At 45.8% G+C, this 144,179-nt stretch overlaps 2 protein-coding genes across 7 annotated transcripts; one reads left to right on the top strand and one right to left on the bottom strand.

The window, feature by feature from the left end:
• Positions 1 to 26,650: 26,650 nt before the first annotated feature.
• On the bottom strand, positions 26,651 to 32,831 carry LOC132504266 (piwi-like protein 3). Its single transcript, XM_060121466.1, is given in 9 exon segments — positions 26,651 to 26,767; positions 27,453 to 27,606; positions 28,711 to 28,839; positions 29,548 to 29,653; positions 29,656 to 29,700; positions 30,086 to 30,156; positions 32,394 to 32,497; positions 32,623 to 32,696; positions 32,699 to 32,831. Coding segments are annotated over 9 exon segments (933 nt in total).
• Positions 32,832 to 64,481: 31,650 nt separating this feature from the next.
• On the top strand, positions 64,482 to 142,621 carry SGSM1 (small G protein signaling modulator 1). Of its 6 annotated transcripts, none has more exons than XM_060121220.1 (26): positions 64,482 to 64,553; positions 64,651 to 64,694; positions 86,628 to 86,703; positions 86,846 to 86,929; positions 89,876 to 90,038; positions 92,505 to 92,657; positions 95,546 to 95,613; positions 95,890 to 96,035; positions 96,174 to 96,299; positions 97,597 to 97,721; positions 102,370 to 102,437; positions 103,612 to 103,817; positions 104,006 to 104,138; positions 110,797 to 110,926; positions 113,400 to 113,464; positions 115,343 to 115,488; positions 118,938 to 119,066; positions 123,949 to 124,131; positions 125,378 to 125,446; positions 126,765 to 127,355; positions 128,910 to 129,034; positions 131,274 to 131,356; positions 134,688 to 134,797; positions 136,145 to 136,241; positions 137,339 to 137,506; positions 140,459 to 142,621. In XM_060121220.1, exons 1-26 carry the CDS (start codon positions 64,535 to 64,537, stop codon positions 140,545 to 140,547), a joined length of 3,396 nt encoding a protein of 1,131 aa, XP_059977203.1. In that variant the 5' UTR covers positions 64,482 to 64,534; the 3' UTR covers positions 140,548 to 142,621. The 6 variants fall into 6 exon arrangements, with proteins under 6 accessions (XP_059977203.1, XP_059977204.1, XP_059977202.1 ...); XM_060121221.1 differs by having other exon boundaries at positions 96,168 to 96,299; positions 103,654 to 103,817; XM_060121219.1 differs by having other exon boundaries at positions 96,168 to 96,299.
• The last annotated feature ends 1,558 nt before the right edge of the window (positions 142,622 to 144,179 follow it).

Raw genomic sequence — 144,179 nt, 5'->3', positions numbered from 1 at the left:
ATTTCAGTTCCTTTTGTTTGTACTTTTGCTGGTTGTTCTTATGGGATAAGAATAGCCCTTTCTCGTTGCTCCGTTTGTTTTTCTTGAGATGCACCGCAATGTAGCTCTACATGGATTTTTTATTTATTCACGTGCTAGGGTTTTCATCCTGCTTTCTGAAGATGAGAATTCACATATTTTTATCACATCTAGGAAATGCTCGGCTGTGATTACTTCCAGTGTTTTCTTTCTCCCATTCTCTTCATTTTCTCCTTGGAATAAAGTTGGAAGATGATGAAAGCTTCTCATTCTGTGTTTCATATTGTTTTACCTCTTTATTTGAGCATTCCATTTCTTTGTATACTAAATTGGGAAAATATGTCAGACCTAATGTCCATTTCTATGTTTCTTTCTCCACCTATCTCTAATCTTCTGCTGTAGCTCATTAAATGAGTTTTTAATTTTAATTTTTGTATTTTTCACTTCTAGTAGTTCAGTTGTTTCCTTTAATAATCTGGCTGGACATTTCTGATCATCTGTGATTCCTTTCCATGTTTTTAGTTCTACATTTAATTATTAAAATATTTAAAAGGTCTTTATGATTCTGACAATTATAGAATCTCAAGCCCTTAGGTATCTAGTCAAACAGGAGGTTATAGGTGAATTTTCTAGATAAAGAACTTTGGCTGTGTTTCTGCAAGCCACTGTAATCCCTTTAGATGGTACAGGTTTGTGTCCTAGGGGGTGGGGTGTGTCTGTATGTGAGTTCGTGTGGTGCAGTTGTGTGTGTGTGTGTGTGTGTGTCTTTCCTCTATATTCCTTTTACACAGCAAAATTGCAAGTGTCAGCTTTCTCAGTAAAATATCCCATTGCCATTGCCTCATGGGTATATGTGTTAGGTGTACTGCAATGTCATTCTGACGCTAACCATCAAGAGTTACTATCAGATCCCACAAGTTAAGGACAAAGTCCTCCATATGACTGCCGTTTCTTCAGATACCAGCCACATTTTGCGGGTTCCCAGGCTACCCAAACTTCCAAAAGACTGGCTATAAATTCAGGGGTTCCCATGACCCCCTCAGGTTTGATAATTCGCTATAAATGACTCAGAAAACTCAAGACAGTGCTATACTTGTTATTACAGTTTTAGTATAAAGGATACACATAGGGTGAGGCCTGAGGGGGTCCTGGAAGCAGAGCTCCCATCCCCTCTCCCTGTGGAGTCAGGCACGTCACCGTCCCAGCACAACTGTCTGTTCCCCAAACAAAAAACACCACTGAGCTTCGGTGTCCATAATTTTTATTGGGGTGTCACTCTGCAGGCATAATTGATTTAAACACTGAAGCCAATCTCTGTCTGCCCTCCCCTCTCCTAGTCTTTGACCATGGTTACCTTACAGCAGAATGATCATACCTGTCTGAGCATCTACATTTGGAGTAGCATTTATGTAATAGATACAGCAATAGTACTGATGTGAATATAGCTAATATTTGGAGGAGCAAGTGTAGGGTACAGATAGTAGGTTTTTAACTCAAATGTATTTCCCAGTACATTTAACTATCAGTATTATAATCTTGCCAACAATGCCGGTGTTAGACCGCATCTCAATATTATAGATGCAACCTGAAAAATGAGTTCCTTTTCGTTATGAATAAATAGTCCAGCCCATCATCATATTACATGACCAAATGTCTCCTGGGCCAGGGCCACACAGGTTTGCAGGCTTCCATTTGACATTGTCAGGTTCCAAAAGAAGGAGTGGTCTCAGCTCTATGTGGCTTCAGCCTTTCAGGCATCTGGCATAATTGAGCTAAGAGCCTTTTTGGAAGAACATTGGATTTCCCTCTGCATAACCCATGTATTCATTCCTTTACCTTCGGCTATTATTTCTGCTTCTCTCCATTTGTACAGAATGAATGGGCTATTTCTACCGCTGGGCAATATAAGAGCATGCACCATTAACCCCATTTTGGCTTGAGGGAGTGAAACCAGGACTCACTCAATCAGGCCCTTAGGAAAATTGACATAAACGTGTAAAAGTAGAGTTACAATTTCTTGCCTAGGACCCATGCCTGCTTCTGATTGTAGTTACAGCCCAGTCCTGTGACTACTATTTACATCAGGTAGGGGAAGAAAGTTGAGGTGATGGGTGAGGAAAAGAAAAATATATAATCATACCATCATCTTCCCCCAGTGGGAAGAACTGCATAGTCAAAGCAGCATCCTCTCCCATGCCCTCTCCCTCAGATCCACCAAAAAAGCAGAAGGATCTGTCTAGTGGGGAAATGCCTTTGGCGCCTGTCACGGTGAGAGTGAGCAAACGCTTGTGAGGGCACATAAGCAAGTCTGTTATGCCTCTATCTCCCCCTGTTGTAGACAAATCAATGCTTTAGTTGCCTATTCCAATCCTCTACCAAACCATTACTCTGAGGATGAGCATTGTGTTGCTCGGTGCAGGACCTTCTGTTCTGACTCTTTTGTTGTAGTGTGAGCATTGGCATGTACCACCTGATAACATACACTCCAGTCCATAGTCAGTATCTATTCCTGTCAGGACTTAGGTATAGCCCCCTGGGGCCCCAGCATTAGTCCAGTGTAATCCACTTGCCAGCTCTCCCCCTGGGGAATCCACTCCACGGCCATCAGCAGTCTGTGTCTCTCTTGTCGACAGACAGAACAGTTCTTGGCATTTTGTGTCTCAGAGGGAGCAAGAGGAATGCATGCAGATTCAGTCCATTACTACAGTCCGTGGACCGAGGAGGCCACCTCAGGCAAGCACATTAGTATATCCAAACTCATCGATTCCAGTCATCTTACAAATCTGAAGAATGGTTTTTCTGATGGGCATTGACATATCCTACTTGAATTCAGTCTTCAGATTTCCATAGTGATTTCCATAGGGCCATGCCCCATCTGGGCATCCTTCTCATAGGCCAGTTTTCCATTGCCTTTTGGCCTGACCATATGGCCAAGCTATTGGTCACCACCCAATGCATCAGTAAAAACCCAAACAGCATGCAATTTAGGGGCATGGAGCTAGTTTATTTTTACCTTCTTTGATCAGAGTGATGGTCTTCCAAACAGGAAACTATCTCTTCATCTTGGAACTGTCATCTAAAAGCTAAGCCGCTCTTTTTTGGTCAGTCAAGAGCTGTTTATAGGGCACTGTCCCAAGTGGCAATGGAATCAGTAGCTCCTCATGTGATTCCAAAGTCAGTCCTAGAGAAAATGAGTGTACTTGCCCACAAATACACTGAACAAGTTTTGCAATCCCCTCACAGCATGCTCCTGTGCAAACCATTTCCATTTTATTATGGAACTCATCTGGGCACTGCCCTCCCTATTAGAGTGTCCCTCTGCTATCACCCAAGATATTATGGGTATTTCAGGTTTCAAGATTATTTTATATCCTTCAGTTGTAGGGCAGAGTCAGTTAATGTCTGATAGCAAGATAATAATTGCTCCTCTTATGGAAATTCTCTAGTCTGTTATCCCAGCAGTGGTCACTGGGAGGGGAGCACAGGGTTTTGCCATAAACCCCGGGCTACACTCTTACATGGGTTTACTGTAACGAGAATTTGTCTGTACCAACACTTAAGCTTCTATTTTATACTCTAGGTTCTGACATTTTTACTGCTTCCCATTTAGCAATTAGTATTGCTTGAAGAGTGGACTTATGTGCCTTCTGTTTTATGCCAGGCAAGGGAAACATTCCTCAGTCAGACCCAATATCCATCCCTATAATATGTTCAGGTAACACAGACACAGCCACTTCACACAGAGCCTGCATAAACATTCCAGTTTTCATCCAAACTTTCCACCTTAATCCGATTAAATCATGCATTTCTTTTATTTTCTCAGTTTAATTGTAGGCTCTTTGAGGTCCTGTCTCACGCACAGATTTGGGTGCTACACAGTGCATGAAGTTCTTTTGTCAAGGAGCCCAAGAAACTTCCCTTCCTCCCTCCCCAATCATTCCACCCACTCATGTGCATAAGGCTTTGGGTCCCCAGCAGAGCCATGAGCCAAGATACACTGGCCCCTTTGTCAGTCTTTATCTAGGTGAGTCTGCTTGACTGTCATCCCAGGTGACTCCCAGTTGGGTTTCTCACTGTAGTCTTTGCCTCCTGACTTTTAAAATTGCTCCAGACTGGGATAAATAGAGTGGAAAGACATGTTTGAGGACCCATGTCCCATTGGTCCACTCATCCTTTGATGGTGCTCCATTAAGACTTTTGTTTCAATGCCATCAAGGTCAGCTTTATTCATCCCATTCCTCAAAAACCATGCAAAGATTTCCATTCTGCTGGGATGAGTCCCTTGACTCTCCCTTCTGCCTTTTGCCATTGTTTAAAGTTAATTAGTCTATATTTTAATTAGCACCTATAAGACCCGTAAGGGGAAAACTGAGACAGAAAAATCTCACAAATCATTTTGGGGCGCTGTTTGATTTGGCAGCAGTTAGGTTACAAGGCGTGTCCATGCAGAAGAGGCTCTTTAATCACAGCACGTGCCATGTCCTGGGTAAGGGGCATACTCTGTGGATTAAAATCCTGATCTCCATAAAGCCAGTGTAGCATGGCTTGTGTGCAGAGCATTTCAGCTGCTTCATCTGAGATGTACTAGTTGGCATTTATAGGGAGAGTCAGACAGTCTTTCCTGTCAGGGGAAACAGACTTCACAGGGCCTTTTATCCAGCCCACAAGGCTGTTGGGAATAACCTTTGGTGTGTCTGAATCATGCACAACCTTCTGTGATTGTTCCATAGTGACATGTGGGTCCTGGATCAGAGCAAACACACCCTTCCACTGTGCAGCCTTCAAAGCCAAAGGCACAGCCCCCACATTAATCGTCTCACGTGCCATTTCAGTACAGGTTTTTCAGGAAGCTGATGATACCAATCCACAAAATGAGACAACTGCACACTCTACCTCCTGGTTTCAGGAATTTCTTCTTTTTGCCATCCTCGACCTGGACTACCTTTTTGATGACCAGAGGTCTCAGAGGTCCTCTCCCCTGTCCAAAACCTGAGCTTTGTCAACACCAAGATCTGACTCAGAACTTTCTTTCAATTCAGCGGTAGCTATTACAGATAACAGTAACCAGCGGACTACATACTGAACTTTTTTCTTGTTATTTTACAATTCTTATGCATCCAGTGAGCCAAAACCCCAGGAGCTGGGTCCATCATCTCTAAACTCTATTGTTCACTTTTGAGTAAGGGACTGCAGCACAACTGCTCTTCCATACTGTAAATGACCTTGTGGTCACCCAGGAATCAAAAAATCCTCACCCGCCACCCTTTTATCCTTTCTCTTCACAAACCACATGTCTCAGTGGGTCAGGGTCCTTGTAGTGGATCCCCCATTTCTGACACCAAATGCCGTGTTTCCCCCCCTAATCTGGGCATACATTAATGTGAGTCTGATGCTTACCACCCAGAATTAGCATCAGATCCCACAAGGTAGGACAAAGTCCTCCACAAGACTCTCCTTCCATCAGACACCAGATGCAATTTGGGGATCCCTAGCCACCTACACTTCTGATGGACTGGCTATATATTTATGGGTTCCCACAACCCCTGGGGTTCAATAATTCCCTGGAAACAATTCATAGAACTAAGGGAAGCACTATCCTTACACTTACAATTTTACTATAAAGGATACACACAGGTGAGGTCTAAGAGCGTTCTGGATGCAGAGCTTCCATGTCCCCTCCCTGTGGAGTCCTAACACATCATCCTCCCACCACGTGTTCACCATCCTGGAGGTTCCAATGTGTACGGGTGTCCAGAGTTTTTCCTGGTGTTTCATTAGGTAGGCACGATTAATCAAATCATTGGCCGAATGACTGAAGTCAATCTCCAGCCCCCTCCCCTCTCCCTGGAGGTCACTTTGGCTTGAAGTTATAACCATCTAATCCTGCAGTTGGCCTTTCACTCCCATCCTAAAGCCATCCAGGCATCCAAAATGAGTCACCTCTTTGGCCTAACAAAGGCTATCTTAGCATGCAGGAAATTCCAAGGATTTTTGAAGCTTTGTGCCAGGAGCCAGGGACAGAGACCAGACACCATCTTTATTATACTCTAGGATGAATGTCCAGATTTATCAAACTGCAAACCTTCAGTATGTACAGTATACTGTATGCTAAGCATACCTCAATAAACTGGGACAAAATACTGTTGCCATCCAGGAAAACATTCACAGAGTTCTAAGTGGACAAAACAGTGGCTTCAGAATCACTATTACTGAGACATTAAGTATTCGTTTCATAATAAATCTCCACTCTGAGTTGGCCTTTACGTTCCCCTCATTTTGGTTGATCAAATACAAGAAAAGAATCTCTAACTGTATTTATTTGACTTATGAGAAGTGGGAGGCTTGAGAACGTGGGGGTATTCTGCAAAGTTGTACGACCAGCAAATAGGGAACCAGGCCCTGTAGATTAACCCTTCAGTTCCAAATCCTGTGGACTTTCTCTGGTGCCTCTGCTTCTTGGGACAGACTCTAAACTTCTCCTATGAGTTTGGCATATCAGTTATGACTTTAATCCTTGTTCCCAATCCTTGTGTGGGATGCTCAGCAGGCCTGAGATTGCAGGAATCCCAGCCCTTGCTCCTTCAGATACTTTAACATTAAAGGGGTATTTTCTCAAGGATGCCTCCTTCCTGTCCCTCTCCACATTCCCAAAGCTTCGTTTTGTTATTACAAGAGGCTTCAGAATTAATCCTCCCCCATCTCAGCTGGGCGCTGGGGCAGCATTCCTTCCTTTTGCAGGAGCCCCAGGTGAACCCACATGTCGCACCCAGTTCTGGAGGAATCTGAGAAAGGAGGATCCTCCAGGGATAAATGAAGAACCTATACTCCAACTCTCACCAACTAAAGTCTAGTATTTTGCTCCAGAAAATGTTGCCAAGAATAGGAAATGCCATTCTGATGTGGGAAATCAGTCTCCCATCACTTATGCCAGCCCTGGTTTCTGTGTGCTGGGCACGAAACACTGTACAGAGATCTCCTTCAGGGACTGAGCGTCAGGGTAGGCCCTGGGCTCCCTTCCTGGGAGGCTGAAGGGGAAGTTATGCATTGCAAGATGGGGAGAGGGGAACTCAGCAGGGGGAGAGGGGAACTCAGCAGTGGGACAGGAACATCGCCACTCATGTCCCTGTCAAAACTGCCAGAGGAAATAGGGTCTGGGTTTCTTCTGAAGCCTTAGCAAGTAACAAGTCAAGGGAGTTGTTTGAAGTCAATGCAAATATAAAATGAGGCAGAGTCTGACTTGAGGATCCTTTAGTTTCATGGCTCCTGTGTGAAATGCATGGCATTTTAATAGAATTTGATTGTCCTACAGGAGTGTTGAAATTTTTCCCCACAAAATAAAAAAAGGAGACTAGTTGATTAAAAAGATCAATTTTTCCCCCCCAGAAGCAAGTTTCTCATAACAAGATTGTCCTAGAAATCCTTTATCTCTAGATCACAGATTCCCAGGGGTGCTTGAGGGGACCCTGGCCATGTGTGATTAAAGATTACAGCGAGAGATACCAAGAGCAGCTGCCCATAGGAGACATCAGGGCCCAGGACCTTGAGAGGGAAAAGATATGGAGGGACACAAGAAGGACACAGGAGTACCCAGGCCATGGGAAGGAAGAGGGGTGATAGATTCCAAAGTCTTCAGATGGGAAAAATCAGTACAGCGTCACCACCTGTGTCCAGCCATGCCATCTCTACCTCTGTGCTCCTTCCATGTGGGGATGAGGGAGGATGAGGTGCAGTGGCTGCAGTGAGAACAACAGGGACATCCACCTTATTTTCTGCAGAGAGGAGCTTCCTTCCTATTCTGTTGTCTTCTCCATCAACTGGAACATACCCGGCACTTTGCATCATGGCAGTTGGTGAGAGGCAGAGAAGAGGAGTCAGGTCTGACATGGGTCAGCAGGAATGGACTACAGGGTCCGGCCAGAGACAGGAGGCTCTGAGACCTCTTCTCCCTCATGCTGGGACAGGGACCAGTTTTTACTTTTCATCAGCTTCTAGAGGTTGCATGACTGCTACTCCTTTTCTAGACAATATTAACCAAGGATTTTCCGGCCCAGAAAAGCATTTAAACTGAAGAGAGCTCACAGCATGTGGCCAGGCAGCTGTAGAGCACTCCAGGTGCAGTGGAGGTGGGGAGGGGCACAGGCACTAGCACCGGGCAAGCTCAGCAAAGACATGAGGGATGTTCCCAGAGTCGAGGTGGTCCTTGCTACTCTTCTCTATGACTGAGAGGCATCAATTTGAGAGTTTCTTCGAAATCGTCTTGGAATTCTCAGGCCCAAACTCTGTGTCCTCCCACTCGTGGGGACAGGAACCTTGGACCAGTAGGTGACCACTGCAAGGGCACTGCCTGTATCTTCCTCATCAATTCTCACCCCAGTGGTCAGCCTTGGACAACCCTTCTTAGGCCCCATAAATGTCTAATGTACATCCCCCCACCCCGGACTGGGATCCAGTTCAGGAGTGGAAAGGGTCCCTCCTCAGCTTGTCCAGGCCTGCTGGGTCCACACCAAGCCAGGGGCCTGCCCAGGTTCTAATCCAGATCAGGAATGAGACGGGTGGGCTCCTGAAGCATCCCTCCCTCACCCCTGACCCTGCTGTTCTGATTACATCAGCACAGGTGTGCCCGGCCTTGCTCTTCATCTCTGCTGACAGGTGGGCCCCCTGCTGGGAATCCTCTAGGACCTGGGTGTTGACCTTACTGGCTGTGTCCCCAGGGCCTCACTTAATGCCTGGCACGTGTGCGTGAGTCCAGGCAGGACCTACAAATGCATTGTCAGATAAGACCAGCAAACTATACTTACAAGGAACAAGGCGGAGCCGGGGAGACTATGTCTTCCTCATCTCTGGATTCTATAGCTGTGACATCCAGTGTGGTGTTCCCTTGCCAGATTTGCCTGTTTATAACTAACTACTTAATTAATTATAACTAAAATGAACATTCAGTCCATCCATCACACCAGCCATGTTTCAAGTGCCTTATAGAGTTATGTGCTAGCAGCCACTATATTCAACAAGGCAGAGAGAACATTTCCATCCTCACAGGACACCGTCTTGTGCAGCTGACCTGATCTGGGCACAGGTCTGTTGGTTGAACTCATCTAATTCAAAGTGTTTGCATCACAGGTGGAATTTCAGGTTGATAAATTTGCAGGTGACAGTGGTACTTATCCGGTGGGAATTGGGGTAGTGAGAAGTTGAAGAGGGATCCTCTCTCTCATTAGAAGATTTGCAACTATGATCTTGGTGAAGGGCTCTGGCTCCAGGGAGCCCAGGGAAGGCTGAGAACCCAGAGGAAAGAGCTGGGTGATGCTGAGTGAGCCAGCATGGCCTCCACTGGAATAGAAGGAAGGAGTGAGCTACTCTCTCTAACAACCTTATTGCTCAAGTTTGTGTTTCTAAAGAAGGACTTGAGGAGAGCATATATGACTCAAGCAGCGAGGATGAAGACTCTCCAGGTAGGGAACAAGGCTCAGCTGCTTTAGTAGGCTGAGGAAGAAAGGTGTAAAATCAGAAAGAAGAGGAAACATGGAGGCTTGTTTTGTGTTTTCCGTATTTTTTAAAGTTAATTAATTAATTAATTAATTTTTGGCTGCATTTTATTTTTGGCTGCATTGGGTCTTCATTGCTGTGTGCAGGCTTTCTCTAGTTTGAGCAAGCGGGGGCTACTCTTTGTTGCGGTGCGCGGACTTCTCATTGCAGTGGCTTCTCTTGTTGCAGAGCATGGGCTCTGGGTGCACGGGCTTCAGTAGTTGTGGCTCGTGGGCTCTAGAGCGCAGGCTTAGTAGTTGTGGTGCACGGGCTTAGTTGCACCGCGGCATGTGGGATCTTCCCGGGCCAGGGCTCGAACCCGTGTCCCCTGCATTGGAAGGTGGATTCTTAACCACTGCGTCACCAGGGAAGTCCCATGTTTTCTGTATTTTAATGACCTAATAGGAAGAGGTATTACGTCTGTGGGCTTTGAGGGTGCTATGTTTGTAATCACCTTTTCTGGCTTTGTTATTTAAGATAATCATTTCCAGGAGACCAGTTCTTGCTGCCTTTGCCACTGCCAAACACCAGAACCTTTGCTTACGTTTGGTTGGCATCTCTTGGGAATAAAGCACAAGTGTTATTGGGTTGGGGTTTGGGGGTTGAGCTGGGATGAGGCCATCTGGTGGGACTGGACTCCCTCATGAACACTTGAACCTGGAGACACAGTTCTTCGTGTGTGATCCCGGTGCTGGGTGAGAAGCAGACTCTCCCTCTGCACATTCAGGTCTTATGGCAGCACCTTCATGTCCTGTCCTCAGGTTTAGTCCTAGTTTAAGGGCGCTCCCAGGGGTGGGGAGGTTAGAGATGACCTCCTCCCAGCTTCCTGCATGGGTTCCTGGGTCCTCCTGGAGAGGTGAGGGGGGAGCACGCCCTGGAGCACATTTCTCACCTCCACTCCTCACCCACAACCCAAATCCTGGGACCAGGAATGAGGCCCATGTTCAGCTGCCCCTCGAGCCCCTCCACGGATGGCAGGAATTCTCGAGGATGCTGTGAAGGGTTGCCGGCTGGCCCCACACACTTGTCCTCATAGCCCTGCTGACCTGGTCCTCTGGGACTGACCTGCCCCAGGACAGAGCGTCTGGAAGGCAGGGCCAGGGGATCGCTTCTCCTCTCAGAACCCACTGCTGCAGCCAGGCAGCGCTGCCGCTGCTCCCCCACACCCCAGCCATGCCCACCCTGTGCCCTTCCCCCAGGCCGGCCCAGGTCCCCTCCTCCCCAGTCCTTCCAGGACTCCGGGGAAATCTAGCAGGTACTGTTTACTCATGTGGGCATATATCCTCCTGCCAGAGAACCCTTGTTGCATCACTTGCAGACCAAGAGAACTTGGACAAGTTACTTTACCTCTAAGCTTGTGTTCATCCCCTCTAAGGAGCTAAAAAACTTACAGGGTTGTTGTGAGGAGTAAGTATCTAGCAAGTAACTAAGGTCATCGCCTCAGGCACAGGACAGATAAGTTGTATGTGGAATTGGCTGCCATTCTCTCCCAGGAGGCCCATCAAAACCCTGGGTCCATGACAGGTGCTTCCTGCATTTGGTTGGATTGGTTCATCGATCCATTGATTGATTAGGGAGAGTGACAGGATACCCACAATTGTTCCTGCAATGTTCCCATATGTTGGGGAACAATATGGTTGGTGGAGGTTGTCAAGGAGAAGGGACTTTAAGCCGACAAGGAAGGGAAGAAGTAAGGAAGAGGAGGGAGCTGGGAGGAGGGCAGTGTTATGCACAGAAAGCCGTGGCGATGTGACTGGCTGTTGGAGGCACAGGAGGACACAGGCGTGGCTTCCTGGTCATAGTTACAGAATTCGAGGGCTGGAAAAGGGGCCCTAGAGATCCTAGACCCTCTCCCTCATTGCAGAGGTGAAGCCATCCAGGCCCTGGGAGAGATGGGGACAGAAGGGGCCCCGAGTTCTGACCTTGACTCTGATTCTCAGCTCTCCTTTCACATGCCCCCACCCCCAGCATCATTGCTGTCCTTGGGCACTAAAACACTCCTTGGCTGACAGTGCAGACTCTGAACAGGAGGGCAACAATCTGCATGTAACTTACTTACTCTTTCATCTCCTTTACATTTTCTCTCTTTTTCTAATCCATAAGCTCCTCTGTGTAGCTCTTCCCCGTCCCCTCCTTCCCTCTTTTTAATGATTCTCATCCAGAAGGACCTGTTCTCATCCAGGCACTTGAGGTCCTGGGATCTTCTATAAAATCTGTACAAACCCTCTGCAGCCGTCCTCCTCCACTTTCTTAGCATTGCCCTGGCTCCAGAGTGCCCGCCTACCACCCTGTCTGTATCACTGAATCGTGTTGAGCAGCCCTGAGTGCCCCCCTCCCTGGGGCAGGAGGCAGGTCGGAGTCAGAAGGACTGGGCCCACCCTGCTGGAGCCCCCCCAGCCCCACCTGTGAAGTCTGGCTCTGCGCTGCCCCCTCCCACCACTGCCACTAATGGGTGTAGTCCTGCCCTGGGCGCCTCTGACAAGTGCCATTGTTTTCTCTCCAGCTGTCAAGAAATTCTCTCCTACTCTATTAGAATGAAGGAAGGAGATAAAGTGGAAGAATAAGAGGAAATGGGAGCATGAAACAAGTAAACTGTGGAGGGGAGGCAAATAAGGGCACATGGGTTCCATCGCTTCCTAACTTTCTTTCTGGCACTTTGGTAGAACCAGCAAAACTGAGGAGCACACTGGGGTGGCCAGTATTGCATGCAGGGGAGACAAGAGGATGGTAAAAATCTATGCAGACAAATGAAGGGTGCCCTGAGAACATCTTTCCTGGAAGTGATAACCCACTCCACATAACCTTTTAAGGTTGCTGGGCCAAACCCTCCAATGGCTCCTCCATTTGGAGGGGAGGCCTGTAGGTTACTGTAAGGCCACTGTGCCTGACTCCAGGCTGCGTTGTTCACATCATACACGTTTGTAAGAGTCTGCCAGGATTTATTTAATATCTTGGTAGTGCGGGACCCAGCTCTGCTCCACCAACCCCCTTAACATCAACAGGGGGCATCCCCCACTCAGCGGCTGAATGCTAGATCTGCTAACATTGGATATGATGAGATAGCATGGTGAGGCCCTGACCCTCCCCCTCCCTCAGGCCTCCTAGGAAAAGGGTGAGAAGGACAGAGGCACCTGGGACTCCTTCTCATGCAATCAGGACAGCTCAAGTGGGCCAGCTTAGAGCCCTGTCTGCCCGTAGTAGTCTCAGGATCAAGTAGGGGACTCTGCAGGATCCACACCCAGCTGGGAGGGAGCCAACCCCTGGGGGCCCCTCAGCCTCTATAGAGCCCTGCGGAGGGCCTGAGTCACCTCATGGCAACGTTTCTCAGGCTGAGGTTCTGTAGATTTGTCATATGTATATAAGAACAAAACAGGCAGACAAAAGTGGAAGGAAACTCAATGCCATGCTCATTTGGGATAGGGTAAGGGGGCAGAATTATAAATCGCTTATGTTTCTTTAATTTCCAAATTTGTAAATAAGTAAAAAAAATATATATTTGATTATATTTCATTTTTTATTTATTTATTTTTTAAATATTTATTTGGCTGTATCAGGTCTTGGTTGTGGCATGTGGGATCTTTAGTTGCAGCACATGGGATCTTTAGTTGTGCATGTGGACTCCTAGTTGTGGCATACAAGCTCTTAGTTGGGGCATGTGTGATCTAGTTCCCTGACCAGGGATCGAACCTGGGCCCCCTGTATTGGGAGCACGGAGTCTTAGCCATTGGCCCACCAGGGAAGTCCCTATTTCATTATATTTTATTTTATTATTTTTTTAAAATAAAGTTATCTATTTATTTATTTATTGGCTGCGTTGGGTCTTCATTGCTGCGTGCCAGCTTTCTCTAGTTGTGGTGAGCGGGGGCTACTCTTCGTTGCGTTGCGCAGCCTTCTCACTGCGGTGGCTTCTCGTTGCGGAGCTTGGGCTCTAGGCACACAGGCTTCGGTAGTTGTGGCACGTGGGCTTGGTAGTTGTGGCTCGCAGGCTCTAGAGCACAGGCTCAGTAGTTGTGGCACATGGGACTAGTTGCTCCGCAGCATGTGGGATCTTCCCAGACCAGGGCTCGAACCTGTGTCCCCTGCATTGGCAGGCAGATTCTTAACCACTGCACCACGAGGGAAGCCCTCATTATATTTTACATAGCAGTGTTTTCTATAACCTTTTCACATTGGAGTACTTAGGCCATAAACCTTATTTTTTTATTACCACTGAATAATCTTTTTCTAAAGTGAAAGAAACAAGCAAGGCTTGGTGGGGATGTTAGGAAAAAAATTATTGGGGGTAAAATGTGACTTAATTAATTGTTCATTTCCACTGTGCAGGTCTCCTGATGGGTCGGGTTGAGTAGGGCTGGCGGGAGAGGGTCACTACTCCCACCTGTGTCATCAGACCTCCCACTCCTCACAGCGCCCACACTTTTCACCCTGGAGCCCCAGAGCCTCCCCTTTCCTCTGCATCAATTTCACTGTTCAGGGGACCAGTCAATTGAACGCCGCCCGGCCAAATGCCCAGGTTAAATCGCCCCATAGAGGACAGGTCTCTCTGCTACCAGAACACACTTGGCAAACAGCAGCAAACAGGCCCCAGTGCCCTGGGGATGTGAGCCCTGGGGATGTCAGGGCCCAAAGTCACTTGCAGGGTCTGAGTAGCCCCTGGGTCCCACACACCGACCCCAGGAAGCCCACCTCCCCACTGACTCCAGTCCCTGCCTTTGTGTGGCAGGTTCTGGTCTGACACCTGTGAAGACCGTGACCTGGAGGCCTCAGCCTGAAACTCAGGGGGGATGGAGCTTGTGCAGCGTCTGGCAGCTTAAATGAGACACGAGGCCAAGGAAGGACGGCCGCCTCTCTGCTCCCCCTCCGCTCCTGAGTCAGCTCGTGAGTGCCGGTTACTTCCTGTCGGAGCTGTACATATTTAGCATTAATTTTAGATATATGTTTTATTTTTAACACTGGAGGCTTTTACATCAAGCAAAATTGATCTCCTCCTCGGTTTTTTTTTTTAAACACTTCTATGTAAAATGACACACAAGTATAGAAAAGCACCCTCCGCAAAGGGAGGGCTCAGTGAATTACAATGGGCGCTCCACTCTGGGGAGCAGTAGTTTTTCCCTCTGTAAAAGCCCAGATGCTCCTGAGAAGCTCCTCTCAGCTTCCTTACTCTGGCTCCAGACCTCCACAGAGGAAATCCCAAAGGGACTGGATTCTCCCAGCCCTCCAGCACCCTCCACTACTTTCTGATTGTGCTGCCACACTCATTTTGAGTTATTTGTGTGTAAATCACTGCACTTGGAATATACGTGGAGTAACTGATTTCATTCTTATAACCGAATAAGTTAGCACTTATTCTTCTCCCCTTCTACAGGGGGCTACCAGGGTGCTGGGGATGTCCTGTATATTGAACTGGGTGTTGGTAACAGATGTGTTTATATTTACAAGAATCCATAAAGCTCTACGCTTAAGATCTGTGCCCTGTACAATACACCAAGTAAACTTCAATTAGAAAGAGATCCAAAAAACTTTCCCCACAAAACAAACTTCAGGCCCAGGTGGCTGCCTCTGATTTCTATCAAACATTTAAGACAGAAATGATGCCCGTCTCCTACACACTCTTCCAGAGAACAGATGCAGAGGGAACACACCCACACTGCTTTCACTGGACCAGGAGAATATGGATGTCATACAAGCAGCAGATATTACAGGACAGGAGAAATTACAGGCTAAACACTTCTGAATGTCGATGTCAAAATCCAAAAGCAAATATTAGCAGTCTAAATCTAGAGGTTTTCAGAAAGGAAGGAAACTGGGATTTCGTGGCGGTATTTCCAGTGGTTGATATGGACAGGATCACTGGGTGTTTGGGTGCTGCCTGGGAACGTGGAGAGAAGGGGCAATGCCATCGGGTTAGTGGAATGAACATTTGGTGACAGAGATTAGGAGGGCCTGGGTCATCCTCAGAGACAGTCCTGTGATGGGGTCTCTAGGCTGTGGCTATGGAGGGGTCCCTCTAGGAGGACATGGGCCTCTCTCCTGTGCCACTGCAGGGTCTAGGGATGGTTGAGGAGTTTGTAAGGGCTGGATTTTGATGAGGAAGGATGAGCAGGGAAGGTGCGCCCTCAGAGCCAGTGCAGCCACGGCCCCTCCCCAGCCAGGCCGTAGCCCAGGCTACTCAGACAGTTGCTCACATCAATAGTCAGGCGACAGTGGGGCACGCCAGCTTCACCCACTAAACCACCAAGCACAGCCCAGCAGGCCACTGTCCTCATTAATCAGCACTAACTGTGCATCCAGGGCTGGTTGTTGAAGACCAAGCTAATTTGTTAGAGACGTGCCATGTGGGCAGCTGGCTTGGAGAGACCGGGGCTCTGAGCCACGTGGAGACAAGCCGACCACTGGTCAGACCACCAGGAGGCTCACCCAGTGTGTGAAGACGCTGAGGGAGGAGGGACGTAGATGGGACCCCCTGATCCTTCAAGGGACCTTCTTTCAGGGATATTTAAGAGCTGTGGGGTCAGGGATCAACATGTAAGGGAGGCAGCGGGTCAGGCATGGGCCCTCCTGTTGGCTCAGACCCCTCCTATCCTTGGAGCAACCATGGGGCAGGCAGGAGGATTGGGGGGATGGAGGGAGGGGAGCCCTGGGCTCAGGAGTCCAGGGCACCATCTAGAGGATTCAGGGGTTCAGGGATTTCTGTCCCAGGGAACCAACTACATTCCTGTCCCACATCCATCCGTCATCAGCTTTGCGACTCCGGGAAAGTCACTTAAAATGTCAACATTTTAGTGCCATGTACCATAAAATATGGATCACAGCACCTGCCATGAGTTCCCCACAGAGCTGATGTGGGGATCACAGGAGATGATAACAGATACTCTTCACAAGCTCTAAAGCATCACACCCATAACCTTCCCCACTTCCCTGCCCTGTGGCATCCAGGTCCCCTCTCTGGAGGCAGCACTACCACATTTCTTGCTTATTCTTCCAGACATTTAATATTTGAACACTTAGGTAGCACTTATGAAGTAACCATCATTTTTCGTCAGGGTCTACCTGATTTGTTGTATTAAGCTTTATCATGTAATACTAATAAGTGGGCCCTATTAATATTTCCATATCACAGAACAAGGAACTGAGGACAGAGGGTCTGCATAACTTTCCCAGGTTCATGTGGCTTCTGGTATGATTTGAATCCAGACCATCAGGCACCAGCCCCCACTCTGTCGGTCACTGCGCTGTGTTCCTTTTCTGTATTATCTCACTAAATAAAGTCATGTCCCCGTGCAGTCAGCCCACTGGCTATTTTAAGTGCACCCCACATTGCAACACTCTCTTCCCAAGCCCAGCTTTGATTCGCTTGACTCCCCTAGACTCCCCTAGGAGGCTGGTGAACAAAGAGAACAGACGTGTGACCTGGGAATGAATTGACACCTCTGCATGGTCTTCTCCCAGCAACATATCAATAGTTCTCTCAGTTTTTGTTGTGTTTTCCAGGATCATGACTCGGGTACCAAGAAGAAAAGGAAGATTATAAAGGAATCAAACACAGGATGCACAAGAATATCATCTGCGATCAAGATAATCTGCTGGCCATCCTCAGCGGTGGTTCAGACACATCAGAATCAGCATCTGGCCAAACAACAGGGTGGGGACACAAATATCACCCCCACTAACCACTCCATTGAAGGTACTGTGGAAATAATACCAGCAAGTAGATTCAGGAGTAATGGCTGTAGTTTGTACAGCAGAGCCTGGATCTGGCTGAGGGAGGATTGGGCAGGGAAGGTGCCCACTCAGAGCCCGTGCAGCCACTGCCCGCTCTTAGCCAGGCCTTAGTCCAAGCTGCTTAGACAATTGGTCAGTTTCTAGTCAGTGAGACCCTGGGGGCCTGTAAACTTCATCTGTTAAGCCACCAAAACACCAGCCCAGTAGACCCTGTTCCCAGCTAATGAATATTAACTGCTCATCATCCAGGTTTGATCAGTTGAAGATGATGCTAATTCTCTGTGCAACTGTCATGTGGGCAGTTGGTTTGGAATGTCCTGAGTTCTGAGTCAGTTAGGGAGTCAAGTAGACTACTGGTCATTCAGGGTGGTCACCTGACCACCAGGAAGTCTCACTGCAAGTCAGCTGCTAGAATCAAGTGCTGAGGGGGAAGGGAGGGGAGATGCACACATATTTGGATACCCTGGTCCATCAGGGGGTCTGCATTTGGGGGAAAGGCATTGTATTTGGGGTCAGGAATTGAAACGTAGAGCCAGGAGTTGGGTCCAGATTTGAGCCATTCTCTTGGGCCAGGCACCTCCTCCGAGTACCAGCTGTCTCCTTGCAGCATCCTTGGGGCAGGAGGATGTGGGAAAGGGAGTGAGGAGAGCTCTTGGTTTTTGTATCCAGGGCATGATCTCATGTCCATGTGTTCAGGAATCTCTATCCCCAGGGAATCAACTCCCTCCCCTGCCTTAGACCCATCACTCATCAGTGTTGTGACTCTGGGCAAGTTACTCGATCTCTCTAAATTTCAGTGCCCTGAACCATAAAATATGGGCCACAGCTCCTACTCTGTCCAACCCATAGTGCTGATGTGAGAATCCCAAGAAATAACAGATTCTCTCCACTATTGAAAGTTGAGTATTGAAGTTTCTCACTATTATTGTTGAGGAGTCTGTTTCTCTTTTCAATTCTGTCAGTTTGCTTCATGTATTTTGGAACTATCTTGTTAAGTGCAAAATGTTTATAATGTTTCCTCCTTGAGAAATGGACCCTTTTGTCACTCTAAAATGTCCTTACTTGTCTCTAGAAAAAAATGCCATAATGTTTATTTGTCTTATATAATAAAGCCAGTCTAATTCTCTTTTGGTTAATATTTGCTTGGTGTATGTTTTCCCACCTTTTTACTTTAGATGTCTTTGTATCTTGAATTTAAAGTGCAACTCTGTAGATAGCATACAGCTAGATCATAGCTTTTTATCCCTTCTGCCAATGTCTGCCTATTGGAGTGTGTAAACCATGTATGAATACATTTAATTTAATCACTAATCAGGTAGCATTGAAATCTGTCATTTTGCCATCTGTTTTATGTATGAGTTATATCTTTTTGTTCTAATATTCCTCCATTGCTGCTTTCTTTTGTGCTGGTTATTTTCTAGTGTACCAATTTAATTCCCATGTTGTTTCTTTTACTATAGATTCTGGGTTATAGTCTTAGTGGATTCCCTGGGGACAATTAACATCTTAATTTATAGCATTCTAATCTGGATTAATACCAAATTAATTTCAGTGACTTACAGAGACTTTACTCATCTGTGGATCTGTTCCACGTACCCTTCTGTATACTGTTACTGTCATATAAATTACATATTTTATATGTTGTGTGTTCAGCAATGTAGATTATTATATTCTTAGAGTGTCCTTTTTAAGCAGATAGAAGAAAATAGTACATTGTTTATATGTTTATACTATATACATCTTATGTACTTATATTTACACTTTCTTTTATATTTACATATGTAACAATTTCTTCCTGTAGATTTGCGTTACTCTGTTGTCTTTTCATTTCAGCCTAAAGGACTCCATATTTCTTATAGGCCTGGTGATAGCAATGGAGTCTCTCAGGTTTTCTTTATCTGGGAATGTCTTAATGTCTCCTTCATTACTGAAGGGCATCTCTACTAGAGAATTCTTGGCTGACAGTCAATGTCTTTCAGCACTTCTTTGTGTTTTTTTTGGCCACGCTGCGCACAGCTTGTGGGATCTCAGTTCCCCAACCAGGGATTGAACCCGGCCCCTCTGCAGTGAAAGCGTGGAGTCCTAACCACTGGACTGAAATTTCCTTTTTTAGCACTTTTACTACGTCATCCCACTGCCTTCTGTTCTCCATGATTTTTAATGAAAGTCAGCCCTTAAACTTAGTGGGGAGCCTTTGCCCATGATTAGTCACTTCTTTCTTGTTGCTTTCATGATTCTCTCTTTGTCTTTGACCTTGAACCATTTTAGTGTGATGTGAGCTTATTCAACTTGATGGTCATCGAACTTCTTGAATATTGATTGTGTTTTCCATCAAATTTGGTGAGATTTTGGCTGTTACTTCACATGGCCTCCCTTTCTCTCTCTCATGCCTTTTTGGGACCCTTCTTTATGCATGTGTTGGTATGCTTGATAGTATTACCCAGGTCTCATTAGGCTCTGTTCATTTTTCTTCCCTATCCCCCCCTTTTTTTAACTTACTGTTCATCAGACTGGAACTCAATTAACCTGTCTTCAAATTCGCTGATTCTGTCTTCCTCCTGCTCACATCTGTTCAGCCCTATTGTGGGTTTGTGTCCCCCCAATTATATATTAAATCTCTAATGCCCAGAACCTGTGACAGTGTCCTTATTTGGAAATAAGGTCTCAAGTTAAGATATGGTCATATGGGACTACTGTGGGCCCTAACCCAATGGCTGTTGTCCTTATAAGAGCAGGGAAGTTTGGATACACAGACACAGAGGAGAGAAGGCCCCGTGATAATGAAAGCAGAGATTGGAGTGATACAGCTGCAAGATAAGGAAAACCAATGAGTTCCAGAAAATACCAAAAGCTAGAAAGAAGCAAGGAAGAATAATTTTCTAGATCTTTCATAGGGAGCATAGCCGGGCCTACAGCTTGACTCCAGACTTCCAGGCTCCAGAAGTGTGAAACAGTAAATTTCTGTTGTTTTAAGATATGTGGTTTATAGTAATTTGTTACAGCAGCCCTGGGAAACTAATCTAAGCCCCTCCAGTGAAATTTTCAGTTATTACTGTCCTTTTCAACTACAGATATTCCATTTGGTTCTCTTTTATAATTTTATCTTCTTTATTGCCATTCTCTACTTCGAGGAATATAATTTTCATACTATTGTTTAGTTTTTAAAATATGATTTCTTTTAATTCTTTGAACATACTCAAAAAATGTTTCAGGGTTCATAGCAGCACTATTTACAATAGCCAAGACATGGAAGCAACCTATATCTTCATCAACAGATGACTGGATAAAGAAGATGTGGTGTATATATATATAATGGAATAATACTCAGCCATAAACAAGAATGAAATAATGCCATTTGCAGCAACATGGATGGACCTAGAGATTATCATATTAAGTGAAGTCAGACAGAGAAAGACAAATATCATATGATATCACTTATATGTGGAATCTAAAAAAATGATAGAAGTGAACTTATTTACAAAAATAAACTCACAGACATAGAAAACAAACTTATGGTTACCAAAGGGGATAGCAGAAGGAGGGAGTAGAGATAAGTTAGGAGTTTGGGATTAACATATACACACTACTATGTATAAAGTAGATAAACAGCAAGGACCTACTGTATAGCACAGGGAATTATATTCAATATCTTATAATAACCTATAATGGAAAAGATTCTGAAAAAGAACACATATATATATAAACCAAACCATGTTGCTGTACACCTGAAACTAACACAACATTGTAAATTCACTACACTTCAGTTTTAAAAAACGGTTTAAAAAAATAGCTGATATAAAGTATTTGTCCATTGTCAGGAGTTTCATGAAGATACTGTCTACTAGGGTTTTTTTCCCCTTGTGTGTCAGCCTGTTTTGGGGGGGGCGAGAACACCCCCAGGCTATGTGATTCTCTCACCGAACTCAGTATATTGTCATACTAGTTGCTATATTTATTACAATGACAGCACACGAAGCAAAATAAGCTCAGGGGAAAAGTGCATGGAGGAGGTCCAGAGGAAACCAGGCACAGGCTTTTAGGAATCCTGCTCCAGTGGAGTCACACAGGCACACTGAGCTCCTCCAACAAAACTTGTGACAGCACATGTGAAATGTTGTCTTCCAGGGAACCTCATTAGAGACTGTGTGCCCAGAGGTTGTTACTGGGGGCTGGTCATTTAGTCATCCTCTGCCTAGCACATACCTAAACTCAAGAATTTCAGCAGGAAAGAGATGTTCAGCATAAAGCACAGTGTTTGCAAAAACAGCTTGGGCACAGTGAGCCACTCTTACTGGAGAATGGTGGGGACTGTCCTGATTCCAAGTTCCCAGACTCTAGCCAAGGGCCAATCTAGCAAGCAGGCCTTTCTAAGGAAAGCAGTCTCAACCCTACTATGTCAACTCTTTTCTGGACCACGTAGGACCACACTTTTTTTTTTTGGTGGGTGGGGGGCATAAACTGGACATTTAAAATAATATCACATGGAAACTCTGAGAATCAGATTCTCACCCCTCCCCAGGATTTGTTGTTATGCTATTTTTTTGTACCTGTTGTGTTTTTGGTTTTGGGTTTTTGTTGTTGTTGTTGTTTTGCTATTGACTTTTCTGAGCGAATTCACTAAGTGTATTCTGTGTCGTGTGTGACCACTGTCGTCCCTGTTTGGTTACTTGGCGGTCATTGGTTGATTGGATAGAGATTTCATTAACAGCCTGGAACCAAGAAGTCACCCAGTCTTTACTGAGGGGCTCTGTGAGCATGGGGATTTTTGTCTTAGCACTCAGCCAGGCAGCGGAAATCCCCACCTAAGCCTTCACTTCCTGCTTGTGCAGAACGTCAAGGTCAGCCAGAGGTGAGAGCTTAGAACCTTCGCAGGTCTTTCCTGAGCATGTGCACAGCCCTGAGTATGTGAGCCAATTCCTCATAATAAATCTCCTTCTACCTCCTTCTATCTCTGTTTGTTTCTCTAGAGAACTCTGACTAGCCCAGGCTCCACATGACCTCTACAGCCAAATGCATACTTCTTAGGATGTGTCATCTTTACGACATGGCTGCACCCTTCCTTCATCTCATCCAGACTCATCTAGAGTCACTTCTCCTGACCCTGTCCCCACTGCCATCTGCCACACTTAGGCCCAGTGCAAATTCTATTATTTACTTGGATGAACAACCAAAAAAACTTTTTTTTGTTGTTGACATATGCTGTTACCAACACCTAGAGCATTTTCCCCCTCATTTCTCCTTCTAGCTCATTTCCATAAATCCTAAAGATATCACCCTCTGGGGTCAGGTTTGTGTGTCCTAAATGCTTCCCCCAAGCCTAAACCCTCACTGGGGATTTGACTCAATATGTGCTCCCATGGCACCCTTCTAATTCTCACACTGTTGTGTTCAGGGACTGGTAGAAAAAGGTGAAGGTGGGGCTTTGGAGGCACAATTGAGGAGACTGACATCCAAAAACATAAGCTGTGTGAGAGCATTACTGTTCTAGTGTTAGGGACCCCAGGAAGTGGCCAGTATATGCTGTAATGGTGGATAATCCACAGGACGGAAAAATTAGATGATTGCATGGAATTGAAAGATTGTTAGGAAGAAGTTGGGTAAGTAAATGTCCCTTTAGCTATTCTTGGCATTGTTTACAGTTCCTTTATGGAAAAAATTGGAGGTTAAATAAACATATTTAACCTAGCTCCTCTTCATTAATAAATACATGTAGTACACATCATCAAGTAGATCCCAGTAGGTTTAGAACTGTGCTGCATATAAATATTTTTGAATGAGTAATTCTAAACATCCTTAACTGGATTTATTGAGTTTTGTTGGCAGTCCCAACTTTAAAAAGCCCCTTCAAGTACCCAGTATTGTCTGCTCCATATCTCCTCAGGGATCCTTTGCACCCCGATCCTCTGGGCAGCGAGTAGGTAGCCTGAAGCCCAAAGGTCTTTCTCTCACTTCCCTGTGGACCTTGAGCACAATGCAAGCACTCAGCTGCTGTCCCATGCTGAGCAGTAATAATTAGCCACATCTCCAGGCTGGAGACCAGAGAGAGAGAGGCCAGTCTGCCTTGACCCAGAGCCCACGAATCTCTCTGTGATTCCTGAGAGTCGGTTAACATACTTGTGGGTCAGGAGTTTGAGGACACAGCCTGAGTGTTGCTGCAGCCAAGCTGCTCCCTGGTTGCCCATATTGTTGCTATTTCCAGTACAGGTGATGGTGGCCATCTGTCCTGGGCCCTTGGATGCTGAGGGTGGCTAAATCAGCCCTGCCTGGGCCGTAGACCCTAGAGGGAGGAGGGAACAGTGAGCCAAGTGAATGAGGGTACAGGGCAGAACTGAGGGGTCCCCCACAAATATTCCACCCAGAACAGGTCAGCCCTCACCTGCTGCAGAGAGGGAGGAGAATGATGAGGAGAGGGGTGCAGGTCATGAGGCAGGTGCTCAAGAGCTGTGCTGCCTGAGACTCCAGTGGGTGCTCCCCTAAGTCTCTCTTATTCTGAGGCACCCATGGGAGGGAGGAGTTCCTACATTCACATGTGTCCCTGTTCCCCGACACGCTCAGCCCTGGGCAATGTCTCTGTGGCAGGTTAATGGCCCCTCCAAAGATGTCTATATTCTAATCCTTGGATTCTACCCAAATGTTGCCTTATATGGGGAAAGGGAATTAAGGTTGCAGATGGAGCTAGGCTGCCTATCAGCTAACATTAAAATAGGGAGAATATCTTGGATTATCCAAGCGGTCCCAACATCATCACAAGGGCCATTAAAAGTGGAAGTGGGAGGCAGAAGAATCAGTGTCAGTGGGATATGAGAATGACTCCATTGGCCATTGCAGGCTTTGAAGATGGAAGCGGGGCCAGGAGGCAAGGAATGCAGACAACTTCTGGAAGCTAGAACGAAGGAAACAGACTCCTAGAGCCTCCAGAAAGGAATGCAGCCCTGCTGACATTTATTTTAGCCCGGTAATGCCCACATCAGACCTCTAACTCAGAGTCAGGAAATTCATTATTCTTAGATTATATATTGTATTGCTGCTTAGGCCAAATTCATTCCTAACCTACTCAGTAACGTGAAACTTAGGTACTATGATACACTGGAGAAAGTTTATCTGTAAGCCTTTGGAACAATAAAGCTTTCTCCTAGAAATATTTGATACCCAGTTTCCTTCATCTAATTTATAAAGGACTAGTAGGCTAATAAAGTCAGATGGTGTCCTGGTCACAATACTTCTGTTCATCTTACAAAAGCAACAATTTTTTCTAATCAGTAGATTAAGAAGCCTAAGACCATATTTTTAAGAACAAGACTGAATTCAGTGATTTTAACATGAATACCTTTATTGAATCACATTTTAAATTTATAATCCTAGACATTATAGTTTTATGAATAAATAATATTTGTATTGCATTTATAGGAAATGTTCAGAAAGTGCTCATTACTTTGAATTTGTTCCAAGTGATTTTTGTAGCTCTCTAGAAATGTACTACCATAAATGTATTATCATAAATCAAATTCTAGCTTTAGAAAAGAATGTGTTATCTTTAATCATGGAGACCATATCCTATATTTATCGTTATTAGCAATACAGCTAGGTAGGACATTACCTGGATTACAGTATATTTAAAAGACTTGATTTAATTTTATTTCTTATAAGACGGGTTCAAATTGCAAACCTAAATTGATTAACCTATAATCAAAGCAATTATATTGTTTTTAAACATATCCTTTCCGACGTATTTGAAGCCCCCTAACTACCCCACCTCAAAAAGAAAAAATACCACTCTAGGAGTATAAGAGAATGAAAGTTTCACATATTGTTTTTTTAGTTAATTAAGTTACTTATTTTTGGCTACGTTGCGTCTTTGTTGCTGTGTGCGGGCTTTCTCTAGTTGCGGTGAGCTCTCTCTAGTCTCTAGTTGCGGGTTACTCTTTGTCGTGGTGCGTGGGCTTCTCATTGCGGTGGCTTCTCGTTGTGGAGCACAGGCTCTAGGCGTGTGGGCTTCAGTAGTTGCGGTGCGTGGGCTCAGTAGTTGTGGCTCATGGGCTCCAGAGCGCAGGCTCAGTAGTTGTCACTCCCGGGCTTAGCTGCTCTGCGGCATGTGGGGTCTTCCCAGACCAGGGCTTGAACCCGTGTCCCCTGCATTGACAGGTGGATTCTTAACCACTGAGCCACAGGGAAGTCCCACATATTGTTTCTTAAGTCCATTTACAGATAGTTTTAAGTGGAGAGAGAAAAAAAAATATGTCTGCTTTCAGGAAAAACATGATAGCTTCATTTAAACAACTTATTCAAGACTTTCTTCTGATGATGGTACAGCTAACACAATAATGTCACACTTAGAATATGCACAAGAGAATGAATTAAACAGAAATGCTAACAAAGCCCTTAATTTACCTTCTTTGTGGAAAAAGTGACAAAATGTTACATTCCTGAGCCACCAGCTTTTAAATCGCAAAGCTCTCCTTACTACAGCTCCACCAGAAAAAATTCAGATTGCCATGCAGGTACAAAGAACAAACGATTTCATATATAGGTTGTTTCTTTCATACAAAATATTAAACACAAATAAATTCCCATTTAATTTTGCCACTTTTATGTCTTCGCTGCCCTTGAGAAAAAGGATGTTACAAAAATAAAGTGGGTATGATTTTCCAAGTAGAATTTACTTGTTCATAGATATATATATTCTCCATGTGACTAATGCCCAACCATTTTTAAAATTAATTTATTTATTTTTGGCTGCGTTGGGTCTTCATTGGTGTGTGCAGGCTTTTCTCTAGTTGTGGTGAGCGGGGGCTACTCTTCATTGTGGTGCATGGGCTTCTCATTGCGGTGGCTTCTCTTGTTGTGGGGAATGGGCCCTAGTGTACATGGGCTTCAGTAGTTGTGGCATGTGGGCTCAGTAGTTGTGGCTCGTGGACTCTAGAGCACAGGCTCAGTAGTTGTGGCGCATGGGCTTTGTTGCACCACGGCATGTGGGATCTTCCTGGACCAGGGCTCGAAGCCGTGTCCCCTGCATTGGCAGGCGGATTCTTAACCACTGCACCACCAGGGAAGTCCCCCAACCTTTACAATTAGAGCAGCATTGCTTGGAGTACAGAATATTCAGGGATGTTTAATCATAAAGTCCTTGTAACACATTTGAGAGGTAAATTCTAAAACAAAACTCTCACTGTCAGTTCTCCAGCCTGGAGAAGAGAAGCCTCATGTTAAGTTAGTGGTAGTATTGAAAATAGCATAACACACTTGGAGTGTCGTCCATGTCCAGTCAAGAATGGTTTTAAACTCTGATCGTGCATCTAGGAAAAAATTTCAGATGTACAGATGCAGAATGAGAAAATAAATTTACAAATTGTGGTTTTCAACATCCCATCATGCTTTCTTCTCTATGTTAAAGGTAAAAGAAACGTTTTGACAGAGACCCATGTGGTTCTTGGTGAAGACTCTGGCCCACCAGGTAAGCCAGCTTATGGGCATAATGGCAAGGAGCAGGGACTCAGATGATACCCTTTAGGAGAAAGATCAACCAAAACAATTTTCTTACCTTTATGTCTACTTTCCCTAAGTTTAAATTTTTATAGATATCCAAGGTTCAAAAAGCAGATTCAATTTTGAACAGTTTCACAGATCTGAAGGAAAATCAGTATCAAAAAATACTTACCACAGCCACTATGGAGAACAGTATGGTGGCTCCTTAAAACTAAAAACAGAGCTACCATATGACCCAGCAATCCCACTCCTGGGCGTATATCCAGAAAAGACGGAAGCTCTAATTCAAAAATATGCATGTACCCCAATGTTCATAGCAGCACTATTTACAATAGCCAAGACACAAAAGCAACCTAAATGTCCATCAGCAGATGAACGGACAAAGATGTGGTATGTGTATACAATAGAATAGTACTCATTCAGAAAGAATGCAATAATGCCACTTGCAGTAACATGGATGGACCTAGATATTATCATACTAAGTGAAGTAAATCACAGACAAATATTATTTGATATCACTTACATGTAGAACCTAAAAAATAGCATACAAATGAACTTATTTTTATTTACAAAGTAGAAACAGACTCACAGACACAGAAAACAAACCTATGGTTACCAAAGAAGAAACTGCAGGGGGGAGGGATAAATTAGGAGTATAGGATTAACAGATGCACGTTACCAAATTAAAGAAAAAAAGTACTTACTGAAAAATTGTAATACATGTGGCATAGTTTGTAAGTTAGACTCTGTACTGCATCTGGGCTCAAGTAAAGCGTGTCATGGATGACATTATAATGAGTGGGAGTGACAGTACCAGTGCCTTCTTTCACAGACTGACTCACAATAAAAAAGTCATACCTAGAATTATAGAACCTAATTGGTATCAAGCTTATTTTAGAAGAAAAACAATGTAGCAAACCTAGTCTCTGAAGTAACAATTTACAGAAATCTATGATACAGAGTTTCCTTTATATTTAGAAGCCTGGCTAACTGTTGAGCAATGATTTGCTAAAGCAAATCTACAAAGGACAGTGAAATCATTGACAATTAATAACGCTCATGGGATTTAAACTCAAAAGCATATGCACTGATGCCTAGAGGCAGCAAACCTCAAATTAGCACGTTAGACATGGTCATAGGTAATGTGATTCAGAGATTCAGGGAAAGATGGGAATATCCATCCCTGCATATCACCAGAATATATTCAAACTCCCTAAGTTATATAAGTGGTAAGCTTAACCAATTTATTGTAAATATTGAATGTTTATATCATTTTATGTTATACTTTATGTTAATTGTACTTTTCATTTGCTTTGTTTTCTTCAATCCTTTCATGCCTTCTACTAGAAAAATCAGTGTTTCTGCCTTTCTTCAAACTTAATTCATTTCTCCCTATCTGTTGGTATGAATGTCCTGTTTTATTTCTTGCTGTGGTTTTGCATAACTTTCTCATTTGCATAATTCACTTTACAAGTCTAAAGTTAACCAGAAGTTCTAGCCTTCTTCCTAACAACGGAATCATCTTAGAACGATCAATAAATATTTGTCTGTTTTTAAAATTCTCTGAGAGGGCTTCCCTGGTGGCGCAGTGGTTGGGAGTCCGCCTGCCGATGCAGGGGACACAGGTTCGTGCCCCAGTCCGGGAAGATCCCACATGCCGCGGAGCAGCTGGGCCCGTGAGCCATGGCCGCTGAGCCTGCGCGTCTGGAGCCTGTGCTCCGCAGCAAGAGAGGCCACAGCAGTGAGAGGCCCGCGTACCGCAAAAAAATAATAATAATTAAAAAAAAATAAAATTCTCTGAGAAACAAAATGATTGAAGACAGAAAAAATTATCATCTAATATACCTATCATTTTTAACCTTCTTTAGGTCAATTCTTCCTTTCTCGTCCAAATCATGCAAACCTTAAAAAATTCTGTTACTATTTGAATAAAAAGGAATCTTTAAAATAAAGATGGCTTACCATTCCATCCTAGTCACCTCTAAATCAATAACCGTTCCTGGAGATGGATTGTCAAGTCTTCCTTCATCCTTTTCAATAAAAAATCTGATGTTTATTTGTTTCTTCACCACCATGAAAGTTACTCTGACACTTAAAAGATTATGATCAGTGTCACTCTGTTTGCTCTGCGTTATCTCAGAAGCATTCAGAATGTCGAAAACAGCCCACACGTAGGAGTCATTAAAAGGAGTCTGCAGATGGTAGCTCTCCACACACCCCAATTTTACTGTCTTAGATCCAAGAGCCTAATTCAGGAAGTAAAGGAGGAGGTTTCTATTCATAGCCATTCAGATCCTAGGGGAAGGGTCCCTTCCTCCCAAGGTCAGGATTACTTGTACTGTCTATGCTGGGCACCAGGCTTCACTGACAAACAGGTGAGGCCAGAGAAGGGAACTGAGAGTAATCCCCAGTCCTGGGACATACAGAACTCCAGGATAAAGGAGCTGGATAAGTACAAACCATTGATTGGCTATGTTCATGGACTTTTAGGAATATCTGAGGTTAGCAAGCCCTCCTCCATCAAGGTTTGGAAGGAGATTGGAAACAGAGAAAGAATCATGGGGTTCCACATGGGGAAACAACCTGCTACTGCAAGGCTTCAGTTCTGCTTTCTCCTCTGACGTGGGCATGGAACACAAAGGGGGAAGGGTCTGTTTTTTCTCCCCACCCCATCCACTGAAGCCCTCTGTATCCAGCTTTCCAATTCACACATCACAATTGTTGTAGATATTTCCCCCTGCCCCCGGAAACTAAAATGTAAAGCTTACAAAATCTGCACTTCAAGAGTAATATACCCACTTTTGTCCTCTGTAAGCATTTTCTAAGTAGGACTCCATCTGTCTTAGTTCTTGGTCAGTCAGTGCTTGAAGCTGTCCATCTCCCACTCCATCTCGATACACAATGGTGAATGTGGCAGAGATGAATTTTGTTCATACCAGAGCTTCAAGGCAGCTGAAGGGAAGTCAGAAACACATATAAATAAACCATAACTTGGAACAAAGTGGCCACTATTTTTGACAACTTCTGTGTTCATTTGTCAACATGGTAGCTTTCAGGACACTGCTTAAGTCCTCAGTCTAGTCCATACTTAACAAGAGTATGAAAATTTTGAGCCAGATAATTCTTTGTGGTGGTCAGGGGCAGGGAGTGTTGCTGTCCCATGCATGGTAAGACATTTAACAGCATCCCTAAACTTCTGTCCACTAGATGCCAATAGCACCTCTATCCCCATTGTGACAACCAAAAGTGTCTTCACTCATTGCCAGATGTCCCAGGTGGGGGAGCAGTATCTCCACCAGTATAGACTCAAGCCCTCCAGCCTCCACCAGGCACTGACTGTGCAAGCAGGTTGTCAGCCCATTGACAAGCTCCTGCCCCGATTGCTGGATGATGCATTGAGAGAACCACCTGTATGGAGAAAAATAAGCCATTAGTTTGGAAAACAAGATTAATTCAGAATCAAAATGATGAAATTAATCTATGACCAAAAAAAAATTCACTATCAGTAGTTGAGGATCCAATTAAAGATCCTTTTTTTTTTTTTTTTTTTTTTTTTTTTTTTTTTTTTTTTTGCGGTACACGGGCCTCTCACTGTTGTGGCCTCTCCCGTTGCGGAGCACAGGCTCCAGACACGCAGGCTCAGCGGCCATGGCTCACAGGCCCAGCTGCTCCGCGGCATGTGGGATCTTCGCGGACCGGGGCACGAACCCGTGTCCCTTGCATCAGTAGGCGGACTCTCAACCACTGCGCCACCAGGGAAGCCCTAAAGATCCATTCTTCATCCGCTGCAGAGATCCAGGTATTGGTCTCTTCACATATCTTAGGCATTTTGTAACATTTTGAATGCACAGAAGGAGTAAGATAGAATGGAAACATTTGTTAACGTTAACTACAAATTATACATGCTTTGAATACATATGACTCATATTGTTTCAGCTCCTGGGGAATTCCACAAAGTGCAAACCCGGTGTTTTTCTGGAGACTCCTACTTTAGTTCAGTGTCTTAAACAATGGTTCATCCACATGAATCTGCTTTGGAGGGAGCAGTTTGCTTCAAAACAGTAATAGCTATTGTGACCACTGCTCAAGGTATCGAGTAAAATCACCTGTTTGTCTCGAGTTTCTATCCCCTTATTGCGTTTTTGTTTACTTCAGAGTATTAGGATGACCTGATAGGGTATGATGTATGTTTGCCTCTTCATCTGAATCTGTACTCCAATGGATGGGATCAGGTATTTTGGCTTTACATCTTCACTGCTGCATTCTCAGTATTTACACATAGCAAGTGCTCAAAAATATCTATTGCATGAGTGCAAGCTTAACTTTTTACCTATTATCACAGCATTTTCTACTAAAAAAGGCAGAGTAAATCCATGTTACTGTATTTAGAGTATGACTAGAAAAAAAAAGATCCTTAAAGGATACTGTGGAATTATACCTGGTGGGCCACAAACAGCATTGAACATTGTAGTGGTTTGTGACTGTCCCACATACCATAATGCACAAGAGAAGAATATGCAGACCCATCTGCACTATGGGTTTTATTTTCTACTCTAAGCACAGAAAATAAAAGGTCCCTGGAGAAAAGGAGAATCATAGGATATAGAAGCATATCTCCTTATTCAGGTACATTATATACAAATGTATGAAGACAAGATCTTATTATACCTACAGGCCACTGAGTATGTTCCCATATGTGTCTTCACCCACGTATATCCTGAGTGCTTCCTCATGTGTCCCTATGCAGAGGCTCACTGATCAAATTCTGCGGTTGGCAGAATTCTACCTGTCCTCATCCTTGGAACTTGTGAACATACTGAGATCTGGCCCCTGTGGTGATGTTATATGGCACAGTTGACTTTAGGATAAGGAGAGTCTCCAGATGGATGATATCCAACCTCATGAGCTCCTTTAAAATCAGCAAGTTTTCTTTGGCTGATGACAGAAGAGGAAGATGGAGAGATTCGAAAGAGAACAATAGCACAGTGTGAATTGGCGGGTTGGAAGTTGGAGGGGAGGCAGGGAGCACATCAGAAGGAACGTGGATGAAACTCTAGAAGCTGAGACTAGCTGTAGGTGACAGCCAGCAAGGAAGTGGGGTCCTCTGTCCCACAATCACAAGAAAATTGGCTCTGCCACATCGACGTATGCTGGGAAGAGGATCCCAAGCCTCCAGGTGAGAATGTGGCTTATGTGACACTTTTCACTCAGCCTTGGGACTTCTCTGGTGGTCCAGTGTTTAAGAATCTGCACTTCCTCCGCAGGGGCCATGGGTTCGATCCCTGGTCGGGGAACTAGGATCCCGCATGCTGCGCAGTGCAGCCAAAAAAACAAACAAAATCTCGGCCTTGTAAGGCGCTGAGAGCCACGCAGTGCCCAACATCTGACCCGCAGGACTGTCCATGGTCATGTGAGTGTCGTCTTAAGCTGCCATATTCTGTCATGGTTGTTAGGCAGCAATAGAGAATGATCAGAGGCTTCCATACAAAATGTTCTGGGAGCCTAACTTTGCCAGAAGATCAGGAGAGCACATCTCTAAGAACAACTTGTCCATGGAGCTTGCCAATGACGTGTGTTAAGTCCACCTCTCCTATCTGGCCTCCAGATAGCTCCCCACTAAACACTGTCTGCCAAAGCTTACCCACCGCGTCAAGTCTGGATCGATGCTTGCCACAAATCCTGCGACTGACTTCCGTCGATATACAATACCATGGAAACAATCGATACTGATGAACATTGCATTCTGCAACTTAAATTTTAAACAAGGTAGCAGATTGAGTTAGAACACGAAGCAAATTTCCAATTAAATGGGACCTTAACAAATTCTACCAAAGACAGATGAAAGCAAGAGAAGGCAACAAAATCCCCACGTACTTCTATATCCACCTTCCAGAGGGCACCTCCTAGCTTGCAGTTCATCTGCAGGGCAATCTTTGTAGCGGTGGTCTCTCTAAGGTCCGTTTCAACACACACTGGCTTGGAATCGGGTAATTGACACACAGGTGTCTTTTTATGCCATCATAAATTTCTTTATTTTCAGTGGGCAGCAAGAAAAGGACCTTGAAAGAAAGCAAACATGACATTCCCCAAAATGCAAGAACACAGTGACGTGAGAAATGGATGCGTGTCGAGGAAGCTATATAGGTGGAGCACTGACAAAGTAGAGACTATTTATTAAATAGAAATCTGAACCCATGAGGGTGAAGGGTCTAGAATCACACTGCATTCAACAAGTGTGAGTGTGAGTGTATGGAAGAGACAGGCTGCGAGACAGGCATTTGGAAATATGCATCGATCCTTTAAACTTGCAAAACCCTTTCATCCTAGTCATTCCATTCCCAGGAGTCATTCCATTTCCAGAAGTTTATCATGAAGTCAACATGGATGGGTTAAAAACATAGACTGAACTATACCGTCCTCAGGACAGTCACCGTCGATGGGATGATCGCTCTGTGTGGGGCGCTTCCCAAGCATTCTACTTGATTCAGTTAATTCTCTCACCAATCAACTGAGATAAATACTGTTATCTGCCCCCACCAGCACACAAGCTTGGGGGCTGTTGTGGAAACTGCCTGATTTACAAGCAGCAGAGCAAGTTTCCAAACCCTCGCCAGGACCTCCAGTAGGACACTGAGCAGTTAGGAAGAGAGGCTACTGCTTGGCTTGTTTCTGACTAATGGGAAAAATCATCAGTATATATATATATATATATATATATATATATATATTTTTTTTTTTTTTTTTTTTTTTTTGCAGTACGCGGGCCTCTCGCTGCTGTGGCCTCTCCCGTTGCGGAGCACAGGCTCCGGACGCGCAGGCTCAGCGGCCATGGCTCACGGGCCCAGCCGCTTCACGGCACGTGGGATCCTCCCAGACCGAGGCACGAACCCGTGTCCCCTACATCGGCAGGCGGACTCACAACCACTGCGCCACCAGGGAAGCCCAGTATATTCTCTTTAACATAATGATGCTTATAGAAGTTTTTGGCAGACGTTCTTTATCAGATTAGGGTAATTCTTTTCTCATTGTAGATTAAATGAGTTTTTCTTTTCACATGAAAAAGTATGAGATTTTATTAAATGCATTACCTGCGTGGACTAAGAGAAATATTCACCACACTAACCAGTTTTTAGAAAAATATAAACAACCTATTTCAAACTTAGTGGCCCACTCTAGCCCATGGTGTTCTCCTAATATTTCTTTAACCACCAACTGTGAACTTTGGAAATCACACTTCCCATTTCTTATAGCTTTTGTAAAAAATAAACAAGCCTCAATTAAATAGAGTCAGGAGACCAGAGGGGGAGCTCTCATACCCTGCAATGATAGCAGAGCCCAACAGGAAGAAGAAAGACTTCTTTTCTTCCCTGGCAAGACCTTGGCCAATGAAAAGCCATGGACTCTGTTTACTAAAGCCCTTCCAACTTGCTTTTCTCTTCTATGAAGGGGTTCTCCTTTCCTCATCAAGTGGGACTTGCACGTGGCTCGCCAGGGTTGCAGACCCCAAATTGCAATTCTCCACTGATCCCAAATCAACCCATCTTTGCTGAAGAAAAAACCTGCAGTCTATTGTTTTAGGTCCAAAAAACAAATCAGTTCTGTTGTCCCTATTTCCATTATTTGAAAGGTAGGATTGCGCTTACTTTCTAATGCCTCATCTATGAATTCAGCAGTTTTTCCCAGATCTCATTACAACCCTACGACAAAGTTGTCATCTCTTATGAGACTCAATTCCTACCAGGGCATCCTGAGACTACCCTAGTCATTCAAATATTTCAGCACATCCATTTCACTCAAGTAAATCTGCTGGAACCATTTTCTTATGTTTACATGTAAGACTCTATATATCGACACATGCCAAGAAGGTAGTTTGCCTTAATGTGACACACTCCCTCAAATTATTACTAATCCCACTACTCTGTGATGCTAACATGCATGAATTATCTATTACAACCTATGTGTATGAACTACTATGTGCCAGTCATGGTGTAAGGTATAAGATATGTATTGCAAAGAGCAGAATCATAGCTCTCCTAGTCCTATGAAACTCATAGTCTGTTGGGGAGGGGAGAGATTAATAAAAATCACCCAAATATATAATTACAAACTGGGATAAGTGTTATGAAATACAAGTACATAACAGAACAGGGTGACCTCACAGAGGCCTGATGTTGCAGGTCAGTGTATGCACGAGAGGGAGGGGTACTGTTGGGATATCCAGAATGGCTCTTTTTAAAAACATTTTATGAAGTATAGTTGATTTACAATATTGTATTAATTTGTGCTATATAGCAAAGTGACTCAGTTACACATATGTATATTCTTTTTCATATTCTTTTCCATTATGGTTTATCACAGGATATTGAATATAGCTCCCTGTGCTATGCAGTAGGACCTTGTTGTCGTTCCATCCTATATATAATAGTTTGCATCTGCTAATCCCAAACTCCCAATCTTTCCCTCCCCCACTCCCTCCCACTTGGAAACCACAAGTCTATTCTCTGTATCTGTGAGTCTGTTTGTTTCATAGATATGTTCATTTGTGTCATATTTTAGATTGCACGTATAAGTAATACCATATGTCCATCGACAGATGAATGGATAAAGAAGATGTGGTGTATACACACATACACACACAATTGAATATTACTCAGCCATAAAAAAGAATGAAATAATGCCATTAGCAGCAACATGGACGGACCCAGAGCGGCTCTTCTTAGTCAAAGATCTTTGAGATAAAATTTGTAGGATGAACAAGCAAACATCAGCCTAGGTGGAGGAATCAGCACACATAAATTGAGAAGGAGAGAGGTCCTTAACTCTCTCACAGCCTCACCTCCCTTACTTCCCCAGCTTGCATTCCATAGCCTGTCACAATTACGTCCTCACAAATACCATTCATTCCTTGACTATGACTTGATCATGCTACGTTGGCAAGTCTCAAACCCTGGTAAAACCCAGCTGTCTGTTCTGCCCATGCAACCAACAGCCTAACCCTGCTGAGTGGTTCTAGAGTTAGTCTGCCACAATCTAAAAGGGGTGCTCTGTTCAGATGCCCTAGTTATGCTTCCTACCCATTCAAAAAACCAACATTTCACACTTTCTCATCTCTTCTCAAATCTCCTATACATCTCCCTCATCGCTGCCCATCAACTAACTCAGCTGGTGATCTTGCTTCATACTTCACTGAGAAGTGAACGTCTGAGGATTCAGACAGGAATACACTTATATTCTGCCCGGTGTTTGCCTTCTCTCTACATATATGTATGTTCTTCTTGCCTTCCGATTACTATGGAGGATGTGTCCTGCTCCAGAAAAGGGTCCGTAATCTCTACTACAGCTATGGATTCTAACCTCTTCTTTCCTTCAGGGATTTTGTTCCTATCATTACCCCTCATTTATCTTGCCTTCTGTATTAACAATTTCTCCTTCTCTATTGGACAATTTATACCAGGATAAACACATACTGTAGTATTCTCTAACTTAAAAAAATCCTTCATCTACATAACATTTCTCTTCCCTTCTACAGCAAGCGTTGCTAAATTTTTCCTTCAGTACCTTCCACCTGGACTTCAATTGCCACCATTACACAATTTGCTCTTGGCAGTGAACTCCATGCTATCAAACTCAATGTACTCTTCACTGTGTGTTTTTCCCCCAGCTCTATTGAGGTATAATTGGTATACAAAAATCTGCCCATAATGTGTACAGTTTGGTGAATTGGGGCATATGTATACACTCTCATTTAACCTCATCTTAACATTCTACAGAGACGCATATCCTTCTTTCCTGAAATATTTCATTCTCTTGGTCATCTATATATTCTGCCTAGGTGACTGCATATCAAACTCCAAGGACTAGGTAAGAGCTAATAATTCCCATAATGAAAACTCCAGGCTTTACACCCTGGGACTCCAGACTCATCCGCATGCCCAAAGAGCATACTTTATTTACACCCTTTGGCAGAGAGATGATACTGAACTCACCACATCTGTACACGAAAGAAAAGAGTGTCCACTTAGGTAGGTTCAGGCTATAGGACTGAATTTTAACAAAGAAATATGAGTGAAAGTAGTGCATCAGCCTATCACTTTCAGTCTAAGGGACCTAAGAGCCAGTCTGCTGCTTCTACCTCTTTTCTTCTAACATGACAACCTTGGAGTCCTCTTGTTGAGATGGTAGAGCCACAAAATGGTAACAGATGAGATCACTGAGTCTCCCTGACTCTCAGTAGACTTTATTCAAGCCAGAAATAAACCTTTTAAAATTAACTTATTGATATTTCAGTTTGCAATTCCATCTGTGCCTATCTCATCCCAGAACAATCCCCTCACTTATTACAACCAAGCCTTCACTATGTCCTCTCCATTTTCACCTACTTCTCCCACCCTGCTCCAGGCCACCATCATCATTTAAGTCAACTGATTTAATAACCTCCTCACTGGTTTCCCTGCCTCCATTTTTACCCCCATACAGCCCATTCTCTGTATATTAGACAGAAATCTTACAAATATCTACACAATATGATTTGACAATAAAATCCAATTTACTTCTCTAGAGAACACTCCAGCCTAGTTTGGGCTCTGGGTACACAATGCCCACCCCGAAAATAGTGCCTTTGTACTACCTCTTCTCCCTCATCCGCACCTAGCTTGCTCCTTGCTTCCATTTACATATCAGCTTCGCAGAGAAGCTTTCCATGACCTTGCAGACTAATAGCCACCAGATATTCTCCATAATACCACCCGATTTTAATTATCTCCATATCCCTTATAACTATTAGAATAGTTTTCTTCTTGTTTGTCATCTCTCTGTCTGCCATGAGAATGCAAGTGCCTTAAGAGCTGAGAACTAAATCGTCTTACTAATGTATACCCAAGATATACAATCGGCACTAAATGCTCTTGGGATTGAATGAACAAGTAATAAGTGTGAAACACAAATGAGGATAATGTCATAATAATCCTCCCTTGAAGGGATGTCAGAGGGCTATGTACCTGCAATTGTTCCAAGTAGCTATGTTTTGAGTCCCAATATAATACAAGCTTTTTAAAAAACATCCATTTATAAGTTCTTTCCATTTGCCACAAATATCTGCCATTCCTTTAATTACCTTTCTCTCATCCGCTAAAGCTAGAAAACCAACCTCACCAACTGGCCTGAGTTTATTTGTGAGCACGCAAATTAAAAATATAGGAGGGAGGGCTTCCCTGGTGGCGCAGTGGTTGAGACTCAGCCTGCTGATGCAGGGGACGCGGGTTCGTGCCGCGGTCCGGGAAGATCCCACATGCCGCGGAGCGACTGGGCCCGTGAGCCATGGCCGCTGAGCCTGCGCGTCCAGAGCCTGTGCTCCGCAACGGGAGAGGCCACAACAGTGAGAGGCCCACGTACCGCAAAAAAAAGAAAAAAAAAAAAAAAAAAAAAAAGGAAGGACTTCCCTGGTGGCGCAGTGGTTAAGAATCTGCCTGACAATGCAGGGGACACGGGTTCGTTCCGTGGTCCGGGAAGATCCCACATGTCGCAGAGCAACTAAGCCACCGTAATGAGAAGACCACGCACCGCAATGAAGAGTATTCCCTACTCGCTGAAACTAGAGAAAGCCCGCGCACAGCAACGGAGATTATGAGATTTAGCACGTAACAGACATCATCTCAGATTGTAATTGGTCATTTTTTTCTTCTTTTTGAACCAAGTTCTGTAGGGCTGAAACTCCTACATAAAGTTCTCATTTCTGAAGTCTTACCATATTTTATTTTCTACCTAACAATCCATCTACATGTTCAAAACAACCATAGCCACTTCTAAGCCTGACAGGGAGGGCCATCTTGGAGCCATTCTAATTATGTGACATTACCCTATACACAAAACACTCTAATACATGGATAATAGATATAAGCCAAGCTATAATACCCCAAAAGGAGAATATATACAAATACATATATATGTGTCTAAATAAGACTTGAGAAATATACTTAACTATATAATATGAAAATTTTTAAGACAAGTATGTTTGAAGAAATAAAATTTCATACCTCCCTGTAATAGTCTACAAAGGAGGTTTCACTGCCATCCAATCTTGTAAATGTAGAGCTGGGAGACTTCTCCCAAGTAATACCATCCACCCTATAGGTTCTGTTGTCATACGTGTGGAATAATCGTAATATGTGGTATTATTCCTGACGTTATTGCATGGAACCATGTAAGAAAGAAGTGGTTTAAAATCCTACAGGTAATTGCAGGATATATAGCTTTACTAAGATTAATTCACATAACATGCAATTCAGCCATTTAAGTGTGCAGTCCAATGGTTTTTAGTATACTTACTGAGTGGTGCAACCATCATGCAATTTTAGAATATTTTCATCACCCAAAGAAGAAACACCTGAACAATGAGCAATCACTCCTTGTTTCCACCCAATTCCCCCAGTCCTTAAACCACCACTAGTTCACTTACTGTCCCTATGCATTTGCCTACTCATCACATTTCATATAAATTGAGTCATATAATATGTGATCTTCCCTGACTGGCTTCTTTCACTTAGCATAATATTTTCAGGGTTCATTCATGCTGTAGCATGTATTGCTACTTCATTCCATTTTATTGACAAATAATATATCATTGTATAGATATACCACATTTGTGTTTATCCATTTACCAGTTGATGAACATTTGGGTTGTTTATCCTCAAGCTAGTATGAATAGCGATGTTGTGGACATTCATATACCAATTGTGGTGGATATGTTTTTATTTCTCTTGGGTATATAACCTGGAGTGGAATTGCTGGGTTGTATGGTAATCATATATTTAGCACATTGAGGAAATGCCAGACTGTTTCCCAAAGAGGCCATACTTATACCAGCAGTGTATAATGGTTGGTTTCAATTTTTCCTTGCCAACACTTGTTAACATCTTCCTTTTTAACTTTTAGCAATCCTAGTAGATAGGAAGTGGCATTTCATTGTGGCTTTAATTTGCATTTCCCTGATGGCTGATGATGTTGAGCATCTTCTCATGTGATTATTGGCCATTTGTATATTTTATTTGGAGAAATATCTATTCAGATCCTTTGCCCATTTTTTAAAGTTGAGTTTCTTTTATTGAGTTGTAAATATTCCTTATGTATGTAGATACAAATTATTTATTACATGTGATTTGCAAATATTTCCCCCTGTTCTGCCAGTTGTCTTTTCACTTTCTTGACAGTATACCTTAAAGAACAAACATTTTATTTGGTTAAGTCCAATTTATTTGTTTCTTTGGGCATTACTTGTGCTTTTGGTGTCTTATCTAATAAGGTTTTTGCCTAACTCAAAGTCAAGATTTACTCTTATGTTTTCTTCTAAGAATTTTATATTTTTACCTCTTTTAGTTAGGTCTATCTCGAGTTAATTTTTTAGTAAATTTGAATTAATTTTGTGTATCCTGTGATGAAGGGGCAGGTGAATATCCAGCTATCCCAGCAATACTTGTTGAAAAGACTGTTCTTTCCCTGATTGAATTATCTCCATACCCTTCTTCAAGTCAACTGACTATAAAAGTGAGCGTTAATTCATGGATTCCGTATTCTGTTTCACTGGCTTTTAGGTCTATACTTATACCAGCGTCACACTGTCTCGGTTACTGTAGCTTCATAATAAGGTTTGAAATTAGGAAGTGCAAGTCTTCCAACTTTGCTCTTCTTAAAGATTGGATTTAAGGTTACCTAGCCAAAACATCCTCTTACCAATTAAGATTTCTGGTGTAGAGGGAGATTAAAAATAAAAACTTCCTTCAAATGGAAATTTGCTAGTAGATTATAATTAAGCACCAATTTTAAAAAATAGCTGGACAAAGAGAAAGGAAAAGAGAAATTTGGAAGATGCATACTCTCTTGAGTGCAAGTGAGCGTTCAGAGCCAACAACTGAGTTAGCAGTAGGACTCAGAAGAACCTCAGAGTTTACAATTGACACATGTTCCTCTCCCATGCTGTATGACCAGATGAGAAAAATTATCCAGTGATTCTTGCCATTTTCATGCTATTTCTACTTCTGAATGTCTATATTTAATCATTCAGAAACCCTAGGAACATCTCTAACGAAAAAAAGTCAAAGTGATTGGATAGGTTTCCAAAAAGGAGACTTACTTTGTAAGAACAGATGACCCAACTAATTTTTTAAGAATTTTCTCTTTTGCATCTTCTCCTCTGGCTTTTTCACGACTGTGTGATATTAAATCATAAGCAGTTTCCATTCGGAGCAGTTTATGGCTCACATCAGCACCGAGGGTAAGACCAGTTTCATATGGAAGAATGGAAGTAATATAGCCAGGTCAGATTTCCAATCTGCAAATAAGTTAGATGTGGGTGTCAAGATCCCAGCTCTGACTGTAAAGCCAGGTATTAGGGAACCTAAACTCACTGTCTAAAATTGATACTTTTAGAGTCAGTTTTAATCTCTTATTTTTAATAATCACTGGTCTTTTGAAGGACCTTCAAACAGAGATTTTTACCAGATGCGCTAGTTATAAGTAATACATCATCTTTGTTAAACCATTTTTATTATCACCTATGGGCTTAAACTATTATATATACTCATATGTGAGGATATATATGATATATACATATATAAATTATATACACGTATACCAAGGAGTAATACATACACATAGACACAAGTGTTATGATTGACAATATTTTCAGAGAAATTACCCAAGTTTGAGATGATTATTTGGTTCTTTAATGTAGAAGTTTATAGGATAAAATAGTAAGTCTTTCTCCCAATGTTTTTTCTGCTAAAGTTTTAGAGGGAACAAGAAATTTAAAAAATTACTCAAAACTTCATTACCAGCATTTGAGACATATTGTACCATTAAAAAGGTGGTAAAAGATATATTTTTTTACCTTTGTATTAAATTCAGTTTAAGCAGTGAAATGAGACACTAGAGAATATCAGTGATAATCAAACATGGCATGTGGGTTTGTTACAAGTCCTATGGGCAAGGGATGTTCGGGATATCTCCACAAACTGTTGCACAGGAATAGTGGGAGTTTGGCTCTAATAGAGTGAAAAATGGGAGAGAAAGAGCAATGTCAGGAAAATGTAGAATATTACTTAACCATTTCCCCTAGTGAGTGAAGTAATAATAAAGAGTTTCCATCACATATACGACGATGTCCCAATAACTTTTCAAGTTCAGAGAGTAAAGCTTCACGTTTTCGTCCATCCTCTATGTCTGGCGTATAGATGACATTGTACTTGTATGAATTCCCATGGGAACAAGACTTCAGCTGGACATGGTTCGAAAATAGCATTACCGGGCTACCTAGCGTGCCTGAAAAATGGAGCCACGTGTTAATCATGAAACAGAGTGGCTGATCAGACCCCAAACAATTTGGATACCACAATATTAAGAACCAAAGTTAGATCCAGCCAGGAGATTGACAACAAACAACATAAGCAATTATATACACCTGGCCTCCAGAATCCCTAACATCAACTTAGGTGAATCCTTATGCAAGCCCACATTTAGGAAGTTCAAGGATCAAGGTATTTAACGATAATAAAAATAGCAAAAGGAAACCTCTGCCAAAAGCAGGGGATTGGGGGAGGGGAGCCACGGTGTGTAATAATGTTTAGTTTTTAAAAAATCTCAGCACAACCGAAGAACTGGGTCATTCTATCTTAAGTGGCTATAAAAGGAAGAGAGGAAAATGAAGAGTACATCCAGGACTCTTAAGTCTTTGTTTATGCAAAAGTGAATGTTATTACAAAAATGTGAGAAGATGAGAGGGTACCTCCACTTAAGGTGATGGTATAAAGCATCATAGATACTTAAACAACTCTATAACATTGTATTGTTAACGATCAACATACCTTTTGTTGAGTATCTAACATGGCCTAATATCTGCTGAGTATCCACCACAAAGTCTCGATAATCCCTGCCAACATCCCTCCTCTGCCTCAGCGAGGATTCCTGCAACCCAGATGCCAGTTGAAGTTCCTCTACATGTAAACAAGCATGAAACTTGTTAATTTACACAAAAAGGGAAATGTAAATAGAAAGGACAATATTACACCCCAGCTATTAGGAGTTAAGATTGTTTGAGGTAGAAAAGATATCAAAGGATCCCAACATTATTTTAGCAATGGGTCATCAGAAAAGAAGAGTCTTACTCAGAAGCTTTTCCCAACAAGTCCCCAGTCCACATTGGTGTTTGCCTTAGCACCTCATTCCTCCCTACTCTAATATTTGTCTTGTTTCATCTGGTTTTGGTTCAGAATACAAGATTCTTCAACTGGAATATTGTTCAACATTAAAAAATGAAATCTATGGGCTTCCCTGGTGGCGAAGTGGTTAAGAATCTGCCTGCCAATGCAGGGGACACAGGTTCAAGCCCTGGTCCGGGAAGATCCCACATGCCGCAGAGCAACTAAGCCCGTGCACCACAACTACTGAGCCCATGTGCCACAACTACTGAAGCCCGCACGCCTAGAACCCATGATCCGCAAGAGAAGCCACCACAATGAGAAGCCCATGCACCGCAACAAAGAGTAGCCCCCGCTCGCCACAACTAGAGAAAGCCCAGGCATAGCAACGAAGACCCAATGAAGCCAAAAATAAATAAATAAAAATAAATTTTAGAAAAATCTTGCAATATGTAACAACATGAATGAACCTTGAAGACAGTCACAAAAGGACAAATACTGCATAAATCCACTTATACATTGAAAATAGTCACACTCAGAAGTGGAGAGTAGAATGGTAGTTTTCAGGGAGTGGGAGAGGGGAAATAGGGATTTGCTAATCAACAGGTGTAAAATTAGAGTTATGCAAGATAAGTTAGTTCTTGAGATCTGCGGTACAACATTGTGCCTATAGTTAATACTGTGCTGTACATTTAAAAATACAATAAGAGGGCAGAACTCTATTGTTCTTACCACAATAAAAATTTTTAAAATGTTTTAAAAAGGTGGTTGGAGAATCAGATCTAAGGTTTCACTGCATTACCCAAATCCTTGGCAAACGACAACATCTGAGCCTGTGGGCTTACCTGTATAATGATAACCGTTCACCTGTGAGGATAATACAATGTAGGTAAACATTTGAGGAACTGCTCAACCTTTCAGTATAGCGATTCACGAACCCAAGAAAAATCTTGTTCCCCGAACTAGTTAACTTATAGTTGTCATACCAATGCATTTTCTAAATTTGAAAAGCAATTACATTGAATTAGCTAATGAATAATGACCTCTATTTCTTTTTCCATAAGCCTTAAAATATAAGGGGAATAAAGCATTGATAGCCAGATAATTCACTGCAGGAGATAGTTGAGAGCTGTACCTTCTTCCCATCCTGCCAAACATCACGGGAACACCGAGGCTATCTGTCTAGAATTTTATCGCTGTCATGTACCGTCACATATTAAGTATCCTCTGCCCCTCACCATATCTTTCTTCTTCCCTCTTTTTACCTGAAGGCTGCGGTGTTCCTTCTGCTTCTGTTGGTGGTCCAGCCCCAGCCACGTGGCTAACACCCCACAGCTGCTTGAGTCTAGGCTGGATTTGACGAGGTTGCTGAGCCTGCAAGTTTTTGGAGATAAAAATAAAGAGTAATGTTATCCATATGTTCGACCGTCACCCAAAAATTATCATATGCCTGCCATGTGCCACGATGCATGTATCAGAGCATAAAGCAAAGGAACTTCCTTGAAAATCTCATATTCCAGTGACAGAAAATAAATTGATTACTAACTTATATGGCATGAATATGATAATTGCTAGGGAAATGAAAAAAGTAGAACAAAGCCAAGTATGGAAAATTGGGAGTTATTGGGAAGGTGGGGTATGAAAGGGGCTGGTTGCATTAATTCATGGGAGACAAAGCAGAACCTCAGTGCGAAGTTGACGCTGAAACAAAGACTCAGAGGCAGTGAGTTAACAAGGTTACACAAGCCTCAGGTGGAGGAAAGAGCAAGCTCCTAAGGAAGAAATGTTGAAGGGAGAGCAAGATGAACAAGGGAGGGGGAAGCAGAGGGACCCGGAGAGGTAGTGGGAGGGAGGCCATGTTAAGGAAATCTCCTGTGACTCTGAGAAAATGGGAACTCTTACAGGCTGTGGGTTGAACGTGAATCCAATTTACTGGCTCTGTGCTGGGAACAGACTGAGGATGAGACCAGGGCAGAAGCAAGAAGGCCAGTTATGAGGCCATTTGTGGGGTCCAGCCAGGGGTGCTGGTGGTTTGGCCCAGAGGGTAGTAATAGAGGGGATGAGAAATGATCAGAGACTGGATATTTTTTGAACGTCAGGGACAACAGTATTTCCTGGTTGTTTATGTGAAGCGTTTGAGGTCAAGAGAGGATGAATCCAAAGACTTTGGCCTAAACAACTGGAAGAAAGGGATTTCATCAGATGAAGTAGTTAGGATTTGTCTGGGAGGGCAAATCAGGAGCGTGAGACATGCATGGGGATGTTCGTTTAGTGCAGGAGAAGGAACTTGTCCACATACCAGATCGCACCTAAAGCCATGATACTGATAAGATGACCAAGGGTGTGAGTGCATGTACCAAGGAGAAGAGGCCCAAGGACTAGGTCCTGGGCATATGGACAGGACAGGAGGAGAACCCAGCCAAGGGAAGCTACAGCAGTGGCCAGTGAGGTTGGCGGAAAACCAAGGGTGTGCGGTGACCTGACCACCACATGGAAGGAGTTAATCAAGGAGAAAGGAGGGCTCAACTATTCCAAGTACAAGTGATAGGCAAGACCTAGGACGGACCTGGGGATTTGACAAAGTGGAGGATACTGAGGAAGCCTGACAAGAGCCATTTCAGTGGAGCAATGGGGAGAGCACCTGATTGGAGTGAAGGGACAAGAGGGAGATAAGAATTGGAGTTCAGAATAGAGACAAGACTTCGTTGATGAGAAGCAAAGAGAAAGGAAGTAATTGTGAGGGAAGCAGATCCAGGAGAGCATTCTCGTTGGATGGCAGTCAACTCAGTAGGCAGATGGGGATGATCTAGGACTTGGGAGATAGGAGAATTGCAGGAGAGATGCCAGGGGTAGAGAATTGGCTAAGGGGCCCAGGAGATTTTTCCTTTAGGTAGGAGCAGAGCCAGTGCCCTAGGGTCTCGGGTGAGGGACCAAGGCCAGGATGTGGAGATTCGGTGAAGACAGCATTGAAGTTCTGCTTTGATGCTTTATTTGTCTCAGTGACATAGGAGTTGATGTTAAAGGCTGAAAATTAAGACGGGGGAGGAGCAGCAGGAAGGGTTGAGGCTTGAGCAGGTGGGGGAGGCGAAGAAACAGGACCTGATGGGGTCATGTGACTGCTGGCCAGCACTGGGACCCATCAGAGTTCAAAGCAAGACCCCCTAAAGCATGCAAAGTGGATGCGGGATGAGAGAGGACAGAAGTGCATAGAGACAGCAGGGATAGCAAGTTTTAAACAAGACTAAAAAATTCTATCCAACTCAGTCTGTTCAAACACTCGCCTGAAATTGCCCATTTTGAAATCACTCCCCAAAGAGGAGTCACTGGCTGAGACCAAGAGATGTAGATGACTTTCCATCCACTGGGGTTTGGAAGAAAGTCTGTTTGCATCTATGAAGATGCACATGAAAGGGAGGGGGTAGAGAGGATATCCAGGTAGATAAAGCCTACCCACACCGACAGCCGTGGAATCTGACTTTTCTTACAAGATGCATTAGTTCCCTCTCAGCAGGAGAGAACTCTAAACCTGAACTGTACTGACTCAGCAAGGCATCTTTAGGAACAATAGGAAGCTCGCTGCTGTGCCACGTCTCACTATGTCAGCGAAGCTCCGTGGTGGGTCAGTTCTGGGTACTTCAGGACCCCCTAGCCACCTCAGGCTGAGCAGGCTCCACGGATGCTGGATTGCACGCTCTGCCTCGGGCTCGAACCCTGGCCCTGCCGGTCATTGCTGTCCTGAAGGCGATGACCCTGAAGGGGGGAGGCCCTTAAAAAACGTGGTTTTGTTAAACAGCTCTGCGTAGTTGCCTGGGAACTTTTTTTTAAACTACGACTTCAAATAAAGCATCAGGTTTCTAGCTACACACGTTTTCCAGTCACAGCAACAAGAGGGACTGCCCCTAAATTGTCAGAGAAGTGTCCTGTAGTACAAGACTGGGGACCTGGGAAGATACTCATGGGAATTTAAGAAAATTGTTGATTTTGATTCTTTTCCACACACAGATTCACGAGACACTATGGTCAAAGTGCTTGCTAGTACGAGTCAGGTGTGTACTGGGTTCTACACACACACACACACACACACACACACACACACACACACACACACACACACACACACACACACACACACACACACACACACACACACACACACACACACACACACACACACACGTCTGAACTGCTACTCCACCCACCTATCTCCAGTCTTGGTCCTCAGCCCACACAGCTCACCTACCCTCCTTCCTCTTCTGCACTTAGGAAGATCTGTGCATGATGCGCCCACAGTTTTGTGCCCTCGGGTCCCTCTCCTCCAGCCCCACTGTGTCTGAGCGCCGATTTCTGCAGGGTTAGAGGTGCAAAGCTCCTTTCTAAAAGGGTTAGCCCTTCCCAGGACACAACCCTGTGCCCCCAAAGCAGTCACCAAGCAGGGGTGGGATTGGAGGGAGTACTAGCCTGGCCGCTTTGTGGGATGTGCCTCACCCCAAGCAGGGCAGGTGCCCGGTGCAGGCCCACCTCAATTTCGTTTTCAACCCTGCTGCCCAGCCTCTTCCGGCGCCGCCTCCATCCTGGCCCAAATGCAGCCAACTCTAAGCTGCACCTGGTGAATTAAGAGATGCTCCGAGTGTCAGTGGGATGGGAAGGTGGGAGGGGGAGTGGCTCTGCCTGCCCTTGGGCCCACCTGATCCCACCCATCAGCCATCCGCGGATTAACCTGCCGAGTGACTTTACCAAATGATGTTCACTTGGAACTCCAGAAACTTATGTCCTTAGCACTTGACACTTGAACTAAATCCCTGCTGTGGCCAATATAACTAACTCAGTTGTAGCTACTGTGGCTGTCTTTGGACTCAAACCTGGGCTCATCCCTAGTTGTCTCCCTGGCACAGATCCCTACAAGTGGATTTGCAGTGATATTTAAGCTAACTATTGGAGGTTGTTTTTGTAAATGATATTTGTTTTATCAGTCCTTTTGTTAATTGCCTCCAGGTTCTGTCATTCTTTGGCTTTGCCATTTAAAAATTTTATTAGGGCTTCCCTGGTGGCGCAGTGGTTGAGAGTCCGCCTGCCGATGCAGGGGATGCGGGTTCATGCCCCGGACTGGGAAGATCCCACATGCCGCAGAGCGGCTGGGCCCGTGAGCCATGGCCGCTGAGCCTGCGTGTCCAGAGCCTGTGAGAGGCCCGCAGCAGTGAGAGGCCCGCATACCGAAAAAAAAAGAACTTATGACTTAAAAAAAAGTTATGACTGAGAACCATAAACAAAATGAAAAGACAACCTATGGAATGGGAGAAAATATTTGCAAGAGCTTTATTTCCAAAATATACAAACAACTCATACAACTCAACAACAACAAAAAAACAAACAACCCAATTGAAAAATGGGCAGAAGACCTAAATAGACATTTCTCCAAAGAAGACATACAGATGGCCAATAGGCACATGAAAAGACGCTCACTTTGTTATAAAGCAGAAACTAGCACACCATTGTAAAGCAATTATACTCTAATAAAGGTGTTTAAAAAAAAAAGAAAAGATGCTTAACATCACTAATTATTAGAGAAATGCAAATCAAAACTACAATACAAAGAGGTACCACCTCGTACCAGTCAGAATGGCCATCATTAAAAAATCTACAAATAACAAATGCTGAAGAGGGTGTAGAGAAAAAGGAACCCACCTACACTGTTGGTTGGAATGTATTAATAAGTTGGTGCAGCCACTATGGAAAACAGTATGGAGGTTCCTCAGAAAACTAAAAATAGAATTACCATATGATCCAGCAGTCCCACTCCTGGGCATATATCTGGACAAAACTATAATTCAAAAAAATAAATGCACCCCTGTGTTCATAGCAGCACTATTCACAATAGCCAAGACATGTAAACAACCTAAATGTCCATTGGCAGATGAATGGATAAAGAAGATGTGGCACATATATACAATGGAATACTACTACTCAGCCATAAAAAAAGAATGAAATAATGCCATTTACAACAACATGGATGCAACTAGAATTATCATACTAAGTGAAGTAAGAAAGTGAAGGACAAATACCATATTATATCACTTATATGTGTAATCTAAAATGCAGCACAAATGAACCTATCTATGAAACAGAAACAGACTCACAGAGAACAAACTTGTGGTTGCCAAGGGGAAGGGGGGTGAGGGAAGGATGGACGGAGTTTGGGGTTAGTAGTTGCAAAATATTACATGTAGAATGGATAAACAACAAGGTCCTATTGTATAGCATAAGGAACTATATTCAGTATCCTGTGATAAACCATAATGGAAAAGAATATAAAAAAGAATGTATATATGTATAACTGAATCACTCTGCTGCACAGAAGAAATTAACACATTGTAAATCAGCTATACTTCAATAAAAAAAATTTAAAAAAAGAAGCTATGACTGAAAATCTTGGAAATAAGGAGAACACATATGCTTGTTATGTCAGTAACAACTAAGGAAGCCAATTACAAGTTCTAGTAAAATAAGTCTATGCAAGAAAGTCATGGGCCAAATAGGAGGCCAATTAAAATGAGGCATGACTTTGAGCCTGTGATGGGTTATAAATTTAGAAAACCGTTTGATACTTGAATGGAACAATTTCCTTAGAATGACCCAGGACTGGTATTTCATTGTATCCAATGGAATATTATTCCATTGTGTGTGTGTGTATGACATATATATGTGTGTATATATATATATATATATATATATATATATATATAACATTTTCTTTATTCATGCGTCTGACGATGGAGATTGCTTCCTTGGATTAGCTCTAGTAATTGATGCTGCTATGAACATGGGTGTACAAATATCTCTTTGAGATCTTGCTTTCAATTCATTTGGGTATACATCCAGAAGTGAAGTTGCTGGGTCATGTGGTAATTCTATTTAAAATTTTTTAGTAACCACCACACTGTTTTCCATAGTGGCTGCAGCATTTTACATTCCCACCAACAGTGCACAAAGTTTCCAATTTCTCCACATCCTCACCAACACTTGTCTTTTGTTTCTTTGATAGTAACCATTCTGATGGATGTGAGGTGGCACCTCCTTGTAGTTTTGATTTGCATTTCACTAATGATTAGTAATGTTGAGCATCTTTTCACATGCTTGCTGACCATTTGTATACACTTTTTTTTTTTTTTTTGCGGTACGCGGGCCTCTCACTGTTGTGGCCTCTCCCGTCGCGGAGCACAGGCTCCGGACGCACAGGCTCAGCGGCCATGGCTCACGGGCCCAGCCGCTCCGTGGCATGTGGGATCTTCCTGGACCGGGGCACGAACCCGCGTCCCCTGCATCGGCAGGCGGACTCTCAACCACTGCGCCACCAGGGAAGCCCTGTATACACTTTTGAACAAATGTTTATTCAACTCCTTTGCCCGTTTTTGAATGGTGACATTAGTTTTTTGTAATTGGATTGTAAGAGTTCCTTATATATCCTATTAACCCCTTATGAATGATTTGCAAATATTGTCTCCCATCCCCTGGGTTACCTTTTTCACCCTGTTGATTGTGTCCTTTGATGCACATAAGTTTTTAATTTTGATGTAGTCATTTATCTATTTTTATTTTGTTGCCTGTGCTTTTGGTGTCACATCCAAGAAATCATTGCCAAACCCAACGTCATGTAGATTTTTGCCCTGTATTCTTCTTCGAGTTTTATAGGTTTAGCTCTTACGTTTAGATATTTGATCAGTTTTGAATTAACTTTTGTATATGGCATAAAGTGAGAATCCAACTTTATTTATAATTCCATGAATATTTGTGGCTTTTCTGCTTATTTCTCCCTCAGCCTTGGCCATTACACATGGTTCCCACTCACTGCCCGTGTGGATGCCTCCTCCGAAGCAGCTTGTCTGTACCTGGGATGAAGAGCCACTAGGTGGCGCTGTTTTCACTCGTGAGTTTCGGCGACGATACATCTACACCAGCCTCTGTAGCGAGGGCTTTAATTTACATAGGTTAAATCATTTAATCCTCACAATGACCCAGAGAAGGAGACAGTGAGGCACAGAGAGGCAAAGTTGCTTACTCAAAGTCACACAGCTAGGAAGTATCAGAGACAAGATTCAAATCCATAAGCCAGGGGCAGAAGGTTTCTGCAGTGAAATTGTCAGTGTACAAACACCAGCTGTCCCTGCCCGGGAAAGGCCTTTTTTTTTAGGACTGAAATTAGGTCTATCCTTTAGGTGTTAAGATGGTTTTTCTTTTCATTTTTTAATTTATTTATTATTTTTGGCTGCTTTGGGTCTTCGTTGCTGCCCGCAGACTTTCTATAGTTGCGGAGAGTGCGGGGCTACTCTTCGTTGCGGTGCGCGGGCTTCTCATGACAGTGGCTTCTCTTGTTGTGGAGCACGGGCTCTAGGCGTGCGGGCTTCAGTAGTTGTGGCACGCGGGCTCAGTAGTTGTGGCTCGCGGGCTCTAGAGCTCAGGCTTAGTAGTTGTGGCACACGGGCTTAGTTGCTCTGCGGCATGTGGGATCTTCCCAGACCAGGGCTCGAACCCCTGTGCCCTGCATTGGCAGGCGGATTCTTAACCACTGCGCCACCAGGGAAGTCCCGGTTTTTCTTTTATGAAATGATGGAGACAGTGGATGTGTGGTGGTTTTTTGCGTCCTTAATAACCAAAATTAAAAATTTCCAGGAATTCCCTGGTGCTCCAGTGGTTAGGACTCCACGCTTTCACTACTGAGGGCACAGGTTCAATCCCTCATCTGGGAAATAAGATTTTGCAAGCCACGTAGCACAGCCGGAAAAAAAAATTTTTTCCTATCCAATACATATTCCCCTGCAATTTTCAGGCCCCAAATATGCAAGATCAGGAACCATTTCCCTTAATGAACAAGCTATGGTGTTCAGTTAGGAAATTCAAGTGTGTACAACAATTCTGTTGGTCACCCAGTCCAAGTGGAATACAGTCAGTAATGTGGCACATATATTTATAAATGCACCAAACAATGAGAAATATAACAAAAAATTTTTTTGTATCATACCCAAAGCAATAATTTATGAAGAGGAAGAGATAAATTTCAAACAGAATCAATGATTAGGCTCTTGGATCATTTGATAATCAAGTTAAGAAGAGGAGTAAACCCTAACATATTGAAGGAATATACAAATTTCTGACCGGTTTCACAAGAAATCAGGATAACAGAAAACTATAGGTTTTCATTATAGGTTATTAGAATTTTTTATGTATATTTATTTTTTACCTTTTAAAAAAATCATAGTTCATTTACAGTGTTGGGTTAGTTTCAGGTGTACAGCAAAGTGATTCAGTTATACATACATATATGTGTCTTTTTCAGATTGTTTTCCATCTATGTGGAAAGAAAAACAGACCTTTTTGAATCAGGAGTTTGTGACAAACCACAGCAAGGCATTCTTGTGGCATTAGGACATTTAAAAAAATTAATCCTGTAGGTGGATAGTTGTGGCTTCCTCAATATCACTGTGGGATTCCTCTTCTAAATGACAGTAAAACCACTTTGGTACACCACCACCCATATGTGCAAGTGTAAGGCCATCTTCCTAGGAATAAATGCTCAATTTGAGTTTAATTTCCTTACCATTTGTTTTCCTGATTTCACAGGGTCACCCCTTTAAGCCTCCAAAAATCACATTAACTGGATCCTTTTTTTTTTTAAACATCTTTATTGGAGTATAATTGCTTTACAATGGTGTGTTAGTTTCTGCTTTATAACAAAGTGAATCAGCTATACATATACATATATCCCCATATCCCCTCCCTCTTGCATCTCCCTCCCTCCTACCCTCCCTATCCCACCCCTCTAGGTGGTCACAAAGCACCGAACTGATCTCCCTGTGCTATGTGGCTGCTTCCCACTAGCTATCTATTTTACATTTGGTAGTGTATATGCCACTCTCTCACTTCATCCCAGCTTACCCTTCCCCTGCCCCATGTCCTCAAGTCTATTCTCTATGTTCCAAAATATAGTAGAGGGAGGGACACTCCCAAACTCATTCTACGAGGCCACCACCACCCTGATACCAAAACCAGGCAAAGATGTCACAAAGAAAGAAAACTACAGGACAATATCACTGATGAACATAGATACAAAAATCCTCAACAAAATACTAGCACACAGAATCCAACAGCACATTAAAAGGATCATACACCATGATCAAGTGGGGTTTATCTCAGGAATGCAAGGATTCTTCAATACATGCAAATCAATCAATGTGATAAACCATATTAACAAATTGAAGGAGAAAAACCATATGACTATCTCTATTGAGGTAATATTGATTATCTATTGAGATGCAGAAAAAGCTTTCGACAAAATTCAACACCGATTTATGATAAAAAACCCTCCAGAAAGTAGGCACAGAGTGAACTTACCTCGACATAATAAAGGCCATATATGACAAACCCACAGCCAACATCATTCTCAATGGTGAAAACTGAAACCAATTCCTCTAAGATCAGGACAAGACAAGATTGTTCCTAACAAAGGCTCTGATGCTAATCCTAACCAAGGCCTGACACTACTCCTAACTCAGGCCATGGCACTAATCCTATCTCAGGCCCTGACACTGTCCCTAACTAAGGACCTGACACTACTCCTAACATAGGCCCTGACACAGTACCTAACAAAGGCTCTGATGCTAGTCCTAACTAAGGCCCTGACACTGTCCCTAACTAAGGCCCTGACACTACTCCTAACTCAGCCCCTAGCATGATAACTAACAAAGGCTCTGATGCTACTCCTAACTAAAGCCCTGACACTGTCTGTAAGTAAGGCCTTGACACTACTACTAACTCAGGACCTGATACTGTCCCTATCTAAGGCCCTGACAGTACACCTAACTCTGGCCATGACACTGACCCTAACTAAAGCCCTGACACTACTCCTAACTCAGGCCCTGATATTATACCTAACAAAGGCTCTGATGCTAGTCCTAACTAAGGCCCTGACACTGTCCCTAACTAAGGCCTGACACTGTCCCTAATTAAGGCCCTGACACTACTCCTAACTCAGGCCCTGCTAGTCCTAACAGGGCTTTGAGAAGGATAGGTGTTAGCTCTTCTCTAAATGTTTGATAGAATTCACCTGTGAAGCCATCTGGTCCTGGGCTTTTGTTTGTTGGAAGATTTTAAATCACAGTCTCAATTTCAGTGCTTGTGATTGGTCTGTTTATATTTTCTATTTCGTCCTGGTTCAGTCTTAGAAGGTTGTGCTTTTCTAAGAATTTTTCCATTTCTTCCAGGTTGTCCATTTTATTGGCACAGAGTTGCTTGTAGTAATCTCTCATGATCCTTTGTATTTTTGCAGTGTCATTTGTTACTTCTCCTTTTTCATTTCTAATTCTATTGATTTGAGTCTTCTCCCTTTTTTTATTGGTGAGTCTGGCTAATGGTTTATCAATTTTGTTTATCTTCTCAAAGAACCAGATTTTAGTTTTATTGATCCTTGTTATTGTTTCCTTCATTTCTTTTTCATTTATTTCTGATCTGATCTTTATGATTTCTTTCCATCTGCTAACTTTGGGGTTTTTTTGTTCTTCTTTCTCTAATTGCTTTAGGTGTAAGCTTAGGTTGTTTATTTGAGATGTTTTTGTTTCTTGAGGTAGGATTGTATTGCTAAAAACTTCCCTCTTAGAACTGCTTTTGCTGCATCCCGTAGGTTTTGGGTCATCGTGTTTTCATTGTCATTTGTTTCTAGGTATTTTTTGATATCCTCTTTGATTTCTTCAATGATCTCTTGGTTTTTAAGTAGTGTATTATTTAGCCTTCATGTGTTTGTATTTTTAACAGATTTTTTCCTGTAATTGATATCTAGTCTCATAGTGTTGTGGTTGGAAAAGATACTTGATATGATTTCAATTTTCTTAAATTTGATTTGTGACCCAAGATATGATCTATCCTGGAGAATATTTCATGAGCACTTGAGAAGAAAGTGTATTCTGTTGTTTTTGGATGAAATGTCCTGTAAATGTCAAGTAACTCCATCTTGTTTAATGTATAATTTACAGCTTGTATTTCCTTATGTATTTTCATTTTGGATGATCTGTCCTTTGGTGAAAGTGGGATGTTAAAAGTCCCATCACCCAGCTCATTTTCCTCTGGTTCAGGATCCACACTTCTGGAGTCTAGGAAGCAAAAGCCGACCTGAAAGAACAGTTTGCTTGAGAAGCAGCCAGAGCTCGGGTTCCTGTATCCTGGACCTTGCTTCCGCTCTGTCTTCGTTTCTTTTATAATTTTTTAAAATTTATTTATTTATTTATTTATTTTTGGCTGCATTGGGTCTTTGTTGCTGTGCACAGGCTTTCTCTAGTTGCGGAGTGCAGGGACTACTCTTTGTTGCAGTGCACGGGCTCCTCGGTGCGGTGGCTCCTCCTGTTGTGGATCACGGGCTCTAGGTGCTCGGGCTTCAGTAGCTGTGTCATGCAGGCTTCAGTAGTTGTGACTTGTGAGCTCTAGAGCGCAGGCTCTGTAGTTGTGGCGCACCGGCTTAGTTGCTCCGCAGCATGTGGGATCTTTCTGGACGAGGGCTCGAACCCGTGTCTCCTGCATTGGCAGGCAGATTCTTAACCACTGCACCACCAGGGAAGCCCTCTGTCTTTGTTTCTAACACAAATTTATCTCTCATTTGTGCATTCCTCCAGGAAACTGGAAACCCAAGACTTCGAAGGGAGTGTGAAGAGAAGGAGGCAGAATGAGGCCAAGCAGAAGATACCTCGTGCCCAGATCTTGGTTTCTAACGCCACACTCCAAAAGAAGAAACTAAGGTGTCCTGGAGAAGTAGCTGATTCACAAGGAGGCAAGATTCACAAAACAGGCCGGTACTTGCAATTCCTGCTGAGACCCTGCCCCATCATCTTTATTATTATCATTATTATTTTCTATTTTGTGAAAAGGTAACATATGTTCATAACAATTTTTTGAAAAGCACACTGCTGGAGGGACTTCCCTGGTGGTCCAGTGATTAAGACTGTGCTCTCAATGCAGGGGGCACAGGCACGGGTTCAATCCCTGGTTGGGGAACTAAGATCCCACATGCCGTGTGGTGCGGCCAAAAAAAACTGCAAACGTACTGCTGGAAAGAGCACACAATTCAAAGTAAGTCTCCTTCCCATGCATTAGTAAAGGGAGAAAGACCCATCGGCAAAGAGAATGGAGCCACACACAGCAAGAGAAAATCATTAAACTTCACACAGCCAGAGATGCTATTTGGCTTGTCCTTTTCTTCTGTCAAATCCACCCCCCGTATCTTTCCATCAATTTAAGTGACTCAGAGTGAGTGTCTTTCCTGTCTCAAGAGCCTTGACTAAGATCTGCTTTAGCAGCCCAATAACATAATTTTATCACTTCAGTAAATTAACAGTCATATGTACTTACATGGCATGTACCCCAAGAGTCTCCATAAACACGATGTCATTTGATTCTTATCTTCACAGGTGCACTGGGAGATAGATAGACAAGTAGAATTAACACCTCTCCCATTTTATAGATGAGAAAAGTGAGGCTTAGAGGATAAGGAATGATGTTCAGAAGGCAAAGCCTGTGGCACAGGAACCAGGACATCCTGGAGCCCTCAGAGACCATCTGGAACACTTTTCTCTCCCACCTTCTCTAGGCCTCACTCATAGGCACACTCCTGAGCCACATACTCTTCGTTCTGCTTCAGTAACAATGTTCACACCAAATAACTTCAGCCCTCTGGCTACAGCTGACTGGAGCAGATAGGGCCACCTGACCCAGGATAGAGTCAGTTCATTGGCTAGGCTAAGCCAATCAGATTTTGAAGTTTGGAGACTGGAGACGGGTTTTTTTAATAAATTTATTTGTTTATTTTTGGCTGTGTTGAGTCTTTGTTGCTGAGTGTGGGCTTTCTCTAGTTGCGGCGAGCTGGGGCTACTCTTCATTGTGGTGTGTGGGCTTCTCATTGCAGTGGCTTCTCTTGTTGTGGAGCACAGGCTCTAGGCATGCGAGCTTCAGTAGTTGTGGCATGCGGGCTCAGTAGTTGTGGCTCATGGGCTCTAGAGCGCAGCCTCAGTAGTTGTAGCACGAGGGCTCAGTAGTTGTGGCTCATGGGCTCTAGAGCACAGGCTCAGTAGTTGTGGCATGAGGGCTCAGTTGTTGTGGCTCTTGGGCTCTAGAGCACAGGCTCAGTAGTTGTGGCGCATGGACTTAGTTGCTCTGCGGCATGTGGGATCTTCCTAGACCAGGGCTCCAACCCATGTCCCCTGCCTTGCAGGTGGATTCTTAACCACTGCGCCACCAGGGAAGTCCCTAGAGACTATTATTTCTTGAGCATTTTCTGTATGCCAGGAATATAGCACTTGGCATCCATTTCATTCTCACAACAAGCTTATATTGATCATTATTGCCCCCATCTTATAAATGAGGAAACTGAAGTTCAGGAAGGTTAAGGGACATGATCAAGGTCACACAGCTGGCAAGTAGCTGAGTTGAAATTCAGTCTTGTGTGTGTCTGACCAGAGACTGTGGTCTTAACCAGTATATGGTGCTGCCTCCCTGAGTGGACCCCAGAGCTTTCTCAGCCACCCCACTTTCAACACCCCAGTATTCAATTTACTGACCAACATGTAATTCCCCAAATGTATCATACTGGCTGTCACCTCTGAACCCTGCATGTATTATTCCTTCTGCTTTCCATGCCCTGGATCTGTCACCTCCTAACAGCCAGACCTTGGGCTTTGTTATTCCATCTCATTGATCTCAATTTCCTTGTGTGTAGAATGGGAAACACTGATTGTAACCTTTACCTCGTAAGGACAATATGAGGACCAAGTGATGACTGTGAAACCACTTTATAAACTTTGGCAATACTCCCCCAAACTGTCTACAGATTTGTACAATCCTTAGGGAAAATCCCAACACCATTTTTGCAGAAATGAGAAAACTGATCCAAAAATTCATGTGGAATATCAAGAGTCCTCAAATAGTCAAAACAATCTTTAAAAAGAACAAAATTGGTAGATTCACACTTCCTTACAGTTATCAAAACTGAGGTACTGGAATAAGGATAGTTACATAGATCAACTGAATAAAATTGGGGGCCCAGAAAGGAGACCATACATCTATGATCAATTGGTTTTCAAGAGGCTGCCAAGACCATTCAATGGAGAAACAATAGTTTCTTTTTTTTTTAATTGGAGTATAGTTGATTTACAATGTTGTGTTACTTTCTGCTGTACAGCACAGTGAATCCGTTATACATATACATATATCCACTCTTTTTTAGATTCTTTTCCCATATAGTTCATTACCTAGTATTGAGTACAGTTCCCTGTGCTATACAGTAGGTCCTTATTACTTATCTATTTTATATATGGTAGGGTGTATACGTCAAGCCCAATCTCCCAAGTTATCCCTCGCCCCACATTCCCCCCTTGCTAACCATAAGATTGTTTTCTACATTTGTAACTCTACTTCTGTTTTGCAAATAAGAACTTATTTTGTAAATAAGTTCTGTTTTGTAAATAAGTACCATTTTTTTAAATTCCACATATAAGTGATATCATACGATATTTGTCTTCTTTGTCTGACTTACTTCACTCAGTATGACAATCTCTAGGTCCATCCATGTTGCTGCAAATGGCATTATTTCGTTTGTTTTTATGGCTGAGTACTATTCCATTGTATATATGTACCACATCTTCTTTATCCATTCCTCTCTTGATGGACATTTAGGTTGCTTCCATGTCCTGGCTATTGGAAATAGTGCTGCAGTGAACACTGGGGTGCATGTATCTTTTTGAACTATGGTTTTCTTTGGATATATGTCCAGGAGTGGGATTGCTGGATCATATGGTAGCTTTATTTTTAGAAACAATAGTTTCTTGAAAAAAGGGTACTGGGACAACTGGATATCCAGATGCAAATGAAGTTGGACCCTTACCTCACACCATATATAAAACTTAACTCAAAATGGATTGGAGACTTAAATATAAGAGCTGTACCTATAAAACTCTTAGAAGAAAACATAGGGGCAAATAGGCATAACCTTGGTTTTGGATATGGTTTCTTAGATATGGCATCAAAATCACAAGCAACAGGGACTTCCCTGGTGGTCCAGTGGTTAAGACTCCATGCCTCCAATGCAGGGGGCACAGGTTTGATCCCTGGTTGGGGAACTAAGATTCCACATGCCCTGTGGAGCGGACAAAAAAAAATTTTTTTTAATCACAAGCAACAAAAGAAAAAATACATAAATTGGATTTATAAAAATGTAAAACGTTTTTTGCACTATCTCAATAGGCTGCTATCAAGAAAGAGAAAAGATAACCCACAGAATGGAAGAAAATATTTGCAAGCCATATATGTAATAAGAGTCTAGTATCCAGAATACGTAAAGAATTCATACAACTCACCAACAAAAAGACAATTCAATTTAAAGTGAGCAAAAGACTAGAATAAAACTTCTCCAAAGAAGTTATACAAATGGCTTACAAGCATATGAAAAGATGTTCAACATCATTAGTCATTAGGGAAATGCAAATCAAAATCACAAGCAGATACCACTTCACACCCACTAGGATGACTGTAATTTTTAAAAAGGAAAATAGGTTTTAGCAAGGATGTGAAAAAATTGAAATCCTTGTACATTGCTGGTAGGAATACAAAATGGTACAGTCACTATGGAATAGAATATGGAGGTTCCTCAAAACGTTAAGCATAGAATGACCATGTGACCCATGTCTTAGTCAATTTGGACTGTTATAACAAAATACCATAGACTAGGTGGCTTATAAACAACAGAAATTTATTTCTCACAGTTCTGAAGACCAGAAAGTCCAAGATCGAGGCACTGACAAATTCAGTGTCTGGTGAGAGCCCACTTCCTGATTCATAGATGGCTATCTTCTTGCTGTGTCTTCACGTGGTGGAAGGGGCCAAAGAGCTCTCTGGGGTATCTTATAAGGGCACTAATCTCATTCATGAGGGTTCCATCCCCCTGACCTAATCACCTCCAAAAGGTCCTACCTCCAAATACTGTCACAGTGGGGATTAGATGTCAACATATAAATTTAAGGGGAACATCAACACTCAGTCTATAGCACCCAGCAATTACACTCCAAGCTAAATAAAAATATTTGTCCACATAAAATCTTGTACACCGAAGTATACAGCACTATCCATAGCAACATTATTCACAACAGCCAAAAGGTGGAAACAATCCAAATGTCCGTCCACTAATGAATGAAGAAACAAAATGGGGTATGTCCATAAAATGGAAATTCTTAAGCCGTAAAAAGGAATGAAGTACTGATACATGCTACAACATAGATGAATCTCAAAAATATGGTGTGTCAAAGAAGCTGGACACAAGGCTACCTACCTACTGATCATTTAACTTACATAAAATCTCCAGAACAGGCAAACTGATAGGTACAAAAAGCAGATTAGTGGTTGCCAAAAGTTGGGGGAAGGGGGAAATGTGGAGTGACTGCTTAATGGGTACAGGGCTTCCTTTTGAGATGAAGAAGTGTTCTGGAACTAGAGAGTGGTGATGGCTTCATCACATTGTGAATGTACTAAATACCACTGAATTGTCCACTTTAAAATGGTTAGAATGGTGAATGTTATGTGACTGTTACCACAGTAAATTAAAAAGGCTTGCTGATGGATAGAATGTGGAATGAGAAGGTAAGAAGGAAATCAAGACTCTCCTGGGTTTTTTTAGGGAGTTATGGACTGGAGGAGCCTTAAGTACTCACTGTGTTACAGTCTCCACCACATCCATTCTCTTCTTTGTCTAGGCATGCTCATTCCCGCCCCAGGGGCTTTGCACCTGCTCTTCCATGTGCCTGGGATGATCTAGATCTATATTTATTGACATAGAGAGATGTTCTTTTTTTTTTTTTTGTGGTACGCGGGCCTCTCACTGTTGTGGCCTCTCCCGTTGCGGAGCACAGGCTCCGGACGCGCAGGCTCAGCGGCCATGGCTCACGGGCCCAGCCGCTCCGCGGCATGTGGGATCCTCCCAGACCGGGGCACGAACCTGTGTCCCCTGCATCGGCAGGCGGACTCTCAACCACTGCACCACCAGGGAAGCCCTAGATGTTCATTTTCAAGTGAAAAAGCAGGTCACTTTTTTTTTTTTTACAAATGTTCATGTAAACAGATGAACACATTACATAGAATAATTTTATCAGCAAGGTGTTTTGAACTGCAGGTAAGAGAAAACTCTGGGTCAATGACTTCACAATAGGGTCATGCCGTTGTGCCAGTAATCAGTGTATTGCTTTTCAACTCCAAATTCTTTCTTCCATAGTGAATGGAAGTATTCAGGGGTCTTTGGCCATAAGCCACAGAAGCTGACTTTGGCTAACTTAAGAAGAAAAACGGGCATTCCCGGAGTCCAAGGGAGGCTCCTCCATAATAATCAAGACTGCATTAAGATTGTCTTTTATACTGAGCACGATGCTGGGTTTTCTCAGTAGAGGGCGCTAAAGAGACACTGCAGGAGAAACAGGCCTTTCTCTCTGGTTCCCGCAGCTGCTCCAGTGGTCAGCAGCACAGGTATGAGGCAAAGCCTGGGTAGCTGTGAGTCAGATGGTGGAATTCTCAGACCCTGAGGAGGGCTTTGGGATCTTTCCAAGCTGATCTTAGGTGATGGCGCCCCAAGTGGTGAGCGGTCTAACTTCAGCGGAGAGAGCCAAGCTCCTGGTTCAGAAACCTGAGCAAATCCAGGTCCCACCGATGCCCATCTTCCTGTTGCTATTAAAGCAAGCTTCATCAAGTCTTTCTTTTTGGAAGAAAAGCTCCAGGTTTTCAAGGAGGGACCATCACAGGTCACCTATCCATGCCTAGTGCTTGGCAGAAGGAAAAACGTGGGTTTTGAGAAATGGCTCCCCATAGTGGGACCTGGGCATCCTACTTTTCTAAAGTACCACAATTATCCTAGGGGCACAGTCAAGGATAGAACCACTGGATCAATCTCTTGAGCCCTGAGGTCAGAATTCTGACTGCTGTTCACTTCGTGTATTACCTTTTTTTTTTTTTTCTTTTGCCAATAGACAACTGTTTCTCATATTCTGGGCACCTGCACTGGAGATAGTGAGGTGCTGAGGTTCTCCCACAGAAGGAGCAGGCTGTGTGACCCAGGCCAGACCAATCAGATGCTCCCTCTCTGGAGCAGGGCCTTAAATAGGTGGAGCTCCTGTCACCTGAGTGGTGGTGCTCTAAAGTCTTTGTCAGACGACTATTCCCAAGAGTCTCTTTCTGGCCTTCCAGAGCTGCCTTGGTTTTCATCCCATTTCTGAGTCTTCCAGCCTCCCTTGGACTCTGGAAATGCCCATTATCCTTCCAGTCTATTCCCTCTTGCTAAGTTAGCCAAAGTCAGAACCTGTGGCTTATGGTCAAAGGCCCCTGACACTGACAAATGGAAAAGAGGGGACTCTGGATCCACGGCTGCAGGGAGAGGGCACACTCTGAGCTGTCCTCAGTCCTTCTGAAAGGAAAACTGAATAGTGGGGGCCCCTCTGGGGCAGGATGCAAACCCTAAAGTGGACTTCAAGGCCTTACAGGACTTTGGCCCACCATTGTGCTCCTTGTTTGTGCCACTCCAGCCCCACTGGCTTCTCAGCTTGTCATCACACTCAGTGGGTGCACTCCCACCTCAGGGTCTTTGCACTTGCTGTTCCCTTTGCCTGGAATGCTCTTCCTCCAGAAATCCCCACAGCCTACTCCTTTGCCTTTGCTCAAATGACATCTCTTCAGTGGGGCCTCTCTCAGCTACCCCACTTCAAAATACAAAGCCCACCCGTCTGGGCCCTCCCTCTCTGCTTTGCCTACTTTATTTTTCTCCAGAAGCTTCCATCCTACTATATCATCTGCTTATTTATTTTGTTGTCTATTCCCTAAGCCCCACAAAGTGAGGCATTTTGTCTGTCTTGCTCACTTCAGTATCCCCAGCACAGTAACCTGGCACATAGTAGGTGCTCAATAAATATAGACCTGCGATGCATCCTGGGTGGATGCAGTCAGGAACTTTGTGGAACAAACCTTGGTCCCAAAGAGCCCATTGCCTGCCCAGCCCTGGAGATCCTGGCTGACAGGTGCCCCTATTGGGGTCCTGCCAGGACCCCACTCTCCCAATGACCTGCATGTGGGGGAGGGAGCCCCTCAAGGCCTGGCATCTCCTGGATGGAGAACCAGTGTGCCTTGGAAGATTCTTAATAATACTGCATACCTCAAAGATATGGTGGCTTCAGTTCCAGATCATCACAAAAAAAGCAAAGTGAATAGCAAAATAAAGCAAGTCACACAAATGTTTCAGTTTCCCAGTGCTTATAAAAGTTATGTTTACACTATACTGCAGTCCATTAAGTGTGCAATAGCATTATGTCTAAAAAAATGGACATATCTTAATTTCAAAATACTTTATTGCTAAAAAATGCTGTCATCCAAGCCTTCATTGAGGAGTCAATCTTTTTGCAGGTGGAGGGTTTGAAATATTGTGAGAATTACCAAAATGTGACAGAGACACAAAGCAAACGAATGCTATTGGGAAAATAGCACCAATACACTTGCTAAATTCAGGGTTGCCACAAACTTCCCATTTGTAAAAAACAAAACCCACAATATCTGCAAAGTGCAATAAAGGGTATAAGACACAAGCAATACTTTAGTTGAAAATAGACTGAAATCTATAAGTTGACTGGGAAAATGTGAACACTGACTCGATATTTGTTGTTATTAAGAATTTAGTGTTAATTTTTAGGTCTGATAATGAGATTGGGGTTTTGTTGTAAACAAAAAGAGTTCTTATATTTCAGAGATACACTGAAATATTTATAGATGAAATGATAATGGTGTCGGGGGTAGGACACAAATGAGGTATAAAAAAGAAAAGATTGGCTGTATATTAATAACTGGGGATGGGTAAATCCTGTTTATTATGCTATTCTCTCTACTTTTATATATGTTTGAAAATGTCCATGGTAAAGTTTTTAAAATGAAAAAAAAAGCAAAGCAGAATAAAACGAGGTATGCCTGTAATAATAATAATAATAACAACAACAGTAATAGTAGCAGCACAGCTATCTTTTATGGTTGCTGGCCTTTTTTTCCTAGGTGTGTGCTAAGCGCTTTACATTCAGTACTTCATTTAAGTCTCATATTATTCCCATGAGGTGATCATATTATACCCACTTTAAAGATGAGAAAACCGAAGCTAGTAGGGTGTCGATAGTAGCCCCACCGTCTCCCGCCACTTCCAAGCCTCGCACACAGCAGACATTGAATAAATGATGCCGTCCTTCCCGGCCGCATAGAAGGCGGGTGGGCATGGAGGTGGGGGGGCGGTCCCTCAGGAGGGAGGTCCAGGCGCGGGATGCGCGGGATACGCGGGACGCGCCGGATGCGCGGGGGTGAGCGTGTGTGTCGGGCCGCGCGGAGCCTCAGCTAGGGCCTGGGCGGCCCAGCGTGGCTCTTTGGAGGGTGGGGCAGCCGCGGCCCGGCCTGACGTCTGGCGCCTTGACCGTCACTCGGCGCTCGCCCCGCCCCGCCGCGGCCGCAGCAGCCGGGAGAAGCCCCTAGGAGCCACCGCCGCCGGCCGCACTCGGATCGCAGCGGGCGCAGCCATGGCTTCAGGGCTGGCGGGTAAGGGGACGCGGGGCGCGGGGGCGGCGGGAGGGCAGCCCCGAGCCGCGGGCCCCAGCCCTCGGCTGAGCGGCAGTTCCCCCGTGTCACCCCACAGAGGCGGAGACCCGGCAGAGGTTGCTGCGCACCGTCAAGAAGGAGGTAAGTGCCGGGCGGGGGCCGGGGGCGCGACCCACAGGGCAGGGAGCCACCGCAGCCAGCCCGGAAAGCGTCTGCAAAGGAGCGGTGGCCTCCTGGGGTGTGGAGCTACCCTGCGTGGGTGCTGACCCCACGGGGCTAGAAGCGGGTGAGCTTGGGGGTGAGATTATTGGTGGGGGGCCCTGGGTGTTTTTGTGCTGTGTGCAGGGGCGACTGCTGTGTGAGGGCCCTCCAGGTGGAGGCACACCTGGATGTGTCTGAGTAGGACCCCCTCTTGTGGAAGAGCAGGTTGGTGGGTCTCGCCAAGGTGAGAAAAGCACTTGGCGGGGCTGACAGGGCATGTTGCTGGGGGCGGGCTGGATGGGACTGCAGCAGGAGCACCAGACTTTGGGAAAGGGGAGGAAGTCACTACGGGGAAATAAAGCTCCCCACCTACCCCTCCCCGAAATTCTCAGTCCTTGGAGCCACCCCCAGGAGCCAGGGGACTCCCTCCCTGAGAGTCCCAGGTCAGTGGGTTACTCCATTTGAGGCATGTGCGCATGCTCCCCTGGCAGGCAGGCCCCCCCCCGACCCCCACCCCACCCCACCCTCGAACCAGGGTGAGAATTAGTCAGGGTTCAGCTGCCCCTCTGCCCCTTCACTCTCCCTGGGGTTAGATGGAAGCCCAGTCTAGCCTTAGAGTTAATAGTTCATGACTTCTCGGAGAGTGGGAGAATCTATAGTGATGGGTGCTTGGGGAAGCATTTAGATACCTGGACTGCGTGTGTTTTTGTGTGTGTGTACGTGCATGCACATGTCTGTGTGGGTGAGGACATGTAGCTGTGAGTATGTGTATCTGAGAACATGTGTGCATCTGCCTGGAGATATCTAAGTGTATCTCTATTTGTACATGCATCCGTGTGTCTGTGTGTTTATCTGTATTTGTGATTATGATGTGTATCTGTGTGATGTGGGAATCTCTGTGAATGAGTGAGGTTGTGACTGTGTGTGTGCATGTGACATGGGATGCATGAGTCTGTGTGTGAATGAGTGAGCTGTGACCATGTGTGTATGAGTGAGGCTGTGTCTGTGTGTGTGCATCGCCCTCCTCATGTCACCCGCATCCCTCCACGTGGGACCCCATTGCTGCTGAGCCTGCCTCACATCTGCATCCTAAGTGCTCAGCCCTAGACCAGGAATGGCCGCAGACCTTGGGGGCTGACCTGATCCTGTGCCTCTGTGTATGTTGAGGGTGTCAGTATCTGGTAACAGTGCTGTCCACCAAGAAGCCCCTCCCCGCACGGTGGCAGATACCACCAAGGGCAGCCTGGAGGCTGGAACCTGTTGCTGCCCCTCCCCGCTTGGGGAACGTGAGCATGTGTCTGTGCATATGTCTCAGTGTGTGGCATGTCCCATTGTTGCTAAAAGAATCAGCTCCAGGCTGACTGCCCATTCTAGCGTTTCTGAATAAGGAGACATACAGGCTACATGGAATCCCTCAGAAAGGCCCAGAACTTTTCAGCTCAGGCCTCTTAGAGACCCCTGTGGGGACCTGAAGAAAGCTCTGTCTAGACTAGACCCTCTTTCCATCAAAACCTACATATTCTGATTGTTTCGGGGGGAAGTGTGTATAGACCTCCTGCCCAAAACCCTTCAGGTTAAAAACATACAATTTTTTTGTTCATTGTTTAATTAAACCTAGGTGTAATATGCGCTCCCCAAATGTTTTCACCTGGAGTGGCTGTGTTTTTAAGGAAATGCTTGACTGGTTCAACAAGAGGTTGGGGGAGGGGACCTACAGGCAGAAGAGCTTGTGAACATCTTGGAGGGAGTGCTTCCCTGGTTCTGGGCAGGCCTCCAGCTGGGGCCCTGAACCCAGCTCTGCTACCAGCTCCCTCGATGCCCTGGACGAGTTCCTTCCCCTCTCAGGGACACAGTTTCCATATCTGGAGGAGGGAGCATTGGTTCAGTGTCCCTGGAGGTCCCATCCATGTCAGTCTAGTTTGGGTTATTGGCCAGGCTGTGGGGGACTTTTCCCCTGGTGGCCAGCGGTCTGAGGCTGCATTCTCACTCCTGGGAGCAGCTGAGTTTGGGGCTTGCGATGAGCTTTCTGCCTGGCTCGAGGCCAAGGCCATCTCCTGGTCAGAGGGACCTCTTGGCATCCTGCTTGATGCCTGGGTGGGGGGCAGGGGGGGCGGGGTGCAGAGGCAGAACCTTGCAAGTTTCGGCAAAGGACCTCGAGTGCCCATTGACCCCGATCTGCAATCAGAAGGCAAGACTTATAGTTGCAAGTTGATAGCTGTTTCTAAATTTTGCATTTCGTGGGGCACATCGTTTTAGTAATTAGTGCTTCCACTTACTGGGGGCTACTCTGTGCCGTATCCTGTGTGCACAGTAATTTTATGAAGTGAATGAGGTTGTTCCCATTTTCAGACAAGGAAACTGAGGCTCAGAGAGGAGGAGTGAATTCCTCAAAAGCACACAGCCCAGAAGGGACTTATCCCCCTGGCCTGTCTGGTGTTAGAGCCAGGCTGTCTTACCCCCTAAATCACAAACATGCCCATCCACATCTACACAGTGCTACAATCTCAGCATGTGTGGGTGGTATAATTTCCATTGTACAGATAAGAAAACTGGCCCAGAGAGAGTAAGCGAAGTGTTTCAAGGGCACAGAACCAGTGAAGGGGAACAGTCTTCTGTCTGTGAGCCCCCTGTTCAGCATGGGTGCCCCCAAGGGCGTGGTGACAAATCCATGCCCCCCAAAGCAGATCTCCTCTCTCCTTTCCTTCCTCTGCCTACCTCTTTGGAGAGCATCTCCAATGGAATGGTGAAGGGGAGCTCTTTGCTTAGAAAACTGGGAATTGATTGAGGTCTTCCTTCTCTCCACCCTCTGGGTTCAGAACCACATCCCTGCCTGTCACAGCCTCGCCCAGAGGCCCCTCCCATCCTTCTTTCTGGAAGGGGCGGCTTAACAGTCAGTTTCTGTAGATAAGCCAAGCAGGTCTGCAAACTTTGTCTGAGCCACTGAAGCTACAAAGGCTAGGAGAGCCTGTGGGGCTGGAAGTTCCATCTAGTGCTGACTCAGCTGGGCTCTGTGGATCCCACAGTGAACAAGATCGGCCCTGCCCTCTGGGGGCTTACATTCCAGTACGGTGGACAGACCCTGACAGACATCCGAATGTAATTAAAAGGATGATTGCAGGCTGTGCACTGAGGTCTGAAGTAGAAGCACTTGGCATCACAAGAACATATAACTGCATGCAGGTGGCTCAGGAGGGCTTCTCGGAGGAAGTGATGTTTAAGAAGATGTGTGAAGGATAAGTAGGCTTTTTAGGTGAAGGTATGAGGTAGCAAGAGACAGAGGAAAACCATTCCTGGCAGAGGGAACTGCACATGCAAAGACTTTGTGGCTGGAGGGAGCACTACAGACAAGGAATGGAAGGACTAGGAAGTGGCTGGAGTGCAGAGAGAAAGGACAATGGTGCCACATGCAGAGGGGGCAGAGCATGTGGTCCTCTCCTAAAAGCAAGAGGAAAGGAGTGGGGAGGACATGAGGAATATGGAAAGAAGAGGGTGGAGCCGAAACTCATTGCTTATCAATTGTACAACTTGGACAAGCATCTGTCTTTACCTTCACACGTATCTGGGTTTCAGTTTATTCATAATGGGAGTGAAAATTACTCACCTATCAGGGTAAACCATGTGAAAACACCCACCACGTTAGTCTGAGCTTCTCCAGGACAGGAATCTTTTTATTTTCTGTCTCCCCAGCACCACCCAGGGAAAGCTGGGGACAGCGTGGCCTCAGCATAATTTCCTCCAGTTAAATCCAACCAACTCTATCCTGGCTCCTTCCTGGCTCGATTAGCCCTCCCCTCCTTTTGCCTCCCCGCCTCCACCCCTTAATTTTGTTTTGGTTCCCAGAGCCTCAGGGACTGGCTTCCCGTTGCCATGACGACTGCCACTAAAGGAGCTAGCCACGTGACACGAGTTGATAAGGGAAGCAGAGTGTCTAACTGCCTTGTTTTCCTGCCTCAGGGCTGGGCCTGGGAGGCCTCTTAATTGGAGGGGAATAGGCAGGGGCTTGTGGGCCGGAGGAGAGACCCTGAGAAAGAGGCAGGGCGATGAGGTGGGTGCTAGAGAGGAAGCTACGCTCTGCACACTGGAGCTGGTGTGAGGGCTGTCCTGGGGAGCCATCCTCACAGTGGCTGAGCTGGGCTTGTCTGGGGACTCAGCCTCCCAGCTCCTGAGTGGGGGATCATGAGAGGGGAGATAGGTGGGACGTGTTGAGAAGGTTGGAGGAAATCAAGAGGGAAACAGCTGATGTTAGTACTAGGACCCTGTGGTGGTGTCAGTCTAACCCGGTGGCTCTTAGTGAAGGAGGGGGCACAATTTTGCCCCCCAGGTAGGATTGCCAGATAACATACAGGTCACACAGTTAAATCCAAATTTCAGATGAACAACAAACAGTTTTTTAGAATGAGTATGTATTGCTAAATCTGGCAGCCCTACCCCAGGGGACATTTGGCAACATCTGGAGACATTTTTCGTTGTCACAGCTGGGGGTGCTACTGGCATCTAGTGGGAAGAGACCAGGGATGCTACTCAACATCCTACAAAGCACAGGACAGCCCCCATCACAAGGAAGTATCCAGCTCAGAACAGCACTGCTTTGCTGATTGGCCCCCACATGCCACCTTCTTTACTCAGAAAGACAGCCCTAAGAGGGAGAATAACCATCTCCTTCACTTTATAGAAGAGGACCTGGAGGCACAGAGATGGTAAGCAGCTTGCTTTAAGGTTGCACAGCCAGCCTGTGGAGAAGCCAGGATTCAAGTCCCACATTCTCAGGATCTGAAGGGTGGCCTCGTGGCCCCTGATTCACAGAGGGCAGAGGTAGGGAGCTACAAGCTACAGCAGAGTCCCCGGAAGCAGGCTTGGGGGTCAGATGTGTGTAGGGGAAGGAGATGAGTCAGGAAAGGTCCATTAGCCCCAGCTTGTGCAGGGCTGTGGGTGCCAGGCGGCAGCCTTTGCTCTATCAGATAGTAGGGAGCTCTAGAAGATTTATGAACGGGAGGTCTTGCTTGGAGTTGTACTTCAGGAAGTTTCCTTTGGCAGCAGGGGCCAGGACAGACCCCTTCTGCCAGCTCTTAGAAGAAAACTTCCTCTCTTCTTTCCTTCTTTCCACAAATATTTATTGAGCATCTACTAGGTGCCAGGCACTGTTGTAGGAACTGCAGATTGAGAAGTGAACAAAGCAACATCCCTGCTCACGTGCTCCCGTGAAGCTTACAGTCTAGTTGGGGGACAGATAACACAATAAATATAGTGACAGGAGCTATGAGGAAAATAAAGCAGGAAAGGTGGTGGAGAGTGGTGAGAAGCGCGCTCCAGAGGGGGCACTCTGGGATGGCCTTTCTGACAGGGTGACATTGTCTGCTTGGCAGACGTCTGTGGGAAGGGTGTTCCTGACAGAGGGAACAGCATATACAAAGCCCTTGAGTGGGGAACAGTGAATAGCGAGGAGGCCAGCGAGGCTGGAGCAAAGGGAAAAAGAATGAAGGAGGATGAGATGAGGTCAGAGAAGGAACAGGAGGCCCATCGTGCAGGGCCTGTGGCCCTCGGAAGCTTTGGCTTTTACTCTGAGTGAGATGGGAGCCGTGGGGGGATTTTGAGCATGGGGGGAGTGTGAGTTCACCTATGTGTGGCTGCAGGCAGGCAATACATGGAGGGGACAAATGAGGATACAAAGTCATTAGGCAAGAGAGGAAACTTCTATCTAGTTCTTTCCGAGCTTTCCATTCTTGGGCTGGAAATCACAGCCCCACACTCCTCTGCTGGGCCAAGTGGAGGTTCCGAAAATGCTTGCTGATCGAATGAACAAAAGCAGGAATACTGGGTGGGATATTTTGGGGCTCCCTGTTGCTTGCAGGGTTGACTCAAATCGGTTGGTGTGTGTCGTGTTTTCGAACTTAAAACGGCAGAAGTTCTCATGAATAATGCAGCTATATCCACACATAGTCTGGTTTGATGCTTTTTTTGTATCTCTGGCAATGCGGCTTCCGGGAGCTTTGGATAGTGGTGGGCTTGGGTTCGATGTGATGGGGGTGGCAGGAGGGACTCTGGCTTTCCTGCCTAGATATGTCTCCCGTGAAGTCTGGCTGGGTCCCCCCTGCAGTAACCTCCTGAGGGGCTCTGCGAGAGGGTGGTAGCTTTTGCTGCTGGTTGGCAGGTGGGAAAGTGCATTTCTGTCACCCAGTTGGACCCACAGTTGTTGGCTGCAGACCCCAGGATGGGAGGTGAGGACACCTGAGTCCTTGTCCCAACTCTGCGCCTAACGACCTGTGGCCTCCTAGCGGGTCCCTTCTCCCTGTCTCATTCTCCTGCTTTCTAAGTGGACAAGGTCGGACGGCTCAGGGATTCTAAGAACATCGAGCCATCTAATTTGACCGGCATCTCTTTACAAGAGCCAAGTCTCTCCTGTGTTTCCTCTACTCTGAATTTGCCAAGTCTGTATTTAAGACTTATTATACTCAGTAGCTGATAAGACTTTTGGGGAGCATTCACTCAAGGAGAACAAGGGCTCGACTAAAGCCATCCTAATGGGATCAAGTTTTTTTAAACAGCATTTACTGAGCATTTTATATGAATGACTTCATTTAAGTATCTCAGTGCCCCGTGGAGTGGATAAAACGTTCTCCCTAATACAGAAGGATATTGAGGCACAGAGATGGCAAGTAACACCCCTGCGTTCGTGGAGACTGTAAGTGGTACAGCTCGGGGGTCTGGCTCCAGGACCCAGCTCTGCGCTCTGGAGCCAAAACCAATGTGGTTATAAGCTATGACGAGAGTGTGGAGTTAGGGATAAGGCCAAGCTTTGGAGCCAGACAGCCTTGAGTTCAGGTGGCAGCCCTGCCGTTTAGGAGCTGTGGGAATCTCTCTGGCTTGAGTTTCCTTGTGTATCAGATGGCCAGGGCATCATCTACCACTCGTTTATGCTGTCACACGGGGGTTTGACAGTATTTGTGGAGGGACCAGGCACAGTGCTTGGCTCACGCAGTTAAGAGTGAGATGGAACTCGTTTGCAGAAGGACATTTTGCTGCCCTTTCTGGTCACGTTGAACTTGCAGATGCCCTCAGCATGGGATCTTGATCTCCTTGGGTAAGCCTCGGGCTGGGGGGTGCCAGGACCACAGCAGCGGTGCTGTAGCCTAGGAAGGGGGTCCAGCGGGACTGAGCCCTTGAGTAGGAGTCTGCAAGGCTGAGTCTTGACTGATGGCATTGCCATCCTCGGGTGGGCAGCTGGAGGTTCCCTCTGTGTCTGACTGCTCATCGGCCCCCGTGGAGGTAATCCCTCAGCCTCAGGAGGTCAGAAACCCTCGTGAGCCTGCTGGCCCTGCCGCTTAGCTGCTGTGAGCCCCCAGGTGAGGCAGCTAGGAGGGCTGAACTCCAATGGGGGCAGCGTATTTTTCTTTCTTTTAGTAGTACAAGAAGATAGGAGATGAATAGTTTTTTTGTGCTTTTTCTTTACAAAATCTTGAAGGAACTCAGATTCTGGGCATTTGTGAAGGACAGTAACAGGTCCTATTGCCGTAGACCCCATACAAAAATCGGATAACTGAAGCCCCAAGAGATCAAGGGACTTGGCGATACTTGGGGCATTGAATGAATTCTCCTCTAATTATTGTTATTTAGTGAATTATGTTGAAATAGAAAGTTAGAATTAGAGCAGCTATCATTTCTTTTTTTTTTTAAGAAATAAAGACATTTTTACTACTACCATTTATTAAACGCTACTCTAAGTGCTTTACTCTGTCTCATTTAATCCACAAAGCAATTTTCCTATAGAGTAGGTACAGAATAGCAACTCCTCTTTACTGAAGAGGAAATTGAAGCTCATAGAGGTTAAGAAACGAGACTAAGTAAGGTCACACAGCTGCAAAGCAGCAGAGCAGGGTATTTTAGCCAGCCCCGTCCAATTCAAGTTGGATGATAACTTGCTAAAAAAAAACTAGTTAAAACAGTAAATAAACATATAAATATAAAGCAGAAAGGGAAAGAGAGGCTAAGAAATGGATCTATTGGTTCAAGGGTTTGGGAAGTTTGTAGTGATCCGGCTTTATGTACAGCTGTATCCAGGGGTTCCAGTGATGTTATCAGGACCATCTCTCTCCATCTCTCTGTGCTGCTTTTGTCTGTGTAAGCTTTATGCTTCCTCTCTATGGGGAGGTAGAGGGTTGCCCAGCCGCTCTCAGGAAACAATATGCCAGCTTGACATGGAGACAAACAGAGCTTCTCCTTCCCCACGGTTCTAGCAGAAGTCTTAGGATTACATCTCATCCGACCAGCCTGGGTCATGTGCTCCTTTTGCGCCAATGGCTGTGGGATGGATTGCTCTGATTGGTCAAGCCTGGAGGGGTGAAGTGTGGAGTCAGCCCTGTGAGAGTAAAGGAGGGGACCCAGAGGAGAGTCAAGGTGAAATGACCAGACAGGGAGATGGTAACTAGGCCAACAAACCACAGACATCCACCTTCACAGCCTGAGGGTCCTGCATTTGGAGCTCAGCCCCTAACAGTAGAGGTGGCCACTCTGATGCTCCGTGCCTGGCTGTGATCCCAAGTGCTGCCTGGGGACCTGCTGTGCGCAGGTGTCTGCTGGATCAGAGATTTTCACTCTGGGGTGTGCAAAACCCTGAAATTGTACAAACACTTTGTACTTGCTGTATGGAGAGGGTATCCTCCATCATCCTCAGGACCTGTAAAGAATCCACAACCCAAATACCCTAATACAGTTGGTGTCCTTTAATATGGTTTTAAATAAACCTTTCACAGATTAAAAAAAAAAACAAAACATCCTGAAAGATGCTGGGATACAAAGGTGAATACAGTACAGTTTCCCAACCTCCACGTGCTCAGAAATGAAATAGTGTCTCCTAATTTCTAACCCAGTGAGTCCTCTAATAATAATATCAATCTCTAATAATAATCATAATGAGCATTTATTGGGCACCTACTATATTCTAGACCTGCACTGTCCAATGTGGGCTACTAGTCACGTGTGCCTATTTACATTTAAATCAAGTAAAATTACATTTTAAATACTGTTCCTCAATGGCACTAGGCACGTTTCAATAGCCCCACGTGGCTAGTGATACCATATTGGACAATACAGGGATACAGCATGTCCAGAAAGTTCTATAATGTTCTAGACGTTGTGCTAAGTGCTTTATATCCATTAACATATTTGATCTTTAAAAAATCCTTAATAAATAGGACCTACCCCTACCTCAGAGGTAGGGGTAGGTCCTGTTTATTATCCCATTTTACAGATGAGTAAACTGAAGCACAGAGCAAGTGAAGTGACTTGCCCAAGGTCGGAGAGCCCGTAAGAACCAGGATTCTAACCCAGCCCTTAAACACACTGTCTCACTGCTTTTCCTCTTAAGGTTGGCTGGAGGTGGTTAGTTCATTTTCTGGTCCATCCTGAGGGTGAACCATCTGGGAATTCCGTTTCTTTCTTTCCTGCAGCCGCCCAGACCCCCAAATTTTGGGCAGCTTTCCAGAGAATCTCGGCACCCTCTGGAGTCCGTGTGTGCGTTCCTCATCCTTGAGGCCCGTGGGTCTGCGGAAACAGGGCAGGTTGCCAGGGGAGCCGCCACACGCTGTAGGCAGAGCAACCGGGAGAAAGCTGGCGGGTGTCCATGGTGTGGGCTGAGAATGTGAAACACGCGGGACCTTTTTCCTGGGGATGGGGGGCGGCCGGGGGATGGTCTTCAAGGCTTCTCCATGTCCATCCGTGGCTGGGTGTGGGAGTGTTGGCCGGAGGGACCTTCTGGCCAGGATGTCCCCAGGTGAATGGTCTTAGAATCAGGCACTGGGGAAGACTCCTTGTCGAGGGGTCTGGGGCACCTGTGCAGGGTGGCGATGACAGACCTGTTGGTGGGAACCCCATTCTCAGCCCTGGAACACCTCTCCTTCCAGGCCCCGCTGGCTGGCGGGTCTTTCTGCTCTTCGGAAACAATGCCTGGTGCCTATTTATAGCACGTCAGTAAACTATTAACTGGGACGGGACCGGCAGCAGCCCAGGAGAGGCATTTGCTTCTCCTGCAAGCCCCATAGCCACCTTTAGGGCGTTTAAGAGTGAGGAACCGGAGGGAGGGCTTTTCTAATCCTCTGAAAATCCACATGCCACCACTTCATCATTTATTTATTTATCCGCTCATTGCCATCACACGGATGGGACTGCAGAAGGACACCCCTGTGGCTTTGCCTTCCTTACCTGTGTGGATGTGGTGGGCAGGGTGGAAGGATGTGGGCGTGAGGGTGGGGCAGATCAGTCCTGGAACTGCAGGCGAGAGGGAATCCCGAAAAGGAAGCTTCGATCCATTCCCTGTGGTTGCTGAGGTCCTAGTGCCAGACACCTTCAGACCCCTGCTCTGCGAGGCCCCAGAGCGCCCTGCAGACCACACAGGCTGAAGGCGAGGAGGAGTCTCTTTGGAAGGAGACTCAGCCTGTTTGCCCAAAAGCTGGGACCCCCGCCGACATCCTCCATGAGTGGCAGAGTAAGGTAAAGACATTTTTTTAAGAAACAGACTTTATTTTTTTAGAGTAGTTTAGGTTCACAGTAAAAATTAAATGAAAAGTACAGAGATTTCCCTTACACTCCCCACCCCACACATGCACAGCCTTCCCCACTATGGACCCCCCACCAGAATGGGACATTTGTTACAATGGAGGAATCTACACTGACACATTATCACCCCAAGTTCATAGCTACGCTAGGATTCAGTCTTGACGATGTGCATGCCGTGGGTCTGGACAAATGCATAGGGATGTGTATCCACCATTAGAGCATCACACAGAACAGTTTCACTGCCCTAAAATCCTCTGTGCTCCACCCTATTCATCCTTCTCTCCCCCCAACCCCTGGCAACCACCCATCTTTTTACTGTCTCCATAGTTTTGCTTTTTCCAGAATGTCGTACAGTTGGAATCATACAGTATGTTGCCTTTTCAGAGTGGCTTCTTTCATTTAGTAATAAGCATTTCAGCTTGGTCATTCTTTTCATGACTATGATTTTCCTTCGGGAACCGACGTGTGGCAGAGAGAGGGAGCTAGGAGGTGCCTGGCTAGCTGGGAGAGATGGGTCATGAAAGATGATGGCTGGGGCAGAGGTGGAGCTGGCAGGCGCTGCTGGACCCTGGCTGTGACTGTGACATTAGGCTTCACTGGGCTGAGGGAGCTGGTGCATTGGCCACCTGGCTGCTAGCGTCCCCACCGTGACTTGGGACTCTGGAGCAGGAGACCTTGATTCAGATCCCAGCCTCTTCACAGGGCAGATGACCTTTGTCCCTCCCAGGTCTGCTGCTTCGTTGGAAAAATGAGAATAGTAGCAATGACACCCATATTATTGTGAATCTTTGGGCTCACATATGTAAAGCTCCTACCCAGCTTGTGGGAAGCATCCGTAGGTGTCTGTTGAATGAATGAATGAACCTACTGTGTGCCAGGGTCGGTGCAGAGCAGGTAGTCATGGGTTTGAATCCCAGCCCTGCCATTTGAAAACCTTGTGCTCTTGGAAAGTCATTTAATCTCACTGAGACTCAGCTTCCTCGTTTGTAAAATGAGGAGGCTAATTGTATCCATTTCTCCAAATTGCCACAAGGATTGGATGAGATAAACCCCCTAAACACAGTGCCAGGCACACAGTGAGCACTTTATAAATAAATGCTGGTTGTTCTTACATAAAACAAATGCATAAAGCACCTACTATGTAGCTGCTATTGTGTTTAATGCTTTATATTGAGTTGTCTGAGGTGTTTATATATATTTTGGATATCAACCCCTTATCGGTCATATCATTTGCATATATTTTCTCCCATTCCGTAGGTTGTCTTTTTGTTTCGTCAATGGTTTCTCTTGCTGTGCAAAAGCTTTTAAGTTTAATTAGGTCTCATTTGTTTATTTTTGCTTTCATTTCTTTTGCCTTCAGAGACAGATCCAAGATATATTGCTACAAAATGTACAAAATGTATTATTTTATGCCTTTGAGACAATACTAATCTCTAATACAAATACTAATATAACACTAATATGAATAACACCATTTTATGGATGAGAATGCTGAGGCTCAGAGAAGGGACATGAGTTGCCCGAGATCATGCGTGCATGAGCTGGGATATGAATTCTGGAAGTTTGATTCCAGAGTCCAGTGCTCATGGCTGTGCAGTGGGTGTTACTCTAGGAGTTGGGAAAGGGAGGGGGCATCACATCAACTCGAGGGGGTCTCAGGAGGGAGTAAGAAGGTCACATTATCTGGTTCTGGAGCACTGGGTGGTTTTTCCAGAGCTGGAGGTGGATGTAAGGGTGGGTGGGGATGTCAGGTGGAGGGTACTGCTGAAGCGAATGTCAGGTGGTGGGAGTCACATGGGTCACACAGAAGGAATGCACGTGTGACTGGGAAGGGACAGGATTTGGCAGGAAAGGCAGGTGGAGCCATACCATGGGAATAGTTATAGCTTGCCAGGCGGTCCCATCCAGCCCCCACATCTGTGTCTGTGCTTTGGAGCTTCCCAAAATATTCCTTTCCCTCCCCCCCGCCCCGCCCCACCCATCAGCCTCAGCCCTGTTCCAGCCCCTCCCAACTCTCACCTCCTGCGTGCCTCGCCCATATCAAATTAAAAAATACAGAGCTGCCAGCTATTCCCATGTAGTGCTTTTCCCTGCCACACTGTCCGTACATCTGTTCCTTCCTTTGAGCTCCAGGGCACCTCTGTGGGGGCAGTAGCAGGAGGAATTTTTTTTCCCTATGCTTTAGAGTTGGTGAATCCGAAGCCCAGAAAGTTCATTTCTACTTGTACGTCAGATCTTGAGCGTCACCTCCTGCAGGAAGCCCTCCCTGACCTCCCCACCCACCCAGTTTCCTTGTTATCTGTTCTCATAGAACCAAGTTCTTTCACTGCAGAGAACTGGTCTCACTTCGTCATTATCTACCCGTTGGTGTGATTTAGTTAATGTCTTTCCACCTTGCTTGACTGTGACCTCCATGAGGACAGGGACTCTATCTGCTTGCCACCTAATGCTGCACACATAGGAGGCGCTCTGTGAATGTTGACTGACTGAGCAGTCAGTTTTGACAGTTTTGGTTCATGTGATACGTTATGGGAAGGCAGGTGTTAGCGGAACGTGGAAGAGGCATGCTTATCCCCGCTTGGGGTATGGAAAGTCCAGGAAGGCTCCCAGGAGGAGGGGACCCCTGGGCTGAAGCCTGAGTTGCAGTTAGCCAGCTGGAGCGTGCAGGGAGGGGCATCTGGCAGAAGGCACCACCTAGGCAAAGGCGTGGAGGTGAGCCCATTGCGTTGCCTTTGGGGACCTGCGTCCTGAGGCAGAGCTGGAAATACTGGCCTCTTAAGGTATCGGCTTCTTGTTCTCAGCATCCGGGGTGCCTGCAGAGTGGCCCAGCCTATCCACCTCTCACCCCCCTCACCCCAGTCATTGTCGAGGGGGCCTTTGAGCCACCCCCCTTTTCTCCCCACTTTCCCCACATGCTGAGAGTTTTGTTTTGTTTTTTATTTATTTTTGGCTGTGTTGGATCTTCGTTGCTGCACGCGGGCTTTCTCTAGTTGCGGCGAGCAGGGGCTACTCTTTGTTGTGGTGCACGTGCTTCTCATTGTGGTGGCTTCTCTTGTTGCGGAGCACGGGCTCTAGGCGCGTGGGCTTCAGTAGTTGTGGTGCGCTGGCTCAGTAGTTGTGGCTCACGGGCTCTAGAGCACAGCCTCAGTAGCTGTGGTGCACTGGCTTAGTTGCTCCGCGGCCTGTGGGATCTTCCCAGACCAGGACTCGAACATTGGCAGGCGGATTCTCAACCACTGCACCACCAGGGAAGTCCCTGAGAGTTATTTTTAAAACCATTTCGAAGGCCCTCCAGGCATCCTAATCTAACAGTCCTCTCCACCGTGAGTTTCTTATAGATGTAAGAGTCAGGCTGCCTAGGGGCCTCCATCTCAGAAGCTGTTGCTACCTAAGCATTACTCACCCACCTGCACCACCAGGCACCTACCACCTGAGACCCCAGCTGGTGTGCGGATGCTCTAAGGCCTCCGCCGAGCAGGTGGCAGCTCTGGTGATGTTTATTTAGGCCTCCTATGTGCCACAGGCACTGTGCTGGGTGCTTTAAACCAGGGGTCCCTGTGGCCCAAATGCAGCCTGTTTGTGTGCTGCCCTTGAGCCAGGAGTGCTTTTTACATTACAGAGGGTTGTAAAAGCAAAAGAGACTCTGTGATGTAGACTGTACGTGGTCTAAAAAAGAGGTTTGCCAGATTTAGCAAATGAAAATTCAGAAAGCCCAATTACATTTGACTTTCAGGGAAACAGTAATGTTTTAGCAGAAGTATTTACCATTCGCTATTTGGAACATACTTATACCAAATATATATATGTATTTCTTGTTTATCTGAAATTTAGCTTTTACTGGGCATCCTGTATTTTATATGGCACCGCTATCCTAAAGCCTGAAGTATTTGCTGTCTGACTTACTACAGAAGAAGTTTGCTGACCCCAGCCTTACACACATAGCAAACGAGATCAGGCATCAAAGGGGCTTAGGACACTGCCTGGAACCCAGCTCCATAAGCATCGGCTACTGGTATTCGTGTTATTGGTATAATCAAAGTGATCACCAAATATATATTGAACTGCTTGTCCGAGGGGCTCAAGGTTTACTTGGGAGAGACGGACACTGAACGAATAAATCCACAGACGTGTAGTGACGATCAGGCTGTGATAAGTTCTAGGGTGCCATGCAAGAGACTCCGTTTTAGACAGGGCGGTTCTGAGCACTGTGCCTGTTTTGTCTATGGAATCCTCACATAGCATCCCTGTGAGGTGGTGCAGACATCATCCCCATTTCACAGATGAGGAAACCGAGGCCCGAGGTTCCCCAGCGAACAGCAGAGCTGGAGTTTGACCTGGGCCTGGTGGCTCCCAAGCCCGTGTTCTTACTCACGTCACTAAAATGCCTCCCTTTATATGGTACCAGCTGTGTGCTGGGTCTCGTTTGAGGTCCCCTGCCTGTATTTTCCGTAATCCTTGTGACAGCCCTGCATACTGGGCCATGTGATTCCCATCGGGGCTTAGAGGAGTGAACACAGCACAGTGTGGAGAGTCAGGGAGGAGGAGCAAGTCGATTTGGAAGCTGGCAGGGTTCCAGGTGGGCAACATGAGGGTACCTGGGTGTGTGCAGGTGGCAGGTGTGAGGAGGAGAGACACAGGGCAGCCCGGGGAGCCACCAGGAGCCCCCCTTCCGGCTTTGCAGATTGGCCCGGATTTCCCTGTCTCCCTCCTGAGATTAATCCTCCTTTTATGCTGTTTAAATATTTGCAGGTAGAGGGAGGGAGGGATGGGGGAGGGCAGGCCATATTTCTGAATGGTGGCCGGGTGGGGCCAGCGGTGGGGTGGGGTAGGTGCTCTGAGGCCTGATGTGGAGGCACGGCTGGGCCACAGCCAGAGGAAGTTGGGGTTGGTGAATAGAGCTGAAAGGGCCCCTTAGCAATTGGCCATTCACCTAACTAACTAACCCTCATGAATATCCACCGTGGGCCACTCAGTGAACCTGACCGTCACTGTCATGTCAAGAGTCATTACTGTTTGTAGCATCCCTACTGTGTGCCAAGTACAGTCTCCACAGTCTCATTCAAGCCTCACATTACCCCTGTGAGGTAGGGGTGCTAAGACCATCCACCCCATTTTACAGATGGGGAAGCTTGTCTAGCATCATGTGGGCAGTGAGTGGCCAAGGATTGGACCCCAGGTCAGTGACTCCACCTCTTGGGCTCTTAGCCTCTCTCAACTGCCTCCTCACATCCTGTCCTTAGAGCTGAGAAGCTGGTTCCAAAAAGAGTGAGCTCCCCATCGTTGGAGAAATGCAAGCAGTTGTTGGAGGACTCCTTAGAATGGAGCTGGAGAGGGATCAGTTTCCCGACCACTGTGACCTTTGAGGTCCCCCTGCCTCTGAAGGGTCCCCACAGTGGGATGTAGTTGGCAGAGTCACATCCAGGTGACCCAGGTCTTCTGACTCCCAGTTCAGTGCCTCTTTCCATCCCCAAGTTGGGAGACACTGGAGAATCCCTCCTCACAGGTTTCTCAGCACCTTGGGATTTCAGCGGGCCTGACCCAGCATTGGGCAGGGCTGGAGGCAGGGCTTCAGGTCAGGCCGTCAGACCTGGCTTCAAGTCCTGGCTGTGTGACCTACAGACAAGTTGTATAAACTCTCTGTGCCTCACTTTATCCATCTCTAAAATGGGGATAATAATGCTCTCATGAGGATTAAATCAGACATTCTATACAAATCACCTGGCACTTCGTAGATGCTCTTAGTATACATTCTCTTTTATTCTAATAACAAAAGCAGAATGACAAAACAAAAGGAGAATAACCAGAAGCATTTGGTTCACAGTGGCCTCTGCTTCTGCAGTGACAGACAAAGTATTTGTTAGAACAAAGGCCCTGGGTCTGAATCCTGCTGCCTCTGCATGACCTGGGTCAAGTTAGCTAACGTTTGTGTGTCAGTTTCCCCATCTATAAAATGGGAATAACTTGGGAAATGACCTCATTAAGGTTGTGCTTACAGATAGTCCCCGGAACACAGCGAGTGCCCAAAAAAGTGAGGGTAAGCTTTAGCGTCATAAAGCTTCTACTGTGTGCTAGCCCGGCCTGCCCTTTCACCAGTCACATCGCATTTAACTCTCAGCACAGCCCCAGGGGGTGATAGGTTCCACTTTACAGATGAGGAAACTGAGGTGCCGGCAGGGGCGCGACTCGACCGAGCTCACACTGGACGTGAGTGGCCGGGCTGGGATGAGAATGCAGGTCTGTGTGGCTCTAGAGTGGCGCCAACCATAGTCACTGCCTCTGTGCCGCCCAAATGGGGCGGGATTCCTGGTCCAAAGCTTAGAAAATCACACAGGCCGCAAGGAGCCAGGATGGCACCCTGCCACTGCCACTGTCTCCAAACCACCCCACGGTCCCTCAGTCTGTCTGCCTCCAACGTGGACCAAGTTCAAGACCATGCCTGGGGGTGTGAGAGGGGGAAGGTGGTTGAGCTAATTTCAGAAGTCTTCTGCAGCTGCCAGACCCTCTTCCCCCGCCCCCAGTGCTGACCTGTCCCCGGGGATGGGTCCCCCCCTCGCTGGAGTGGGCAGCAGCCTCTTTCTTCTTGGGGCGAGACCATGCCCTCTTCTGCAAGACTCTCAGTGACCTTCTGGGGGAGGCTCCCACAGCATTGCCTTTTAATTTCCTCTCCTGGCCTCCGGCTGTCAGCCTGTTATGAACTTCTGGGAAGATATTCTAGCCCACAGCTGGGAGCCAACGGAGGTGGGGAGGGGCCCTCACTCGCCGGAACTCCTTGTTCAGGCTGAGAACACCCTGGGTGCTGCATTCTCCCCTCCACCACCCACCCCCAGATCCATCCCCAGGACAAGAGGCCCAGAGCCAGGCAGCCACGGGTTCCTCCCTGCAGCCGGCTTCCCAGCTGTGTGACCCTTTGAATTTCAGGATCCACAGCTGTAAGCAGACAGCCTTCTCCGCTCTGCAGATTCTGGAGTTGAGACAATGTGTGTGTGCAGTCAGGGTGCCAATAGGAAGCAAGTGGTTCCCAAGGTGAATTTAATAAAGGGCTGTTGACTAAGGCAAGGGAAGGATGCTGTGAGGCCCCGGGAAGCATGCAGCACACCGTGATATTAACGTTGGGGAACCAGGACCCGCTACTGCCCCCAGTCTGATCAGGGTGGGAGGGAGAGGTTCCCAGAAGGGGCAGCCTGTGTGGGGAGGGTCCCCAGAGACAGCTGTGACTGCTACGCCTCTTTCTTAAGGATTTGGGGGCAGCTCCTTATATTTTATATCCTCCCCCACCCTTCCCCACTCTCCCCGCCTCTCCTTTTCCATCCCCTTAGATCCTTGAGTACAGTCTGAGCGTGCTTGAGATCACCTGGAGGGCTTGATCACCACCCCAGAGTTTCTGATTCAGTAGGTCCAGGGTGAGGCCGAGCATCTGTATCTCTGACCAGTTCCCAGCTGGTGCCAGTGCTGGTGCTTCTGGGCCCCACCCGAGGAGCTCTGCTGGTCCCCATCGCACTTACCTCCCACCTCTCTTAGCTTGTGGCTCTTTGGACTCAGGGCCCCTTCAGGGCAGGACTGTCTTACTCCATCCCTGCAGCTCTCTCCACCTTGAACTCAGTATCCGAGGGCTGGTTCTCAGAGGGGAAGCCCTCTCCTTTTTTCTTAGTCAGTCCAGCTTAAAGGTTTGTCAATTTTGCTGATTGTTTGAACCAACTCTTGCTTTTGTTAATTTTTTCTGTTCTCTGTTTTGTTTATTTCTAATCTTGATTTCCCTCTGCTAGCTTTGGGTTTAGTTTATTCTTTTATAGTTCGTTAAGGTGTAAAGTTAGATTGCTGATTTGGGATCTTTATTCTTTAACATAAGTATTTCCAACTGTAAATTTCCCTCTTATCACTGCTTCCCTTTCATCCCATAAATGTTTGCATGTTGTGTTTTCATTTTCTTTTGTCTCAAGACGTTTGTTGATTTTTCTTGTGATTTCTTCTTTGACTCATTGTTTAAGCGTGTGTTTAAATTTTCAGTTATTTCTGGATTTCCCAGTTTTCCTTCTGCTGTTGATTTCTAGCTTCATTCCATTGTGATCGGAAGAGATACTTTCTTTGATTTCAGTCTTTTAAAATTTATTAAGACTTGTTTTGTGTCCTAACACACTAATCTGAAGACTATTCCATGTACACTTGAGAAAAGTGTGTATTCTGCTCTTGTTGGTTGGACAGTCCATGTGTCTGTTAGGTCCAGTTGGTCTATAATGTCGTCCAAGTCCCCTGTTTCCTTATTGGCCTTCTGTCTGGTTGTTCTGTTGACTTACCTTTTAACAAGATCCTTCTGGACACTGTTAAGGCTGTTAAGACAGCCTCTAGGATGTAGATGCAGGGAGACCAGTGAGAGGTTACAGTGTCAATCTAGGAGAGATATGACTTGGACCAGCATCACTGGCACCTGGGCAGTGCTGGTGGAGGGGAGGAAAAATGGTTGGACTCTAAGTCTGTTTCAGTGGTGGAGCCAAAAGAGTCAGTGAAACGATTCTGTAGAAATTGGAGCTATAGGTAAAGGAGTTTGCCTAAGCTCCTACAGCTAGTAAGTGGCTGAGCCAGGATTTGAACCCATGTCTGCTTGGCTCCCAATTCTTGGCTGTTGATTACTCACTGTGCTTTTGAAAGTACTCCCGATCCAGCTGCCTGGACACCCACCCCCATGCCTCCCTAACAGTCTGCTGTCACCACTATTTGGCCTGAACTCACTCCCTCTGCCTCTATTCCCAAAGGATGTCCAAGTCTAGGTGCTGGGAGCAGAGAAGAGAGGGAGGCAGGTACCTGAGGCTGAGGAGGGCAGAGAGGGGGACAAATGCTCTGAGACCATGTGGGCTTAACGGCATGTTGTAGAAGGGGCTCAACCCCTGGAGTCGGATAAACCTGGGTCCAAGCCCCGAATCCATTCGTCACCGGCTGTGTGACTCTGGGCAGGTTACTCCGCCTCTCTGTGCCTTTGTTTGCTCCAGGGGTCATTATACTGCTACTCCGTTTACCCATGATTATAGTGACAAGAAAGCATGTTTTTCAACTAGAATATTCTACCAAAGCAGAAGTCAATCATGATCTTTCAAGCCATTCATTCCTCAAACAGAACTTTATTGAGCACCTACTGTGTGCTGGAACCACAGTTGTTAAGCAGAGAGACACAGAGTGCTTGCCCTCATGGGGTCCACAGCTTGGCAGGGGGGACAGATGCTGACAAAATCATCACAAATGTGATGGATGTTACAAAAAGCAGCCACTGTGGGCCCCCAAGCAAGGAAATTTAATCTTAACAGGTGATGTTTCAGGCAGGACCAGAATAGCGGTAAAGGAGGCCAGGTGTGAGGTTCTCGGTAGGGCAATGACCTGCATGCAGCTAACGTTTATCGCAGGTGCACTGCACACCAGGCTCTGTACTCAGCACATGCGGTGCATTACCTTGTGCAGTCCTCCCATTGCCCCTTGTAGGTGCTGTTCCTACAAGCCCTTTACCCAGTGAGAAAACTAAGGTTCAGAGAGGCGACATGAGCTGCCTGAGGAAATACAGCCAGGATATGGCAGCTGGAGCCAAAATGAGAAACATATTTTTTTTTTTTTTTTTTTTTGCGGTACGCGGGCCTCTCACTGCTGTGGCCTCTCCCCTTGCGGAGCACAGGCTCCGGACGCGCAGGCTCAGCGGCCATGGCTCACGGGCCCAGCCGCTCCGCGGCATGTGGGATCTTCCCGGACCGGGGCACGAACCCGTGTCCCCTACATCGGCAGGCGGACTCTCAACCACTGCGCCACCAGGGAAGCCCATGAGAAACATTTTTATAAGTTGGAATTCCAGCTCTGCTGCTTCCTAGCCGTATGGCCTTGGGTGGGCTAGCTCATCTTCCTGAACCTCAGTTTCCCCATTTGTAATTGGGACCAGTTCCACAGGCTCAGTTAGATAGTTTTCAGACTTTGAAATGCTGCTGGCAAAACCAGGCTTAGAGCTTGCTGGGCTTGGTGGCCGGGAGCTGTTCACGGTGCGGGTGCTGACTTGGTTGTGTCGGGGGAGGTGCTGTGTCAGCTCTCAGGTGGTCACTGCCATGTGTTTTTCCGGAGAACATGGCCAAGGATGCTTTGGGTTCTGTCTTCCCCTCCAGAAGGCAATCAGAAGGAAGGGAGAGAGGGACACTGAGAGCCTGAGACTGCTCTCAGACAGGCACGTGGATGGGCTGGCCAGGCCGAGTGTAGGTGGGCTGCAGGGCAGCCAGAAGGGAGTAGGGGCTCATCGATGGGGGTGGATTCCGGATCCCCACGTCACAGCCCCAGAGATACAGAGCTGGGACCAGGTTTTGAGGTCATCTCTTCTGACCTCCTCAACCTCCAGGTGGGCAAACTGAGGCCTTAGAGGGGAGAAACACTTTGCTAAAGTACTACAGTGACTCCAGACACAGTGGGGCCCAGAATTCAGCAGAGCAGAAGGGCATTCAGGCCACCAAAGGGCCACCTCCATAAGCAGAGGCATGGCTGCCCTTTCAGCGCTGTGTCCCCTGTGCCTGGCACATCACAGGTGTTCAATAAATATTTGTTGAATGAGTGAATGTAGTATGAAAAACACACAGCCTGGGGGGGTCAGACCCAGCTTGGATATTGTCTCCACTCTGGGCCAGCTCTACGTTTCTGGTTGAATTTCTACACGTTGCTAAGCCTCTGTTTCCCAAAATAAGATCACAAATCCAGCTGGTAGGTACCTGAGCAGGGATTTGAACTGTGGTCTACAGGATTCCAGGGCTGATTTTTCATACTACACCTTCCTGTTTTTTTTAATATACCCGTTTCATTCATTCATTCATTCATTCATCCACTCACTTAGAAAATATTTATGGAGACCTACTGTGGACCAGGCACTGTTCTAGCCTCCATGGATACAGCCGTGAAAAAAGGCAGACAAGGCCCTGCCCTTGGGGAAATTATATTGTAGAAGATGGAGACAGACAGTAAACAAATAGGACAGGAAGTACTCTGAAGAAACCATAACAGGGGATGGAAGGAGTTAGAGGTGGGATGCCTTAGATGATGTGGACAGTCAGGAAGGAGAGGACATTTTTCGTGACACCTCAAGAGAAGCCCACTGTGCAGAGAGCCTGAAAAAATAATTTAGTTCAGCGTGAAGTGTGCAGCTATCAGAGGCCACAGGCCCTAGCCCTACAGAAAACACAGCAGGGAGGATGTGGAAGGAAAGCAGTTACCAAAACATCCCAAGCAGCCTGAGAACACCGTGGGGGGTGATGTAGCCCTTTGAGGTGTCTGCACCCCGAGTGGGTTTGGGTCTCCCCCTCTGGTGCCTCTGCCTTCCAGGTGAAGCAGATTATGGAGGAAGCCGTCACGCGCAAGTTTGTCCATGAAGACAGCAGCCACATCATCTCTTTCTGTGGTGAGTTAGTGGCCCGTGGCCTTGAAAAGCGGCGCTTTTTTCCCTCTGTGGGCTGCCTTGGGGACGTGGCGTCTTTCTTTGAGCAAAGTTCTCATGTCATTCTTTTGCTTTTTAACTGCGAAGTTATTTTTGGATTCTAAAGGGACTCCATTAGGGAATTTGGAAGTAGAGAAAAGATTTGGAAGTAGAGAAGAAATTAAGAATGACATCTGCACCCCGGGAAAAGGTAATCATGGTTGACACAGAAGGATGCCTTCCCTCCCGTGGGTTCCGTTCGCACTGACCCTACCCCAAGCGACCAAGGGTCTTGCATCTAAGGGATGGGCTCTACATCCTTTCCTCACCCAGGTAAAGAGAGAGGATGAATGAAGACTTAAAAAAAAAAGAAAGGAATCAAGAGCCATAGACACATCCTGAGGGATCTCTTCCAGTTGGCTCAGCAAAGGAGGCAGGCTCAGAGCGTGACTGAGACTTCTCTCCTTGAACCTGCGAGGCCCACAGGGTTCCAGGAACAACCTCGCTGCCAGGTTCTTACTGTACTTTCACAATGGCTAGAGACAGGTGTCTTACCGTGTCCCTGAAGTCAGATTCAGTGCCTAAGCAGTGTGTACGTATACGTGGGAGTGTTTCTTTCTCCCTGAACACCTTTTTATTTCGTGATTGGAGTCTCATAACAAAGGACAAGCTGTAATGCCCCCCTCACGGTCTTGGCCCTATAGAGGGGCCCATCAGCCTCCATCCAGATGGCCGGGGACACCACCCATGGGCCTGCAGCTGGCCGAGCACATGCCATGACCTGGGAGACCACTGACGTCAGCTCAGCCCCTTGCAGCCCACCTCTGTTCACATCCCACCTCTGCCATTTCTTGGTTGGGTGACCTTGGGCAAGATCTTATTTTTTTAGGTGATAATGCATTTATTTAAATAAATATATCTATACACACACACATATATATATTTTGGCTGCACCTCCTGGCTTGTGGGATCTTAGTTCCCTGAGCAGAGATCAAACCTGGGCCCATGGCAGTGAAAGCGCCGAGTCTTAACCACTGGACTACCAGGGAAGTCCCAGAAATATGTTTTATGTATATATTGGGTTGGCCAAAAAGTTCATTCGGGTTTTTCTGTAAGATGTTACGTTATGTATAAAAATACACATTTATGCGTGTACATATATATACACACACATAAATATGGGAATATATATCTCTCTATATAAATATAGATATATATCTCTGGCTTTCTTTTTTCTCCTGGACATTTTTATTTGCAAAAGACATGATATGCATGTCTATTTTGGGACTCACTAGCATACCTACCAATTAAAGACTTAGAAGACTAGAGAGTGATAAAAATCATAATAATTCTCTAACTCTGATCAGAGTTTGGGGGTGAGAGAAATCTGCTGGCTCTAAATGAGACCTGAGGGATGTCCCTGAGGTTTCTTTTGTCCATTGTTCCTTATGAGCCATTGTTGGAAAGAATGGAATAATGTCTACCAAGCCAGATGGATCATGAACTTAATCAGTATAAAGAAATGAAAGTTCTGGGTATGTAAGCAAAACTGAAGATATTTTAGAGATCATCACCCAGAATATTTTAAATCCATGAGCAGATTAGGCAACATGTGAACAATCCTTCAAAGCCAAGTCATTGCTAACAACAACAACAAAAGCAACACAAGCAATTAAACTGAAACCTCTCAGTATTTCTCCTTGCACATGGCATGACCTTGGCCAGCCTCTTTTTTTTTTTTTGCGGTACGCGGGCCTCTCACTGTGTGGCCTCTCCCGTTGTGGAGCACAGGCTCTGGACACGCAGGCTCAGCGGCCATGGCTCATGGGCCCAGCCGCTCCGCGGCACGCGGGATCCTCCCGGACCGGGGCACGAACCCGCACCCCCTGCATCGGCAGGCGGACTCCCAACCCCTGCGCCACCAGGGAAGCCCTTGGCCAGGCTCTTGAGTGCTGGTGTGCTCTTCTGAAAAGACAGTAACTAGAACACTTGCTTAATGAGTTTTGCCACGGGGATCAGGGAAGGTAAACCTTAACACTGGCTGAGTAGGTGCCCAAGAAGGGGTAGCTCTTATTATAAATTAACATTTTCCCATAAACATTGATTATGCTCCAGTGCATACCAGAGAGCTCCCAGTCTGCTGTGTAAGACGGAAAGTAAGAAGATAAATAAAGGCTGCTGAGAGTATCAGATATAAGATAGGGGCCATCAGAATGGCCTGCACAGGGTCTGTTTCTTAGAAGGGAACACTGAGGACCAGAGGGGGAAAGTTATTTGCCTAAGGTCACACAGCAAGTTAGTGGTAGAACCCAGGCTGGGTTCTAAGACCTAGGTCTCTTATTTGAGGAGGGCTGGGCAGGGCCTCCAGGGGAAACACAGAAATGGGAAGATTATGACTGAATCCTCTCTTCAAAGGCCCTTTGTGGAGGCACAAGTGTTGTGAGCACACCTTGGGTTCAGATGTGGGTTTGAATCCCAGCTCCATCACTCATTTGCTGGGTGGCCCTGGACAGTTCAGTTTACCTCTGGGAGCCTCAGTTTCCACATCTGAAAAATGGATGGTTTTACTTTCTGCCTGGCTGTGGCAGAGATCAGATGAGATCCATGATGTTAGCTGTTACTGGAGTCACAGTAGTAGTGACAACAGTGTGACTCCCTAACCGGAATAGAGCTTAGCAGTCACATGGTCCAGGCTCCCCTCCCTTATTGACAGGAGTAATAGCTAACATTTGTAAAGCACACACTATGTGCCAGGCTCTGGGCAAAGTGCTTTCCGTGCATTTTTTCCACCTCATCCTAACAGTAACCTCACGAGGTTAATGTTCATACCATCCCCGTTTTACAGATGAGGAAACTGAGGCACAGGGAGGGGAAGTAATTGACCCCTGTCACACAGCTGGTTATTGGCCAGGAGAGAATGTGAACAGAGATGATCTGACCTTGGGCGGCCAGCGTGGGTTCACCACTAAGCCCCCTTGCTCCCTTTTGAGGGGCTGGATGGTGGAGAGGTATACGTGCTTTTTGCTATGATGCTGTCACGAAATTTGTGATTCTGGGGTCCCCGGATCTTCAAGGTACCTGTGTGTGTTGGAAGCTCAGAGCCAGGCTGGGCGCTGGGGAGCACGGGCAGGGCCTGCTGATCGTTGTGTCCCTGCAGCGGCTGTGGAGGCCTGCGTCCTGCATGGCCTGCGGAGGCGAGCGGCTGGCTTCCTGCGCAGCAACAAGATCGCAGCTCTCTTCATGAAAGTGGGCAAGAGCTTCCCGCCAGCAGAGGAGCTGAGCCGCAAGGTGCAGGACCTGGAGCAGCTGATTGAGAGCGCGTAAGTGCTGAGAACGGGGTACAGGCTAGGGTACCCCCAGAGGATAGCCCCTGCTCCTCCCCAGGCTCGGTGAGAGCCTGCACCCTCTCCACTCTCCATTCTGCTCCTCCAACCCGCCAGATTCTTTCACACCCCAGGTCCTTTGCACACACTGTACCCTCCACCCAGTTCACACCCCTCATCTTCCATGGCTGGTTCCTTGTCATCCTCAGGCCTTCCCCTAATTAATGGTAAATTTCAACCCTCACCCCATTTCTCTTTTATATCCCTCTGTTTATTGTCTTCCCAGTTGTTATCACCATCTGTAATTTATTCATTCATTCATTTACTGTTTACTTGATTGTCGTCTGTCTCCCCCACTTGACTCTGAACTCCTTGAGGGCAGGCAGCTGCACCTGTGCTATCCCGCATTAGGTCCCCAGTGTCTGAGACAGTGCTCAGCACCTGGGAGACGCCCAAGAAACAACTGTAAAATGAATAAGTGCCTACCCTGAGCCAAACCTGTGCCAAATGCAGGAAGATCAAAGTTTAACATAATCAACATGGTCTCTGTCTGTGTGGACAGATGCTCACAGTGAAGCAGCCATTGAAGGGGACGTTGTCTTAGTGGCTGATTGTGTGTACTGGGGGAAGGCTCATGGCCTGAGAGTGTGCACGTGAGGGCCTTCCACCCGAGCCACCCCCAGTGTCCCAGCTGCACAGCCAAACCCTCTACCTGGAGCCTGGTCAGGGATGGCAAATAGGTTTCAAACCCATTTGGTCCTAGTAGCTGCACAGAGAGTTGTGTTGCGAAAGATTCTGGAGCTGTGAGTGGACTACATGGGAAAGAGGGCATGGATTGATTAGCCATGCCTGTTATGGGCAACAGAAGGGAGAGAGAGGCGTGCATGTCATGTGTTTGCCCTCTCTGCCATGAGTGGTTACTCTACTTCACTGGATGAGAAATGGCCCTTTCCTTGCCCTTTAGGCCCTGCCAGCCCCGGGCTGCTGGCCAGAACTGCATGATGGGTAAGGCTATGGATTTGGCATTGCCAGCTCCCATTTGGAATCTGACTCCTCCGCCACCTGGTCTTTAGGTGCCTTCCAGTCCATCTGCTAAATTCCCAGGTGTTTGCTGATAACTTCTTAAAAGGGATGGATTTCCATGGACCTTCCATAACATTGGGAGCAACTTTCTAATGGAGGAATGAGAGATGTCCATTCCAGGTGTCCATTCATTCATTTGTGCAATTATTCATTCATGGACATATTTACTGAGCCCTTTGTATATGCCAGGCACTGTGCTGGGCCCTGGAGATACAGGCGTGAAAAAGGGCCAAGGCTTGCCACTTGGTAGACTCAATATTTTATTTTAAAAGCAGTTGCATTGTCCATACCCTCGAGGTCACAGTGTGGAGGGGAAGACAGAGAAGTGAGTGGGAAGTTAAGCTGCAGAGGTTGAGGGAACACAGAGGAGGGGTCCCTCCCCAGCTTCAGCTGGTGCAAGAGGGCTTCCTGTAGGAGGGGGTGCCCTCGCTGAGACCTCAAGAGTGAGAAGGAGTCAGCCAGGGAATAGGGTGGGCGGGGGAAGCCGGGAAGAAGCAGCAGCTCACGAAAGTCCTCATATGAGAGCTTCACAGCCTCAGGGATCCACAGATATCTCTGTCTGGCTGGATCATGGGGTCAGAGGCAGAGAGTAGTAAGGAGGTGGCTGGAGAGGCAAACGGGCAAGGTCATGGAGTGCCCTGCTAGTCATGTTAAAAAGCTTCCTTCTCCAGGGCAGTGGGGAGCCACCAAAAGATCTATAATTCAAGACTCTTCCTGGCCAGCACTCTTTTCCAGCCAAGAGAGAGAAAGTAAGAGAGGGGGACAGAAATTTCAATAGGAGCAAGACAGGAATAAAGACACAGACCTACTAGAGAATGGACTTGAGGATACGGGGAGGGGGAAGGGTAAGCTGTGACAAAGTGAGAGAGTGGCATGGACATATATACACTACCAAACGTTAGGTAGATAGCTAGTGGGAAGCAGCCGCATAGCACGGGGAGATCTGCTCGGTGGTTTGTGACCACCTAGAGGGGTGGGATAGGGAGGGTGGGAGGGAAGGGAACACAAGAGGGAAGAAATATCGGAACATATGTATATGTATAACTGATTCACTTTGTTATAAAGCAGAAACTAACACACCATTGTAAAGCAATTATACTCCAATAAAGATGTTACAAAAACAAAGACATTTCAGTATGAGAATCTGGCTCACCCATCCACAGTGTGGGAAAGCGTCAGTTTTACCACAGCTTCACACTCACTCGGTATTATTTTTTCAACTCTTTTCCCATTCTCCAGGAGCAATGTGGGCTCTTGTTGTTGTTCTAATTGACATTCCTTGATTTCTTAGAGAAGTTGGACACTTTCCTCTTTGCATATTGATCCCGTTGGATTTCCTCTTTTGTGAATATCTATTCTCTTCCTTTACTGGTCTTGAAGGCGAAACCAGATACAGGGCCTCCAGGAGAATGTGCGAAAGCTGCCAAAACTGCCCAACCTGTCCCCACTCGCCATCAAGCACCTGTGGATCCGTACAGCCTTGTTTGAGAAGGTCCTGGACAAAATTGTTCATTACCTTGTGGAAAACAGCAGGTGAGCGGAAGACACCTGGGTGCGCTCTGCCACCACCTGCTGGCCTTCTTAGGAATTGCACTCTCTCACGCAAAGCTGCTTACCCTTTGCCCCCTTGATATACACTTGATGTGAAGGTGATTAAATAAGGGCCTTCTGGATGTTTGACTCTGAACTAGCCTAGCTTAGAACCTTGGGAATATTTGGGTGCTTAATAGCAATGCAGGGTCTCTGGAATTGGGGTGGGGTGTAAGGATCTTGCAATCTTAGAGATGTTCCTTTTCCCATGAATGAAGCCCACAGTTTATTCACTATGTGGCCCTAGGGGACTCACTTAGCTTCTCTGTGCCTCTGTTGTCTCTTCTGGTGAATGGGACAGGATGGGAATTGCTGCCACTCTGGAGAAGAGGTGAGAAAAGGAGTTAGTGAGTACACAGCATTTTGGAAATGCATAGTGATATTTTTTACATTTTCTCTCCTAGCTCAGATTGACATGGTATAAAGGTTTTACAGTGTAAGTCCTCTTGGCAAACATTCATCCATGCATCCATTCATTCACCCAATAAATATTTAATGAGCATATACTATGTGCCAGGCACTAACCTAGATGTTGGGGATACACTGGTCTTGCCTGTCATGTTTAAGAACTTGGATATTACGAAAAGAACAGTGGAGATCTACTGAAGGATCTGTGATCTGAGACTCCTCGTGGCCAGCACCCCTTTCCAGCAAGAGAGACAGAGAGGATGGAAGAAAGCAAGAAATATATCTGAGAATCTTTCCATCTTTCAGTATGTGAAAATGCCTGTTTAACCACATCCTCACACAGAGTGGGTATCATTGTTCTCATCTTTTATTCTTTGCCTGTTTGCTAGGAAAATATGTATGAAAGTATAAACCAAAGTCCTTCCCCTCATGAAACTCGCATTGTAGCAGGGAAAACAGGCAAATAGTAATTGTGATAATTTGTGATGAGTGTACCAGGACAGGTGGGTGGTGTTTAACTTCCTCTGGGTGGTCAGGGAAAGTATCCCAGAAGATGGGATACTGTGAAACAGTGTGGGGAAGAGTGTTCTCAGCAAAGGGAACAGCAGGTGCAAAGGCCCGGAGGCAGGAGAGGAACTGAAAGAAATCCAGGCTCTGGAGTTCCAGTTCACCTCTTCACCTCCTAGTAAATTATAACACATCTCTGCCCCCTGTCTTGTTATGGGTCCAGGGTCTCTGTAGTTAATTGCCTTTGGCATATGACCTTGTGTTTTCCCGCTGAAAAAGTTGGTCATATTTATTTAGTAATTTATTTGAACAGCAATACCAACCTACTATTTCTTCATTAACACTGTAATTTCAATTTTAGGTTCACACAGAATTGAAGCAGTAGTACAGAGGGTTCTTGCCTACCCTCAGTGTTAACATCCTACATAACTGTAGTACAAGTCTTAAAACCAAGAAATTGCCATTGATGCAATACTGTTAAACCAACAGTATTGGTACATTCTTTTTTTTTTTTTTTGCTATATAATTCTATGAAATTTTAACACATGCATAGTTTCATAAAACCAACACCACACTCAGGCTATAGAACTGTTCCAAAGAAACCCATCACCCGGAAGAAACTCCGTGGGGCTACCCTATATAGTCACATCTTGCTCCCAACCTACCTCCTATTTTAAGGCATTATTTCCAGGTTACGATCACATAACTGTGCTGATTTTTGGAATAGAATATGAGTGGTGGACTGGAAAGTGTCTCAAAGTATTAGCTTCAGATCTGACACCAAAATGTACAAACTTGATGTTGAGCATGTCCAGGATGTGTCATTCTGCCTCAGCCAATTTTATGGTTGATTGAAGATTTCTTCGGGGTAAAATTACAATGATACTGCCACATTTAGTGAGAACTTCACGGTGTTGGGACTTAATACATGCAGTTGGACATTTGCTCCTCCCAGCATCCGCAAGTGGGTGAGTTCTGTCATTCTTTCCACTTTACAGCTGAGGGCACCGAACGCAGCTTAGAGAAGGTAGTCACCTGCCCAGGGACACACAGCGAGGGAGGGAGTGGCCGAGCTGGGCTCCCACTCAGTCCGACTCCAGATCCTGTGTTCTTCACCCCCTGTTGTAGGAAGGGAAGAAGAGCTAAGCTTGCTGGGTGTAGCCTGCATCCACCTGCTGTGTGCCCTCCAGCAAGTCACTTACCTTCTCTGGGCCTGAGATCCCTCAGGAGGTCAGAACAAGTTCCTTTCCAATTCTGAAGTTCTGTTAGTTTCTAGATTGTATGAGTTTGCAAAGAATTAGAAACCAGTGCACAACAACTCAAAAAACAAAACACTCAGCACGAACGTATTGACACCATTGCATGTTATTTTGGAGAGTCAGAGGCCGGAGGCATTTTTGAGCATGTCAGGCCAGCGTCATCTGCTTTAGTTTTCCAGACAGGAAGGCCTATTATTACAGCTTTTGAGGACACACCACAGCTAAAAAGCCTATGTTTGCCTCAATAATATTGGAAGGGCAGACATCATCTGAGCCTCTAAGTGACTTCATGTTTGAAATGGAAGATGCAAGAGAAGCAGACAGAACAGCCAGGCCTCGGCAGCCTTCTAATGATTTTTTCTGTTACTCTCATTATTAATAATAATGTATTATTAATAAGCCATGTATTAAGCTGTTATAGCCAAGCACTGTGTTAAGTGCCTTACATCTGTTGTCTCTCTCAAACGTCCTTTGGCAGCCCTATGAGACATATTATTATTATCCCCATTTTACAGATGGGACAGCTGAGGCTCACAGAGGTACTGGGTGACCAGAGAGGCATTGAACCCAGTCTGCTCTTAACCATCAGGTTGTAGTTGATTGTGCACCCTCCGCTGGTCACCATACAACCCTGCGTGTCCTTTCCTCTCTTGCTAGTAAGTATTACGAGAAGGAAGCTCTCCTGATGGACCCCGTGGATGGCCCCATCCTTGCATCTTTGTTGGGTAAGTGGTCCAGTGCTCTGAGCTTCCTCTGGATCTCTGGTCTCAGCTCCAGGGGGCACCTCCTAAGGGCCTCTCTCGCCTCCCTCCAGCCTCTCCCTTCAAAACTGCTCCCTGCCTCTTGCTTTCAGGGTCTTGTGCTGGTTTCTCTTTAGCAGGACCCTGGGTCGTGCTAGCTGCCTGGAGGGGAGAGATGGTGAAATAAGTGGTCCATCTGGTGGTAGAAGGGAGGGAGGACTTTCCAGGGAGATGGCTTCCCAGCCCCTGTCTGCTCCACAGTAGGGCCCTGCGCCCTGGAGTACACCAAGATGAAGACTTCCGATCACTTCTGGACGGACCCCTCAGCCGACGAGCTTGTCCAGAGGCACCGCATCCACAGCTTGCACCTGCGACAGGACTCGCCCACCAAGCGTCCGGCCCTCTGCGTGAGTGGGGTGGACGGTGGGGCACTGGGAGGGAGTCTGGCTGAGTTCTGGACTTGGTGTGGAGGTGGGGAGTGGACCGGGGCCTTGGTGGTCACTCCAGACCTCATCTGCCACCTCCCCGCACATTGCCAGATCCAGAAAAGGCATTCGAGCAGCAGCATGGATGACCGGCCGTCCCTCTCCGCCCGTGACTACGTAGAGTCCCTGCACCAGAACTCCCGGGCCACCCTGCTCTATGGCAAGAACAACGTTCTGGTTCAGCCGGTGAGAGTTTATCTTGGGCCCAGTTCTTCCACTGGGGGTCTGGCTCCAGGTTATAGAGGAGGAGTTCCCTCTGGCTCCTGGTTGCTCATCTATCCATCCATCCACCCATTCACCCATCTATTCACCCATCACCCAGCCAGTCTCCTCTCTTCCAGTCTGTGTATTCACCCATCACTCTATCCATGCATCCATCACTATTTCTTTATCCATCTGCCTGTATTTATATCCACCCAACCACCCATTCATTCATCCATCCATCTACCCATCATTACGTCCATACAGCCATCTACCCATTATTACATCCATCCATTCATCTACCCATCGTTACCTCCATCCATCCACCCATAATTATATTCATCTATTAATCCATCCATCTACCCATCATCAATCCATGTCTGCACTTGTCCATTTGTTTTCCAGTTCATCTATCCATCCATCTGTCTAGCCAGCTGTCTATCTATCATTCTCTGTTGTAATCACTCACTCATTTAGTTCACTCATTTGTACTGAACCTGCTATGCACCGTTTCAGGTGCACTAAAATGTGAAAAAAAATTGTGTATCTTAGAATCGATGAAATACGGCAAGGATGCTTCCTCCCGGGGTTGCTGGCATGTGTGGTTGAGATATTTATGGAGTGGAGCCATGCTCGGTACACCCTCAGTGCTCAGTAAATGTTAGTTGTCTGTCTCCACATGTTGTGGGGTGAATCTGGGGGGAGGAGGGCTGCCTCTCATGTGTGAGGCTTGGAGACAGCCCCCTCCGCCAAACCCCACTTGGGATAGAGCAGAGCAGGTGAGAAGCCCTGCAGGCATATTGGGAAGGCAGAGGATGGGGCTCCTGGGCGGGGAGTATGGAGAGGGTATTTGGGGAGGGCGTTCTGGGTAATATCTGTGGAACAGAACTTGGCTGCCATCTCTTTCTCCCTTAAGACTGGACACAGTGATGGCAGATACATGCCTTCCGTTTTGGAAAGGGTGTTATTGAAAGGACAGAGCCCCCTTCCTGGTTCTGAAGATCCCCCCCGACTCCACCCTTGCATCAGGGCTCCTGAGCCACATGAAAGGGTGGGGTGGGCGGCTTTCACAGCTGGACTCCGTAGAACCAAACCCATCGTGGTGGTTGGCTTAGCACAGCCATCTGGAGGGAGGCTCGGGGTCTTCCAGATGGACATGGCCATGGAGGGAATGAGCCAACCTCTTGGTTCTGGTTGTGTGCCCTTGAGTCACATGGGCCAGGGCCCGTGTCCACTGTGATGCCAGCGCTATGATCAGGCCTGAGTCCTGCTGTCTCTGCAGAGGGATGACATGGAGGCTGTGCCGGGGTATCTGTCCCTGCACCAGACAGCTGACGTCATGACCTTGAAGTGGACGCCCAACCAGCTGATGAACGGGTCTGTGGGAGACCTGGACTACGAGAAGAGGTAGGGTGCTGGGAGCCTCCCTTCCCCTCGGCGCAGGGATGTTTGTGCCCTGTCCCTGGTGCCCCGCCTCTGCCCCTGCTCCGTCTGGTTGTTATGGCCACTTGGTCCAGCCTCCCTGCAGCTGTGGCCTTGTGGGTAACTCAGGAGGACCTGGGAACTGACTGGAAGAATCTTAGGATATAGGTATTAGGCAGTGCCCTGGGCAAACACCACCCGGAGAGAGAAATCGTAACAAAGATCTCGTAAGCCCGCAAATGGCAAATACTCCCCAGTCTCCTGCCACCTTACCCATCACTCAATGCAAAAGGAAGGCCAGAGGTGTTGGTTGTGAGCATCTGGTCCAGGTCTGTATCTCCTGTAATACCCTGCGAGTTATAAGACCCAGCAAAGGCCTTGGAGTCACACTTCAAAGAGACCCGGGGACCAGGGATTCCCTGCCTGCGATCCCCTGTGTTCCAGCGCAATTAGGGAAAGTTTAGGAAAAACACAGGGAAGCCGCCATGCAGGGGTGCAGCTCGCCCGGTGATTTCAGCTGGGGGAGTCTTGGCTGCCGGTGGGGAGGAGGGATGATGGGTTTTGCTGCTCTGAGCCCACATAGGGCTCTATTATTATTATTATACATGTTCTCGATTTCTTCAAAACTTTTGATTAGGAGGAATTTCTAACATAAAAATAGAACTCAAGTACCCATGATGCAGCCCTAACAGCCATCCTGTCATCCCCTCTGCCTTTCATATTGTCCTGCAGTAGCAAACAAACATCATGAAATTATAGGATTTCATCTATAAATATATATACATATTTGTAAGTATAAATATATATATTTATATATAAAAAAGAAGGACTCTTTCCAAGAGCCATGACCAGAGCACTATCATTGTATTCTCTGTAGTGTTAAGCCTCGGTGCGATTAACGCCAGGCTTTGGTGTGATTAATATCATTCTCTAAGCTGATCACTTCCTGGGCAAGGGTTACCGTCTGTCCTCAGAGACGGTCATTGGGAGGTGCAGTCAGTCCTCAGCTGGGCCATGTAATTCAGCTCCAGCCAGACTCCTGAGTTTCTGATGGCAACACCTTCTGGGAGGAGCAGTGTGGGAGCCGAGGAAATGCTCTTGCCCTTGAACCTTATATCAGCTTGTTCATCTGAAATCTCTATATCAGGCCTTCCCTGACCTCCCAGCTGAGTTCAGGTCCCACGGAGGTCCCCTGAATCTCCTTCTTAGCATTTACAAAATCATAATAAATCTGTTACTACTTGTGTTCCGACTGTCTCGCCCTTTAGATATCAAATAACTGTGAAGCAAAGCAGGGAAGTCAGGGGACCTGGATTCATTCATCAAATGTTAACTGAGTACCTACCGTGTGCTAGACACTGTGCTTGGTCCAAGAGAGAGAACAGATGCGTAAAAGGAGAGGAAAATCGATCTGTCAGAGCTTACACTGTATTTACATTGTACTGAAGGAGACAACGAATAAGCAATGAATAAATGGATGTGATGGGAACAAGTCCTTGCTCGGTCCTCACCTCACTGGATGACCTGGGGTACATCACTCCCCCTTTCTGGGCCTCAGCTTCCCTCTCCTATCAAATGAGGTGGGTGGACAGGATGAGTTCTCCAAAACATGAAGGGTTCCCCAAGGGTCTGCAGGGGTTCCTAAACATTGACGTGTCTTCCACCAAACATCAAAGCTTTCAACAACACAAGGACTCTGTTGGTTGGTTGGACCTAAGCCCAGGATTGTGTGGGCAGGAAACTTTTGATGTTAATGTTTTGGGAAAGACATTGGACCAAATGGTTGCCAGGCACCTTCCCTCCAGCTCAAATCATCGGGGATTCTGTTTCTGCCTGTTTCTGCATCATCTTTTCCTCTGTGGACAGGCATATCATAAGTGCTTCAATATTTAGTTCCAGCTGAATCTGCACGTCAAAGGTCACTGCTAATGGGGTTGGGAACTTCCCCAGCCCTGGGCTCTGAACCCCCATCTATCTTGTTATCCTTGCCTGGAACTGAGGTTCACTGGAATAAAAACAGCCAGGGGTCAGAAATGTGCATGTTGGCATGGGAAAGGGGGGAACCCAGGGGCTCCAGCATCCCTCTGGGGATCAAGGGACAATGACGATAAGGAGGAGGAGGTTCAGGACCTCTTACCTCTTTTCCCAGCCAGACTTCCCTCTTACACAGCCAGGACCATGACTCCCCAGCTGGGTTTCCTGATGTTCGAGGGGCAATACCACCAGAAAGGTGGATATTTGGTCTCTGGAGTCAGCCCAGACTTGGCTCAAATCTCAGCCCTGCCATGTGGAACAGCTGGAACCCTCATACACTGCTGATGGTCCAACCACTTTACAAACAAGTTTGGAAGTTTCTTATAACATACCCTTGCTATATGACCCAGAAATTCCACTCTAGAAGCCGTTAGAACATGTAAAACGAAAACAGAAACTCAACTCTTGTTCCTTCCCAGTTGGATAATCAACTTCACCTCCCTGAGCCTCAGTTTGTTCATCTGTAAAGTGGGGATGTGGTAATGGAACCTCTGAAGAGACATACAGGGAAGAGTCAATAAGAAAATGCATATAAAGCCCTTAGCAGGAAGCCTGGCAGCTGGAAAGGCATCCCGGTCATGGGGTTTGCTGGTGTTAATTTAGGTGGATCCAAAGGACCTGTGGCCACAGAGATCCTCCTTGCTGGTGTCTGGTGGTAATTGGAGAGTTGCCTTGTTTCCTGGGCATTCCAGGATCCAGCATTTACCATTCGTTATGAACATTCTTTAAGCATTTTGCAGAAGTGAACAAAAAGCCCAGTCCCTCTCCAGGAACTGGGGGCACTCCTGTGGCCCCCACAGCACCTCTTGGAGAGACAGAGGAGAAAACAGGCAATTGCAGCCCTGTGTGATGGGCCTGGTGTGGAAGCCCTGGGAAGGAACTCCTCACTGAGACTCGCCTTGTGAGGGGCTCGGAAGAGGCTGCTTCTCAGAAAAACGCTTGTATACTTGACCATCGTCCAAGGACAGTCACTCCATGGATCCTGGCGAGACTGATTCTGGTATAGACCTGTGCAGGAAGGACCCTCGGAGAGCATATATTCCAACTTCCTTGCTTCACATCAGAAGAAACTGAGGCCCAGAGACGGGGAAAGACTGGCTCCACGTAGGTGGCAGGAGTGGGATTTAAACCCTGCCTGACCTTGACGCCTGTGTTAGTGTCCTCCAAGAAGCAGACACCAAGACAGGAGTAGACGTGCAGAAGAGATGTAATGGGGGAAGAACCTGCAAAGGATCAAAGTGAGGAGCAGGACGAGGCGGGCAGACCGAGAAGCTGTTCTCATTACTGGGAAGGGATGGGGAAAGGAAGGAAGACTGGCCAAGAAGAATCTCGGACACAGTGCAGTTCTAAGAACATTTGGCCAGATCAGTAGGGAATCCCTGGGCTAAAGTTGACCATTGGAGGAGTCTCCCAGCCCACAAGAATAGACCTACACTGTCACCCCCACGTGCTCAGTCCTGACTAAAAGCAGCTCAAGTGAAGCGTGACCTTAGCACAGATGTGGTGGATCCACAGGGGCGGCCTCTGAAGCTGTTGGTTGGTCAGCTCTGCTCCCCACAGCAAGATCTGAAGGAAACTTGAACAGTGCACTCCTGTGGCCCCCACTGTCCACTGTGTTCTGAGGGGAAGGGCAATCTGTTTCAAGACAGCAGTAGGCATTGAGCTGGAAATGGAAAGCCTTAAGTAAATCATCACAGGGACTGTTCACCAAGTACCTTTTCATGCATCACCACTGTGTTAAGCCCTTCAAATATGTGATTCCATTTAATCCTCACAGCAACACGATGCAGTAGATATTATTATGAGCCCCGTTTTATAGAGGAGGAAAATGAGGTTCATGGAAGCCTTCAAGTCACCCTGCTGAGACCTGTGCAGTTAAGGCTGTTGAGTGGCTGTTCTAACCACATGGTGGCCTGGAGTTGGTCAATACTCTTATCTTAGATGCTGGTGACAGAAAACCAAACTCAAACTGCCTTAATCATTGGCTCACATGAACTGAAAAATCCAGGGTGGTGGCTTCAGGCATGGCTGGATCCAGGGACTCAAATGAGGACCTGAGCTCTTTCCATCTCTTGGCTCTACTTTCCCAACTGTTGACTGCATTCACAGGCAGGCTTTTTCTTGCCATGGCCCTCTACATCTCCAGAGTTCTATCTCCTAACCACTACTCTCCTAGCAGAAAGGAGCATCTCCTTCCCAGAGATTTCTAACATAAATCCAATAATTGAGTCTCATTGGCTCTGCTTGCATCATGGGGCAATCTGTGAACCACTCACAGTGGCTGGAACAGTGTCATATACTGAGTGGCCAAGCCACCAGGGTCAGGTGCCCATTCCTGGAGTCCTTGAGGTGGGGGAGGGTAGGAGAGATCAGCCTTAGCCACATGGACTGGGGTTAAAGAAATGTGTGTGTAGGGGGGATTCCTTGGAAAATTGGGGTACTGGAACCAGAAGAAGGGGAGATAGAGTCTGGGAAGACTGGGACATGGATGTTGGGGATAGGTGGTCCTGGTGAGGAGGGTGGAGGAGCCCATGGATTGGGCTTCCCCATGGCGAGTTGGGCAGACATCCTGCAAGCTTGACCCTCTCTCCCCTTCTAGCGTCTACTGGGACTATGCCATGACCATCCGCCTGGAGGAGATTGTCTACCTACATTGCCACCAGCAAGGTAGGGACTGAGGGTGAGCATGGGGCTGGGGTGTGTTCCTCCTGGACCCCCTGCCTGCCCCACCCACTTATTACCTGTGCAACCTCAGACAAGTGACTTCACCTCTCTGAGCCTCAGTTTCCCCATCTGTAAAATGGAAATCATAACAGCGTCTGTTCATGGGGTTGCTGTGAGGATCAAATGGCATTTGTTAAGGGCTCAGCATTAAACCCATGTATCAGGCACAGTTCTCACTATTCACATGCTTGTTATCTAATCGTTGCAACAACCCAGCGGTAGGGGCTCCATCATTCCCATTTTAGAGGTGAGGAAGCAGCGTGGCACATTGATATACTTCCTAAGCTCCCCAGTCTGGTCTCAAACCCAGGCCTTTGTCCCTCCAAAGTCAGTGTTCTGAAAATCAAAGATTTATAGTTAGAGTTCTCCTTTATAGCTCAAGGAAGGTATATTCTGAACAAGCAGAGGGCCATCTTGCTTTATTAAGAAAGGAATCTGTACATCACCAAGACACAAAACACAGTGATTTAAATTATTTAATGAGACAGACGTGGGTTCAGATCCAGGTCCTGCCACTCACCAGCTGTGTGACCTTGGGCAAGTTACATAACCTCTCTGAGCCTCAGTTTTATCATATGCAAAATAGGCAGTAACAGATATGCCTCATAGTGCTCTTTTGAATATTACAATAAGACAGTGCCTTTAACGTGCTATGCATGTTATGTTATATTATGCATAACATAATTATGCATAATATGTTATGTTAAGCTATGCAGTAAATGCTTAATACATGCTAGCAAGAATCAATTATTAAAATAAATGAATACATAAATAAATTTTTTAAAAAAAGAGTCAATTACTGCCCTAAAAATGGGTCTGTCTGAAAGCCTCCATACAAAAATAGGTCAGGTCAATTTATAGAGTGTGTTTGAGGGGCATAGGGTGTTTGGGGGTACCTTTTCCCTTTGGTGGGTGAATGCAGGGAGGCCAAGCACCTTCTTCTTGACCTTGTCCTGTAGTTCCCCAGTTGATGACCTTGGTGGGTGGGATGAGGGGGACTCAGAGGAGGTGACAGCTGCCCCTGAGCTTCTGCCCAGACCTTTCCCAGAGCCTTAGAGCAGGACCGCTGGGTCTGGCTGGGCATGCCTGGGTGGGGGCCCATCACCATGTCTCATAGTGACTTCCTGCTGGGTCTCCTCTGGCCGGGTCGCGGTGGCAGTGGACAGCGGTGGGACAGTGGTGTTGGTCAGCCAGGACGGGATCCAGAGGCCGCCCTTCCGCTTCCCCAAGGGAGGTCACCTCCTGCAGTTCCTCTCGTGCCTGGAGAATGGGCTCCTCCCTCACGGGCAGCTGGACCCGCCACTCTGGTCTCAGCGGGGGAAGGTGAGTGATCGTGGGAGCCCCAGGGAGGCTGGGGTAGGGGTAAGCCATGGGGAGTGGCTGGCTGCTCTTGCCCATGGGCCCTTATGTGGCTGCATAGGCTCTTGCACGCCCCGCAGAGACCCTCGGGCTGTGCAGGTTGTGGAGACAGGTGAGTCCCAGGGACCACGCACTGGGATTTGTTCTTTCAGGGCAAAGTATTTCCCAAACTGCGCAAGCGAAGCCCTCAGGGTTCGTCCGAGTCCACGTCTTCAGACAAGGAAGATGAGGAGGCCACGGATTACGTGTTCAGGATCATCTACCCTGGCATGCAGTCCGAATTCGGTAAGCTGCCCTGGCCCTGGGCCCAGGGATCCACCTGTTAGCTGGTCCTGAAGTTGACTTCAGCCATGTGGAACTAGAGGACAAGAGATGTGGATTCTGGGGCCAGCAGGGGGACCTGGAATCAGGAAGTTGGGGTCTTGGCAGCCTTGATTTCCCCCAAATGAAAACAAATAAGCACTCTCTACTTAGCTAATAAAGATATCCACGGGCACAAGGTGTCATGGGGTAGCAGCAGTGATATGGGCTCTGGAATCCTGGTTGAACTTGGGCAAGTCACTTCACCCCTCTGTGCCTTGGTTTCCTCATCTGTAAAATGGGGACCTATTCATAGCACCTATTTCATGGGACTCTTGCGAGGATCAAATGAGATAAAGCACTTGGCACAGAAAGAACATTCACATGCTATTATGTTGTTATTATTATTTTACTTCAATGTATTGTTGTAAGGATTCAATGAGATAATAAGCTGGTCAGTGTAATGCCCATAGAATGAGGCCTCGCATACAGTAGGCCCTCAATAAAGGGTTGTCAAGACAGCAGAGGGGGGGAATTTCCTGGTGGTCCAGTGGTTAGGACTCTGCATTTTCACTGCTGAGGGCGCAGGTTCAATCCCTAGTCGGGGAACTAAGATCAAGCAAGCCGCGCAGCGCGGCCATAAATAAATAAACAAACAAATAAATAAATAAAAGCCAGCAGAGGGGAAGGGAAGCCCTGGGCACTGGCACACAAGATTAAAACGTGTCCTACAGTTTGCATGGTGACTGCCATGAAGTAGATGCTTAGTGAATGGAAACTGTTGCAACGAAGATCTTCATTACCAGAGGGCTGTGGTGACGATGAAATGAATTAATATTTGAAAAGTTCTCAGAAGGAGGCCTGACATTTGTTAAGCACTGTGTGGATGTCTGTTAAACAAATCAATAATAAGTTATAGGCTCTTTCTATAAACCTTATTTTAAATATTTAACCCTCTGCAGCCCTGTTCCCATTTGATGGATAATGGCTCTGAGATTCCCTTTGCTTAAGTGACCACGCTGGGCAGTGAGAGGCTCTTTTGAAAGCAGACACCCTCCCTGGCTAGCTTGGACGCATCGTGCCAGGCTGCTTAATGCTCCAGTTCACGTCCACTGCTGTCGGAGCTGGGATGTGGGCAGGCTTGGTGGTAAGGTCTTATGTTGCTTGGGTTAGCCTGTGTTTTCACGTGTATTCAGTTAGGAGCAAAGCCTCATGTTCCTGTGTCTTTAAGAGCCATGGAGCATCCTGAAGTGTATTGCCATATCCGTTCCTGCCCAGGATCAGGGTCTGAAGCCATCCTAGCCTCTCTGCGGTACTATGGCTCACATGGCGCATGCCCCCGCTCCCCCTCCGCCCCCCACAGAGAACTGATTTATCAGAGAGGCCAGTGCCCTGTGGCTGCCTTCCCAGGCAGCTCTCTCCACAGGGCCTCATCCAACAAACAATTTGTAGGCTCTTGCTGGGAGCCAGGCTGGGTGCTGAATGTCTTACTTATTTGGGGAATATCCACATTAGCCTGTTGTGGCCCTGCACGTGCCAGGGCAACAGATGCTAGCTGCACCCACCCACACCCTCTGTGCAGGCAGCTCCACTGCCAGCTGCCAGCCTTAGCGTCTCCAGCCACCAGGGTTCCTTCTGCCCTGGTGGGTGGGTGGGGTGGATTACAATCAGTGCCTCCGTGGAGCAGCCCTCAGCCAGTGTCCGGTAGGAGCTGGTGTATAAATGCCCCAGCTTCCTCACCCCTCAGGTGAGAACACTCTGAAATGTGTGTTCTGCACATGTCCTAGAGGCCCCCCACGAGATCAAGCGCCAGGTGCCCATGATGGTAACTGATGCAGTGACCAGCTTGTTACCCTCTTCGCCCTTCCCCTCCTGTGTCCTTTCACTTGTCCCCTACCTGTGCTTCTTGGGAACATCTCCCAACTTGCACTTGAATCCCTGTCTGCCTTCAAGGAAACCCCAGCCAAGACAGTGTATTTAGAACAGGGCTTCTCAACCTTAGCACCACTGACATTTCGGATGGAGTAATTCTTTGTGGCTGGGGGCTGTCCTGTGCACTGTAGGGTGTTGAGCAGCATGCCTGGTCTCCACTCACTAGGTGCCAAGTAGTAGATCTGCCCCCAGCACCAGCACCACGTTGTGACAACCAGAAATGTCTCCAGACACTGCTAAGTGTCCTCTGGGGGCCCAATTGCCCCCGGATGAGAACTGCTGGTTTAGAGAAAAGAACACATTACTACTTTCAAGTCTGCCACTGCAGTGTGGCCAAGTGACTGGCCCTCTCCAGGCCTCATTTCCTCATCTGTAGAACTGGGATAACAGCAGTCCCCACCCGGGATCATATTCTTCGAAGTCAGCTCAATGATACATCACACACCTAATATGGCAGATACCCTGTGAGCAATGGTGGGTCTCATGTACTAAGTGACACTGTGTGCCGAGCCCACTTCTGTGCTCTCTCCATGTCTTAATTCACTTAATCCTCACCACAGCCCTCCAAGGCAGGTACCACTGTCATCACCATCCCCCCTTGTTCAAAGGAGGAAACTGAGGCACAGAAAGGTTAAAAAACTGGTCCAGGATTGCCCAGCTAATCCTTGGCATGGCTGGCATTTGAACCCACATGGTCTGGCTCCAGAGCTTGTGCTTCTTACATCCACTCCATGCAGATTGTTTTGATGGGAGGGTAGGGGAGGGCATTGTGGCTTCACTCCCTTCATCCTCAAGGTCAGGTTCAGCCCACATGGAAATGGTGACCCCCATGCTTGGTTGATTTTCTCAGGACCCTGAGCGTCACAGAGTTTACAAAACAGTCATGTTATGATTTTCATCTGTAAGGTCTGTAAAGTTCTTTCTGAGGAAGTGCCTAAATCTGAAATCAGCAAACCCCTTCTTGTGGGCCAAATTCAGCCCACTGCTTGTTTTTGTAAATAAAGTTTTATTGGAACACGGCCACACCCATCCATTTACATATGGTCTGTGGCTGCTTGAAAAGCCACAGCCGCAGAGTTGACTAGTTGGGGCAGAGACCACATGGCCCACAAAGCCAAAAATATTTACTGGCTGGCCTTTTGCAGAAAAAGTATACAGAGGCCTGCCTTAAATGATAAGAGAAGAGTTTCCCCCTGTGGGAGGAACGATGTGGCCACAGATGGTTCTAAACTCCCTTTCCGTGTCTTCTCACCCCTGTCTCCACCACCTGGTTCTGTGCCTGCTTCTTGTGCACAGAGGAGGCAAAGACAAGTTCTCAAGCATTTAGGTGGGTTCACAGTCAGAGAAGGGCATTTCCAGACCCCTCTGTCGCCAAGACAGTCTCTGTACTGTCTGGTATGGGAGGTGTGAGCCGCATATGGTCCTGAGCACTTGAAATGGGGCTAGTCCAAATTGTAAGTGTACGATGCACACTGGATTTTGAAGATTTTGTAACAAGAAAAAGAATGTAAAATATCTCATTAATTATTTTATATTGATTCTGTGTGAAAATGATAACATTTGGTGGGACTTCCCTGGCGGTCCAGTGGTTAAGACTCTGCACTTCCACTGCAGGGGGTGCGAGTTCGATCCCTGGTCAACAATGGTCGGGGAACTAAGATCCCACGTGCCACGCCATGCGGCCAAAAAAAAAAAAAAGATAACATTTGGAGTTTATTGGGTTAAACAGCACATATTGCTGATTGATTTCATCTGTTTCTTCTTACCCTTTTAGTGTGGCTACTAGGAAATTTTAAATTATGCTTGTACCTCACATTGGACTTGTATTGGACAGCACCTGCCCAGTGCAGGGTTTCTCAGCCTTGGCACTGTTGACATTTTGGGCTGAATAACTGTTTGTGGGTGGAGGAGGGAAGAGTCTTATATATTATATAGGATGTTGAGCAGCATCCGTACCCACTAGATGCTAGTAACATCTAGCTAACTCCCAAGTCACGGACAGAATGTCTCCAGACATCACCACGTGTCCCTTGGGAGGCCAACATCACCCCAGTTGAGAACCGCTGGTCTAGGGCAAGGATGGTTTGGGGAGACAACAGCCAGTAGGAAAACAGCTGAGAGAGTATGAATAGGATCTCGGGGTCTGATCCTCTAGGTTGGAATCCCGGCTCCACCACTTATTAGCTGAGTAGTCTTGGGCATGCTGCTTGAACTCTCTGTGCCTCAGTCTTCTAATCTGTAAAAGGGGATAATGATAGGACTTGAGCTCGGGAAGTGACAGCTCTTCTTAGTGGGAAGAGAAAGGGGGACTTTAGTCAAAAAGGTGAGGCTTTGAGTAAGTTGTGTTACCATTCTGAGCCTCAGTTTTCTCTTCTGCAAAATAGGAAAAAAAAAATGCATCCCTTACAGGGTCGTTAGGGATAAGGCAGTCCCCTGCATATAGTAGGGGATGTGCACCCAGCACAGAGTAGGCACTTTATAGGTAACAGCATTCTTTCTTCCTCTGATCAAACACAATCCATGGGAGCTAAGTGGAACAGGACAGGGGAAGGTTTCAAGCCCCGGGGAATTTGTTCTTCTCGCCTTTTCAGTGTTCCTGTCACCGCAGACCTTCCATTTCACCAGGGCTTTTTATTTTGCCTCTTAAGTTGCTTCCAGTGCTGTGGGTGGCACTTCCCCTGTCTCCGTGGGCCCTGCCTGGATGGTGGTTCCTGCGGGACGGTCCGCGTTAGTGGTGGCCAGGGGCAGTCGGTGGGCGCAGACCGAATGGGACACCACCCTCCCCACATCAAGCCAGAAGCCGCAGCCCCCCAGTAGTGTCTGGGCTCTCGCCACCCCTGGGGCTGGGTGCCAGCCACCTCTGCCATGTTGTCATTTGAGTCTTGGTCCCGGGGGAGGTGGAGGCAGGAGAAATATTGATGCCCTCACACTGTCCTACCTCCGTGCTGCAGGACGCAGCTTGGAGTGTTGCGGGTTCTGTAGCAGAGGGATCCATTGATGATGTCTGCAGGGTGTGAGAGGCTGGGGGTGGAGGCACGCTTGCCACATCTGCGTGAAACTGATCAGTGCTTCCCTGAGACTGGCTGAGAACTGGGACCTTTTCTAGAACATTTTACAGGGGCCTACTGGTCTTTCTCGTCCAGCTCATTGGTGAGTCTATGGGGAGGAGTAGGGCAACAAGCCACTTTTGGTGGCCTCAAGAACCTCATTCTGTAGGCAGCTTTCTATTCTGTCAGTGGGTGGGGGCAGACGCTGTCAGCTACGGATCTGTGGTGACTAGGGGGGCCAGATCCACAGCTCCCCCTCTCCTTAGAGCCCAAGGGAAGAGGCCAGGTATTACCAGTCATCCTTGAGGAGGCATGGCTCATGGGGCAAATGAGTACCCCTCTTAATTTCCTAAAGCAGGGTTTGGCAGACTATGGCCCACAAGCCAAATCCAGTCTCATTCTGTATAGCTCATGAACTAAGAATGGTGTTTACATTTTTTAAAATCGAAAAAAAATCAAAAGAAGAATAATATTTTGTGACATGTGAAAATGATATGAAATTCACATTATAGTGTCCACAAAGGAAGTTTTATTAGAACATACCCATGCTCATTTGTTTGCCTTTTGTTTTTGGCTGCTTTTGCATTACAGCAGCAGAGTCAAGTGGTTATGATAGTGGCTTGCAAACCCTAAAATATTTTCTACCTGGTCCTTTACAGAAAATATTTACCAAGCCCTGTCCTAGAGAAAACAACTTTTTTGCACCAAGAGGCCAGGAAATTAACTGTAGAAATTCTAATGCCTGGGTCACCGGTGTGTTTGTTCTGCAGCATTGCAGATGCTGAGGTTTCCATGGACCTGGGAAAGAAAACAGTAAGGGAAACTATAAGTGCTATATCCTTGGGAGCAATTGATCAGGAACCACCAGTGTCCAAGAGTTAGGAGATCATTTGTGCCCTCTTGGTTCTCAAATGTGGCTGCTACCTCAAAACTGTTTTTGAAACACGGACTCAAGGGCTGCATCTCCAGGATCCAGCCTGCATATAGTAGGACCTACTTTAATTCAGTAGGTCAGGGGTGGGATACAGGCATATGGCTTTTCAACATGCCCCCTCAACATGATTCTGGGGGGTTGCCAACCTATTTGAGGCTCTCTTGGTAGAGCAGCTACAGGCCCAGGACCATGGACAGTGCAGGCACCCTCATCAGTGGGGACTCCACTGGGTCCCCTTGCTGTTGGGTGGCCTGCCTCACCTGTTGAGTCAGGCTTCCTTACATCTCACCACCAGGAGCTCCCCATGAGACCTACCTCTGGGGACTCGAGGCCATCAGCCTTCCCCAGACGTCCCCAGCAGGCTCCCCTTCCTTCCTGCCAGCCTCCTATGAGGACAACTGAATGACAACATGGTGAGGCTTGGCCTCCTGCTCGGGGATTGGGCCTGTTTCCTTGGCTCTGATCTCTTTCTGTCTGTTCTCCTTCTGTCTCTTCAGCTTTCATCGGCTCTGCCCATCTGCTGGGGGCCCGAAATCTTGGTGGTGGCTTTCATTGGCTCGGATGGGCTCAAGGACCTGGTTTGGGGTCGCTGTCTCCTGCTGTGACATTCAGAGTCTTTCCCTATCCCTGTGCTGGTCTAGGGGTGAGCTGCTTGCTTTGGGGTGAGGTTTCTGTGACCCACATAGGCTTTTAACCATGGCTCTTCCTCTGCCCCTTCTACCCACCACAGTCCCCCAGGACCTGATGGATGTCTCCGTGAGCAACCTGCCATCCCTATGGCAACCCAGCCCACGGAAATCTTCCTGTTCACAGAGTGGCTCGGCTGATGGTGGCTCAACCAATGGCTGCAACCATGAGAGGTATGAGGGGCTTGGACTGTGGATGGAGGGAACGGAAGGATTTACCAAAGATTTGCAGATGCCCATTTCTTGCCTTGCCTTGAATTCAGAGGAGTGAACATAAGCTATAGAATCGTCCATGTCTGGGTTAAATCCTAGCCATGTGAAGTCTAGCTGTTGGAGCTTCCTTACATATATCGGTCAGCATAAACAAGATTATGACGCTGTAACAAACAATCCTAAAACCTCAGTGGCTTATTACAATAAAGGATTGTCCATCGTGCATATTCATGCTGTGTGTCTATCCTGGGTCAGCTGGGGGCTCTGGTTTCTCCACATTAAAGGGCCCGGCAGATGGAGCCACCGCCATCTTGAATATTGCGAATCACGGTGACTGAGGGAACTGGGGCTCTGGATGGGGTTTAACCAGTGGTTAAATGCTCCAGCCCGAGTGCAGCACTTACGTTTTCACTCACACCTCATTGGCCCCACCAACAAGGGACCAGGAAGTGTGTCCTACCACACTCCTGGAAGGCGGAAGCTGGAAATATTACTTAATGACAACCAAACATGCCTCAGTTTGCTCTTCCAACAAGTGGGGATACTAATGCTTACGTCATGTAGCTGTTGTAAGGACAAATTACATAATGGTTTGAAGTGGCCAGCATGTGTACCTGGCACATGGTGATGTTCAATAAATGACACTTTTTAATTTATTGCAAAAAGTTAAATCCCCAGATCACCTCTCTCCTTGCCCACAGGGCTTTGTCTCCTTGGAACTACGCAGCCCATTCCTGAGACTGGTCATGTTTCCCATTGACCCCGCCTGGCCTGGCCTGGGAGAATAGAATTCTTTTTTCCTTTGCTGGGCCTCTGTCCCAGTGGGCGGTCCAGTCTTCAGTCATGGGCGTGTAGATGGGGGCCAGCATCAGATAAAGCCATATACTTACTTCCTGGCTTTCAGGGTGTGGTCTCCGCGCCAGCAGTACCATCACCCGAGCAGATTCTCTGCGCTTCACGCCAGACCTACTGAAGCTGAATCTGCATTTGACAAGGTCCCAAGATCGTGTGTGTACTTTTAAGCTTGAGAAGCGCTGAAATGACCAGAGATTCTCACATTTTCATAGGCATCAGAATCACTTTGGGCATCACGTACTGCTTCCTGGACCACTTACTGGAGATCGTGACTGAGTAGGTCTGTGCAGGACCTAGGAATCCACATGCTGGAGAAACCCCAAGTGATTCTGTGGCTGATGGTGCATATGGACAATTGACAAATGCTGCTCTAACCTAGTACCTTTCATAGTATCCGCTTCCACGTCTGTAATGATAGGGAACTCACCACCTTGCAGACGGCCAAGGCCACTGTGGGGCAGCTGTCAGTGTGGTGCTGTCCTTATGTAACCCGAGGAAGCCAAGCCTCACCAGCCTGAGGGCACAAGGAGGGTGACTTTAATGTTTAATGCCTCCACGTGCATAACTGGAGGACTTCAGCCATGCCTCCTTCCCAGTCTCGCTGGGTTTTTAACGGGTGTAATATTCCTCCACTCTGTTTTCTCCAAGAATGCACAACGCTACCTTCAGCAGTCCTGTTTTCTCCATCAATTCTGAGGCCTTCTTTCAGCCAAAACAGCCCCCCCCCCACCCCCGCAAATTCCCATGCAAGGAGCTCTGAGGCATTACCGCCTTTGCAGTCAGCCAGAGTCCGAATTGCAGTCTGGCTCCACTTTGGTTCAGCGGGGTCACTTTAGAAGTCGGACATATGGCTGTATATGTATGGCTGATTCATTTTGTTGTGCAGTGGAGGCTAACACAACATTGAAAAGCAACCATACTCCAATCAAAAAATAAAAAGGTGTCAAAACACTTTCTGCTGGTGAAAGAAACCCACTTCAAACTGGTGCAAATGAAAATCTCTTGATAGAACTGAGACATCCAGAGGTATGGTGGCTTCAGGCATGGCTGGATCGAGATGCTCCATAGAGGGATGTCTGTTTCTTTGGCTCTTGGCTCTGCTTGTGTCTATGATGGTTTCATTCTCAAGCTGGCCCTTCCTGTGCAGTAGTAAAAACGGATCCCAGCAGCTGCTGCCCTACATCCCACTGGCTTAGGAACTCAAGCAGAGAAAAGAGTGTCTGTTTTCTAGTAGTTCCAACAAAAGTTCCAGGGCTGATTTTCATTGGCCCAGGTTGGATCATGTGACACCCCCCGCCCCCGACCCAATAACTGTGACTCCAAGCTGAGTCATGTACTGGGTAGAATCAGCTCTACCCAAACCGTAGGGACAGAGTTGGGGAGGAGCTAACTCCCAAGCTGATAGCGGAAGAAGGGGCAGTGATGCTGTGTAGATAGAAACAGTAACACCCCCAGTCTACTTGACTGGCTGGTTTTAATCTGCTCCCTAGAGATAACGAGTTATGCTCCTCTCCAGCAATCCTGGGCTATGTGTGGATCTGTACTAAGTGTGTTCCTTTCCCTTCCTTCCTTCCTACAGGGCTCCCTTAAAGCTTCTCTGTGACAATATGAAGTACCAGATTCTTTCCAGAGCCTTCTATGGATGTGCGTATTGGCCTTATTTGCCATTGTGGTCTCCAGGGAGCATTTATTCAGTGCCTACTGCATGCCATCAATATCAGGGGAAGGAGCCTGACTCCTAGTCACTAGGTGTCTAGTTTTGGTGAAGTTACATCAACCTTTCTTAGCCTCAATTTCCTCATTTACAGATTGGGCATAAAATGTCTCCCTTGGTCCTAAGGGGAGGCAGTGAACACTTGCTGGAAGGGGTTTGGTTTAATCACCATTGCATCTCCAGTGCCCACCTTAGAGGGTTTGTTTTCAGGATTGAATGGAAAGCGTGTATAAAGCCCCTAGCACCTGGCATTGCATGCAGTCGGTGCTCAGTAAGTGTCAGTCCCCTTCTCCTATAGGCAGGAGCAGAAGAGTAAGATGGCCTGATCCCTTCCCCAAAACTTAAAAACTAAATTCATAATACAGGTGCTCTGATTATTTCCAATTAACAGATGAGGAAACTGAGGCACAGAGAGGCAAAGTGACTTGCCCAAGGTTACACGGCTAATAAGCGACAGAGCTGGGACTCAAACCCAGGCCTGCCTGGTGGCAAAGCCTCTGTTTTTTCCACTCTGCTATTTTGATTCTTAGCAGGTTTTATTTCCCCTGTCTCACAGCCTAGATGGGGAAGATACAATGTGTGTATTTTCAGGGATTCTAGGAAAGTGTTAGTATATCCTGCTTGGGCCTGCAAAAAAACAGTGCAGGTCGTATCGGCCTGGAGAGACAGGGAAAGCATGAGCTCCCCAAGATCAAGGTTTTTGCCTGTTCTGTTACTACCCATCCCTAGTGCCTAACGCAGGGCCTGGTGTGAAGAAGGCATTGGGTGAGTATTTATGGAACCACAATGGAAGAGCTTCCTGGTAGAAGGGTTGGGGGTTGAGATGGGCCTTGATGTCATCACATGGTGTGGCTCCTCCCTGATGATGGTTGAGAGCCCAGGTTCTGGAGCCAGACAGTCTGCATTCAAATCCCAGCTCAACACCTAGCAACGTGACCTGGGCAAGTGACGCACGCAGACTGTGCCTCAGTTTCCCCACCTATAAGATGGGCGCAGTAAGAGTGCCTGCTTCACAGGGTTGTAGTGAGAATCAACTAAGTTACGTAAGCTCTGGGAACAGCTCCCTGGAACAGAGTGTGCTATGTAAATGTTAGCTATCATATCATCCTCATCGTAATCATCATGATTACCCCTGTTGTTGGTAGGGGTGAGTCCTCAGGCTCCAGATGGTCCAGGGTCCTCTCTGGGACTCGAGGATGAGTTGGGGGTCGGTAGCCAGAAGGAACGGGCATGGTCAAAGCGCACATAGGCCAGCACCGGCTGAGTGCTTCCTGTGGACCCGGCACCCAGGGTGGAGCAAATGAAGGGGGGCAAGTTGGTGGGAATTGCTCGAAGGGCCAGGGCCATCTTTGAAAGCAAACCAGTGCCCTCAGCATCTCCCCAGCTACTGATTGGCCAGGGCCTTCTTTATCCCGCTGCAGTTTGAACGAGTCATCCCCTCTCTCCCATTCTCTTTCTCTTGGTATGGATTGGAGGCACCCCAGGGCACAGCAAGCCCGTGGAGTCACTGGCCTCTTCCTGCCTCCAGCCTGTGAATTAAATGCCTTGGTTTCCAGCAGAGGAGGTGCTGGGGCTGAGAAAGGTGACATGACTTCCCCAGGGTCACAGGGCTGTTAAGCAGTTAAGCCAGCAAGTGACTTTGCCTCTCCGAGCCTCACCTTCCTTATCTGGAAAAGGAGGATGATGACAGTTTGCTGGCCACGAGGGTTCAATCAGATTGCGGGTAGGACAGTACTTTGGAGACTCCGTGAGACAAGGCAGGGGGTGTTGGATGGTGGACAATGACACTTTTCCTTCCTCCCCGGTAGGGCTTGCCTACTGCAGACACCTGTCCACTGTGAGGACCCACCTGTCAGCCCTGGTCAATCACATGATCGTGTCTCCGGACTTGCCCTGCGATGCTGGACACGGGCTGACGGCCGAGATCTGGGAGCAGTACCTGCAGGACAGCACAGTAAGGCTTGGCCTGGCTCGGCCTGCCATGGGGCAGAGACTTTGCGGGGACAGAGACTATGGGGGGACTTCTTATCATCTGAGGAATAGACCCACCTGCGTGGGGACTCAGGTGTTGTGACATCCTTGGGTTCTCCATACACAAATTGAAGGTCCCCTCCTCGAGAGTTCCAACACCCACAGCCTGCTTCTGCCCATTGGGATGAGGATCAGGGAGGGTGGAAAATACATATGTTTGCCTGGAAGGAGTAAAGAATGAGTCAGCCAGTAAGCATTTATTAAGCATCAGCTGTATGCTTGGTCCTGTATGATGTGCTGTGACTTCCCGGCCAGAAGAATTTACAGTCCAGTTGGCTACTTAGAATGATGAGAGTAGCTAAGTTAGAGGGAGGCAGCTGGACCAAGGAAACCCCACCACTACATGAAACCCTTTTCTCTCATCTTTGTCCTAGGGCTTGAGAATTCTACCATTAGCTATTTCACCTGGAGATAGATTTCTAAGATTTTCTTATTAGAGTACAAATATTCCTGGAAGGGAAATGTTTATGTGTGAAAAGAGTTTCATGGAGAAATAATTTGGGAAACAAGCTTAAACAGCTTTCTGTATCCTGCAGGACTTGTCAGAGCCTTGGCTATGCTGATATGCTTGTCACGCTCAGGAAATTGGGGGAGTGTGGGAGAGCATATGGAACGTTCCTTCCAATGTATGTGGCCACAGGGACCTTCGTTGGAAAAGTACCACATATGGTGGAAGGCAGAATCCACTCTAAGAAATACTGGTTTGCTGCCAAGTGCAGGCTCTCAGAGGAGATACCCATTTCCTCCACGCTGGGTAAATGCGGTGGCTCCGTCAGCTGCGTCCCTCCTCCCTGGGGAGCGCCAAGCTGGTGAGCACCTGGCTCAGCCTGGCTTCCCCACGTTGGGGGAAGGTGCTATTCTGTGTATTAATCTGGGGATGCCAGGAGACTCAGTGGGAAAAACAAGCTGATTCCCAAACCTGGACAAGCAGAAGGGTGGTTTTCTTTTTTTGCCAGAAATAGTTGTTTTTCTAAGTTACAGGAGGAATGCCTTCTTACTGTAACAATTCAAAGAATGCAGAACACAGGCGTACAGAATTTTTTTAAAGTTTTTAAATATGCTCTCTCTGCTGCACCCCCCCCTAGTTCTGATCCCCTGAATTAATGAATAGTATCAGTTTGGTGTAGACCCTGTTATACATTTCCCGTACTTATACATCCACAGATACGTCTATATAGATAAAACTGAAACTCATTTTTTTAATGAAGTAACATATTTTAAGTGACCAACTTACTTTTATATCAAAGGCATCTTTCAGATCTCTAAGTAAACTATTACACGTTAGAACCTTAGCACCTTATATGTGGGTGGACCATAATTTAGTCAAATCTTCCTCTAATGATGGACATCTGGGCTGTTCCTTTTTCTTTTTTTTTAATTATTTCAAACAGTGCTGCAGTTAACATCTTTATAAGCATATACCTTTCTGTACTAGTTCTCTTATTTTGAGGGTAGAGTCCTAGAAATGTAACTGTTTGATGTCCATTTTAAATTTAAATAGATATGCCAGCTTACCTTTCTTGAAAGGTTATAGTGTTCATAATCCCTGGCAGTCTGTGAGAGTGAGTGCACATTTCCTGAGGAATTCGAAAGATTTATAGACTTCTGGGCTCCACTCCAGGGGCTCCAGCTTTACTGATTGAGCACCTCTAAGAGTGGAGCCCAAGAATTTATATTTTGAAAGTTCCCCTTCCCCAGGGAATTCCCTGGCAGTCCAGTGGTTAGAACTCCGTGCTTTCACTGCCAAAGGCCCAGGTTCGATGCCTGGTCAGGGAACTAAGATCCCATGGGCTGCGTGTTGCGGCCAAAAAAAAAAGAAAAGAAAGTTCCCCAAATGCTCCTCGCAATCTCCCCAGTTTGGGAGGCAGTATCCTAAGGACAAATTGGCTGAAACAATAGTCAAAAATGAATATTTTTCATCTAACACTCCTCCAACCCTTTCACAATCTGCTTGGTTGCATCGTGGTGTCAGGGTGGACTGCACTGCAGTAACACGTAGTCCCCGCTCTTTTAGTTGCTTGACACCATAGAGGTGTATTTATTGCTCACTTAACAGTCCTGGGTGGACATTCCTGGTGAGTGGGCATCTCTCCTCCCTCTAGAGGGTCAGGGATCTCTCAGTCTTGTGGCCCCACCATCTTCTGGGGCCTTGTGGTCACCTCCTTCCAGCCAGCAGAGGGGAAATGGGAAGTGTGAAGGGAGTACACCCGCTTCTTCAAAGCCCTGGCTTGAAAATGGATTACATCAGTTCCTCTTACATCCTTTTGGCCAGAACCCAGTCACATGGCCACACCTACCTGCAAGGGAGGCTGGGAAATGGAGTCCAGCTATGGACTCCGGGAGAAGAGAACACAGATTTTTGATGAAGCGTTCACAGCCTCAGCCCCAAATAGCTCCGTAATTTTTATACAGCATTGACAAGGCTGTCAATACAATATGAATAAAAATTCCTAACAGGAACAAAATGGCTGGTTTTGCCATTGTGGTTGGGTACATTTAAGACTAGTGTTAAGAAATGAAACATGCTTTTAATTTTATAATGTGAAGTAAAGAGGTGGGAGGAAACAGGACCCTAGTTCCCTTCAGGGTAACCTTCTGGCAGTCATTGGCACTTTACACACACACACACACACACAGACACACACACACACACACACACACACACACACACACACAGATAGGACCCTCTGGTCCCCCAGCGTGACTGCTTGACAAATTGTATCTGCAAAGCCTTTGCCTGGAAATGAATTTTTAAAAAGAAAGAGGACAAATCTATTCCACAGTACAACAAACAGTTGCTAAAGTCATTCTTGTGTGCACAAAAGCTATTAGTGTACGAAGAATCAGATGGAAATGGTTCCTTTTTGGTTTAATTCGCTTTAAAACAATTTTCTTAGTGCTGAGTCAAGATTAATAACTCCAAGATAATATTCCCCAATAAGCACAGTACACAAAATTGACTAAAAATTAAGTAGAAATGTTAATTATATTCTGACCTTTGGGGTTTGTTTTTGTTTTTTAAAAAAATGGGTTCACCCTCGACCTATTCTGCATCTTATTTTTTACACTTAACAATATACACTGAACGTCCTTTTATGTAGGTTCTCATAAATGCGCCTGCTGCCCAGTTACTCTCCGTGTGGTACTCCCGTGTAGGGATGCAGCATTCCCCCATTGGTGGGCAGTTATGGGGGTTCCTGGGGTTTTGCTTTATTGTATGATGCCGCGATGGATATCTGGGCCCATGTGGCTTTGCTTGTTCACAGCATGATCACTGAGGGCTAAGTCTGAGAAGCGGGACTGCTGGGTCACAGAGTCCATCCCCTGGTTTCCTGTTGAGCAAATCCTTTGTTTCCCCCGCACCTACCACAGAGTTACCAGGAGCGGGAGCTGCTGCGTCTCATCTACTACGGGGGCATCCAGCCAGAGATCCGCAAAGCCGTGTGGCCCTTCCTCCTGGGCCACTACCAGTTTGGGATGACAGAAACAGAAAGGAAGGAGGTTGGTTACCCCTGATGGGCAGTGGGGTCTTTGGCAGCAAGAAGACCCAGGTAATGTGGGGCTGGGGGAGCTCTGGTCCCATGGTGGACCAAGGTGGGGCAGGGAGATGTTGGGGAGTCAGGAAGCTTGGGGGCAGCGCAGTCCAATAGAAACACAACAAACGCCACAGATGTCATTTTTTTGAATAACTTTTTCATTTTGAGATAGTGATAGATTCACATGCACTTGTAAGAAATAACGCAGAGATATCTCATCCTTTATCCAACTTCCCCCAGTGGTAACTTCTTGCAAAACTATAATATCACAGCCAGGGTATTGACATTGACATAGATATACTGGCAATGTATCAATCTTTACTTTTACATTAAAGTCCATATTTTATTGCATTTCTTTTTTGTTGTTTACAATAAATATGTATATATTTTTAATTGAGAGATAGTTTATTTGCAATATTATATTAGTTTCAGGTATTCAACATAGTGATTCAAAATTTTTATAGATTATACTCTATTTATAGTTATTATAAAATATTGACCATATTCCCTGTGCTGTATAATATATCCTTATACATATGTGTGTGTGTATATATATATATATATCAATCTTAATCAGGCTTTCCATTTTACTTGTACTCGTGTGTGTGTCTATTTAGTTCTCTACAATTTTATCACACGTGTGGTTTGGGTATCACCACTACAGTCAACATACTGAACATTTCCAGTGCTACTAGGGTCCTCGTGTCCTTTTATAGCCAAACCTCCCTCCCTCCCACTCACTCCCATCCCTAACCCCTGACAACCACTGATCTATTCTCTATTTCTATAACTTTGTCGTTTCAAGAATGTTGTAGAAATGGAATCGTACAGTGTATAACCTTTGAGGATTGACTTTTTCCACTCAGTGTAAATCTGTAGCAACTCATGTAAGTTGCTGTGCGTATCAGTTCTTGATTCCTTTTTACGGCTGAGTAGTGTTCCACAGTATGGATGGACCACAGTTTAACTCCACCTGTTGATGGAGAGGCAGGTTGTTTCCAGTTTTTTGGTGATTACAAATAAAGCTGCAGTGAACCTTCATATACAGGTTTCCATGTGAGCATAAGGTGGAATAAATGCTCGAATGCAGTTGCTGGACCCGATGGTAGTTCACACTTTGTTTTGTTTTATAAGAAACCACCAAACTTCTGCAGTGGCTGTACCATTTTATCTTCCCGCTAGCACTGTAGGAGCAATCCACACCTGCATCCTCACCAGTGTTATCACTAGTTTTTATGTTAGCCACTTACAGGAATGTGTACATGGTATTTCACTGTGGTTTTAATTTGCGTTTCCCAATTGACTAGTGATACTGAACATCTTTTCACGTGCTCACTTGCCATCTGTGAATCTTCAGTGAAATGTCAGATCATGGCTTCTGTTCATTTTCTTGTTGAATTGTTTCATTTTTTTATGGTTGAGTTTGGGAGTTCTTTTTATGCTCTAGATATTAATTCTTTGTCATATATGTCATTTGCAAATATATTCCCCCAGTCTGTACCTTGTCTTTTTGTCTTCTTAACAGGGTCTTTTGCAGAACAAATTTTTAGATTTTTGAGGAGGTTCAGTGTATCAATTTTCCCTCTGAGGGATTGTACTTCTGGTGTCAAGTCTAATAATTTTTTGCTCAGCCTCAAATCCTGAAGAGTTTTTCTCCTATTTTTTCCTAAAATGTCCATGATCCATTTTGAGTTCATTTTTGGATATGGTGTGTCATTTAAGTCAAGAGTTTTTGTTTGTTGGTTTGGTTTGGTTTGGGTTTTGCCTCTGGATGTCCAATTGCTTCAGCACCATTTGTTGAAAAGGCTATCCTTCCTCCATTGTACTGCTTCTGCACCTTTGTGAAAAATGATTTGGGGTACATTTGCAACAACATGGATGAACTTGGAGGGTATTATGCTTAGTGAAATGTCAGGCAGAGAAAGACCAATACTGTATGATATCACTTATACTTGGAATCTAAAAAATAAAGCAAACTAGTGAATGGAACAAAAAAGAAAGAGACTCACAGATATAGGGAACGAACTAGTTGTTACCAGTGGGAAGAGGGAAGAGGGGAGGGGCAAGATAGAGGTGGGGATTAAGAGGTACAAACTACTATGTATAAAATAAATAAGCTACAAGGATATATTGTACAGCACAGGGAATACAGCCAATATTTTATAATAACTATGAATGGAGTATAACCTTTAAAAACTGTGAATCACTGTGTTGTACACCTGAAACTTACGTAATATTGTGAATCAACTATACCTCAATTTTAAAAAAAGTGAAGGAGAAAAAATCAGTGGGGCTTATAGAGTGGCATCTATTTCTGGATTCTCTATTCTGTGCCTTTGATCTAATGCCACACTATAATTAGTAATCTTCAGGTAATAACCATACTGTCTTCATTACTGTAGCACATATGGAATTTTAAATGTTTTAGTAGTTACATTTTAAAAAGTAAAAAGAAACAGACACAATTAATATTTTTAAAGTTTTAGTTTTAACATAATTTTAAGTTCATGCCAAGTTGCAAAAGTTGTGATGCAGAGGTCCTAGGTACCCATCACGCCGCTTCCCCCAATGGAAACATCTTATAGAACTATTATATATAGTGTATTATCAAAACCAGCATATTAAGGAAATTCTGTGGCGGTCCAGTGGTAAGGACTTGGCACTCTCACTGCCGGGGCCCTGGGTTCGATCCCTGGTCAGGGAACCGAGATCCCAAAGGCCTCGCAGCCAAAAAAACCCCAAAAAACAAAAAAACAGAACATTAACATTGGTACAGTACAACCTAGGATTTCATTAGTTTTTGCATCCGCTCCTCTGTGTGTGTGTGTGTGTGTGTGGTTCTATGTCATTTTATCAGGGTGAAATTAATTAATAACATTTTATTTAACCCAGTATATCCAATATATTACCATTTCAGCATGTACTCAATATAAAAATTATTAGTGAGATATTTTACATTCTTTTATTCATACTGAGTTTTCAAAACCCACTCATACTTTACACTCCATGTCTGTGTACCATCTGTGCTACGATTTACTAAGTATTTGTCTCTGAATTGATTCACTTAAAAATTTATATAACTTACTTAAAAAGGCATTTTATATCCCTGCCATCAATGGAAAACCAATATGACTTGCCAAAAGAGAAGGAAACTCCAAAAATAAATAGAACGTGACAAAATGAAATAATTCAGTTCTACCTAGATGTCACAGGCTGCCCGAGGCCTCTCTCTCTTTGTTTAGAAGGGAGATTATAAGGTATTAAGGATAGATTAAAGACACGGTAGTGCCAGACTGGCCTTCCTCATAATCAGAAAAGTTGAATATGGAGACTTTCTCACACTGTGGTTCCGTATGCTGAGGCTGTGCCACGAACTGTCGAAAATGATCTCAGGACCAGCATGAGGATTCCGGTGTGGCAGGCCCCATGCTCGGGACTGGGAACCCAGAGGTACATTAGATAAGGTCTTTGCCAGTTTAGGGGGGTTCATGCAAAATCAGATGGAGGCAAACTCAGGGGCTTTAAGAGCACAGAGGAGGCACCTCCACCGGGCAGAAGCCTACCTGAATTCTTTGAAGAGGTTGCTTTCCAGGCGAGGAGACTGAGGAAGGGCTTCTAGGAAGAGAGACGCCTGCATGATGCGATGTGTGTGTGTCTGTGTGCATTTGTGTGGGGAGGGGCGGAAGGGCGTGCGGACGTGGGTAGCTGGGACGTAAAGGACGAGGGGGGTGGGGGCAGCAGTGAGAAGCAGGGCTGGAGAGGAAACAGGAGGAAGACTGCCGAGTGGGAGATGGACAGGAGGGGCCAGGCTGGGACAAGCAGGCACCAGGAAAGAAGGTCATCTGTGTGAGGGGTCCTGGAAGCCTAGCCTAGGATGGCAGTGGGAACAGGGAGGTGGGCTTGGATGAGTCTTCGGGAGGTCAGTGGGAGGGAGCTGCCCATGACAGGCTTGGGCAGGGTGGACCCAGAGCCTCTCTCTGGAAGTCCTGACTAGCTAAAGGACGCCCGCCCCTCCTAACCCTGGCATGGGGCAGGCTCCCTGCCCTCCCTCTTCTCCCTCCTGCCCCCTCACACCCTTTCGTCAGCTTGTCTGCCCCACTTGTGCCCAGAGGTCTGGCAGATTCAGAACCTCAGTTACCTGGGCTGTGCAACACAGAAATGAAGTAAGCTCCGATCTTCTCTGCTGAAATCTCACAAGGGAAACACTAGAAACCTGTGGCCCTTCTCTAAAGCCATTGCTGTAAGTAAAGGAAAGGGTCACTTTTATTCATCTTTGTGTTCTCAGCACCTACCCCCATGCTGGGCACCTGGGAGGCCCCTGGTAAGTGCATTGAGTGACTGGAGGAATGGACAAATGAGGCATCTTGCTCATCTTATGTTTCGTATGCCTAGGTTGGTGCCTAGCACATAGTAGGTACTTATCAACTTAGATGAACAAGTGAATGAATGAAGTAGGAAAAAGGAAAAGAAGGTAATAAAGAAGGAAAGGAACAGTCTGCTCACTTTAGTATCCCCAAGGCTTAGTATACTGCCTGGCACAGAGTAGGTTGTCAACAAATATTTGAATAAGTGTATGAATGAATGAATGAATAAAAGAAGGAAGATAGGAAAGAAGGAGGGAAAAATGGAAAGAAAGAAGTTGCCTTGCTCACTTTTGTGTATCCCCAGGGCCTAGCCAGTGCCCGGCACATAGTGCTCAGTTAACGTCTGTTGGATGTTAACTCCGTGAACGTTGGATGGGTGTTTCTAGGGCTCAGGGTCCCAGGTCAGAGCCACCATCTTCTGGGTTGGGTTGGTTGTCCCCTGGGATCCCACCATTCCAGGTGACCGTGCATCTGCCTTGGCAGGTGGACGAGCAGATGCATGCCTGCTATGCGCAGACCATGTCCGAGTGGCTGGGCTGTGAAGCGATTGTGCGGCAGAGGGAGCGGGAATCCCACGCGGCCGCCCTGGCCAAGTGCTCTTCGGGGGCCAGCCTGGACAGCCACCTGCACCGGATGATGCACCGGGACTCCACCATCAGCAATGAGGTGACGGGTGGCTCCCCTCAGGGAGCATGGGGCGGGGCTCTGCTCCATCAGGCTGTTGTAGGAAGGGTGAGGGCTGGGTGTTTGGGGCCTTGGGACAGAGTCTCACCCCTGGCTTTTAGGTGGAAGGTGACTTTGGAGTCAGACAGACCTGACTTCAAACTCCAGCCCCTTCATTTCTTAGCTCTGGGGCTCAGACAAACACCTTTACTTCTGGGCCTCAGTTTCCTCATCTATGAAATGGGAATGATCATTTGTATAGGGGAGATTTGTGTAGCGCTCAAACAAGCTAGCATATATAAAGTGCCCAGCACAGTGTTACACTTTCATTTGTTCAGCAAATGCTGTTGAGTACCTGCTATGTGCCAGGTACTGTCAGGAATGTCAAGAATGCTCCAGTGACCAGGTCAGACATATCTGTCCTGATAGAATCTCCAGTTTAGCATCCCAAAGCAGGGGATGAAAAGAAAGTCAATTCCCTTCACCAGTGGTAAATCCATCATCAATTGCCACACTAATACTGTGTCACAAACAACCCCCCAAAGCCAGTGATGTCCAACAGTAAACATATGTTTTTTACTCATGAGTCTGTGGGTCAGCCGGGCAGTTCTGCTCAGCTAGAAGGTTTGTTGATCTTCGTTGGCCTCTCACATATCTGGGGTGACTCGGCCCTGCTCCTCACTTCTCATCCTCCAGCAGGCTAGCCTGGCCATGTTCTCGCAGTGAAAGCAGATCTTAAAGAGAGAAAGCAGAAATGCACAAGCATTTTTTTTGTATTTGCCCTGTCGAGTTTGCTAACACCCCACTGGCCAAAGCAGGTCACTTGGCCAAGCTTAGCATCAGGATAGACAGAAACTAGAAGTTATAGGGCAAAAAGCACGAATACAGGGAAGGAGTAGAACATAGACATGCACACAACCAGTCCTTTGAGTTGAACTAAAATATTAGTTGGAAGTCTCAAGTGCAGAGCAGTTAAAGGTGGGGTTCTCTGGTTGTGGGTGGGAGGTGGAGGTCCAGTGGCTGCTGTGGCCTCCGAGGAGGCTCCAGGGAGTAGGGAGTGAGCCGCCGCCCCACTTTTATTTGATAGGTAGGAAGCTGAGGCCCTGAGAAGGGACTTGCCTGAGTCAGGGGCAGAGATAAGACCACACATACTGACTTCCAGCCCAGCAGCCCCTCCTGAGCTCAATGTGGGGACCCTGAGCCCGGATGCAGCCTCACCCTCACTCCATCCTACCCCATTTTCTCTCAGTCCTCCCAGAGCTGCAGTTCGGGCCGCCAGAACATCCGCCTGCAGAGCGACTCCAGCAGCAGCACACAGGTGACCTCCCGGAGGCCCCGCCCCTCCCCACCCATCCCCCTCCCTCCAACCTGGAATAACGGGAGTGGAGGTCCCTCATATACAGGTCACTCATGGTTGATCTGTTTTAGCTTTTTATGCTAGCATTAAAAATTGAAGTTTTACCTACACGAGTAATACATGAATCTCTTTTGCCTGTTAAAAAAATTAAAATATTACAGAGAAAACTAAATTTGGCTTTGACCATCCCTAATCCCCACATGCCCTCCCTAGAAATAACATTGCTATCTTCAGTTTGCTGTGTATCCTTCCAGACCCTTCTGTATGCCTTTACATACACAGAAATACATAGACAGTATGTAATATATTGCGATGTTTAGTAATCTTTTAAAATTTCTAAATAAATACCATCAGATGCATTGTTCAACAGCCTTTCATTTCATTCAGTGCAAAGAAAAGTTAACACATTCTCACTCAATATTAAAGGAAAAAACAAAGTGAAAAAATGTGCAAAGTATGTCACCTTTTGCATAAACAGAGGAAGTATTAATATATGTATGTATTTGCATCTATTTTCTAAAATGATGGAAGGATAAACCAGAAACTGATCAAATGGTTACTTAAGTGGGGTGAGGGGCACAGGGAAAGAAGCTACATGTCCCTGAATGTACTTTGTTTTCTAGTTTTGACTTTGGAGTTAGGTAAGTTAACTCCAAAAGCAATTTAATCGAAAAGAAATCTTTTTAAAACCAGAAGCACATGAAATTAACAGTAAATCAAGTTGGTGACATAACCACACAGAAGAAATATTTCAGGTGATCTTGGGACATGATCTTATACAGTCTGCCTTGATGGGATATGGCCTACAGACACAAAGAACCACAAATAAATCTTAGATATGTGTCCTGGAGGCTTGTCCATGATATTTCATATACATCTAACTAATTTTGAAGATTGATCCATAATAGTCCACCCCATGGATGCTTTTTTAGCCTGTTCCTTCTGTGGTTAACTAATTTTTTTACTTTAAAAAATTATGTGCACATAATTTTGTATGATAAAAGATATTCTTCCTCAGAGTCAACTACAATGCTTCCTTGTTTCCTTCTGAATTATTCTACGCTTATGTGTTCATATGGAGCAGTTTTTTATTTTCTACACATGGGAGCATGTATTACACCGTGTTCTGCCTCAGTCTTTTTACTGACTGTGTAGTGTTCCCCCGCAGACATGTTCCATATTTGAACCAGTCCCCTGTGGATGGATATTCAGGCTGCTGCTGGAAGTAGCACCACAATAGACATCCTAGTCCATCTGTCTTTGTGCACCTGGTCTGCAGGTCTTCGAGTCTGTGGACGAGGTGGAGCAGGTGGAGGCAGAATGCAGGTTGGAGGAGAAGCAGCCCAAGATCCCCAATGGGAACCTGGTGAATGGCACCTGTTCCCCAGACTCCGGCCACCCTTCCTCCCACAACTTCTCCTCGGGCCTCTCGGAGCACTCAGAACCCAGCCTGAGCACGGAGGACAGCGTCATGGACGCCCAGCGCCCTGCCCCACTGGTGATTCGACCCAGGGACAGCGGTGTGGATGACGGGCAGAGCAGCGAGGCCACCACTTCCCGGGATGAGGTCCCCCGTGAGGAGCTGGCTGTGCAAGACAGCCTGGAGAGCGACCTCCTGGCCAACGGGAGCATGGACGAGTTCGTGTCCATCACTGGCAGTATGGATGTAGCTCTGCCCGAAAGGGAGGGCCCTGCGATGGAGGGCTGGAGGGGCATCGAGGTGGGGAAGCAGAGCCAGGTGGGCAGTGAGGACGACCTCTCAGAGGAGCCCGAGATGGAAAGTCTCTTCCCTGTGCTCGCTTCTCTGGCCGTGACCACTTCTGCCAACAACGAGGCATCCCCTGTGTCTTCTAGTGGCGTCACCTACTCTGTAAGTCACCAGGATTCTCCTCAATTTTCTGCAGCCTCAGGAGGGTGGGAGTGTCCCACAAACCTCAGTTATCCAGAACGACCTCTGGTTCATTGCCTTTTCCCATCACGGAGGGTTCACTGTAGAAACCCATTTGGGAGAGAAGATAATATAATACTTAAAGAACACAGGCTTTGCAGACAAACAGTGCTGGGTTCAGATCCCAGCTTAGGTCCATCACTTTATCTTTCTGAGCCTCAGTTTCCCTATCTATCTCGTACCTTCCTCCCTGAATTGTTTTCAGAATTAGTGAGTCAAGGCCTCTGTGCTCAGCCCATAGCGATCAATAGAAACCTTGATGGTGAGCATCCTGATTTACACTCAGGTCCAATACCTTTTAAATATTTTACTTTCTTGCCAAAAAGCCCAAAGCAAAGGACATCAACTGAAAGGGAGGTTTTTCTGGGCCAGGTGTTGTATATCCATTTTCTTTTAAAGGACTTTTTATTTCTATCACAAAGAGTCAAACAGTCAGACAAGGCTGGATCCAAACACTGGAAGTTGTGCGCCCCACCTCTGCCCATTAGGCTCTCCCCAGAGGCAGTAGTAGTTACTTATTCTGCCCCAATTATCTGGTGTTTACCCTCATGTCTATAAATAATACACTTGTATTGCTACTTACTGATCTTTTTTTGTTTTTCTTCAGTTTTTGATATCTATTGACTCCCCACTGAGGAGGAAGAGGATTCAGTCTTCTTCCTTCCCCACCCCCCCGCCCCCACCCACCACACGATTGAAACCGTCCCAGTCCCCACCCATTCACTATGGTTATAGTAATTTTAGTTAAATGACTGTTCGGTGGTTATATTATTATTCGAATTTAATGCATAATCCATGTAGTAACCTGTATATGTTTTTTCTTTCCTGCAAAAAATTTTGTTTTTCCTAGAAGTATTTTCATTTCTTTGTTTGCTTTTTATTAGTTTGCTACATATATATTGTAGCATATAGATACACATATATATCAATCTTACTTTTTTCATCTATAAAATGGGGATAGTAATTCTATACATCTCATAGGATTATGTTGTTTTATTTTTTTTGGTTTTTTTTTAATATATTTTTTTATTTGGCTGCGCCGGGTCTTAGTTGCGGCATGCGGGATTTTCATTGCTGTTTGCGGGATCTTCATTGTGGTGTGCAGAATCTTTAGTTGCAGCCTGCAGGCTCTCTTAGTTGCAGCATGCGGGATCTAGTTCCCTGACCAGGGATCAAACACGGGCCCCCTGCATTGGGAGTGTGGAGTATTAACCGCTGGCCCACCAGGTAAGTCCCAGGATTGTGTTGTTTTATAAAGGAAAAAAAGAGAATTTTCAACACACGAAGTGAAAGAGGCTTTCTCAGGAAACAATAGCAACAAAAATAAAGTCGAACATCTGACTGGTCCAGGTAGAGGAAGTTTTTTTCAGTGATGACAGGAGAGGGCTAGGAGGAGGAAAGAGAATCTCTGGAAGACAGCCTCTGTGAGGAGTTGGGGTGTAATTGTTCTTTTCCTCCCCTCCTGGGGGCCCGCAGCCAGAGCTGCTGGATCTGTACACGGTGAACCTGCACCGCATCGAGAAGGACGTGCAGAGGTGTGACCGCAACTACTGGTACTTCACACCCGCCAACCTGGAGAAGCTACGGAACATCATGTGCAGGTGGCCGGGGTGGGTGGGGGGGATGGATCAGTCAGGGATTGGGAGGGGATGGCACTGGTGTGGGCTACGGGGAGCCCACTTAGAATCGCACTCTCTGCGGCTGGCACCATGCCCACCTTGAATCTCATTCCAGCCCATCCTGACAATTATATAACAATTATAGTAATGATGATAATAGAGGACATTTATTAAGCACCTACTGTATACCAGGCACTGTCCTGAGCCCTTTACTATCATCATTTCACTTGGTCCTCACAACAAGCCTATGAGGTAAGTGTTATCCCCTTTTATAGGTGAGGAAATAGAGGCTCAGAGGGGTACCACATTGCTCAGGGTCCCTCCAGGTGGGCAGTGGCTGTACGGGAACTCACCCATTTCTCTCGGACTCTAGAATCTCTGCTTTATTTCTTTAAGCCAGGATTTGGGGCTACTTGTTACTTTTCATTAAATAGTAAATATTTTATTTCTTGATATATGAAAGTAACCCATGCTTATTAAAAACCTGAATCAACCAAAGAAATCAGAAGTTCATAAAGTATAAAGAGAAACTTCTCCTTTTATATCCAGTCATTAATGCCACTCACCTAGAAGAAGAAACTACTGCTAACAGTTTAGTGAATATCCTCCCAAGCCATATATATGAGATATCTATATATATATATACACATATATAATAGATAGTATATTATATAATATACAATGTTATACTATATAACATATAATTATGCTTCATATGTAGTATATAATTATATAAATATATAGTATAATATGAATATACACGTTAATATATTGATATTTATTTAGATAGTAATTAATATTTAATGTAATATAATGCTATATAACTATATAAATATATAGCATGTAATTATACTATATAATATATAGTTATACTATGTAATATATAGTATAATATAATACGAATGCACACGTTTTAATTTTTTAAAAATGTTTATCTGCGTTGGGTTATACTATAAACTGTTTTTCTACAACTTGCTTTTTACACTCAACAGTGCACCCTGGACTTCTGTACATGCTACTTTAACTCAGGGTTTTGCAAGCTACTACTACAGCCCATGGGCCAAATCCAGCCTACCACTTGCTTTTGTAAATAAATTATTTTTTAGAATTTATCTATGCCCATTTGGTTGCGTATTATCTGTGATTGCTTCTGCAAAGTTATGTAGTTGAGAAAGAGAACATATGGCCTACACAGCTGAAAATACTTCTTATCTGGACCTCTCAGAAAAGGATTGCCAAACCCTGTTCAAACCGTTCTTATTAATAAATACCACCTCTTAACTATTCTGTCTTATGGTCTCCCAAGCAATTACTGCCACTCAAAATTTAGTTGATGAGATACAAACATAATTAACTTTAATACAGCATGCTACCTTAAAATTAAATAGTGCTGGGGGGGAAGGAAGGATAGACTGACTTTTACCTAGTTATGGCACCAGGAGAAATCACGGAAGGCCTCACGGTGGTGTGACCTTCGAGATGAATTTTGGCAAAAAGAGAAGACACTGAAGAAATAAATCATTTAGCACTGAAGTTAAGAGCACATACTCTGGAGTGAGGCCACCTGGGTTCAAATCCTGTCTCTACCATTTATTGTTAGGTGTATGACCTGGTGCATGTCACTTGGTTCTCTGTGCCTCATTACCCCTACCTGTGAAATGGGATAATAATAGTAACTTTTTCATAAGATTATTTTGAGAATTAAATGATACAGTACATGTATAGTGGACAGATCATACGGTAAATGCTTAGTAAATATTAGTTATTATTATTAAGGGACAGATGGAAATTCCAGGCAGAGGAAGCTACTGGGACAAAAGCACAGGGGCATGAATGTATGCTTTATTTGTACAAAGGTAAATACCTCTGCAGCTGGAGGGGAAGAAGCACTGGGAAGTGATGTGTGAGACTGTAAAGAGGGATTGGGAGGAAACTATGAACTCCTTGCACCCCCAGTTAATGAGTATGGACACTGTCCTGTCATGCAGTGGGGTTTTTGAGCATGTAGTGGTCTCCTTGAGCTGAGCTTTAAGAAGGACATCCTGGTGACTGAGCATAGGATGTTTGAAGAGAGTGAGATGGGGATGGGGATGCAGGCAGGAGGTTGAGGGAGTGGTCCAGGTGAGAGATGGGGACCAAACCAGGATGGAGGTAAAGGAGGAGGGGGTTGGAGAGGCATATTGTGGGGGCCATCACTGGGCATCTTGTGTCTCTCTTGTAGCTACATCTGGCAGCACATTGATATCGGCTATGTCCAGGGTATGTGTGACCTCCTGGCTCCACTGTTGGTCATTCTGGATGACGGTGAGTGTATCCTCCCTGCCCCAGACCTGGGGATGCAGTTTCCTTCCCACTACATAGAAGAGAGGTTAACCTGACTCTGTGACTCCATGGAATGGGTCAGTACAGGTGCTCAGAAGGCCTGTCCAGTGAACACATCAAGGTCCTAGTGAAATAAGAAGTTCTCTTATTCCATGTTGACCAACACTTATTTCCAGGTGTCCAACACCCAACCAACCTTTTGCTAGCCACTGCTTTTATAAACATGAGTGAGAACAAAGGAAAACTCTGACACAGACAGCTTCACTAGTGAATTCTACCGAACACTTAACAAAGAATGAATACCAATACTTCATAAACTCTTCTAAAACAGAGAAGAAGAGGGAACACGTCTCAACTCATCCTATAAGGCAGGTCCTTGTATGAGGACCCACTGGTACCCTGATACCAATACCAGACAAAGACATCACAAGAAACGAAAACTGCAGGCCAACATCCTTTATGAAATCAAAGGCAAAAATCCTCAACAAAACACTAGCAAACTAGAATCCATCAATATATAAAAAGGATTATATTTCAAGACCAAATGGGATTTATCCCAGGAATGCCGGGCTGGTTCAATGTATGAAAATCAATCAGTGTAATTCACTACATTCATAGAATAAAGGGCAAAAATCACATGATCATCTCAGTTGACAAAGAGGTGCCATCTGACAAAATTCAGCAGCCTTTCATGATAAAAACTTCAGCAAACTTGGAATAAAAGAGAACTTCCTCAACGTGATAAAAGGCATCTGTGAAAAACCCACAACTAACATCATACTCAATGGTGAAATACTGAACGCTTCTCACCTAACATCAAGAGTAAGACAAAGATGCCCACTTTTGCCACGAAAGGCCCTCGCCTTTACAGTTAGGGAAGAAAAAGAAATAAAAGGCATCCAGATTGGAAAGGAAGTAAAACCACGTATATTTTCAGATGGCATGATCTTGCCTATAGAAAATCCTAAGGAATCCAAAACACATTTAAACTAATAAACAAGTTCAGCAGGGTTGCAGGATAGAGGACCTATATAAAAGTCAGTTGTATTTCTATACAACTGCCATGAATAATCTAAAAATGAAATTAGGAAAGCAGTTCCATTTTCAATAGCATCTAAAAGAATAAAATGCTTATGAATAAATGTAACAGACGAAGTGCAAGATTTGTACACCAAAAACTATAAAACACTGCTGAAAACAGTGAACCAGAAACACAAAAACTTAGTTATTTTTCTTCCAGTGAGCATGTAATTCTTAATTGATTTGAGTTTGCAAATAGACAAACAGGTAAAAAAAAAAAAAAAAAAAAAAGAACAACAAAGAAAAAAAGACGACAAAATTGGATTCTCTGTCATCTCTCGCCCAACAGAGAATAGGCTTTCATTATACACCCAACAGAGATCACCAAATAGTCAGACCATAAGAGCAAATCCCCAGTCATTGCTGCCACCAATTCAGATTAACTTATTGAAGGTATACAAGCCAGAAGTGAAAACAAATACATAACATCAGTAGAAAAAGAAAAAAAGAACTAGAAGGTCAGAAAAAGTTCTGTTGCCACCGAGGATGTACAGGTAAATTGACTTAATTTGTCTCCATTGGATTAATCCCCTCAAACATCTCAGTGGATGACCTTCAGAACTGATAAAATACAATTTTCAAAAAGTTAATGTGTCTCTCTCATACAAATAAAATAAACACGTGACAAAGATTTTATTCAACTTATTAATGAGGAAACCAGTAAGATATGAAAACTGCCTCCAAGAGCATGTGAGAAGCTGGGCCTTTTAGCAACAGTAAAATAAGATTGCTGCCAGAAGGGACAAATCTGTAGAGACAGAAAATAGACTAGTGGTTGACAGGGACTGCAGGGAGAGGGAAATAGGTGATGACCTCTGATATAGAGAGAGTGTCTTTGGGGGGTGATGAAAACGTTCTGAAATGAGAGATTTTGGTTCACAGATGTGAATATACTAAAACCAGTGAATTATACATTTAAAAGAGTGGATTTTATGGTACGTAAACCTCAGTAAGGCTGTTTTAAAATGGGAAGTATGACTCCCAACTCTTCAGAGCTGAGCATAGTGACTTGCTTCCAGAAAGTTCAGTGTAGAAGGGGGTGGGAGGTGAGAGAGAAACCATGCAGTGGGGAAACCTGAAAACACTGCCTCTATCAGCTGGCCAAGGTCATCAACCATCCTCAGTCACACTGATACAGTATACCCTCGATATGATGTGATTAAAATGGCACCTTACCTACGTCTTTCTCCCAATAACCCATAATTCCAGTCTTATCATGAGAAAAACATCAGATAAATTCCAATAGGGAGGCATCCCGTAGAATACCTGACAAGTATTCTTCATAACTATCAAGGTCACCAAAAACAAGGAAGGCCTGAGGCACTGCCATAGCTAAGAGGAGCCTAGGGAGAGATGACAGTTGTATGTAATGTAGTCCTTGGATGAGTTCTTGGCACAGAAAAAGGACATAAGATAAAAAAACTATGGACTTGAGTCAATTATGTATCATCAGTGGGTCATTAATTGTAACAAACGTACCCTACTAATGGGAGATGTTAGTAATAGGGGGAACGAGGTGTGGGGTATATGGAAACTCTCTGTACACTCTTCCCAATTTTTCTGTAAATGTAAACTGTTCTGAAAAATAAAGTCTTTTAAAAAATAAATGAGATCCTACTGTGCCTCTGGAAACCTTCTCATAACTTTCCCCAAAGTTACTAGGTGTTAAGAGAGAAAAAAGGTACTATTTTCAAATAAATTTTTTAAACACTGGGTTGAACAATATAAAAGATTTTTTAAATTACATGACTTCTCAGAGCCTTTTCATTCTTAATATAGGTAGTGGCTCTCTAAGCAGCATTTCCCAATGTTATTTGACCCTTTCTTTGCATAAGGCCTGCAAACACCCTTCCAATATTAACAATTGCTCTTTTAATACAGTGGTTCCCAGACATGAGAATTTCATGAACCCTGTAGAATTTTTTTTTCAAAAAGTTTGGGACCAAACATTGTCAACTTTTCATTATAGCAAATAGGGATCTTCAAAACAGAGCATTTTGCTGTCACCATTGTTTCCTAAAATAAAACACTTCAGTACCTCTAAAGGTGGGAAGTATGTAATTAATTGGAGAGTGTTCCTTGAAATGGTATACATTTGTACTCCATTGTCCTTATGTTTCTCATTTGGCTGTGGACTTTGTGAACCAGCTCAGGGCCTCGGACCATCACTTTGGGACCTCGGGTTCCTTGGGCAGTGGCGCAGTTGACTGTTCCTCCTGTGCTCTTCCCGCAGAGGCGCTTGCCTTCAGCTGCTTCACCGAGCTCATGAAGAGGATGAACCAGAACTTCCCCCACGGAGGCGCCATGGACACGCACTTTGCCAACATGAGGTCGCTAATCCAGGTAGGACCTTGTGCTTTTCAATAATATAACTTATTCCGGCTCAGCCCAATGGACCGCAAGCCAACTTAATAGCCCCGCCTTGTTTAACTTGATTCAGTCTCTCAATCCTACTTAACTCAGCCCAGTTGAGTTAAACTAAAAAACTCAATTCAACTCAACCTTCACTCAACAGCTCAACTCCACTACATTCATTCTCACTGAGCATTTATTTGGTTCAGGCACTGTGGCTACACTGATGAACAAGACATGGCCCTCGCCCTTAACAGGATGTTTGATTGTATTGGTCCTTTTCTGCAAAGAAATATTTGAGTATATTTCTCTCTCTCTCGCTTTCTCTCTCTCTCTCTCTCTCTCTCTCTCTCTCTCTCTCTCTCTCACACACACACACACACACACACACACACATGCACACACACACCTTTTTTGAGATCAATTCATGTACCATAAAATTCACCCTTTTAAAATGTTGAATTCAGTGATTTTTAGAATATTCACAGGTGTGAAATCATCATCACTATCTAATTTCAGAACACTTTCATCACCCCAAAAAGAATCCCCATACCCATTAATGTCAATCCCTCCCCAGCTCCTGGCAACTACTAATCTACTTTCTGTTTCTATAGATTTACCTATTCTGGACATTTCATATAAATGGAGTCTCACAATATGTGGCCTCTTGTGTCTGACTTCTTTCACTTAGCATCATGCTTTCAAGGTCCATCCATGTTATAGCATATATCTGTACATCATTCCTTTTTATTGCCGAATATTCCATTGCATGGATAGACCACATTTTGTTTATCCATTCATCCACTGATAAACACTTGAGTGGTTCCCACTTTTTTTGCTGTTATGAATAATGCTGTTGTGTACATTCATGTACAAGTTTTTATATGGACATAGGTTTTCATTTCTCTTGGGGATATACCTAGGAGTGGAATTACAGCTGCACCAGTTTGCATTCCCACCAGCAACATATAAGGGTTCCAGTATCTCTTCATCCTCACCAACGCTTTGTTGTCTGTCATTTTTATTATAGCCATCCTAGTGCATGTGAAGTGGTCTCTCATTATGGTTTTGATTTGCATTTTCCTAATTGCTAATGATGCCCATTTGTTGCATCTCTCGTGCTTATTGGCTATTTGCACATCTTCTTTAGAGAAATGATGGGGTTAGGTTGAGCTAGGTTGACTTCCACCTCAAATCCTTTGCCCATTTTTAAACTCCACCTGGTTGTTAAGGGCTGTATGGTATCTGGTGTGGGGAGGTAGCATCATTTATTCAGCTGTCCCCTCTAGTCTAGCCTTTGCCCAGGAGACTGATGCCTATCTTTCCTTTCTCTGACAGATCCTGGACTCAGAGCTCTTCGAGTTGATGCATCAGAATGGGGACTACACTCACTTCTACTTCTGCTACCGCTGGTTCCTGCTGGATTTCAAGCGAGGTACAGACTTCAAACTGGAAACTTGTTCTCAGACTCTTTGTAGCAGAATCTCAGGGGAAAAGGTACCAGGGAGGTGAGGCTAGGAGGTGTTGTAACAAAGCCAGTGGAAGAGAGTAATGCCCATTTGTTAAGTTCTGACTATCAGTTCACCCAACTTATCTTGCAGAGACACTATGCAGTAGGTGTTGTCACAATCCCCATTTTACAGATGAGGAAACTAAGACTGAGAAGAACTAAATTCAGAGCTAGGAATAATAAAGCCAGGATTTGAGCCCCACTCTGGCTACCTAAGCCCAGTTCCCTTCCATTCTATTAAGCTGCTTATCAGAGGCCAAGAACTCTGAAGCCCATAGAGCATCTTTCACACGTGACTTAGAAATGATGTCTGACACGGTGCATTGCTGTCATGCCAATTTGGGGTGATGCTAATAATATCTAACCTGTATGGAGGTGTTTATTAAGGTCCAGGCACTGTGCTGAGCCATTTCTATGTATTATTTCTTCAGTCCTTTATTACTGTTAGTATCACCGCACTTACAGATGAGGAAAGAGAAGGGCTCATGGAGGGGAAGTAACTAGCCCAAGGTCACCTTACTAGTAAGTGATGGGGCCAGGATTCAGACTGAGTTTATTGGACATAGGAAGCCTTACTTTTCATCATTGCTCTATTCTATCTCTTTACCAGACCCAGAGACAGCAGCCAGCTCTGCCTGGGTGCAGGGGGAAAAGGAGATACCCCCATTGGTGCTAAAAGAGATGGAGGGAGCAGGGAGAGAGGGGGACACTGACCAAGGGGCAGGGCAAGGACAGGTCAATGTAAATCAAATCTGCACGTGCCCGGTTCCTCCACTTACAGGATGTCAGAGTTGGAAACTTACAACCCACCTGGTTTGCATAGCCTATTCTACAGAGGGGAAAACTGAGGCTTCTGTCAAATGACAGCGTCCAGGTCTCCTGTCTCCTGGCCTGAGCTCTGTCCACTGCTCCAGGACAGAAGCGCGGACCATGGCTGGCCTGGGATCTTTCCGGAGGGAGGGCAGCACCGTGAGCTCAGTGACTGACCCTTCCCCTGCGCGTGTGTGTTGGTGTCCCGGCAGAACTCATCTATGATGACGTCTTCTCTGTTTGGGAGACCATCTGGGCAGCCAAACACGTGTCGTCCGCCCACTATGTCCTGTTCATCGCGCTGGCGCTGGTGGAGGTCTACCGTGACATCATCTTGGAGAACAACATGGATTTCACAGACATCATCAAATTTTTTAATGGTATCCATGTGACCAGGGTCTTATCTGAGGGATGCAGGCTTCTGGAGGGCCCCTTCCTGGGGCCTGGAGAGGGATGGAGGGTCACTGAGACTGATACACCATGAAGGGGATGGAGGAGGGTTCTCCCCACTTCTTGCAGCTATTTCCAAATGGATGAGTTAACATCTTGTAATGCTGAGTGATCCCTGTGTGTTTTTCTCAGGGATCTGGCAGAAGGGGCCTAGGTGTTGAAATCAGGCTCAGGGAGCATCCCTGGCTCTGCCATTAATCAGCTGTGCCATGGACACGTCACTTCCCCTCTCTCTAAACATCTGCTTCCGCATCTGGGAAATGGAGTAACAGTGTCTTCTTCAGAAGGTTGACGTGTGTAGGGAAAGCAGATACAGGAAAGCAGTTGAAATGGCATGAAAAAGGCACAGTCTTTGCAATCAAACAGAGATGGATTCTGATCCCAGCCTTGCCACCTGGGAGCTGTGTGACTTGGGCAAGTGACTTTATGTCTCTGGGCTTCAGAGTCCTTGGGGATAAAATGGTACTAACACCTCCCTCACAGAGATGTCAGGAGGATTAAATGAGACCACAAGGATATAAAGCCCATCAGTCAGATGGTACTTGGCTCATAGCTGTTACTATGAATAGAAGCTGTTGCTACTATCAATATTATCACTATTAAAACATTTTCTTAAACTAAGGAAGGTTTTGGAAAAAGCAAAAGAAGAAAAAAGCCACCTGTGATGACCTTACACTGGAAACATTATTAGTTTCCTTTAAAGAAGCTGTTTTATTTTGGAATGATTTTAGATTTAGAGAAAAGTTGCAAAGATAGTACAGAGAGTTCCCAATACACTTCACCCAGCTGCCCCTAATGTTAATATGTTACCTGATCCTAGTACATTTGTAGAACAAAGCAATTAACATTGATATATTATTATCAACTAAACTACAGACTGACTTGATTTCACTTGGTTTTTAACTAATGTCCTTTTTCTGCTCCAGGATCCAATCCAGGAAACCACGCTGTACTTAGTGGGTTCGTTTTTTAAAAAATGTTTTTTCCATCTAGTCTTTCCCAAAGTAATGGATATTTTTATGTTGTTACCATTTCAGAATCCAGTTGTATCTAGGGTTTTTTCCGCTTAATGTTTTAAAAACCATCTTCTATATAATCATTTTTTAAGACAGCAGAATATACCTCAAGTGACTGTTCATAACTTACTGAACCGTCCCTTCTGATTGGGCATCTAGGTTGTTTTTGGTTTGAGGGTGTGATTGAGAACCCAAAGCAATTCCTGTCTTAGCGTGGAGGTTCTCAAACTTTCTCAGTTCATGGCACCCCTGATGTCTCCGTAAAGTTTTCGTGGCACTCGGACCAAAAGTTCCATTCACTAACTAGTTAGGTCCAAACCACCTAATAAGTATATCTCTCCTAACAACTTAGTAGCCATTTGAAAAAATAATACGTGTAAGTCAAAAGAAAATCGTATTTTTATTTTATATTTAAATAAGTACAGTTACTGGGACTTCCCTGGCGGTCCAGTGGTTAAGACTCCGTGCTCCTGATGCAAGGGACATGGGTTCAATCCCTGGTCAGGGAACTAAGATCCCACACGCCACACGGCGTGGCCAAAATAAATAAATAAAAATAAATAAATAAATAAGTACAGTTACTAATGGGTGTGTTCACCTGTTGGGCTTTGCACAACTTCTCAAACCTTGGAATCATTTTGAACCCCACCACCTTCATTTCCTATTCCACAGTGATTTTCACATGATAGTTGCTTTTATCACGGCAACTGCTTGCTGAAAACCTAGTTTTTGCAAAGCTAGAAAGCCGTTAATAGGAATGTCATGAAATTTGCAAACTCACTTGCATTAGCAGTTTATGTGGTGTTCAGTAGATGTGGAAGATAGCTGTATTTCCCTCAAAGTTTCCATGTGTTCACTGTGGCACCCTGGGATTCCTCAGCACCCAGTTTGGGAACCACGGTGTTAGTGTTTTTTGTTTGTTTGTTTGTTTTTCTTCTACCAAATCATTTCTTTCTTTCTTGTTTTGTTTTGTTTTTCTGAGGTTTTTTTTTAATGTTACTTATCCCTATTTTTATTTGTTTTTATTTCAACTTTTATTTATTTATTTATTTACTTGCCTGTGTCGGGTCTTAGTTGCAGAGCGCAGGATCTTCGTTGCGACATGCAGGATCTTTCATTGCAGCATGCGGGCTTCTCTCTAGCTGTGGCATGCAGGTTGTCTCTCTCTAGTTGTGGTGCGCAGGCCCCAGAGCGCGTGGGCTCTGTAGTTTGCAGCACGTGGGCTCAGTAGTTGTGGCACGCGGGCTTAGTTGCCCCATGGCATGTGGGATCTTAGTTCCCTGACCAGGATTCAAACCCATGTCCCCTGCACTGGAAGGTGGGGACTACCACTGGACCACCAGGGAAGTCCCCAAATGAGTTCTTTATGATAAATGTCTAAGTTTAGGATTACTCTGCTTTGAAGAGCTGATCATTTTATGTCACTCTCGACAAAGTGATTACTGGTCCTTTCTCCCCTCCCCTCCCCCTCTCCTTCTGTTGCTTCCTTCCTTCTCTACTTTTAAGCATCTACCATGTGCCTGGCATTGCTTTCTTAAAAGGTGTCCAGTCATCATGTTTGTAGGAGGGTGGTGGGAGGACCTAATTTTTTTTTTAAACACACACACTGAGAGTCAGCTTCGTCTCGTTTGATCTCACAGTAACCTTGTGAAGTAGGTACTGTTATGGTTCCCATTTTACAGATGAGAAAACCGAGGTCTGGAGATGCAGGCCTTCCCCAAAGTCTCTGCTTCCAGAACTGCTCTGGGGGTGATGCCAGATGATGATGATGATGGGGATGCCCCAGAGACCTCTCTGGGCACTGAAAGTGCGTCCCGAGGATGGACACAGAAGGAGGCTCATGAGATCTTACTTCCGCTCTTTCAGAAATGGCCGAGCGACACAACACCAAGCAGGTCCTGAAGCTGGCCCGGGACCTCGTGTACAAGGTGCAGACCCTGATTGAGAACAAGTGAGGACCACGTCACCCAGGCAGCGTCACCCAAGCCTCTGCCCACCTGCCTGTCCCGCCTGCTTCTCCTCCTGGCCGCCCAGGGAGCAAGGTCCTGGCATCTGTTCCCGAGCATGGACCTCTGTGCAAAGAGAAAGTACCCCAACTTTGGCCACCAGGCAGGTGGGATCGAGGGATTGCCCCTTCAGTTCAGCCTTACGTTTTTCTGTTTGACCAAAGATTGCCCAAGTCTGGGATTTCTCCCTTGTGGGAGTTGGGAGTTGTTGGTGTGCGGAGGGAACATCTTCGTTCGTGGTCCCCAGAATGGTCTCCTCCCTCTTCTCTCCCATCCCTCCAACTGTCTGGTCGGATGAGACTTGGGGAGGGAACTTTTTGGAAACTGGTATAAGAGAGGTCTGTGGGGCTACCTCTGTACTTTGAAAGGGGCCTTTGGAGATGTTCCAGAACGTGGCTGGAAGGTTGGCCTAGAGCAGAGCACTGTTGACATTTAATGCTTTTTTGAGGGATGCTGCCCTGTGCACTGTTGGAATTTGAGCAGCATCCCTGGCTCTACCTACTACGTGCCAGTAGCACCCTCCTCCCCAGCCCCTTGTGACATCCCGGAGCACCTCCAGACATTGCCAAATAGCCCCATTTGAGAACCACTGGCTTGGAGGAGGGGCTACAAGTGTAACTCCCTCTCCACTTTCTTTGTACCTGAGCCGCCTATATCCTGAGACTTTCTTCCATTTAGAAAAGGCACATGGGGTCCTTTGCACATCTCTCTTGGGGTCCGGGATTTCAACCGTTGTATATTTCTCATTTTTTCTCCTCCATCTGGCCCAGGAGAGACTTTTTTCTTCTTTTAAAGAAAGACGTCTGCCTGTGAGAAGTGTCTGTAAGCATGAGATAGGCCTCTTCCGGGTCCTGCTCAGGAGCCCCCGGGCAGGGCAGAGTCCACATCCCCTTCCTCTCTTCCTAGGGAGGACCTCGCCTCTCCTTCCATACATCGGGTCTGATGTTCCAGAAGCTTGGAAGATGTGTGTTGGTGCAAGCCACTTGTTTAGGGAGGCTGGCTTTTCTCTAAGTGCCCTTGCTCACTCAGGACAAAGGAGGGAAAGGAGGACAGAGGTTGGCCCAGGTAGGGTATGGCGGGTGTTTTCCTTGGGAAAGAAACATCAGCTGATGAACTGGTGCCAGGGTCACAGACCAGACTGGAAATGGTCCCCTCCATGTCTTCACACAGAGGGTCACCAATCCCCAAACAGACCCTAAGCAAGCTAGTTTACCTGCCTACCTGTCCTCCCAAGAGAGAGAGTGGTCCTGCCAGCCCTTCTCTTCCGAGAGTGTACGAGAGTCGGGAGAAACAGTGAGAGTTGGGGAGGGATGCTCGTCCCAAGAATGGCAGGTAGGATTTTGGAGAGGGTAGGAGACTCGTCAAGCACTTTGAAGCATTCGCAGAGAGAGTGCATTAGTCCTTCCGTCCTGAGCAAACCAGGAAGGGGAGCAATCCCTGCCTGGCGTGCTTGTGAAGGCCCTTCCCTTGGACCCAGCACTTTAGGTTGCACTGAACTTCCGCCTGAGTATGGTCTCCTGGGCAGGATGGATGACACTAGATGGCCCTCGCTTCCAAAGAACGCTCCGTGAGAAATGCATCTCCTCGCCCTAGTCCCCCACCTTCCCAAGATGGGAGAAAATGTATGAAAGTCCCCTCCAGATAAAAGTTTATATTGCCATTCAACTGTTCACTACAGAGGATGTTATTTTAGCAAGACCCAGGTCCTAGACCTTCCGATTCTTATTTATTTTTTGACAGACTAGTCTGAAAGTACAGCACAAAATCTCTTCTCTGCCTTCTCTCGTGGTGTTCCAGAGAGCGTCGTGGTTGTGATTTGGAATAACTCCTATTTATTCGGCTTACTGTGTTTATTTGGATCTTTGTACGTTGTGTGTGTCCTTGTGTCCCTGAATCGTATGCGTGTGAGTTGTTTTATCTATGGAGTGCCCTCCTTTCCTCAGTGTTGCCAACATATCTTGTTACAGTTTACTACAGAGTTGTGTCTATATAGAGAGAAAATATATAAACAGAAACATGTGAACCTGGGTTATTTTTTGTTTCTTTGTTTGGGGATTTTCTTTTTAATTTGAAAAAAAGAAATGCTTGCTTCTGAAGACTATGTCCTCATACCCCACCCTCCACCCCACCTCAGTGACCCAGACACAGAGAGGGACGTATTCTTATGATACGCCCTGGTCTTTCCCCTGAAAGTTCAAGGCTGGTGAATCTCATCTCATCCTTTGTATCAGCTAGCTGTTACCACAAGTAATGCTGTGTAACAAACCACCCCAAATCTTAGTGGCTTCAAACAGCCATTTATTTAGCTTGTGATGATTCTGTAGGTCAACAATGTGAGCTGGGTTCAGCTGGGCGGTTCTTCTGGTCTCAGCTCGACTTCTTTGTGTGTCTCTGATCAGCTGATGGCCAGCCAGGCAACTCTGCTTTTGACAATTGGCCAGCTGTTGGCTAGGATAGTGGGAGAAACTGGGCCGTGTATCTCTCATCCTCCATTAGGCTAGCTCAGGCTTGTTTACATGGCCATGATGGCAGTTTCTAAGAGAGCAAACAGAAGTGTGCAATGCCTCTTGAGACCTAGGATTGGAATTGGCATAAAGTTATTTCTACTATATTCTTTTGGTCAAAGAAGTCATATGGCTGAGCTCAGATTGAAAGGATGGAGAAATAGATTCCGCCAGTTGATGGGAGGTTTTGAAAAGTGACAATGAAAAGGGCTGTAACTACAGGCACGGAAATAATTGAGTATTTTTGCAAACAGTCTACCATGTATCCCAAGGTCCATGCACAGGAGGGGTCCCAAGATGGTCAGCCATTGGACTCAAGAGTGTACTCTAAGTTGATGCCTCACTGTATCCCCACTGCTGAGCTAGCTCCTCTCTCACCCCCAGTGTTCCCATAGACCATCAACTTATCTCCTCAATATCTATGATTCCCACTCACGGCTGCCATTCTGAGCCACAGTCTTTGGGCAGTTGAGACCTCACATGGATCTCCACCCCCATGCACCAAGGGAAACTTCTGGTTTTCCGCTGCAGAAGCAAAGCTTGATTTAATCTAATGAGCACCCATCAAAACTTCAGGTTTTCTGTAGAAAAAGTTAGTTTCCAAATAGGCCAGCAAAGTAAAGGAGTTTCAGGTGGCATTGGTGGCCTGGCTGAGCCCAAGTCACCACTTTCTTGGAAGATTGTCAGCAGAGGTAAGTCTGAAGCCACACAGCAGCGGGAAGGTGGGGACTTGTCTTTTGCTGGCCCACATGGGGCTCTCTTAGTGGGAAGGTCTGCTTCTTCCTGGGAGAAGCTTCTGAGAGCAAAGACTGGTCCTGATGTTCTGACCATCCTTTGAAGCCACTGGTCTCATTTCCCCGGCTCCAGCCATAGCTTGGTACACATGGCCCTCCTCCTGGAGGACCCCACTATTCTTGCAGCTGCCTGGCACCACCAGACCTGGGTACCACCAGCATACCTGTTATGTGTGTACAAATGTGCAGTTACATGCACTATTGACTTATGGTAAAGGATGATGTATTTTGTGGGAAAAAAATCCTAAGAGAATGTTTTGCTTTTGTAAAGTTTTTCCTAAAC

This window comes from Lagenorhynchus albirostris, chromosome 14, assembly GCF_949774975.1.
Source record: "Lagenorhynchus albirostris chromosome 14, mLagAlb1.1, whole genome shotgun sequence".
In the NCBI taxonomy this organism is placed as follows: domain Eukaryota; kingdom Metazoa; phylum Chordata; class Mammalia; order Artiodactyla; family Delphinidae; genus Lagenorhynchus; species Lagenorhynchus albirostris.
The sequence above is the reverse complement of the archived record's forward strand: the minus strand, read 5'-3'. Positions and strand labels throughout refer to the sequence as shown.

Excerpts from the sequence above, each read along its gene's own strand:
- SGSM1 (XM_060121219.1), top strand. Across the intron at positions 125,447-126,764 it reads ACTCCAGCAGCAGCACACAG|GTCTTCGAGTCTGTGGACGA; the intron begins GTGACCTCCCGG and ends CCTGGTCTGCAG. Across the intron at positions 129,035-131,273 it reads CTACGGAACATCATGTGCAG|CTACATCTGGCAGCACATTG; the intron begins GTGGCCGGGGTG and ends TCTCTCTTGTAG.